The following is a 132,408-nucleotide window of genomic DNA, read 5'->3' as shown; positions in this document are numbered from 1 at the left end:
CTGAATATCAATAGGAAATTAGTAAGTTAGAGCTTCTGCTTGTGTCCCCCAACCACCCCCCCCCTCCCAAAAAAAAAAAATCCATGTTCAAACACTTTTTTTTTTTTTAAAGAGTCAACCTAGAGCGTCCTTTCTTGATGATAGCTCTTTATCATTAGACTAAATACCAATCGGTTTTTTGTATAGGCGGGAATCGAACCACAAATCTGTTTTTTAACCATTAAAGACTTTACCAATTGAGCTAATTAAAATTTACATGTTCAAACACTTAATTGACAATAAATTAACAAAATAGTATTAATAGCAATTATATTATTAGGATTGAGATACAAGATCTTATAGTGGTGTGTTTTACTTGCGAATAAAAAAAACAACAAGATGTTTAATTCCTTCTATAGCATAGCAATTTAATGAGATATCAAAATAAATTGTTTTATTAGTAAGATTTATTAAAGAAAAAGAAGGGAATCAGGGGACGCCAAAGGTACATAGACTATGTATCCATTTGGCAAGAAGCTTTTAGCCTTTGCTTGTCCTAAAACTTGATTCTTGTCACTCACTAACCATAAACGTACTTCACATGAATATATCTAAAAACCTCTAAAAATGACAATGATTATTGGTACTTTTCAAATCCAAGATACAACTCACCTCATTGATTATGTCAACCACAAGTTCATCCAACCACTATGTAGCAAGTTAAATGAGTATTCACGTATAATTTTAGTTATTGGACTTACTTAATAGTTATGTTATTTATTTAAATAACTTAATAAATCATCAATTATGTAATTACCACATGTACATGGTCTTATGAATTGTCAAGTGACCGATTGGAGAAGATTCTTTCAACTTGGTTTGGAGTAAAAGTTTTTTTTTTTTCCTCTTCCCTAAATCGCTTATTAAATTTAAGACGAAAATACATTGTTAATTTCTAAAGTTTACTTACTGAGTACTATTAGTCCCTGAAATTTTAAATGAGCGATTTAGTCCCTAAAGTTTTAAAAGTGAGAAATATTGGTCTCTCCTTTAGGATCTGTTAATTTGTTATCTATGTGTCTAACAGAATAATGATGTGTCCAATTTTTTAATGTTGTGGGCTTGTGGCAGCTTAATTGTTAGGTCTAATTAATTCTAGTCATTTTAAAAAAATAAAAAATTCACGGCCATAATAACCATCACCACTGTCGTCCCTCCCAAACTCCTACATTTCTCAACACACCAGCAAAATATTCGACAACCCAAGACCATGGCTCATAACAAACGATAAAGACTTGCTAGCAACCTTAAGATCACATCGCCCATACTTGGGCCACACTATATATAAGTCTAGAGCCTTTAGATCAATCAGCTATTTTGCTTGAGTTTTGAAATTACTTAATTAGAAAAATAGAAAAGTGGGCTTGAAGAAAATGTTATGGGCTTATGGTGATAACTGTCATTGTTGTACCTTACTAATCTTTTTGCCGATCACTTTTCATTTTTGGTCGATTTGATTTGTAAGCCACAAAGATAGTCCCTTTGATTGAAATTTTGCGTTGGGTTTTGTTCTTCCTCCGTAGTGGATCCGAGTCCACTCCTGAACTATCTCCTCCGACTTCAACCCAATGAGGATCAACCCTTCCTTCCAAGATTCTCACCAAAGATCTTGTTAACTGTGATACTGGATCTGAGTCATCTACCCCAACTAGGACTGTTGACTATTGATAGCTTAGCTAGCAACACGGTGGTTTATTTATTTTTTATTTTTTAAATATGACTAGGATTGTGATTAGACTTACAACTAAGTTTTCATGTTATTAAAAAAATTGCTACGTTATAATTCTATTAGACACGTAAGTAACAAACTAACAGAGGAACAAATAATGCTTATGCTCATTTGAAATTTTAACAACTAATTAAAACCAATAGTGTAGTTTTATATCTTAACACTATTGCTTGGGAAATGTGCCCCTGATTTGTTATCCAAAGACCAATCTCATGGTACGATACAGGATGGTTGACTAGGAGTGCTAGCAGCATGCTAATAGAGCTGCTGAAGTTGAAAAAAAACGGTTCAACATGAGAATGGGATGACTAGGAAGGGCAATGGGTTCACGTTTGCAACATATTTTTAATGAAAAAGAGATAGTTAATTTAAATGAAGTTGATGAGGAAGATAATAAGGGTTACACAAATTAAGATGACAATGACAATAGTTTTATGCTTAAAGACAATGCTCCTTATATAATAGATACTAAAGAAGTGGATTTCATTCCTTATGTTAGGCATAGAAGTCACAACTTAACATTATAATGTGTTTTGCTCTTTACCTTTTTAGTTATATTTTGATTGAAAATATATTTCATGTGTGATCAAGGTTGTGAATATCTTGTAAAGTGCAAGAAAACGTTTTTTTTTTTTTTTTATGATATATATATGTAAGGACCAAAAATCACACTAGAAATGAAAGCCCACTTATAACAGGGAGTGGATCCACTCACTCAAGACCCAAAATGAAGAATTTGTAGAGAGTGAACAAAACAACAGAGGACAGCTTTGTCCCGAGAATTCCATTCAGAATAAAAAGAGGAGGAAACAATCTTCTACAGGCTTTCTTGAGGAGAAATTCATTACATTCAAATATTATTGTTTATTCAATTATCAGAGTCATGTTCATCTCTTTTTCTTCTCACCACTAGCCTCTTTCACCCCTATCTATGCTTCTTTCTCCTTGCATCTCAACCATCCATCTCCCACTTAACCACTTTCTTTCGTTGACACTTATACGATTGCTTGTAGAAGGTGGTGGAAAGAAACTGTATAGCTGTGATTTGCACTATTCAGGTCACCTCCACATCAATGCAGCTGATAAAGCTGTTACTCATCATTTAATGCAGTTAGGAAACTAGGTGCAGCGCATTCAATGGAGAGTCCACAGGCTATCTACTCCCAAACCAAAGACTTTCTTTCTCAACCATACATCACCGGTCTACTCTTTGTACTTTTTCATGCAACCTTTGTCCTTGGGTCCTAGGCCCTCAGCCCCATTAATACCCACTTTCGACCCTTGATCTTCGTCCTTGGGTCCTTGGCCTTGGGTCCTCGGCCTTCAGCCCCATTACTACCCACTTTCGACCCTTGATCTTCGTCCTCGATCCTCGGCCCCCACAATATATATATATATATATATATATATATATATATATATATATATATATATTAATTTTCAAATTTACTAGAGGGACCAGAATTTAGACCAATGACCAAAATTAAATAAATTAATAAAATATTAGACTAAGATTGACCACAACTAAAAACTAAGAGTATTGTAAAAATATTGTAACATTTTATTATATCTCTAAACTTTTTAAATTAGTACTTTTTTTTTTTGGGAAAAAAAATAGTGCTATTGGCTGAATATTTTTATAACAATTTCATAATAAAGTTTACATAATAAATTGTTATTAGTTCTCATCTGGACCTACTAGTGACATTTTTTTCCCTACCATTAATAACCTGTCATATAAACTTTATTGTGAAATTTTTGTGAAAATATTGTGTCCATAGAGATAATTAAAACAAAAAATTCTCTTTATATATATCTTATCATTTTTGGTAATTTATAACTCAAACTATCTCTTTTATAAGTATTAGTCAAACACTTAACTTTTTTAAAAAGTACTTTTTAACCATTTTTATCAAAAAAATTCAAGCTTCTTTAAAAAATCTAATTTTATACTTTCTAAAAACTTTACTTTTTAAAAAAATCACAATTTTAAAAAGCTGAGCTAAACTCACAAGAGCATTAGGTCAAGCGTTTTACCCCCTTTCAAAGGGAAGCTCGTCAGGTCGGCCGCGGGAAAAAGTTTGTGCACATTCTTGAAAAAGTATCCAATTAGAGTGTCTGACATGCTAAATTCTAATCCGCATTAAATTAGCATCCACCACTTGTCTGTTCAATTGATGGGCTTAACAGGCCATGGGTCAAATCACTTTAATATCAATTTTCAAGGACCTTGGAATTGGAATAGGGAAAATGAGAGGGGTGAAACTGGTATAAATAAAAGACCCAATCCTTCAATTCATGGAGTGTGGCTTGATAGTAGGAATTCTTGTTCTGCATCTAGAAAATAGTAGTTCTAGCGATAGTTTCAATAAGATCCGTGTGATATATGTGGTATTATTTATTATTATCGTATGACGTGAGATTGATGAGCCTACACTGAAAACCCATTTTTCGTTCTTTAAAAAAAAAAAAAAAAAAAAAAAAAAACCCAATGAAAGGAATGTCATTTGGCTAAAAAAAACATCAAAATTATTACTGAGTTTTACAAAGAAATTTTTTTTTTTTTTTATGAAACAGAAATCTTTATGAGATCACATTATGGTAACAAGATTGTTCATTTGTTCCCTAACGGCCTTTCAAAAAAAAAAAAAAAATGTTCACTAGGAGTATCGTGGCAGAGACAATGGGGAAACCGAAATCCAAAAGACAAACAACTCTAAAATTTGTACTCCACAATGGCTTTTTTAATTAATCAAAATCCCAATACTCACATTTACTATATTATTTTTTTGAAATTTGCACTTTACTTCCATCAAGCGTACGCTTATACTTTGTACCTGAATTTAAGAGGGCATTTAAGTGCGCCTTTCACTGATATCAGATGATCCCTAAAGAATACAAATTACTAGTGTAAAGATTAAGAACACCACCCCCCACCCCCACCCGAACCCAAAAAAACTAAGGACTACTTCTATCTCCAGATATCCAGTGAAAGAGTGACCTCAATATAAAAGCAGCATTATGTTCCAAACCTTATTGTTTTCAGATTCTGTAATGTGCAGTAGGCAGTATTAAACTTGTGTCTTCTGCTGATACATCCTTGGAACATTCCACTCACATCTTGCGTCATTTTTTGAGCTGAAATTAGTTGTATCTTTCAACGAGACAAACAAGTTGCTTCTACTACGCTTCATCCAGGTTCCAAGTATTGATGTTGAGCTGCTTGTACTTTTTGGTTACTCATGATTTATCGAGAAAATTACACGTACGGATGTGAATTTCAGGTTCATTGGCATATTATAACCAAGTACTATCATATTTTTCTCATTTATTGATTGAAATGGAAGAGACGAAGAGCAACTTCCCATAACTACAAATTGTAGCAATGAATGCACAATTAACTAACCATATCAATGATTAATCTCGCACGTCGGGAAAAAAAAAAAAAACACCTAAGGTCAACTCAAACATCCAGGTTTCACATTCTCCCACCCCAATTGTAACTATTGAATTATAAAAATAAAAATAAAAAACTCATATGTCAAGCATGCTGGTTACAAAGATTAATAAGTTTTTAATAAGCCTATAATAAGTAACTCCATTATCAACTTAATCAAAGGATCTATGCTTCTACCACCAATGGTAAAGTTTTGTCCCAAAATCTCTTGGCAGCAATGAGCCAATAACGATCATTGTTGACAAATATCTGATACAGCTCTAAATAATACTCATTTGTCCTTTTGGGCAATGTCTATATGATACTTAAAAACGAAGTGTAACAACAAAGCTCAAATGGCAGCTCATAATAAGTTTATTTCCCCACTCAGAGCCTCTTTGTTTTAGAATCACTTTTCAATAGTATCATCCCAGAAAGCTTGTTGAGCTCATATAGCAATCCAACTGAGAACAGGAAACTGCAACCGAAATATAAGAACACAAAAAATGTCATTATTATATAAATTCTCAAGACACTTGAAAGATAAAAGTGAGCAATCAATTGATTGGATCCAAAATTATCTATTTTCTAACATTAAAAAGTCTTGTAAATCTGCCAGTCAAAAAGTTTATACAGTTCCATTGCAATTGTATTGCCATTCGGCCCAAAAATTATTATGAAAAAAAAATTATAGTTCAATTGAGGATCCTATCCCAAACCACCACTCCAACTTGTTTTGATACAGTATATACATGCCCTAATTTTTTCCAATTCACGTACCATAGATATTATATTTATAAGGAACAGATTATCTCTGTCCAATACATTCATAATGAGTCCTGTTTTTTAATTGCCAGAAAGAAAAATGGATCTTTCTATTATGCATACAGATGCATGTAAATCGCATAAATGGGAGCCTTGTGCACTAGTTACAACCTACGACAAATACAATGCATATAAATTGTGATTATGACAACATTGATTTTACTTCTTCACAAGGGCTCTTTCATTCCTTTTGAAAATAACTGAAGTCTACATTATACATTTGTGGCCTTAGTGTCTGCTCATGCCCCATTCCAAACAACTTGACCATCATTAATGGCACTTCCCCAAAATGTTTTCTAACAAATACAGAAGTCATTTCACACTAACTGGTGTTGCTAAAGCTTTCAACTATATCCCTTGTAGCATGCATTCATGTGAACTACAGAAAAAAAGTAATAAAATTCATAATCATTATTATTGCATACCATGTTGTTATACAAACTCGATGGACCGTGCTAGCAGCAATCAGAGCCACTGCTTCTGCTATTATGACTGCAAAAGAGATGTAAACAATACTGCTTCAAAAAAATAATGATGTAGCAATTTATGAGAAGCCTACAATCACAATCGTCTTACACAATGACACTTAAATAGGAAGCCTAGAGTTCCAATGTCCCCTTGAATCTTTACACGATTATTAAAGTTGTGAAAAGCTCAAGTCCTATATTTTTCTGAAGCTATTAAGTACACAAATACAGCATTTTCAATGATGAAATCCCTATAATTTTCATCTTCCTTTTCAGAAGACATCCAGTTGCTACTGAATGTCAATTTGCAATGCGTATTAAAAGAAAGACCATTAATTACAAATATTATTTTTTTTATTGGTAACTTGAACACACTTGGTGGGTTCTGAATCCACGACTCACCCTCCACCTTGCCCTTACAACAGAAAAGTTGCTATTTGAGATAGAGTTCATTCTTAATTACAAAATCAATATTAAAAAGGGATGACAACACTGGTTGTCAGCCTTTTTCAGCTATGGACAAATTTTAATCCTGCAACAGGTATCCTCTATTTGCTTTCCTCTTTTTATAAAAAAGGGTCAAACTTAAAAACCCTAATATAAAAGCATTTCATACTTTAGAAAAATCTTAGTAGTCTATATCTCTTATTCTTCTTTAACACCCCGCCCAACCCACCAAAAAAAAAAAATCCTCCATAAGAAACATTTGCATTTAATGACAACGAAGGCTCTTATTTAGCCTTAATGCAAGTGCACAAAAGTTAATAGGAGTGTCACAAATGCCCATGCTAAACATAAACATAAGAGAGTGAGCTTGGTTTCATTGACCAGATAGGTAGACCTATGCACACAGGTGCATAAAAGCAAGCCTATGGATGATGGCTTCACTGTGTATATACAAGCATTAAATAGGCATCTAATCGAGCTGTAGGCTTGGCAGATGCGGTAACACCAAGCAAGCAGACAAGCATGTGCAATGCTCCACAAATGAGCAAATTAAGATCCTTACTTGAGCAATGCCATGTGCGCAAAATGCCTTTGGTTGGAGAAAATATAGTGTAAAGAGTAGGAATACTGAAAAGGGTTCTAATCTATATCACTCATATGGACTTTAATAATATTCTTTTTAATAACAATAAGTAAGCAAACAACATATGAATCTAAAGGCACACTCACCAGCACCCCACCCAGTCCTCATGCCACATGTTTCCTGGAAATTTCCAATGAACTGCAAGAAAAGCACCAATCAAATGCAAATAAAGATATTCCACCAATTTTACGAGTCATGCACTATAAAGGATAAAATCAAATGCAATCTCAGCTTGTCAATTTGTGGCAGACTATAACGAAACCACTTTTCTGACTTGTATATATTTTGTGTATGTGAAGTCCCCCACACCCCACCCCCCCCTCCTTTACATATTTTAAGATTCTCAGAGAGATACATTAAGAAAGATAGACATCATAACATAAAAATTTTGTGAATGGTGGAAAGCACTGTGTTAACATTGATAAAAGTGAATGAATTTCCCTTTTTCTTGAGATTATATAAAGTTGGTTTCATTTGGATATTAGTATACTCCCATATTATACTATATAATAGAAGAAACAATAAACGTGGCACGAGAGAGACTCACATATCAATGTGATTGTCACACAAGAAAATCAAAACATCAATGCAAAGCTATTAGAACTCACAGTCAGCAGCACAAGAAATATCAGAGAACTGGTGAACCCCCCGAGTATGGTGAATAGCTCCGACGATGCTAACTTCCCTCTATACACTTCTTGAAGCGAGAGGATGACTATGAATAGAAGAAAAGAATAAAGCATGGAACTCCCCGGCCCTGCCATCGACACTTCAAGTTGCAAAGACAAGTAAAAACAAAAAACAAAAACAATCAGACATACATTGGAAAGAACAATTCAAAATTTCACAAACAACAAATCCCATAAAAATAAAAACACCAAACAGAAAATAAAATCAACAAAAGTAAGATGTCCTAAATAGAAAACATTCGACAATGAGACATTAGTCCATTTGACAAATAAGACTATAATCTTTTTAGCAAAAAAAAGCTACATTGAAATGCATGGTAAGAGTCTCTTTCTTTAAGGAGCCATAGACACGAAATTGACATACAAATGGACACAGATTTGAGGAGCATTATGCAATATTTTTTTCACATTCAAAATCGAAAGGCACGCCTAAATCTGATTGAGAGAGAAACAATTGAAGTCATCCGAAATTGACTGCGATAATTTTACTGGATTCATCAAATCGCAGTAAAAATTCATTTACCCTAACTATTTACTTGATCTAAAGATCCAACATACTTATTTATTTCTTCTTCCTATTCGATTCTTCAATTCGTAAATTGAGAGAGAGAGAGAGAGAGAGAGACTACCTGAGACTCGTAGCGAGCTTAGCTGTAGATCCCCTTCTCTTCCAACTTTCCAAGTTGAAAGTCCGTTCGTTTCGTCAGTCAGACTAAGTACTAGGGTACTCCCTGACCCGACTCGCCCCAGCCCACAACTTTAATAATAACAAGGCTGTTTCGACATTATAGCAATTTGTTAGGGGCAAATCCGTCTTTTTGTAGAAACAAATTAACTAATATTTCTTACCCGACAAATACTGTTGCAATATTTTTGCGACAAATCTTTTTTGAGATAATAGATAGAATTCGTATTAAATTTTATGTGGCACGTTATTGGTGACAAGTGATAGTACACATTTAAGATTTATAGTAAATGTGGGGAGTAAAAGGACCCAAGCAAGCATTTGGGCCTTTGGGCTCTAGCAAGGAAGGTCGACCTGTTCTTAAATTAAGAACCTGTTATTACTGCAAACCGGCCCATACGCCGAGGGTCTGAGGACACATCCGAGGGTGAATTTCTTCTTGGATAGACCCAGGAGAACTTGGAGATTCACTATAAAAGTCAAGGCAGAATTCCGAAAATACTGCTGGCTAAAAGGGGGAACCCCTGAACCTTTTAGATACACCGGTGTTAGAAAAATATTGTAGGCAAAGGCTGTCACCTCCACATTAAAAGACCCTGCATCTACCTCCCTGGCCGCATTAATGGGGAAGTGACCCCTGAACAGTAGAACCGAAACTTCTAGTTACTATTTAAAATACTAAGAGAAGAAATATCTAGGGAGGAGATTTGAGCAACACGTGAATAAAGCACCAAGGGAATAAGTATTTAAAGAGGGTGAAGGCCCAAGAAAATGGGATCGGTGAGTTACCAAGAAAGAAATTAAGAATTGTAACCTTTAAGAAAGAAAGAGAAATAATACCGAAATTGTCCTCAGCTTATGTCCGAGGAAGCCCTTTTGCAATAATCATTGTCCATTTGCAATCTTTATTGTACCTTAGCCTGTTCAATAAATTCCTCGCATCCTTAAACTAGATTTCATTCCCACACTCTACAAATTTCATTGTTTAAGGCTCATTGGGCCTGAGCCCATAATTGTCTTTGGGTCCGGGTGCAATTGTGCACTTACAATTGGTGCCGTCTGTGGGAAATTTAGTCTGGAAGGAGCTGGGATGCTATGGCAGGCCTAGGCTCACACCATGCAGAGTCTCAAGGATCACAACCTGAGGATCTTTTCGAGCATCTTGAGCGTCGAAGGGATCGAGAGGGAAGCGTTCATACGGAATACCCTAGGGTGAGCCATACTCATGGCGGGGGCAGCACCACCCACGAGGATAGTGCTAAGGCCATGCAGAAGGAGATTGATCATTTGAAAAGGAAACTGCGCCGCGTCAGACGCAAGCATTCACCGTCCTCATCTAATCCTTCTTCAGTGGAGGTCCGGGGAAGTAGTTACAGCTCGAGGTCATGGTCGCCCCCCAACGCAACGTCCTCTTGTGAGGAGGACGACCCGCCAGCTCGCAGGCACAAGAAGCTCCCTTCCAGGGGCTTGGGGAACGATGTTATGAGTCGGGCGTTGCACCAACTCTCCAAATCGCCATTCTCACGGAGGATTAAGAAGGGGAGGCTCCCCAGGAGGTTCACCCAGCCCACTTTTACCATCTACAATGGCCGGACTGATCCAGTGGAGCACGTGAGTCACTTTAACTAGAGGATGGCGGTGCACTCTCATAATGAGACCCTGATGTGTAAAGTTTTCCCCTCTAGCTTGGGACCTGTTGCTATGAGGTGGTTCAACGGCCTTAAATCGGGGTCTGTAGGTTCGTTTGGGGAGCTTACTAGAGCATTTGCATCGCGGTTTATCACATGTAGCAAAGTGCCTCAATCATTGGACTCACTGTTATCCATGGCCATGAGGGAAGGCGAGACGTTGAAAGCATATTCCGACCGGTATTGGGAGATGTTCAATGAGATAGATGGTGATTTTGATGAGGTGGCGCTCAATACCTTTAAGGTAGGTCTTCCTACTGATCACGACTTGAGGAAGTCCTTGACCAAAAAGCCCGTCCGTAGCATACGTCGCCTCATGGATCGCATTGACGAATACAAAAGGGTAGAAAAAGACCAACAACAAGGAAAGGGTAAGGAGAAGGTTATCTTGCAGGAGAGAAGGGATTTCAGGTCGGACAGATACCACAACAGCAAGCCGAGAAGAGATTATACGGGGCAGTCTGGCTCGGCACCCCCTCAGACCGTAAATACTGTGTTCCGAGAACCTGTACACCAGTTACTAGAGAAAGTTCGTAAGGAGTTCTACTTCAAGTGGCCTAGTAAGATGGCGGGGGACCCTGCAAAGAGGAATCAGAACCTCTTTTGTCAGTACCATCAGGACGTGGGCCACACTACCGAGAATTGTCAGACCCTTTGGAACCACTTGGAGCAGCTTGTCAGTGAAGGAAAACTGAAGCAGCACCTTTATCAACCTAACGGGCAAGGCAGTCAGTCTGGCTCAAATAATCAGAAGAACAATCAATCTCGGCCGGCGTTGGGAACCATTAACATTATCTTTACTGCGCCTGGCCAGACCGGTTCATGCCCTACCAGGGTAATGGCAGTTTCACATCCTCAAGTCGAAGAGGCAGGCTGCAGGTCGAAGAGGTTGAAGGTGAATTTGCCCGTCTTGGAATTTTCCGAGGAGGATAAGGTTGGGACCATCCAACCCCATGACGATGCTCTTGTGGTCACTCTTAGGATAGGGAATTATGACGTAAGAAGGGTGATGATTGATCAGGGCAGCGGTGTAGATATCATATACCCTGATTTATTTAAGGGGCTAAGGTTGAAGCTGGAAGATCTTGCTCCTTATGATTCGCTACTTATAAGCTTTGAAGGAAAAGCCGTTGTACCGAAAGGACAAATTCGTTTGCCCGTTCAATCTGGCTTAGAAACGGTCGAGGTGGATTTCATTGTGGTTGACGCGTATTCCCCATATACGGCCATCCTTGCTAGGCCATGGCTGCACGCTTTGAGTGCTGTCTCATCTACCTTGCATGTTAAGGTTAAATTCCCCTCCGGGGAATATGTTGAAGAGATCCTCGGCAGCCAATCGGTGGCCAGGCAATGCATATCGGCCGCAATACTTCATCAGACAGAAGCCGAGTCATCGGCTTTGATCATCAAAGACTCATAGCAATTAACAGCTCCGGATGCACTTGGGGCGGTGACAGGAGAGGATGCTCTTTGTGAGGATTTAGAGAAGTTTTTGATAGCGGATGACCCTGAGAGGTTCTTCCAAGTTGGCATACGCTTGCCACACCAGGAAAAGATGGATTTGTTGGAATTTCTGAAAGACAACATTGATGTTTTTGTGTGGGACCCTTATGAGGCTTCGGGCGTAGACCCGAGCTTCATTTGTCATCGTTTGAATGTCAACCCTACCATGGTTCCGAGGAGGCAGCCACCTCGGCGTTCTTCCAAGGAACATTCCGAGGCTATCAAAGAGGAAGTGCTCAAACTCAAAAGGGCTGGGGCTATTAAAGAAGTTTTCTACCCCGAATGGTTGGCGCATACGGTTGTGGTTAAAAAGAAGAATGGAACATGGAGAGTATGTGTGGACTTCACGGATTTAAACAAGGCCTGCCCGAAGGATCGTTCCCAATGCCGCGTATTGATCAGCTTGTGGACGCCACTGTCGGACATCCTCGTATGAGTTTTTTGGATGCCTTCTAGGGTTACCATCAGATTCCATTGGCATTGGAGGATCAAGAGAAAACTGCTTTGATTACTCCAACAGGAAATTACCACTATAAGGTCATGCCATTTGGATTGAAGAATGCTGGGGCTACCTATCAAAGAATGATGACCAGAATGTTCGAACAGCAACTTGGGAAGACCATTGAAGTATACGTGGATGATATGGTGGTAAAGAGTAAAACAATACCTTCGCACGTTAAAGATTTGGCTGACACCTTCTAGGTGCTTAGGAGGCACAAGTTGCGCCTTAACACCTCAAAGTGCTCTTTTGGTGTGGGTTCTGAAAAGTTCTTGGGTTATATGATTACTAATAGAGGTATAGAGGTAAACCCAGCGCGGGTCAAGGCTATTCAGGACTTACAGCCGCCTCGGAACCCAAAAGAGATCAAGAAATTAACCAGAATGATTGCCGCACTAAGCAGATTTATCTCTCGGTCAGCTGACTGGTGCCGTCCTTTCTTCCAATTGTTGAATAAATGGAAAGGGTTTCAATGGACCGAGGACTGCGTGTTAGCCTTCCAACAGCTTAAGCAATATCTTTCTCGGCCACCCATTTTGTCTCGCCCCGAGGTGGACGAGGTCCTGTTTGCGTATCTGGCAGTGGTCGTCCACGCGGTCAGCCTGGTCCTCATTAGGGATGAAAGTGGGGAGCAGAGACCGGTCTACTACGTCAGTAAGTCCTTGAATGAGGCCGAGGTGCGCTATTTACTTCTGGAGAAAGCACTTCTGGCCATAGTTCATGCTACGCGGAAGCTTCCTCACTATTTCTAGTCCCACATTGTGGTGGTTCTGACCCAATTACCCCTCAAGGCGGTGTTACGCAGTGCCAATTACTCTGGCAAGGTGGCAAAGTGGGGAACCATTTTGAGAGCCTATGACATTAAATACATGCCTCGCACCTCGATGAAGGGCCAGGTCCTTGCTAATTTGGTAGCAGAGTTTACCGAACCATTACCAGAAGAAACTCTGAAGGAAGCACACATGGATGAAAAATCAGTTGCTGTGATCACCGGCGCAACACCCCCGATTTGGAGAGTGTATGTGGACGGGGCAGCTAATCAGAGAGGGTCTGGTGTCGGACTTGTCTAGATATCCCCTGAGGGAATTGTCTTCGAAAAATCTCTGAGACTGGCGTTCTTGGCTACTAATAATGAGGCCGAGTACGAAGCAGTCTTGGTGGGCATAAGCACGGTATATAGGATGGGTGGAAAGGAAGTTCATGTGTTCTTGGATTCTCAGTTAGTGGTCGGCCAGGTCACGGGGACCATGGAGGCTAGGGACCCAAAAATGCAAGAATACTTGGCCCAAGTCAAACGTCAGCAAGCTAAATTTGATTCCTTCGTCTTATCTCACATCTCTAGGAGTGGAAACACCCATGCAGATTCTTTAGCCACGTTAGCAACGTCTTCGGCTCAGGGTTTGCCCAGGATTATCCTCGTAGAGGATTTACTAGAGCCAACTCTTACCGCTGTCAACGCAGCTCGCATCCATTTGATAAGGCCTAGACCTAGTTAGATTGACCCGGTCATATCTTTTCTTAAGAACAACATCCTTCCTAAGGACAAGTCTAAAGCAGATAAGATACGTCGAAAGGCACCACGTTTCTGGTTGTCCTAGGATCAGAAACTGTATAAACGATCCTTCTCAGGACCATACTTGTTATGTGTGTACCCTGAATCAACGTAAGCGCTTCTAAAAGAACTGCATGAAGGGATTTGTGGGAGCCACACTGGGGGAAGGTCCTTAGCCCATAGAGCTCTGACTCAGGGTTATTGGTGGCCCAATATGCAGAGGGAGGCTCAAGACTATGCCAGAAAATGTGATCAATGCCAGAGGTTCGCCCCTAATATTCATCAACTTGGAGGGGTTCTCAATCCTCTCTCCAGTCCTTGGCCTTTCGCACAATGGGGATTGGATATAGTGGGGCCATTTTCGAGGGCTGCAGGAAACAAAAGATGGCTGCTCGTGGGGACAGACTACTTCACTAAATGGGTCAAGGCTGAGCCCTTAGCAAATATCAGAGACGTTGATTCCAAGAAGTTTGTTTGGAAAAATATCGTCACTAGATTCGGAATACCACACACACTTATTTCGGACAATGGCGTTCAATTCGACAGCAAGGCTTTTAGGAAATATTGTGGTGATATGGGCATCATAAATAGATACTCCACCCCAGTTTATCCTCAGGAAAATGGGCAAGCCAAGGCCGTTAACAAGGTCATAGTCAGTGGGCTCAAGAAAAGGTTGGACGATGCGAAAGGTAGATGGGTAGAAGAACTACCACATGTTCTATGGACTTATCGGACTACACCGCGCAGGTCCACTGGAGAAACTCCATTCTCTATAACTTATGGAGCCGAGGCGATGATACCTCTGGAATTTGGTTTCCCCACCCTAAAGACGAGTTCTTTTAGCCTAGAGAATAACGATAGCCTCCTGGAGAAAGGCCTAGATTTAGTTGAGGAACGGCGCGAGGCAGCTATGGTCCAAATGGCTTATTATCAACAGAAACTTAAGCGGGGATATGATGCCCACGTGAAGCTAAGGCCACTCGCACCCGGGGATCTTGTACTAAGAAAAGTTGTGGGCACTGCTAAGAACCCAGCTTGGGGTAAGCTAGGACCAAACTGGGAAGGTCCCTATCGCATTGTTTCAGTAGCAGACATAGGGTCGTATCGGCTAGCTGACCTAGATGAAAGAATTGTACAACGCCCATGGAAATAACCTTCGAAAGTATTATTATTAATAAAAGGTGCTTTTGTTAGTTAGCAGTTTAAAGTTATGAATACATTAGGGGCTTACAGTTACTATTCTTAAGTGTCAAACAGAAACTTGGTTAAGTATGGTCCTCGGACCACAAACCTTGTGGAAATTGATATCTTATCATTTGTTAAACAGAACATTAGTTATGCCGGGTCCTCAGACCTCCTACTTTGGGGAAATTAACATTTGAAGTTACTATTCTTACGTGTCAAATAGAAACTTGGTTAAGTATGGTCCTCGGACCACAAACCTTGTGAAAATTGATATCTTATTATTTGTTAAACAGAACCTTAGTTATGCCGGGTCCTCGGACCTCTTACTTTGGGAAAATTAACATTTGAAGTTATTATTCTTAAGTGTTAAACAGAAACTTGGTTAAGTATGGTCCTTGGACCACAAACCTTGTGGAAATTGATATCTTATCATTTGTCAAACAGAACCTTAGTTATGCCGGGTCCTCGGACCTTCTACTTTGGGGAAATTAACATTTGAAGTTACCATTCTTAAGTGTCAAACAGAAACTTGGTTAAGTATGGTCCTCAGACCACAAACCTTGTGAAAATTGATATCTTATCATTTGTTAAATAGAACCTTAGTTATGTCGGGTCCTCGGACCTCCTACTTTGGGGAAATTAACATTTGAAGTTACTATTCTTACGTGTCAAACAGAAACTTGGTTAAGTATGGTCCTCGGACCACAAACCTTATGGAAATTGAGATCTTATCATTTGTTAAACATAACCTTAGTTATGCCGGGTCCTCGAACCTTCTACTTTGGGGAAATTAACATTTGAAGTTATTATTCTTACGTGTCAAACAGAAACTTGGTTAAGTATGGTCCTCGGACCACAAACCTTGTGAAAATTGATATCTTATCATTTGTTAAACAAAACCTTAGTTATGTCTTATCATTTGTTCCTAAGTATCAAACAGAACCTTAGTCACTGTTCTATTCTTATCACACACTTTGTGGAAATCAATATCTTACTATTCGTTAAATTGGATCTTAAGTTTTATATCCTTAAGTGTTAAACAAAAATTTTGTAAGGAATGGTCCTCGGACCTTACACTCTACTAAAATTGATATCTCAAATTACAAAGTTTAACCATCATGTGGATTTCCTAACTAAGGCGTTGTATAATATCCAAACTAAGTTAGTTTTTTTTTTTTTGTCAGGTTCTTGAATGTTTCACTCTGCAAAGCAAATATGCGCATGGCTGTTTAAAGGTTATAATTATTCAACTGCTGGAGTTAGACTTGTTTGTTCCGTTTTGTCTTTAGCTATGTGTTAGTAAAAACTTTCATGACAAGCATAAAAAGGACAAAGTGAAATAAATACAACTTGGATGGAAATTGAGTAAAACTGTTCTTCATTAATTACAAATGAAATACATCATCATATGAAAAATGGGAAAATACAGAAAAGTCCTATCCTAGGCCCTAAGCTTTGGGAGGGGGTCTTGGAGGGAGGTGCTGCTAGCCTCAGTGCTCTTCAACTCTAACTCAAAGGTAGACAATACTTGTTTCCCTTTGTCTGTTGAAGGAATGAGGGGCTCCACGTTCTGGCTTTGCTCCTTCTCGGTACCTCCACACCCGTCCTTCTCTTTATGGGAACCTTCAGGTTCTGTAGGATCAGGAATAAGTTCTGGCACCACGGGAGGAAGGGCAGGAGAGCCCACAACAGGAGTGTCTTCTATCTCCTGTATGTCAAGGGGAAGCCAAACGTTCTCGGGCTTCCTCAGCTCGGAAGCTTGAGGAACCCCTACTGCGTTTAAGGCCTCCCCCTAGACCTGCTGACAGTATTCTCAGCATAAGGCCGCGAAAGCTTCTGTCAGCTGGTCCTGTGTTGCAGCCACTCCCTCCTGATAGCTGGCCTCCTTCGCAGCCTCCAGTGAGTGCTTGTAGGTGCGAGCTTCCTCCTTCATCCGCGCAAGCTCTTTCTCCAAGTCAGAGCGTGCCCGTTGGGCTTGGGAGAGCTCGTCGTCCTTTTGATGAAGAAGCTTACGTTGCCCCTCCACTTGATTTTTCATTGTTTTCAGACTGGCTTCGGCACCATCCTTCTCTCTCTTCAGATCAGCCAGCTGAGAGGTGAGCTTTCCATTCTCTGCCAAGGCCTGGCATAGGGACTTTTCTGTCTCTTGCCTTATTTCTTGCTCCACTCCAGCTCGCTTCCGAGAATCCTCCACGAACTTCTCGGTAGCAAAAACTTCTTGAATGGCCTGCGATAAATGTCAGGGGGTTAAAATATAGTACAAAATTTATAAATAACCCTAAGAATACAAGTATGAAGTGAAGCTTACCAGAGATAAGTCCCTTTTCAAAGAAAGGAACAACTGAGGCTGGCTCATCTTTTCTAAGGCTTCCATGTCCTTAGGTAGCAGAAGCAGGCGCTCCAACGCATCGGTCAGGTGGAGGGCATGGCCTTGTTGGAATGTCTTGATGTTAGACTGGAGGGGAATTAGCGCTCCATCCAGTCTCAGTTCGGGAGACCACATAGCCGGTGCTCGACGCACCTCGGCCATGTCTCTGATCTCCCCACTTTCAACTGAACGGGCGCGCCCTTTGCCCTTGTCCAGCTTCTGCTGCTGAGCCTGCGGTGGCTGTTGTTTCAGCTTTTTCTGCTTCTCGCCACCAGCCCCCTCGGCCTCCACCTTCCTTTTCTTCTTCGGATCGTCAGCAGGAGGCTTGGGGTCGGCTGGAGGAGGGGGTGGTGGCAAGGCTGGGGGAGCTTGGGATCCCCTTGCTCCCTTCTTAGCAACTCTCTCGCCTCTCATGGTCAGGAGGCCCTTAAGCACGTCCATGTCCTCTTCAATAGAGCTGTCGTCTGGACGTGCTATCACTAGGCCCGCGATCCCAGAGGTCTCGGCGGGCTCTTCTTCCTCGTCGGAAAGGACGACAAATGGGTTTCCACGAGGTCATTGGACGTCCTCGAGTTGAAACTGTTCTATCTCCTCGTCCAACGTGTTCGATGAGGACACTTGCTCCTCTGGGATAGCGGTTGCCTGAGAGTGCGCTGCAAGGGGAATCGCCGCGAGGGGTTGCGTGTATAAAATTGTGTGGGGGTCGTCGGGAATGTCATGGTCGGCTAGGAAATGCGGCCTGGCTACGTTAATTCGCCTACGTCTCCGGTCACCCGCAACGATCGCGTTCTCTATCTCCTGGAAGTTTGTGGATATAGGGTCGTACCCTAATATCAAGTGAGCCGCCCGAAGCTGCAAGTCTTCACTCACAAAAATCTCTGAGCAAAGCACTCGGTTCAAATCTGCAACGTTGCAGTGGCTCAAGCGCGGGAGCACGTGTTGTTTATCTGCAAAGAAAGACACCAAAACAGACAAACATGGTTAGATTTGTAGGACATGTAATAAACTAAAGTTAAACGCTTAGTAAATGTAAATGAACATTTCAAGATGTTTAGATGGAGCTACGGGGTGGGAAGTTAGATCCTAAGGAGCCACACCTGGATCTCCCTACTCGACTGGGCAGTGGGGGCCGTCGTGCCAGTTGCCTGAGGCGATGAGGTAGTCGTCCTTCATGCCTTTATTGGACTTGGGCAGACAGGAAATCAACCTAACTACGCTAGAGCGGGATTTGATGTAATAGCCTACCCTAGTAAGTTTGTGGCATTCGTACATAAAAACGACGTCATGCCAAGTGAGGTTTAATCCCAGTTGCTCATTTAGAGCATCGCCGCTCCCTAAAACTCTAAAGACGTTGGGAGCGCACTGGTCAGGACACAACCGGTGGTTACGGAGGTACTCCCTGGTTACGCTTTTCATTGGGAGGGTCATCCCACCTTCTATGAAGGCAACCATAAGGATGATGACCTCTCCCGTTTTCCTAGACCCGGCCACGGCTTCCGCCGGACAATATCTCAAACCTACGTCGCCGGAGATGTGGTATTTAGCCCTAAAACCTTCCATCCCAGCGGCAGTGTCAACTAAACACTTAAATCTACCCATCAGAAAGGAACGAAAGATTGAGTTTTAAGAAGGAGAATGGTTAAGGTGGGAGCCGAGGACAGGATCCGAGGAGAATGGATTAAAGAAAAAGTAGGAACTTACGAGTTTGAAGTTGTGCAAGTTTCCACGGATTTCTGCAGAGAAAAGGCAACTACTAATGTTTTGATGTGATTAGCCTCTGAAGAAATAAATGAAGGCGCATGTTTCCAAAGCGTTACGACGTGTGGGAAGCGGCCTCGAAATTGCATTCGTCCCGCCCAAATTTTCAAGGGGAAACAAGGGCCGTTAGATGCTCATCTCACCGTTGAACGTGGGGAACAAGGTGTAACTTACGGTCATAAATGCGCGCGTTTTTGAAATTGAAACCGCCAAATGGCATCCTCTGGAACATGAAACGATCTCCACACGCATGGTTATTTACAAAATGTGTAGGGTAAGTTCTCGTTGGATCAAAACCCTATTTTTCTCCTCGGATGCTGAAAAATAGAGTTTCGAGGGGCTATTGTGGGGAGTAAAAGGACCCAAGCAGGCATTTGGGCCTTTGGGCTCTAGCAAGGAAGGCCGACCTGTTCTTAAATTAAGAACTTGTTATTACTGCAAACCGGCCCCATACGCCGAGGGTCCGAGGACACATCCGAGGGTGAATTTCTCCTCGGATAGACCTAGGAGAACTCGGAGATTCACTATAAAAGTCAAGGCAGAATTCCGAAAATACTGTTGGTTAAAAGGGGGAACCCTTAAACCTTTTAGATACACCGGTGTTAGAAAAATATCGTAGGCAAAGGCTGCCACCTCCACATTAAAGACCCTGCACCTACCTCCCTGGCCGCATTAATGGGGAAGTGACCCCTGAACAGTAGAACCGAAACTTCTGGTTATTATTTAAAGTACTAAGAGAAGAAATATCTAGGGAGGAGATTTGAGCAACACGTGGATAAAGCACCAAGGGAAGAAGTATTTAAAGGGGAAGAAGGCCCAAGAAAATGGGATCGGTGAGTTACCAAGAAAGAAATTAAAAATTGTAACCTTTAAGAAAGAAAGAGAAATAATACCGAAATTGTCCTCAGCTTATGTCCGAGGAAGCCCTTTTGCAATAATCATTGTCCATTTGCAATCTTTATTGTACCTTAGCCTGTTCAATAAATTCCTCGCATCCTTAAACTAGATTTCATTCCCACACTCTACAAATTTCATTGTTTAAGGCTCATTGGGCCTGAACCCATAATTGTCTTTGGGTCCGGGTGCAATTGTGCACTTACAGTAAAAATATTGTAAAAGTGTATCATTTATAGATAGAAATTAGACAAAATTGCAATTTGAACCTTATAGTTTGGGATCATTTTGAAATTTTTTTTAACTCCGTCTCTTAAAATTCATACTCTTAAATTTATGTATAGTTTTGAACCCTATTAAAGTCAACAAAGATATTATTTTCACTCAATTGTAATTTACATGAATCATCAATTTGGGATAATTTTAATTTTTCTCCAAGTTTCAAATTTTAGATCATACAATAAAACTATGTTGCTTTGAGTTGAGATCATAGCACACAATTATATTACATACAACTCTTTAGAACTTAAATGGAAATGATATATAATGTTGGAGGCATGAATGTAAATTTCAAAACTCACGTAATCAAATGGAGTTTTTGTAAAAGTAGCTTGAGTTATGTTATTTGAGTGTTTTTTTTATATAGGTGTGAGTGAAAAATTATGTGAAAATATATGTAGGGTCTGTTTGGATAAAATTTATTGCAGAAAACTGAAAACACTGTAACAAAATAATTTTTAAATAGGTAAAAAATACTGTTCATACTAAAAATTACTGTTCATTGGCCTAAAATCATTGTTCATGGACAAGACACGCGTGAAAAAAAAAAAAAAAAAACTCAAACGTGGACATGCAAACGCACAATCTAAACGCCCTCGTAATATTGTTTAAAATGCGTTGAAATGTATTAAAATTATGCTGCGAAACGGGCCAAAATTATCAAGGTCTAAATTGCAATTATTTTTAGGAACTTAAATTGCAATTAGTTAGTGAGAAAAGTTCTCTCTTCAACTCTCTCTCTCTCTCTCTCTCTCTCTCTCTCTCTCTTTGATATTCCGTCTCAAATTGGGGGGCAAAGTGGTTCTTTGACAGATTGTCCAATCTCTCTCTCTCTCTCTCTGGCCGATTTTGGTCGTTGATTCAGTCCTACTCCACACCACATTCCAATCCCGATTTCAAAGCTTATAGCAAACACCAGACGGCGCCGAATTCTTTTCACAAAGGTAAATAACTCTTCTTCTTCTTTTTTCCTTAGAAACTTGGAACCCAATTCTGTTCAAGGTTGCTTCAGTTCAGGTATAGCTGACTCCTGACTTTTTGTTATGATTTTTGCATTGTATTTGTGGGTATGTAATTTAACAATAAAACAACTTTTTAAGATATGAATTGTGTTTTGTCCTCAGAAATATGTTCAATGAGATACTATCTCGTACTGCTTATGCTAAAGGAAATTAGTTAAAAGAAGTGAAATTTACACTTTTCTACTCTATAAAGTATAAATACAGTTTAAGCTAAAACCCTTAAAACTGTAATAATGCCTTGAACATTAGTTTGGGTTAAGAGTTTCATTTTCTCTATAAGCCCTATTCTGAATGATGGATTGCAACTTCAGAACTAGGATGACAAGACACAGTACAGGTACAACACGCTGACGCGAGTAATTTCTGAAAAATTATAACATTGTACGGCACCCCAAATGAAGCGTCCGTGCTTCTATGTGAAATAATGTAATACATAGACACTTGTTATCTTGGGTTACCTATCTATGTAACATAAGCCAATATGGCTATCAAACTTAAAACATATATTCACCTGCCTTGTTTTTCATAAATTATGAAAATATGCAATTTTTTTTTTCCATTTACTGTATGGTAGTGTTTCATATAGGGTGGAATTAAGAAGCATTGTCTAATTGAACATCCATATGAAGCACATCGTGAAGCTTCTGATATTGCTGGTGGCAGTATCTGCCTTTTGGATCGTTCTTCTTGAGACCGTGGTCCCACGTTCTTACACTTGGTTGGTGAGAATTTCATCCTTTATGATCTGTCTAGCAAGTGAAGGCATGTGGTATTTTTCACCTTTGCTTAGTTTTGATTATATGTCTCATCTTGTTACTTTTTCCAGTTGCCGGTATATTTCATTGTGTCACTTGGGTGCTATGGTCTTTTGATGGTTGGGGTTGGTTTGATGCACTTTCCAACATGTCCTCAGGAAGCAGTGTTGCTACAAAAGGTTCTCAATCCTTTTCCCTAGTAAATTATTTGACTTTTTGTTATTAGTAAATTTATGTCAGTCAATTATATTTGTGCAAGAAAGAAACCTCATGTGAAGGTAATGACTGCTTAACGTTAAAAAAACTCGTGGGCAATAGTGCACTTTAATGGTCATCTATATAGTTAGATGATTTCCACCTTTCTTTGGGCATATTATCTGAAATATCTTTGATGAGTTGGATTTCCAAATTCATTAAGACTATCCAGACTGTTGGAAAAAGAAATCTAATGTGCCTTCTCCCAAATGTCTCTGTGGCTGCAATTGTTCAAAAGGTAGGACTACACTGTATGTACTCAACTTTCAGTTTATAAAGTTCCCACCAATGGATATTAAGTTCCTAGAGAGTCTTGTTGTATTTGAATATGCTTTGCTTTGAAAGCCGATGCTGTGATTATCAGACCATAAAATTCAAGGCATACTTTCCAACCATGTTCTTTTCTTTGGACTGTTTAAGCAAATCATGTTCAGCGGTGTGGATACCGATGTGTTAATAGTATTTACTATGATATAATTCCATTATATGTTAAGAAAACCCTTATATTGTTTTCAATGATGGTTTTTTTTATTTAACTTAAATAATTATGGTTATTTTATTATGAAAATTTTAAGCGTTGTTTTTTCTTTGATTGTCTAAGGAAATTTTTATTTGTGTGTATACACTGCATGTGTCAAGAGCTAGCTTAAATAGTGGAACTGTAGAAGATATTCTTTAGAATAATTTTTTTTATAAGTAATATGCATTAAACTCTTAAATGTCTTCCAATTGTTAATTTCTAGTTTTTACTGAGCAAACAATCTGATCTAATTTAACCTACCTATGGAATTTTATCTATAATGTCAAACTCGTCTGTTTGCAGATTCACATGGCACAGAAGTTACAATCCTCATCAACAAAATCATTTTTTCCCATTTAAATATTATTTGGCATTTTTTCTTTTTGTCTTGGCTTATGTTTCCAATTATTCAATATCTATGTTTATTGTAAAAATCCTAAAAGAGCTATTACAAAATTGTGGAAATAATTGAAGGAAATAAAGTTGATATTGGGGGGAAGATGATTCTTCTTTTTGGGGAAAGATAAGCCTTTTTGGAGGGGTAAGGAGGCAATTGCCCCTCCTTACCCATTTTCAAGTGGAAAAAAAGAAGAAGCTCTCTTAGTCAATTTGAACAAGGCTATCAAAGTTGAGTTTCTTATTTCTCCTTGCGGTGAACCAGCTCAATTGCCCTGGTCTTTGTTCTGTTATGTTTCCCTGATACTTAATTGGCTTACTTACTGACTTATAAGTGACTCTAAAGCCTGTTGGATCACTATGTTGTGGAACATAAGTGTGTCAAGCTCTTACATTACTTAAACTGTGGATTTCTAGCATTGTTAGGATTTTTGGTCAGAGGATAAGGCAACAAAGTGATGGTTAGGATTTCTAGTTTGATAACTAATCAAAGTGTTTCCAGAGTGTTTTGAGTTATATCCTAATGTTTGTCCAGATCAAGATTTGAAAAATGTGTTGTTCAGCAATATATCTCTAATGCTATGTGTATTTGGTGATGGATTTAATGTAGTCTTAGTTTCTTGGTCCATAATAATGCTCTTATAATTGTAATATTTGAAAAATAGAATTTGGAACTGACTGGATTCTTATCATTATCCAATATGCACAACTTAGCATTTTCACCCCTGGGCAGAAGCTTTTTTCTTTTGTTCTGTGTTCTCTGTCACTCTACCCTTAATTTTCTCCTATTATATTTGTGCAATATATTAGGTGGAATGGCACTTGTATTGGGTTAAATCTGTTCTAGTGGGCTCAGGTATGCATAACCATCCTAAATTCTTTTTGCATAGGACATCGCAGAGGCCAAAGAATTCTTGAAGCAAAAAGGAGTTGATGTGGACTATGATTGAAGGCTCTCTCTTATGGCGCTTTTGAAGAGCTAGGGTGATTTTAAGACAGTTTCAATTCTATATGATCACAACTTGAGGTACAAATTGGATGATAAGTTGTGGGAGTGTCGAATTCAATGAGGTAGAGTTTGCTTACAGCTCTGTAAAATTTGTTCGATATTTGAAACTATAGATGCAGAATATTTTGGATGAACATGTGTAAAAGTTATTATTACTTGCATATGATGTTCATTAAAGAGAAATTTATGACCAATTTGTTTATCTTTGTTTCGGTAAAGAAGATAATGGTGGACATTATTAGTTGCGACCCACTGATATGGGCATCATCAAAGAATAAGTTGCCCCTGTTCAAAAAGTAGCTGGAATCTAATGAGATGGACTCATGAGACCTTGTAGCATCCACAAATGCTGTGAGAGAAGTCTCATTAGATCGTCTCATAAGATTTTTTTTTCTTCTCGAGGACCTGCTGAAGTAGTATGTGATCTTAATAGATCCAATACACTCAAATTTGTTAATTTCTTTTACGCTTCGTTTGTTTCGATGCAAAATATTTTCACATTTAACCATGTTTGTTTTAAAGTAAAATTTTTTCAGTCAACTAAAACAACTAAGGCAAACAAGTGTAAAATCTTTTACACTTGAAATATTGGTAAAATATTTTACATTTGCACTTTTAGTCCCCCTAATACACACATCTGCCTCTTTCTCCCTCTCATGCTCTCTCAATTTTGCACCCACAAACCCAATCAACCATTAATCCTTCTATCCCACCCACTGCTAGCTCCACCTTCTTTAACACCATTTATTATCGGCTCAACCCTTTGCCTGAGCCACTCATCACTGACTCCATTTGAGTTTTTGTTTTTTGTTTTTTTGTTTTTGTTATTTTTAATTGTCGTCATCAACTCCACCAATTCCTGGCCGCCTACACCATCATTGGCTCATCCATAAGTTCTTAGTTTTGGGGGTTCTTTTTCCCTTTTACTGCTGTGTAGTTTACAGATCTGGGTTTTTGGATGGTTTATGGGTCATAGGTGGTTGGGTTTATGAGTGGTGGTAGATGGTTGGGATGGTTTGTGGGTCATCATGGTGGCTAGGTTAAGGGTTGGGGTGGGTAGTTGAAATGGTTTGTGGGTAGTGGTGGTTGTGTTGTGGTTGTGGTGGTGGATTTGTTGTGGTTGTGGCTGAGTTGTGGTTGTGAATCTGCTGTGGGTTTGAGTGGTTAGTGGATGTAGGTTTAAGTAGTCAATGGAGAGTTGTGGTAGTGGCTATGTTGTGGGTTTGAGTGGTCAGCAGATGTGGGTTTAAGTGGTTAGTAGAGTAATGATGGTTGGGTTTGTGCCAATACGGTGGTGGTTGTTTAGATTTGATTGATTGTGAAATTATGATTTTTTTTTTATTTTTACCATGAAGTAAATACCTGCAAATAATGTCTTGTCATTTTTATGTAGACAACCAAACACGGTAAAATGAAAATATTTTACATCAAAATAAACGGAGTATTAATTCAATTGATTTCATATATTTTCACATAAATCAAATTATGAGAGAGAGAGAGAGAGACTCTGTATTTATAAATTATAATCAAATCACAGAGTTGTAGTTGTCCCCTTAAGATAGATGATAGATCCCCTTCTCTTTTAGCCCTTCCTTAGACTTTTACTACTTGTTACTCTCGAGGTACAATTTGGCCATTTTTGAGTAGATTGTTTTGATATTACACAAAAGATTGGAGGTAAACAATCTTTTGAAACATTAAATAGGGATTGTAGTGCGCAGTGTGTTTTAAACACTACACTTGCAAGAATACATTGAAAATGAAAACTTTTCAAATGTATTTGGATTTTTTTTTTTTTAGAGATAGTAGGCCTGTTTAGTACGTGTGTTTAAACAAAAGTTTTTAATTTTTTTTTTGAAAATACTTGTGGGGTGAAAAAGTGTATGAAAATACATTTAAAAATTGAAAACATGTGTTTAAACTCATGTACCAAACGGAGCCAATGTATTTGAGAATTGCGTGCAATAAACTGTTATGTGTGCTCACTTCAACACACTTTTCAACTTTAAATGACGTGTTTTTTAACAAAATTTTTAATTTTAGAAAATGAGCCTGAGTTATAGAGGTTTAAAGCATATACTGCGTATTCAAGAGTTAAATCATTTTGAATATACACTATTGAAAAAAAAATTTCTCTCCGCTCACCTGTATATATTAAAATACTTGGTATTCTTTAAAAAAAAAAAAAATAATAATAAAATAGGGGGCGTTTAGAATCTACTATATTTAGAGGACACAACCCACTTTTCATTTTTCAAATCAAAATTTTTTTCTCTTTCGTTACAAAAACGTCGCGTTCAAGGAGAAGGAAAACAACGGAACGGAGCGCCATGTAACGAAAAACAAAAACGTTGAAACTGGTTTTTGAATATGAAAAAAAAAGAATAATATTTGGGTGAGGGTGATGGAGTCGCCGGAGTGCCCGGTGTGCCTCCAGAACTACGACGGCGACACCGTAATCCCCCGCGTACTCGCTTGTGGTCACACCGCCTGCGAAGCCTGCCTTCTAAACCTTCCCCAACGGTATTCTCACACCATTCGCTGCCCAGAATGTAACCAACTTGTCAACTACCCTCCCCAAGGCCCCACCGCTCTCCCCAAAAACATCGACCTCCTCCGCCTCACCGGAAATTCCCATAAACCCGATAAAACTCCTCCCAATTACGACCCTTGCCATTCCCAATCCCACCATTTCTTGCCTCAGTTCTGGTCTCACGACTTCTTCTCTCTCTGGAAACGATGGGTTCTACCCAACGATGCTGTTTTGATTGAAGGAGAGGAAGCTGAGATGATTCGTGTCGGCTTGTATGAGAACCAAAGGGTGAGTGTTTTACGCCTTGTTTCTTTACATGATGATGATGATGATGATTCTTCTGTGTTTCGTTATAGCTATGTTGTGAAGGTTATGAATTGTTTGAGTGGGATGAGAGAGGAGGAGAGAGAGGAACTGGGTTTGATTCTGAGAGCTCAGAAGAAGTTTGTGTGTAAAGTTTTTGGCTTGTGGGGTGATTTGGAAGGTGGGTTTTTGAGTTTAGTGTGCGAGAGGCAGAATGGGAGTTTGTTGGAGAAATTTGGTGATTTGGGAGTTAGGTTTTGTGGTGAAGATGAAGAGGGTTTGAGTAAAGATGGGATTTCTGGTTTTGCGATGATCGGTGCGGGAATTTGTGAGGTTGTGATTGCTTTGCATTTTGAAGGATTGATTATTGGGTGTCTGGATCTTTCGTGCTTTAGTTTTGATGATTTTGGTCGTGTTTGTGTTGATTTGAGTGCGGTATTGGTGGCGGGAAGGAAGCTTCGAAAGCATGTTGTGGAAGCTGTTTCTAAGTTTAGAAGAATTGATGACAATGAGATGGGAATGATTTTCAGTGGTTTATTGAAAAATGAGGCTTTTTTGAGCCCTCAGCTTTTGCTTGAGTTGTTGCAGAAAGAGGGGATTGCAGTTGAATGTGGAAGTTCAAGATGTTCGGTTGATTGTAGCTCGGATGTTTGGTCATTAGCTTGTGTGCTAATGAGGCTTCTTATTGGAAAAACATTCACTGAGGAGACTATGGAAATATGTGAAGAAAAAGGTTCTGATTATTCTACTTTGTATACGGGTTGGGTGGAGAAAGTTTGCTCTTTGTTGAAAACTAACTTGGGTTCAGAATATGCTTCATTGAGTGAGATTCTCTGCCAATGTTTGAATTTTGATCAGGGAAGTCGCCCGCTTGCAACTGATGTGTGGAGATGCACAAGGGAGTTGTTAATCAAACCTAAGTTTGATCTCACAGGTGGTTTTGAGCGGGAAATTAAGGAGAATAACACAAATCATTGCTTGATTTTTGGGAAGCTGTGTCAGTTGCCCACCGAAAGTGCAGAAATACAGGAAGAAGATGGTGGAGCAGATTTTGATCAAGTTGATAAGAGGGTTGACAAAAGCTTTGTTGAAGGCCTCTCTGAGGGAGTGATCAAATGTAAAGATCTTCAGGGCCATCTTGATTGTATTACAGAATTAGCAGTTGGAGGTATGATTTCAAATATGGTGTGATGTCAATAATTGTTTACTATACTAAATAATAATCCATGCATGGCCATTTGGTTATTCGGGTGTAAGACTGTCAAAATGCCGAAACTTGAAGATTAAGATGTCTACTAATGAGAATTGTTTAAGCCTTACCATGATCCAGCTCTCTTTGATTGGGAACATGTGAACGGCTTGTAACTTGTAATTTGGCCAATGAGCTATAGCCCAACTGGCACTACCTCCTCCCATCATAATTGCATGGAGGTCAGGTTGTGGGTTCAAGACCCACTGAGTGCATGTAGAATTTATCAATAGTAATAATTTGAAAAACAAACTGAGGCTTGTAAGTTGGAGATTATGCTCTGTTCTTTATTAATTATTATCTTTTCAGAGCTTTGAAACTTCTATGGTATTCACTGTCACATGGCTTCGTATGCAAGCTGTGAGATTGGTTTTTGAGCATAATCAGAATATTCTTCTTTTAACCCATATAAATATTCCTATTAAAGTGCAGAAAGTCTGATTTGCAGTTTGCAAAACTTTTATGCTCCCTAAGATGAATGAACATGATTAAAATAAAATGTTGTTACCCCACAGCCCATGGGGTAACAATCGACTGGGGACCACACATTTGAAATGGAGGTCACTAGTTCAAGTCTTCTCTTGTTCCTCCCCTTATATAAAAAATATAATACATTTTTGGGGAGCTTTGGCTCTTTTAGCCTATGAGTATGTTGCTTACAAATGCTAATTAGCTCTAGCTCAAATGGCACTTCCTCTTCCAATAAGAATGGTTGGAGGGTAATGTCATGAGTTGAAAACCCATTGGCTGTGTGCGTAACTTTTCTTATTAGTAAGATACACTCGGATCCTTTCTTGGGGGATTTCACCTGCAAATGCAGAGCTTATGGTTGATTGATTTTGCTCATCATTGTTTAGTTATTGCAATGGGTTTTGAACCCATGATCTCACCCTCCACCTTAATCTTATAAGGGAAGGAAGTGGCAATTAAACTAGAACTCATTGGCTATTGGGTGTGTGTAACTTACATTTTTTTAAAAAAATTTTAAAGGCATATTGCTTTCAAATGACAACGTTTCTTTTTTCTTGTAGGGGGTTTTCTGTTTAGCTCCTCATTTGATAAAACTGTTCAAGTTTGGTCATTGCAGGTACACAATTTATTGAACTTATATGTTTTACAACTAGTTCAATTAGTAAGGAGTTAAGTGATTTAATGCCTAAAAAATAAGAAGAGGAATATGTTAAGCAATTCAATTTTTCACAAGTCTTTTGCTTCCATCATTGCTGATGATAATTTCAAACTGATGAAGTGCACCAATCTGAGTAGTTTCAACTTACATCTTCTATTGAGCAAATATTTTGAAATGCCTTAGACATGCATGATTTCACATCCCTCTGTGTAGTTGATTCAGTTAGTAGAACTCTATAACATAAAAGTTTTAAGAAAATGATGTATAAAAGTTATGCATGAAGCATGCACACCTTAAATTGTTATGTTTGTATACTTTTATGCTGTGATATATTCATGCACACACAAGTGTATTGATTGGAATATTGCCTCTCCAGAATGTAAGAGGGAGTGTAGCTTTTAGAACCAGCCAATGGCGTTTAGGCCAAATGGCACTTCACTTCCAACCCCTCCCCATAGGTACGGGATGGTGGATGAGAGTATGAGATTGAATCCCCTTGGACGAGTGAGTATTTACCTAGCAAAAAATGTGACTTTTATAACCATTTTTTCCTGGATAGTTTTTTGTAGTACCAGAATGGGCCTGAACCTGGTCAAAAGCCTTAATACATCAGTGTTGATTTCTTTTTTATTTATAATTTGAAAGATTGCTTGAACATTTCAGTGAGATCCTTTTGCAGTGAGTTGCAATTGTTGTCATTAGCTTTTTGGAAACCTTGTATAATAGCAGGATTACATGTAGTAAAGATTGATAAAAATTGCTTGTAGTAATGATAATTTATTCTGTATTGTTCTGCATTCTAAACAATCATCCCTGAAATGTATTAGTAAGCCTTGTTGTTTGTACCTGTTTGCTGTCATCTATAGTATGCATATTGTTCCACTACAGCATTTGTAATTCTGCATTAGCATGATTAGAACACTGAAGATAGATAGAAACTGATTGTATGATGTCATAAAGTTTGCTTGAAGATAATTTGAAGGTCTAGGGATTTACTCTCATTTTATTTATCTATTTTTCTTATTTTTGGGATCGTATGGTTTCTCTGATAATCCTTTCCAATTAGTTTCTTTGGTGCTTATATCATGCAGGACTTCTCTCACGTACACACTTTTAGAGGTCATGAGCATAGAGTCACAGCTCTAGTTTATGTGGACGAAGAACAGTTGTGCATAAGTGGTGATAATAGTGGTGGCATATTTGTTTGGGCCATTAGAGTCCCTTTTGGGCAAGATCCTATAAAGAAATGGTATGAAGAGAAAGATTGGCGCTATAGTGGTATACATGCCCTGACCATTTCTGGAAATGGCTATCTCTATACAGGCAGTGGAGACAAATCAATAAAAGCATGGTCATTGAAGGTAAATGCTATTATTATCACAGTGATGTTATTTTTTCTCACATATTTTCCAATTTTATGGATGATACATAGACTAGATTTTTTTCCCAGGATGGGGCACTTTATTGCACAATGAATGGACATAAATCAGTAGTTTCCACTCTAGCAGTATGTGATGGAGTTCTTTACAGCGGCAGCTGGGATGGAACAATTCGATTATGGAGTCTTAATGATCATAGTGCATTGGCGGTTTTGGGGGAGGACATGCCTGGAAATGTGACATCTGTCTTGTCCCTTACTGCTGATGGGGATATGCTCATTGCATCTTTTGAAAATGGATGTATCAAGGTATTATATTCTTTTACCTTGCTTGAGCTTTGTTCAATTAGACAAGGGACTCTCAAGTTATTATATTCTTTTACCTTGCTTGAGCTTTGACACCACTTAGATATGAAATGATAAGACACTCTCAAGTTAGTGATATTAATAGCCTGCCAAACTTTTTTTTTAAAAAAATGCCGAAAATAATTTTGTCATGTTAGGTGAGCATTTAGCATAATGTGAATGCAAGAGCAGAATTCCTTCCATTTATCAACATCCTGAAATTGCCTTATTAGAAGCTTTCTTCTTTGAACTGCCCAAACAGAAATGAACAGACAGCAACTTCCTAGAACCTAAAATATAAGAAGCATTTTGTTCATTTGGTCATGCTTAACATTCCATGCACGTTTAAGTTTCAAAGCCAATTAGGATTGCCTGTTTGCTATTGTTTTTATGATGAACTTCATTTTAAGTAAGCATATACTTTTCCCACTTCTTTCAGGTCTGGAGGAATGACGTGTTAATGAAATCCATGAAATTGCATCAAGGTGCCATTTTTACCACTGGTATGGAGGGTAAATGGCTATTTACTGGTGGTTGGGACAAAATTCTCAAAGTACAGGTACACATGCAAAATATGGTATTTTTTTGTGTGTGAACAATGAGAATTAGGAAATTTTCTTGTTAGCCCATTTGAAAGCTCATGCTGTATTGCTTAGTGGCTTCTGGAATGTCTTTCAGCTCTGAATCTTATTTAAACTTCAGTGAATGGATGACCCATTGTTCAGTTGATGTTTTTTCCCCTCAATTTGAGTTGTTTTCCACTTTTTATTGACTCATTAACTGAGCTATTGACTTGTAGGAGTTGATAGATGACGAGTTCCAAATAGATGTCACACCAACTGGATCAATCCCTTGTGGTTCTGTCATAACAGCTTTGTTGTGTTGGCAAGGAAAGCTTATAGTTGGCTATGCTGATAGGTCTATCAAGGTATGATTCTCGATATGCTATATAAATTGATGAGAGATTCACATCATAGGCTTCCTTTCAATCTTGGTGTGGGTGATGCTATGACGTTTGTGTGAAAATGAACCCTAATCTTCTGTTGTCATTAAGCACTTTTTGTTATGGTTGACATCACTTCCACTTGAAACTCTTTCCTCGTTTGATAAAGATATATCATATATCTGAAACTGGTTTTATATATCTTCCTATTTATTTTTAATCATTTCATTTGCATGCATGCTTGTTTGCCCTATTTATATTTCTGGCAGCTCAGGATCCCTACACACAAGGTATTGCTTACATAATCAATCTGAACCATCCATTTTATGGGTCCCATCTAGAAGATCTTGAATTGCGGAAGTTGGGTCGCTTTTATGTGTGTATTTTTCCTAGATGACTATATATACTAGGAATGAGTTTTTTAGAAAATGGTTAATATGTTACATTATCTGATCAAGCTCATGACATGACTGACCGGTTGAAGTTTGAACTCAACTATATACACTTTGAAGAAAATGACATACCTTGAGCATGTATTCTTAGTTCATGGCTTCATGGTAGGAAACTGATTCACTCCACATCTAAGTTCTGATAGTTTAAGGGGAAAATAAATTAAAAAGAAAAATGTTTAAAGCTTTTTCATTTCAAGAACTTTTAGTTGATTGGTAAACATTCCAATTGCCATTCGATTGTCTGTTTACTTTTGTTTTTACTAGTATATATTAGATGCTGACTAATAATGACTTGATTGCACCAGGTGTATTATTATGGAAAGTGATCCTTGTGTCACTTGGTGTGCTGCTGTTTCATTTCTTTTTATGTGGATCAAGTGCTTTGGAAGCCACAGGCCTTAACTGCTTGTTGAATTATGCGATGTCAAAGTAATGCTAAATTTGTGAATCCTTTCATATCACTTCAAACTTGGAAGAAGTTGCTGAAAGCTGACCGAGAGAACTGGTGTTTTTTTGGCATAACAGCCTATGTTGAAATGCCACAAGCGAAATACATATTAAAAAAAAAAGCCTCATTTTGCAGATAGGATGTATAACATAAAAATAATTGTTCATACAAGACAAAATTTATGTTGAATATAACAATACGGTGCAAATACTGATGTATGCTTAAAGTCCCAAACTAAATTGCAAATAAGATGATTGTATATCTTTGTACATTGAGGGTCTGTTTGATTGAAGGGATGAAAAAGTGGGAGGATAGAAAACTGAGAATGAATAAAAAATATTTAGTGTAAATACTGATGTATGCTTAAAGACTGGTACCAAACTAAAATGCAAATAAGATGATTGGATATCTTTATACATTGAGGGTCTATTTGATTAGAGGGATAAAAAAGTGGGAGGATAGAAAATGAGAAATGGATAAAAAATATTTAGGATGAGTTTGAATACCGCTTATTTTGTTGAAAATTGAAAACTAAAAACAATAATAAAAATAATAATAATAATAATAAAGTTACTGTTTATACGCTTAAATGCACTATTTATGTCCCATGAACAGTGCAATAGGCACTGGTTAAAAAAAAAAAAAAAAAAAAAAACCAAAAACATGTCGTGGACACAATAATCAGTACTCAAACCCAACCTTAGTGTAAATACTGATCTATGCTTAAAGATTGACACCGAACTAAATTGCAAATAAGATGATTGGACATCTTTGTATATTAAGGGTCTGTTTGGTTGGAGTGATGAAAAAATGGGAGAATAGAAAATTATTTTTGGTTTTCTCTCGTATGTTTTTGGTTGAGAGGATGGAAAAATGGAGAGATGTAATACTCATTTGTTTGGTTGTGAAGAAAAATGAGATAGTGGAAAATAAAGCTAGTATAACTTTACTTATATGCCCCTACTATATAATATAACAAAAATAATATATTTTTTTTGTAATCATTAATTTTTTTTTTTTTTAAAACCCACTGTTTTATTTGACAACACATTAACAGAAACAAATCAAAAAAAGAAAAAAAGTTTATGTTTGATTCAACGAACAAACAAAAGAAACAGAAAAAGAAAAAAGAAAAAACAATAGTAGCAAAAACAAACAAACTGAAACAGGCGACCATGAAAAAGACAAATTGAAATAGCAAAAGACTTATTTGTCTTTATTTTTTTTATCCGATTTCCCCTTTAGTTTTCTCCTTCATTTGGAGAGAAAACATTTTGATCAATCTGAGGAGAAAACACCCGGGTCTTACCAGTTTTCTACCTATAAATACTCCCAACCAAACACACCAAAAAATTTCTTTCCTTCCTCTTTTTCTCTCCCCTTTTTTTTTCCATCCTCCCTAAAATGAGGGTGGCTCTATGATTTTTGTCTAGAGGGGTCAATAAGATTAAATCAACGCATAAGTCCACCAATTTTTGTTTGAGGAAAATCATGTTCATGAAGTTGACAAGGTTTTTTTTTTTTTTTTGTAAATAATATTTTCTTATTTCATCTCAATCATTAGGATGATAAAATGAAATCTTTTTTTTGTTTTCCAGGGTCTAAGGAAGATTGTTTCTATCAACAACCATGCTTAGACGATGAATCTTGAGTAAGAGATGAATCTTGGGTAGTAGATGAATCTTGTAGTCTATGGAGTTTCCTTATTACAAATTTGTTCATAGTACTAACAAAAAAATAAAAAATAAACTATAAGTTTATTTGACAATTTTTGCAATTCTTTAATTTATAAGTTTATAGTTCTTTAAATGTTTTATATTTTTATTGTTGTGTAGCGTTAATGTGCGGACCCACACAAATAGCCAACCACCACTCCTCACAAGTCACAAATTCGGTCAAATAGTCAAAGTACAAAAGTCAAACTCATAATATCAAAACAATACAAACACTATTACAGTAACAATATACAGTAAAGACACAGGAAAAAAAAGAAAAGAAAAAAAAAGGTCAATTTTTCAAAGACTCAAAACTCAAAAAAAAAAAAAATCAAAATCAAAACACTATAACACCCTTCCCCCCCGCCCCCCCCACAACACATGGTCAAAGACTCAAAACTCAAAAAAAAAAAAAAAATGAAAAGACTATAACCCCACATAGTCAATGTTCAATGAAAGAGTATATCAAAAAACTATAAACACACACTTTCACAGTGAAAGAAAGAGAGAAGGAGAGAGCTGAAAAATCAGATCAAGCGATAGCAAATCAAGAATATATTTTTGACATATATTTGCCAAGTGTAATAAAAATGGGAAAGATTGGGAGAGTTTTAAATAGGAGAACAACCTTAAGAGCACTCATATCAAATGAGCTAAATATTTTAGCTTTTAACTCCTCAAATTATTTTACCACCTTACTCTATAAAACAGCCAACATCAATTGTTTTATTTTAACATTCAACACATTAAAATAATATAAACAATACAATAAAATATAATATCCAACACAATAAACTTTAGCTACATCCAACACAACCACAGCCACAACCATAGCCACCACCACCACCACCCACAACCACAACACCTAACCATCACAATCCCTCCAAATTACAATCCACCAAACCCAACAAAAATAACCACCCAAAACCACCATCACCACCACCCACATGAGCACAACCCCTACAAATTAGAACCCCTACCACCCAAAATCAAATTTCAAACCCACCAAAACCCATTGTGAGACCCATGAGATGAGCCACCTATGAACCACAAAGTCGACCCACAACATTGACCCATGACTACAACCTGTGCCACCACCACAACAGAGATGCTGAAGTGAAAAAGAAAGGCAAGAGAGGAGGAGAAGAAAAAAAGAAGAAGAAGGAAGGGAGAGACACAGAGATGCTGAAGAGAAAAAGAAAGCCAAGATAGGAGGATGAGAAGAAGAGGGAGAGAAAAAAGGGTGAGAGACGAAGTAACAGAGATGATGAAGAGAAAAAGAAAGAAAGAGGAGTGACAGAGACGGTAAAAGAAAGAGAAAAAAAAACATTTTAAAGAAAATATGAGACAGAATGATATAAAATTTTATTGTTTTTTATAACTTTGGAGCTACAGTAAAGTGTCATCTTTGACACTTTACTATAGCTTGGTTGCTAAAAATTATAGCAATAGCACCATTGATGTAGCCTTATTTTGTGGTGCGGTTTGTCAAAAAATAACAATTTGGTAATATAAGAGTTTTTTTTTTTTGAAAAAAAGTAATATAAGAGCTTTGATGTGAATGCTCTAACAAAAAATAATTCTTTATACAACAACACAATATATGTTGAAGGGAAAAACTTAAGTACAGTATGTTAGATTCTCCACTAAAATTGTTTCACATGTTTAATTTACCCACGTAAATCCAAAAAGTGTCAAAGTCATTTAACGGCAAATTGCCATCTCCATGCAAGTTGCGTAGAGCCCGAAACCCTTGTGCTTGAATCTCAAGACCTTAATTCACAGCCAACAAGACCAGCAAGACCACCAACACATGACCATCGAAATACAACTCCTTTGTCATTTCATCCCATCACCCAAACATAGCAACCCATGGCCACCAAAGCAACCGCCATTGATTTGATGTCCCCTCACCCAAACCCTGCAACCAAAGGCTGACAGTGCTATCTAGGATGTGGAAACGGTCTTTTAGGGGTTGTTGGAGGGAGTCTAACGAGGCTTTAGAGGTAGAGGTGATGCCGATGGGACTGTTGGCGACCACTTTTGCAAAGGCCAACGACTTTATCAGTGATATTGGAGTGGGCTATAGTTGTGGTGGGAGTTGAGGAATTTGTAGGTAGTTAAGTTGGGGTGAGTTTGGGTCTATGACAATCCGATTGGAAAGGAGGTTTGGGTTTCTGAAGTTGTTTTTGTTTCTTTGCCAATTTGCTACCATCATTGTTAATAACTTTGACTCTTCACAAAACATTTGCAACAAATTTAGGTAGTAACTTGTTATTGGTTCTAATTTGAATTTACCACTGAAATTATTTTTTAAACACAAGTAAGACCCAATAACAACTTGCCACCTATGATTTGTTTTGAAAGTATTGTAAAAATATTGTGTATATATTTCTAAGTTTACATAAGTTTTGCCCTAAGAAGGAAATGTAAATGCTAATGTGTACTTAAAAGATAGTCAATCAAGCTACGGATCTACAATAGTTTTTTTTTTTAAATTACTTTTTGCCTTTTAGTTTCCCTTTAGTTACACAATAAAGTTAAGGCCTTTGTTCAAATTTTGTTTTTGGTTGTAGAAAATAATACGTGGGTTACATATATGGATAAAATATGTGGGTTATATTTGGTGGCTCATATAGTGTGACGGTGGTTGGTGAATTTGAGAGAGACGGTTGAATTGGTTTGTATTTGTAAAAGAGTGAGGTGGTGGTTGGCTTGGATTTGAAAATTGGGTAGGCAGTAGTGCAGACTACTTGATGGCAATTGGCCTTGACCAGATATGTTGATAATATTGGTGACGGTGGTGGTGGTGGTGGAGATGGACTGAGTTTTTATTTATTATTTATCTTAGGTAATGGAAATTAGGAAAAGTATAATGGTGGGAGTTAGTTAAAAAGGTGAACATGCGACAAATTTTTATTAGCAAAGGATGGAGTAATAAAAGAAAAACGAGATTGAGGATTTAGATTCCATTTAAAGACTGATATCAAACTAAAATGCAAGTAAGATGATTGGATTACCTTGTACATTTAATGTGGTTTTTCTAAATTGTAGTTCTTTTTAATTTTTATAATTGATTTCCCCTTGGAAATACTCAAAAGTCAAAATGGTCTAGCTCCTAATTATTAAGGCTTATAGGTAACGATCTTTGAGTATTGTTATTCAAGATGATTTGAAAATTGTGGTTTAAAAAGTGTTGTAAAAACATGTGTTTAATGTATTAATAATGTAAATAATATGTTTGGTACCATATCTCAAACAACATATATATATTTTTTATACAAGATATAATTTCTACTCTAATCTAATCTAAGTGTATATATGTGTGAAGCTTCCTCCTGGAGACTTGAACCTCGGTCCTTACCCCCCACACCCGTCAAACAACATATTTTAAAATGTGATAAAACATAATTGTGTGTTTAGCAATTGTGTGTTTTTTTTAAGTATTATTTTTTTGACATAAACAGTAAAATAAATATTTATTTATTGTCAAAGACTGTAGCTCTCTCTGCTTCCTCTTTGTCTAAGAGAACATCCCTGCTCATCCCATCTCCCTCTTTGCTCTTCTAAACTTATCACAACTAATCAAATTAACACAACCCACAACTAAGCTACAAAGGAAGAGAAATTTCAATCATAGCCCCTAAAAAAGAAAAAAAAAAGAAAAGAAAAGAGAGTGAAAGAGGAATAAATTGTAAATTGGACACCATGGATACCAAGACTGAAACATTGCCTTATCCAATGCCTTGAGTTATGGTGCTGATGCATTGTGAGGGAGAGAGGACTGAGCTGATAGATTAAGGGTGGTTGGGTTTGGAGTTATAGGTCTGCTGTTGCTGGTTTCAACGCGTTGAAGAAGAGGGGTGAGAAAGAAAAGAGAGATGGAGGTCTGATGAGAAAAAGAGAAGAGAAAGACACTGTTTTGTCACATCAACGTGGGATTTTTTTTGAAAATAACTATAAAATTCAAACTATTTTGTTAGTTGACAACGTTTCTAAACTATTTAGGAAACTAGCAACTCGTGTCTATTAGACTCGAGTTCCTGTAGCAAATTGAGTTTAAGAGACTTGATTTCTGTGTGCTAGCGGACCTGTCGTGGATTAAAAAAATTCACGTGGAAATCGACTCTTTAAGACTCGATTTTCGTCATCTTCTTCCTTCATTTTGTATTTAAGATCTAGAATCTATCTCTTCCAATTCCCTTATTAGAGCCTTTGAGTTTTCAAAAAATAAAAACCAAAATAGAAAACACACAAAACTTGGTTTGTTTCATTTTCTTTGGTTTTCCAAACAGAGAGTGAATAAAAAAAGGTACCTGGACTTGAGCGTTGTAGTTGGAACGATTGGACGAGAGCTCCTGAAATAGAAATAGAATCTCCTCCATTATTGAAGCCCATTGATCCATATTAGTGCCACAACTAGAAGTGGGTAAAAGAGGGACTGAGGAAGACCCACAACTATGCGTAGCACTTGGAGTCGGCAATTGAAAAATCATGATTTTGTGTGGGTTTGTGTTTTCTGGTATTTTTTGCTGTGGGTAATGTTTTCAATTTTGCTGTGGGTTGTGTTTTCAGATTGTTGGGTTGAGGGAACTCGAGTTCCACGTGGATTTTTTAACCCACCTTAGCTATACACCTCAGAAATCGAGTCTTTGAGGCTCGATTTGCTATAGTAAATCAACTTTCATAGATTCGAGTTGTTAGTTTTTTAAATAGTTTGGAAATATTACTGATTAATAAAATAGTTTGGCTTTTATAATTATTTAAAAAAAAAAAATCCCATCAACGTGGGTTCCATGGATTACGAAATATTTACAGTAGTCCTATTATTTTAGCATTGTTTGAAACGCGAAAACACGCATTTTTTGAACAACATAGGCTTGGTTTGGATACAACATTTTTTTTTCCTGTGCATGGGTTTCAACAGGGACAAGATTATTGTTCATCCACTATGCGGTACGGTTCATGCACGGTGCGGTTACTATTCATGCACTTTTCAGCTACTTTTTCATTAAAAATAGGTCCCACAACACTATTTATATATTTAAAAATTATTTTACTATAATATTTTCAGTTTTCAATTTTCAACTATATCTAAACGGACTCATAACTTAAGAAAAAGAAAAAAACCCTACCAAACAGGTTGTAATACATTGAAGATATAAAAGTCAGCTAGGGTTGATTTTGACGCACACAACCTATGAAACAAGATGTGTCGGCAAATCAAAGTCAATGCCCAATAGAATAAAGAAACACCATGTTGGAAGTCATATTTTCCTTGTACGTCTTATTAAAGATTAAGGAGATGATAATGGATGATTTTATTCAATGAAAGATCATTTTCAAGCATAACTTTGATGAGAGATGCTTAATTCTTCATTAAAATATTTTGTAGCATTATCTATCAAGCATTTTAATTTGATAATTATATATATATATATATATAATAATTATAAAATAATGGCTAACATATGACCACAGAGACCTGCCAGTGACCACAGAGATCCAGTTCCAATTTCCAGTTTCCTTCGTTCATCCGAACAAGAAAAAAAAAAAAATTTCCTTTCCCGTTGAATGTCTCTGCTTCACATATTGACTCTGCTCTGAATTTCACTCCTCTCGACCCCCCCCCCCCTAAAAAAAAAAAAAAGGTGTCGTTTATTAGAGTGGAGATTTGCTGCTGCGCCTCTTTGTTGTCTCCTTGGCACCTCTTTTTACCCTGTAGTCAATATCATTGAAGAACCACCGAGTAGTCATTAGCCAAGCCAGGTATACACTACTGTACTGACACTTCCCTCATCTCACTTGGTTTCCAAAATTCCAATAGTTTGTCTTTGTTTGTTTGTTTGTTTTTTTGTTTGTTTGTTTGTTTTGTTTTGTTTTTTTTTTTTTTTTTTGGGTTTCTTTTTTGGGAGGGGTAGATTGTCTTCTAAAACTCATGGTACTAAGTTTTGATTGCGTATATAAAATGATAGGGACTTTTGTGTTTGGGTGAAGAATTTGGAAAATTCACAGAAATTCACAAAGGATGGGGATTTACTTTACATCCATTTTATTTAAAATCCTATCATTTATCATTTCTTGGTTTGGATATAAAATATACGCACAAAGAAATTCCAACCATCCCCTCTATTTTGGTCCTACTTCCACCTATCCCTTACTGATAGAAACCAAATTTTAGTACTTTTTTCTCCTGCGAAAAAGAACCAAAGATATTAAGCCCTTTTAGGCTTTTAGCCAAATAAAATTGCTCATAAGCCCTTAAACCATAGCCCCAAAAACACAAAAATTAATTTGATTATCTAGCTCATATGGCTAGTAATCCTATTCAAATACAAAATAAAAACAAAAATATAATTTTAACCCGAGAAAAAAAAAAAAAAAATCTCTTATCAAGGGTGGCTCAAGGCCTAGGCCTCCAATTTTTCGAAGATTTCACCCTAAAAAAAAGGCCCCGATTTGTTATAAAAGGGCCAAAATTGCATAATAATGTTAGACACAATATATATGAGTTAGGTAACAAAAGTTAATAGAAGGACTAATAATACTCGTTTTTTAAACTTGAAAGGCCAATTGTGCGCTTTCAAAACTTGAGGGACCAAAAATGCTTGATAGATAAACTTCAAAGACCAACAATATAGTTTCGCTTAAAACTAACAAACTGATGTGATAGTTCATGTAATTGGTGGAATTCAACTATCTAATAAATGAATGATTGAAATGTGTTTCAGTGATTGGGGACATATCAATTTGTAAGGTCTTTTTTTTTTTTTTTTTTTTTTTTTTGAGAAACATTAATTTGCAAGTTATATGTAGTAAAAGTTGTTATATCTCTACTCTCTAGCATTACTCTTTAGTAAAAATTGTACTACCTCTAGTATCATTCTTACTCACATACGAAGAAACATTAAATCTAGAAAAAAAAAAGTTTCATTCTAGTCCAAATTTTAGGTAAATCCGTAAATGTGGTAATTGAAATTATGTGCACTAAATTTTGATATATGGGCCAAATTAGAGGGGGTAATATGTTTCTTTCATTCTTCCCCTCTCCCTTTTGCATTCTAGATTTTATTTTTTCAAAGGAAAAAGAAATCATATATCAATACTACTTGTTTGACTCTATGTGCCCCATCTGCACTTAACGTACATATTTTTGAGTTCACTAAAAAAAAACCGTACATACTTTTAGAAATCAGAATTTAGAGGATATTGTATTGACAGGAAGTTCAAATATGGGACTAAAATGCATTCTTCCGTCATAATTTATTTTTATTTTGTACATGGACAAAATATTTGATGTCCCTATCGGTATATATTATGCAGGGACTTGCCAATGGAAATGTTAGGCTCAATTCTTGAACTTGGAAAAATGATAATGGCTCCTATTAGGGAATATTACAATTATAATAGAGGATTTGGTGAAAATCTGAAGAATCTCAAGAGGAAACGGAAAGAATTAGAATGTGGGAGGTTGGATGTAGAATCAAGATTGGGGGCAGAACTTTTTCCAGGAAAGAGACCAAAGCAAGTAGTTCAACTTTGGCTCCAAAATGTAGAAACAATTGATGGGGAAATAGAAAAAATTGAACAAGAAGCTAGCACAATGAAGTATTCTCGTGTGCACATAGGAAAACTTGCTTGCAAGAAGATACAAGAAGTGGAGGAATTGATTGATCAAAGAGGTGGGTTTGTTGATAGTTTGGTAGTTGATCCACCTGTAAGCCGTGGAGATGTATTGCCAACTACAATATTAGTGGGAGAGAGTACAGCCAAAAGAACAATGGAAAATATTTGGGAACACTTATTAGGTGAAGATATTAGAAAGATCGGTGTTTATGGTATGGGAGGAATTGGTAAAACAACCATCATGAAACAAATCAATAATTGTCTATTAAAAGAAACGGACAAGTTCAATTATATCATTTGGGTTACTGTGTCAAAGGCATTCAATGTTATCAACATACAAAATGAAATTGCACGCAAGTTGAATTTAGATCTCTCTGAGTTCAAGGATGAAACAACAAGGGCAGGAAAGTTGAACTTAGCATTGGAAAATAGGGATAGGTTTGTCCTAATCCTAGATGATTTGTGGGAAGCATTTCGTCTTGAGGATGTAGGGATCCCAGAACCTACTTCAGAAAATGGATGCAAATTAGTATTGACAACTCGAGATGTTGAAGTTTGTAACAAAATGAGTTGTGAGAATATTAAAATGGAGCTTCTTTCGGAAGAAGAGTCATGGAATTTGTTTTTGGATACGGTAGGTTATGATATTTTGCATACCCCCAATTTTGAAGCAATTGTGAAAGAGGTTGTTAAAGAATGTAACTGTTTGCCTCTTGCAATCATCACGATAGCAGGAAGTTTAAAAAATGTTGTTCATGCTTCAGAGTGGAGGAATGCGTTGGAAGAGTTGAGGACATCGATAAAGGGGCCTAATAATATAGATAGTGCAATATTTGAGAGGCTTCAATTTAGTTATAAACGCTTAAAAGATGAGAAACTTCAACATTGTCTTTTGTATTGTGCACTATACCCAGAAGACTACAAGATTGATAGATACGAGTTGATACAACATTTGATTGATGAGGGAGTAATAGAAAGAATGAAGAGCAGGCAAGTAGAGATTGATAAAGGTCATACCATGTTGAATAAACTTATAAATGCTTGCTTGTTAGAAGGTGGGTCCTACAATATCTTTTCTAATACTGTGTATTTTGTGAAGATGCATGATCTAATAAGAGACATGGCCCTTCAGATTGCTGGTCCTAAGTTCATTGTCGAAGCTTGGAAGGGATTACAAGATTTTCCAGATGAAGAAAAATGGGGAAAAGATCTTGTAAAGGTTTCTTTGATGGACAACTATATATCAAAAGTTCCTTATATATCACAAAGGTGTCCTAAACTTTCAACCTTGCTGCTACAAAATAATTTCTTTTTGAGAAGTATCCCAGATTCTTTTTTTGTGCATTTTCATGGACTTAATGTTCTTGATTTATCTAAAACTAGCATTGTGTCTTTGCCGAATTCAGTTTCTGATTTGGAGAATCTTACTGCATTAAGGCTTAAGTGGTGTAAAAATTTAAAGCATGTGCCTTCATTAGCAAAACTTACAGCATTAAGGAGGTTGGATCTTACAGGATCAGGAATTGAAGAAATACCTCATGGTTTGGAAATGTTGGTCAATTTGAGATTTCTTTGTCTTGATGATGCACGCTATCTAAAGAAGTTTCCACCAGGGATTTTACCCAAAATGTCTCAACTCCAGTACCTCAACTTTGATTGGTTCTCAAAAACTTTAAAAGTGAATGGAGAGGAGGTTGTAAGCTTGAAGAAATTAGAGCATTTTGAAGGCCAATTTTATGGCATAAACGACTTCAATACATATGTAAGATCCTTGGAGGAGGGAGGACCGAGCCATTATGCATTGTTCGTGGGAGAAGTAAGGACAGGCGACCTTTTTGGAAAATGGATGGTCGAGGGAAAAACTGTAATCTTAAACGATTGCAATATAAGTCTGCTCCCGAAAGACATTCAAACTCTAAGAATTAATAAATGTCACAATTTAAGAAGTTCATGCAATGCTCCATCTTTGAAATACGCAAGAGAACTGAAGTCTATTTATATTTGGGAATGTGAAGAAATAAATGACATTCTTTCTAATTCTTACATCTTTCCTCTTCAGAGCCTCGAGGTTGTAGAACTTCAACATTTGAATAACTTACAAGTACTGTTTAAGGAAGAGAGAGTTGCATCAATACCGGTGGTCCAACCTGGGACCTTTTCCCATCTCAAAATATTTACATTATCTGAATGTCCAAATATAAGGAAGCTCTTCATGCCTGCGCTACTGTTAAACCTTGGCAACTTGGAAGAGATTAGTGTTGCATGCTGTGAGAAATTAGAGGAAATAGTAGCTTCAGCATCTGATGGAGTTGAAGAAAAAGCAAAAGAAATAGAGGAAGGAGTGGACATATCCATATTCCCCCGATTGAGGAAATTGTTATTATGGTTTCTACCAGAACTGAAGACCATCTGCAGTAGCAATAATGTAATAGTTGGTGATTATCTGGAAGAAATTTCGATAAAAAAGTGTCCGAAGCTTAAGAAATTACCTCTTTCTCTGCGCCTTATTAATGGACAGCTATCTCCTCTCCCTTCTTTAAGATACATTGAAACAGAGGAAGAATGGTGGAAATTGCTGGAATGGGACCATCATGATATGAAGAATGTCCTTCAACCCTTCTGTCGACCGTCAGTTATATTTAAGAATATCCAAATGGGTATGAATCTTTCTTCACCTTTTTCTTTTAAGCTTCCTTGAATTATTCTTCCTATAAAATTGATTTTACAATTGGTTTGTTTTTGATGTTTTGGTTTGATAAGCCAAAGCTGACTCATGAAATGATTTTGTGGCTGATCCCTTGTTCCTTTGGTTTAATTGCTTATTATTTGACTTTGTGTTGTGTTATCAACTTGAGTTCCTTCTTGACTTGGGATGCTCTTTATTTTCAGAGACTAGTTCTGAAAGCTGCTGTCGATTTTTGCCAGAAAGTTGAGGTGGATGTGGCAGAAGCGCTTGGAATACATTGCACTGTTAAAAACAGTGCAATATAGGAAGGTTTCGAGCCCCTCAGGAATTCAAACTCTAAGCCTAAATGGCAGATAGCAACTACTCTGCAGGATATTTCGGTTTTGATGATGTAATTTTTGATTGGGTGCCTAGGAATGCTAATGAATCAGAGCCCATGTTCTAGTTCAGTGGGTGACAAAGAACTCCTTTGTCTTTGTGGATGTTATATAAAACCCATTTTAAATACCATTCACTTTGGGCTGATTTCTTATTGCAAAGTTACATCCGACCAATGAGTTCCTTTTTTAGTTATATATATATATATATATATATATATATATATTTTTTTTTTTTCACTTCTTATTATTTATTAGTACAACAAAAAAAACTCAATAAAAAGTAATATTTCATACCTAAATCTAAAAAAAATGGAGAAAAATGTACTGGATTACCGGTGCCAGTTTTGACAATCTGATGATTGATTTTTTTTTTTCTCTCTATGTTCTTGCGATTCCGATGGTCTAAGTTTGGCCAGGAACGGACTGTGGTCTATCTCTGCATTGCAAGTTTTTTTTTTTCCCCTTTTTATCTCTGTATCGCAAGGTTTTTATTTTTATTTTTTTGGGAGTATTGCAAGCCTTTTAATTGTATTTTAATTGGTTAGTTTTTTATTTTTTATGTTTTTTTAATGCTGAGAAACTATTAAACGGTGTTTTAACAACGTAAAATAGTATAATTTATCGTTTTTTAATGGTAAATGTGGCTGAAAGTTACATTTTTTCCTATGTGGCAGCATGACTCTTATGGTAGGAAAATACTTCTGCTGTTATATATAGATATTAGATTAGATTAACCTATTACAACATTAAAAGTAACTAATCAATAAGATGGTATCCTATGAGACAATCTCAAGAGACAAATTTCTCATAAAGCTTGAAATTCACACATATTGGGAGAGGCTGATCTAAAGAGACACTATTTCAACTCAAAAAAACGAGTGTAACCATGTATGTATAACATGATGTGTAGCAAACTATAAGAGTTTTATAACTTAACTATACTTGCATCAATCGGAACGTCCTCATAATGTAAATATCTAATTATTAAAAATAGGTAATTGTAAGTGCACAATTGCACCTGACCCCAAGAACAGTTATGGGCTCAGGCCCAATGAGCCTTAAACAATACGAATTTGTAGAGTGTGGGCTTGAAACCCAGGTTAGAAGTGTTTGAGGATTAAATGACAAGCTAAAGATTGCAAATACTTGAAAACAACAAGGAATATTGTAAATCAGCCTCCTCGGACGTAAGCCGAGAGTTGTTCTTATATTATCTCTTTCTCTTTTTTCCTTTCCTCTTAGATTACAAAAAAGTCCGTCCTCATTCCTGTTCCAGGTCTCTCCTTAAATACCCCTCCTTTTGATACTTTGTACACGTGTTGCCCCATCTCCCCCTTAGCCTAGACATTTCTTTTCTCAGTGCTTTTGAATAGTAACCAGAAGTTTCCCTTCCACTGTTCAGGTGTCACTTCCCCATCAATGCGGCCAGGGTGGTAGGTGCAGGGTCTTTAATGTGGAGGTGGCAGCCTTTATCTTTGATATTTCTCCAACATCGGTGCTTCTAGGACATTCAAGGGTTCATCCCCTTTAACCATTGGTCTTGACCGTGTCATTCCCTAACCTTTACCATGAAGTCCCGGGTTTTTCGGTGTCAGTCCGAGGGGAAAATCACCTCGGCTGGATCCTCGGACCCTCGGCGCATGGGCCGACCCGAAGTACTAACAAGTCCTAAACCCAAGAGCAGGTCGGCCTTCCTTAGCATAGCCCAACGGCCCATATTCCCATCATGGTCTTTTTACTCCCCACAGTAATTATAGGTATACGCTACACTATTAATGTAAATCTTACATTTTAGATTAAATATATGCGTATAATATTATGACTAAGTGATTTTTAAGTCCTCATAAATATTTATGAGATCTTTTGCTAGCATTTTGGGGCTGCCTCAAGGAAGTTCTCTTTATAATAACCTGTTGAGCGGAAGAATAAGTAAATATTCGAAAAACTCGGTTGTAAAAAGAAAAAAGAGAAAGGAGTACGATTTAAATCTTACCTTACAAATGTAAACTATAAGAATTTTCCTAAGTAAAAACAAAACGAGTAACTGCCTTCGCGCTTCGCCGGTAGCTCTCTCTGTGAATCACACTCGACGCGAGTTGTACTCTGTAAAGTAATGTACTCTGTAGTCCATGGTGAACTGATGCTGATATTACATTAGCTTTTTGCCCAAAACCCTCAAATATTCTTAAACCCTTCCCAAAGAAAAGAGAAAAAACACACAAGCTTTCAACAAAAAATACTTCTACTCAAATAAACTCCCAAACCCATTTATACAAAAACTCGTACATGTAAAAAGCAAAGCACCCATTGATGAATACTGGCTTTTAAGCTTATTAGCCCCATCGAAGCGCACCCATAACGAAGAACAACCTTCCACACCACATGGCCACTGTTCCTGCTTTCTTAAACCCATCTTTCCTCTCTCCAAAACCAAAACCTCCCCAACCATCCACCACCACTTTTTCTCTTACCAAACCCTTTCTCACTCTACTTCCTCCTCCTTCTTCTTCTTCATTTCGGCTGCAACGATGTCGTTTGGCACCTAAACCAACCTCTGCGGTCTTAAAGGTTGTATTTTATTTTAATGCCCACCATCTGTTTGACAAAATGTTTCTGTGTGCAATTACATTACTTTTTGTTTTTTTAGGATCATTTGGGTCGTGTTACTAAGACTTGGAGTGATTTTACGAGCTTAAATCACTGGGTTGTGCGTGACTATTACCGTCTAGTGAACTCTGTGAATGCTCTTGAGCCGAAGATTCAGAGTCTCTCTGATGAACAGGTTTCTGGGTTTGAGTTCTTTTTCTCTTTGCTGCAGTTTTAATTTTGGGAGAGTGCATTTTTTGTATAAAGGTTTTTGTTTGTGTTTGCTTTTATAGCTGACTGCGAAAACTGTGGAGTTTCGTCGCCGGTTAAGGCAAGGGGAGACACTTGCCGATATACAAGCTGGTGGAACTTGAACTATCTGTTTTTCTGTTTCAATTTCGAACGTTTAGAACCTTGAATAATGCTTTTGTTAATTTTATAATGTTTATGTTTGTTTGATTGTGATCTTTTCAGAGGCATTTGCTGTTGTTCGTGAAGCGGCGAGGAGGAAACTAGGAATGCGCCATTTTGATGTCCAGGTATCTCTCTTGTTAGTCTTGTATACACATATGCATACACAAATTTTACTGCTGCTTATTCACTTAAAATACAAAATTGAGCTCATTACATGTTGCAAATGTCGATAATAGATTATTGGTGGAGCAGTGCTTCATGATGGGTCTATTGCTGAGATGAAAACGGGGGAGGGAAAGACATTGGTGTCCACACTAGCAGCGTATCTTAATGCCCTGACTGGTGAGGGTGTTCATGGTATGTGGTCTCTCATAACTTGTTCGCTACATGGTTTTAGTTTCTATGACAAATGAGAAAATTTTATGGGAAATTACTACATCGGTTAATAGAGCATAGTTTTAGATTTAGTTGATACTAGGCTCCTGAACAGCTATCATATATAATTTGTAAGAAAATTTTGGGAGAGGAGAATCTATGAAAAATACTTGAAGGTCCAAATATATATATGTCATTGTTGAGGTTGAGAATGCCAAGAGCATGTATGAGTGAGTTCATGATATTCTGAAAAATGTAAGAGCATACTAATTAGAATAATATCATATGAAAGGATAAGACCTATGACATAAGAGGTGCTTTGTGTGTCTTTTTCTATAGGTACTAAACTTCTTCGTAGTTTGTTTAAATTCTATTTGTTAAAGTCTTGTATAAAATGATTTATTTTGCACATTGAGCTCTATCTAAAATAACACCTCCTACCCTTGTAAGACCAAGGTGGAGGGTATGATTGTGGGTTCAAAACTCACTGGGTGTATAACTCACCAATTAAAAAAACACAATATTGTGAGTACTTCAAAGCTTTAGTAGGATTGGTGGTGCACAAGGTCCTTTCTTTACTTAATTTTGATGAATTTGTTTGTTGTCTATATGCCGTATTTATCCTGTTGTTCTTCCTCTCTCTCTCTCTCTCTCTCTCTCTACAGTGGTAACCGTTAATGATTATTTAGCTCAACGTGATGCTGAATGGATGGGTCGTGTTCATCGTTTCTTAGGTCTTTCTGTGGGTCTAATTCAGGTAATTGCCCGTGAATCCAGCCAAAAAAAAAAGAGAGAAGAAAGAAAGAAAAGATAATTGCCTGAGTATCTGTAAATTTTCAAGTACGGGGCTAAGCTTGGCTAGTAGCCTAGTACCTGGGTCCTTCTGATGTAATGTTGGGGACATAAGGGCTGGGCCTCCTGACTTCCAGTAAATTTATTTTGTATACAATGAAGATAGGTGTAGATCACCACTCAAACACACATCTATCCTGCAGCTTAACAGAGATTTGATCTGTGGTTGCTTGTGTATATAGAGGGGTATGACAGCCGAAGAGCGAAGATTCAACTATCGATGTGATATAACATACACCAACAATTCAGTAAGTAGTTTCCTCTTTTGTGTAGTACATTGATACTTGTACTTATCTAAAAAAAGTAGTACTTTGATGCTTGATGCTGGTCTTTTATGGCTTTTTGCAGTTATTTAAAATTGTCCTCATACATTTGAATAATGACTATTATGTGCTTTATTTATTTATTTATTTTTTGTTACTGCTTTTTTTGTTGTTCTAAATGTCATCAGGAACTTGGTTTTGACTATCTGCGCGACAATCTTGCTGGAAATAGTGGACAACTTGTGATGAGATGGTATTTTCATAAAATTAATTGAAGTTCATCTTTATTCATGTTATTGGACTCTTAGCAATATTTTTCTTTGGAACAGGCCAAAGCCATTTCATTTTGCGATAGTTGATGAAGTTGACTCAGTCCTTATAGATGAAGGAAGAAATCCTTTGTTAATCAGTGGGGAGGTGACGTCCTATATTTTTAGTGTTGGTTATCTAAAAATAAGAATCGACAATAGTCAAATTTGTCGCATTATTTTGTTAACAGAATATCCTTCCTTTTCTGTATATCAGGCTAGTAAAGATGCTGCACGATATCCAGTTGCTGCTAAAATAGCTGAGCTGCTTGTGCAGGGCCTTGTGAGTCCAGTCTTTTTGTTTGGTTAAGTGACAAATTTATTGTCCTTGGGCAGTTCAGAAGACTCTTGTAATTTGGATTCATCATGGTTTATGTAAACCAAACTGCTCTCTAAAAACAATTCTGTTGACAGCATTACAATGTGGAGCTTAAAGATAATTCGGTGGAGTTAACTGAGGAAGGGATTGCGCTTGCCGAGACTGCTCTTGAAACAAATGACTTATGGGATGAAAATGATCCTTGGGCTAGGTCAGCATCTCTTGCTTATGTTGTCAATGTGATATTATTACTGGTTGTGACAAAGTTTGTGTAGACCAACATTAACTCCTGTCTTATGTTCGCTTGTATCTTTCTCTATTATTCTCTTTTTAGCTTGTTCTTTCAAGTAACTACAAACCAACCTTTTTCTTTCCCTGGGAAGTTTCAACAACTCTTATTTTCTTTGATTTACAATCCTCCAGTGATTGAAGTGAATATTGAGTTGTTTGAACTTACTAGTTATTTTGTTCAATTTAAAATCAGCAATATTGAGTTGTTTTGATTCAACTTTCAACTTACTAGTTAGTACTGAGTTATCACAGGTTTGTGATGAATGCTTTGAAGGCTAAAGAGTTCTATCGGCGAGATGTTCAATACATTGTTAGAGATGGGAAGGCTCTCATAATCAATGAGGTATTACTTATTTGTATTTGTGCATTTTAATTCTCTAAGAATGTTCCTTTATCAGATAATTTGCTTCTCTTCTTTTGTTCTGATTTGTATTTTTATATTTGTGCTTTATGTATTTTGAGTTATGGTTATTGTAACTGTTATACAATAAAAGTCAATGCATGTTATGCCCAAATAATGCTGGCTTATGCTATGACAAGTATTGATTTAGTGAGTTTTGATGTCAATAGTAAGAAAATTACAAAGCAGAGCACTTATTAAAAGATTACAAAGAAGAGTGATTAAGAATCCCAATCCACTTAACTGAAATCTGCATACTCTCTGCTCATCCCAGCAATTTGAAAGATAAAATTTTCTATTTATATTTTTTCTCGCCAATTTCCTTAGACTTACATCAGCGATATGTAAATCTATGATATTTTTATCGTCTACAATCAGCTAATCATATTTATGATTAAGTTTTTTTTTTTTTTTTTTTTTTTGTATAAGTAAGATATTAAAATCAACTCCACTGGGGACTGAACCCATATTTTATGAGTAAGTAGATGGAAAATATCTGAAATTGGATATTAAGGACAGCAAATGAGTTAGGCTTAAGCATCAATGAATGACTAAGGGCTCCCCTAGTTTTGAGGAAAATGAGAAGGAAATTAATTAGAGTTGAAGTTGAGAAATATCTTGTAGAGCAAAGAGATCATGTATATACCATAAACAAAATATGCACACGGTTTATTTTCTTTACTTATAAAACAAAATATATGCACATGTTTTTAATTTTTCCAAATCAAAGGAACACTTGACCTTTGGAAGTTGTTACAGATGCAATGATTTAAGTATATGTTATGTCGTTAAGCACAAAATGAGGGCTCTTGTATGAGGACACTGACAGATACCATTCAATAGGGGTATAGTTCAAGTTCTGGACTTGCTTGAGGAAAATGATTCATAGTGGTGTTTCCAATGGTGACGTCTAGGATTTGAATTCTAAAAAATCCAAAAAAAAGGACCTGTAAGCAGTTTTAGACAATACCATGGAGATAGAAAAACTGTGTAATTTTAAACAAAGGGAGCTCATACTTCTTATAGCATGATGTTTATAACCATATCAGTTCATTTTAAGGGGAAGGAATTTTGGGTGGATGGCAGACTAGATAACCATGTCCAATTATGTCCGGAGGTTCCAAAACCTTCTTTTATAACAGTCATGATTAGGTGCTGGTCTTGGCCATTCGACTATGCATGGTCATGGAAGAGATCATTTCAACTTCACAGAATGCTTTTGTGAGGAATAGGAAAATTTTCAACCCTATTCTAATTGCTAATGAATGCCTTGACAGTAGTTTGAAGATTGGGTTGCCAGGGTTACTTTGCAAACTAGATGTTGAGAAGGCTTTTGATCATGTAAATTGGGGTTTTCTTATGCAGTTGCTAGAACGAAATTGGTTCTCTGCTAAGTGGAGGCGGTGGATTTTCTTTTGTCTATCTACAGTTCAGTTCTCTATTTTGATTAATGGTTCCCCTTGTGGGGAGTTTTTGAGAGTACTAGAGGGTTGAGACAAGGTGATCCTCTATCTCCTTTGTTGTTTGTCTTGGTCATGGAAGTCCTTGGAAGAATGTTAGATAAAGCTGTCCATGAAAGTCGTATGTCGGGCTTTTGTGTGGGAAATTTAGAGGGAAGATCCTTGGTGGTGTCTCATCTCCTATTTGCGAATGACACCTTGATTTTTTGTGATGTAGATTTGGATCAGATTTTTTGATTCTCCATATGGTGCTTATTTGGTTTGAGGCGGTTTTTGGTCTAAAAATAGATCTAGGCAAGTCAGAATTGGTTCCTATAGGAGGGGTGCAGAATAGTGAGTTATTGTTGAATGTCCTTGGCTGTAAGCAAGGTACTCTTCCAATATTTGGGTCTTCCTTTTGGTGCTAAATTAAGGATAAGACAATATGGAACCTGATTTTGGAGAAGATGGAAAAGAGATTAGCAGGATGAAACGTTTGTACTTATCCAATGGAGGTAGAGTCATTTTAATTAAAAGAACTTTATCTAATTTACCTACTTATTTTCTATTATTATTTCCTATACCTGCTGTTGTGGCTAATTGTATTGAGAAACTTCAACGGAATTTCCTATGGGGTGGGCTTGGTGATGAGCCCAAATTTCACCTGTTTAAATGGGCTAGTGTTTGTACTCCTCCTTTGTCGGGTGGCTTGGGAGGTATAGTCACTTTAATCAAAAGCACTTTATCTAATTTACCTACTTATTTTCTATCATTATTTCCTATACCTATTGCTGTGGCCAATCGTATAGAGAATTCTACGGAATTTTCTATGGGGTGGGCTAGGTAATGAGCCTAAATTTCACCTGGTTAGATGGGCTACTGTTTGTACTCCTTTGTTGGGTGGCTTGGGGATAAGGAAGGTAAGACTTTTTAATGATGCTTTGCTTGGAAAGTGGCTATGGAGATTTGGGATTGAAAGGGATGCCCTTTGGAGGTGAGTGATAGAGGTGAAATATGGATGTGAATGGGGTGGCTAGTGTACCAGATCTGTTTATGGTCCATATGGTGTTGGTTTGTGGAAAAATATTAGTAAGGGATGGCCTTCTTTTTCACATTATAATCTATATGATATTGGTGATGGGTCAATGGTGAAGTTTTGGCAAGACCATTGGTGTGGGAAGACATCTCTTGCAGTTACCTACCCTAAATTGTTTAGATTTTGCCGAGATAAGAAAGCAAGTGTGGCAGGGCTTATGAAGTCCACTAATGGAGTCCTTTTCTGGGATGTAAATTTTTTTAGGGGTGTTCATGCTCGGGAATTAGAGGCTATGTCGAGCTTTATGGATACCATATATGGTGCTACATTATAGGGGTTTGGTGAGGATAAGATGTGTTGGAAACTAGATAGAAATAAGGGGTTATTATTATAGTCTTCTAGTGGGCTCTAATGATGGTTGTTTTCCATGGAAAAGTATTTGGAAGCGGAAGATTCCTTCTCGAGTGGTGTTCTTTGTTTGGATTGGTGCTTTAGGGAAATTCTTGATGATTGACAATTTACGTAAAAGGAAGGTTTGGATATTGGATTTGTGTTATATGTGCAAGTGTAACGGTGAATCAATTGACCATCTATTTCTTCACTGTTCGGTTGCTATGGATTTGAGTTTATTTGGAGTAAGCTGGGTTATGCCGCAATTTGTTGTGGGGCTTCTAGCTTGCTGGCAAGACAAATTTGGTCGTCATAAAAATGGTCATATATGGTTAATTGTTCCCCATTGCATAATGTGGTGTCTTTGGAGGGAAAATAATAGTAGGTGTTTTGAAAATAATGAGAGATCCATACCAGGCCTCAAGCTTTTTTTCTTTAGGACTTTATTAGATTGGTTGGCTACTTTGCGAAACCAATCATTCTCTTCCTTTCTTGATTCTTGTAATTTTTGTTGACCCCTTGTACACTCCCTGAGTACTAGGGTGTCCCTTTTTTGATATCAATAAAATTTATTACTTATAAAAAAAAAAATCAAATTTTGTTGTTACATTAACTAATAGTTATACTAAGAATAATTGTGAAATATAAGAGTTGCACTAGTTGTAACTTAAGCCTATTATAATACACACACATCTTTTGTGGGATTAAATCATGTTGTTTTGAAAGATGCTTATTGTTAATGGATTGGCCATTTAAAAAAAAAACATATGCAGCTGACAGGCAGAGTGGAAGAGAAAAGGAGATGGTCTGAGGGGATTCATCAGGCTGTAGAGGCTAAAGAAGGTCTGAAGATTCAGGTATCTTGATGTTTAACATTAGGTTATGAAGTTTGTTCTGCATATTTTTTTGATTGCGTTGAACTTATCTGATTCAAAGTGTCAATTTTTACACTTGTTAGGCTGATTCAGTTATTGTGGCTCAAATCACATATCAATCACTCTTTAAGCTTTACCCAAAGCTGTCAGGGATGACTGGGACTGCAAAAACAGAGGTATGGATGTTAATATGGATTTTGACATTGTAATTAACTATATTTTGAATTTAATGCTTTGCTATATTTTTGCAATGCATTTCTCACAAAAAGAGTTATTATTGCAGGAAAAAGAGTTTTTGAAAATGTTCCAGATACCAGTTATTGAAGTGCCCACCAATCTTCCAAATATTCGTAAAGATTTACCCATCCAAGCTTTTGCTGTAGGGAATTCGATATTTATTCTTGATTTTGTTTTAGGTTTTCTTTATTTCAACTTGACTAATGACTTGAGTTGTGCTATTTTTAGACTGCTCGTGGAAAATGGGATCATGTTCGTCAAGAAGTTGCATACATGTTTAGACTGGGTCGTCCTGTTTTAGTTGGAACGACTAGGTAAATCTCTGGTTTGCTTGTCAACATACTTGTTTTAACAATCTTGCACTACACTTTGTCTGTGACTAATTTAATCTGCCTCTATTTTACATCCTAATGTTTGTTAGTTCATAACTTGACTTCTTACAGTATGTTGGATGTTTCTTGCTGTTGCACTTATTTGTGCAAGGACATAAACTTTATAGAAATCTGGCTCCTCTATGCATAATGGCAATGAAATATTGATGATGAAAAATTGTCAGAGCAATAAGAGTATGTATATCAGTTTATCCTCATGAAGCCCTTCCACCAGTACCAAGTAGGCTAAGGTTAATATTCCTATGGTGCTATGAAGTTTAATCTTGAAATGGCTTGTTTTGAATGATAAATTAATCATTAGAAAGAAAATTGCATGAGCAGATCCTTCCTTGATAGTAATATATGGAGGAAGGAAAAGCAAAGCATTCCATGCACTATTTTGATGTGGTAACTTGTTTTGGAATATGAATGCATACCTTTCAGATTATGATTTACAAAGGGATGAACATGACTTTGTCATTTATTGTAATTTAATACTATTAGTTATTTCCTTTACGCCCATCAAGTTAAGTTAGTGATTGATTTATTTTTGCGTTGGTGCCGTTTGATGTCAATCACCTTGGTTTAGTTTGAATACTGAAATATCTTACCTGATATGCATCTTCTTAGTAATATTATCTTTTGGAGGTTTCAGAGGCAGCTGATATATGACTAAGAGCTCTTATTTTCTTGGTGCAGTGTGGAAAATTCTGAACATTTGTCTGATCTGCTGAGGGAATGGAATATACCCCACAATGTCCTGAATGCACGGCCCAAGGTTTGTTAATATTTTACTCATTTTGACCTTACCATTGAATGCACAATTTGTCTCTTGCTCATTGGATGGTTTTTTTTTTTTTTTTTTTTTTTTTTTTTTTTTTTTTAAATTAATTAAATCAGTATGCTGGTAAGGAGGCTGAGATTGTTGCCCAGGCAGGGCAAAAAAATGCCATAACCATTTCCACAAATATGGCTGGTAGAGGCACTGATATAATACTAGGAGGAAATCCAAAGGTAGGTGTTCTTGTTAGATTACTTCTATACCTCCAACTTTCAATTTAAAGAATATATCCTATCATGACTACTGGGTAAGTTAAGATGAACTGATAATGCATATGAATGTATATTTTTAGTTTGATTACTTTGATTACTTTGATATTTTCTTGTTTGGAGTATCACTTTGACAATGAGCAGGACTTCCTGTCGTTTCTGTTGTGATATGTAAGATGCTTGCAAAAGAAATTATAGAGGACCAGTTACTTTCAGCTTTAACACGAGAAGCTCCTAATGCTGAAGTTGATGGTGGGGAAATTTCACAAAAGGTGATCCATTGTGGTCTCTAAGTGCTGCTAAACAATAAATTCTGTGTTTAATCAATCTTTTGGTATAGGTATTGTCAAAGATAAAGGTTAAATCATCATCATTGGCTCTGCTTGCCAAGGCAGCCCTAATGGGTTTGTGACCTCACACTTGAAATATTTTATTCCAAGCTCATTTTGGATGAATTTTCTGTTGTATTTTTCTTTGAAGTATGTGTATATATAATTGATGTTTTCTGTTCATTTCTATGTGAATCACCCAGCTAAATATGTATGCAAAAGTGAGGGTAAGAGCTGGACCTATCGAAAGGCAAAAACTTTGATCTTGGAAGCTGTGGAAATGAGTCAATCAATTAATTTGAAAGATATAGAAAAGCTTGTTGATGAAGAGTCTGAGATGTACCCTCTTGGCCCTACTATAGCACTAGCTTATCTGTCAGTTCTGAAGGATTGTGAAGTCCACTGTTCACGTGAGGGGTATGAGGTGAAAAAAATAGGGGGTCTTCATGTGATTGGCACATCCTTGCATGAATCACGTAGAATAGATAACCAGGTGAGCCCTTAATTGCATGATGGTTTCAGTGTAAGACAACATTTTAGCTTCTAAGGCTCCTCCCTCTGTACTTGGGTTGAGCCCCCCATTGGGTAATTTTCCTTCATTTATTCACTCCTTTGAAAAAAATAAAATTTGTGGTTCTTTGTTATGTACTCCAATTTAGACATGGTTCTGATCCATAAATGGTGATGCTTTTAAATAGCTTCGTGGAAGAGCTGGAAGGCAAGGGGATCCTGGATCAACACGGTTTATGGTGAGGTAGTATACTGTTCAATGGTATTTGGCGTCTGTAAATAGCTGAGACAAAGAAAAATGGAGAGGAAAGTTTTTTAGCTATCTGTAAATCTAAATGGCTTTAGTCAGCTATTATAATATAGAACTCAAAATGATTTCTGCTTCTGCTCATTTCCTTTTCAGTATTGAACAACAGGTACTAAAAAAGGAAATAAATCTGCTCTGAGTTGAAAGGGGTTCAAATTCTTAAATCCCATTTGTTCAAAGCTATGCTAGTTATCAAGACTGAAGCATTAAATCTGGACTAACTAAGTTTGAGGGCCATATTATTCCTTATAGCCTTGGTTCTTGGGTGATTCTGTGTGGACTTATAATTGATCTCTCCTTTCATTTTGGAAGTAATAAGCACGTCTGGTTGAATAGGCTGTGGTTAGACAAACTTCAATTGGTTTCTTGCAGCGAAAATAATCGTACACTTGTGTGGTTAGGCTTGGATATGTGTTGTTCAACTTTTATTCTTTTTATTTTTCCTTTTCTTTTTTGAGCAGAAGGGGAAGGTGGGCTGGGTGGATGTTTTGGGAATGTTATTCTCTCTCTTAATTCTACACGGCACAAAAGGGAGGAATAATGGAATATAAACATATATGCATTGTATATAGATATTTAAAATCTAACTGTATCAAATATGATGAGTTTCAGAAGAGAAAACAAATGATAATTTTCAATAAATTTATAAACCAAAATGAAGAAGGTGAAACTTGTAAGATAATACTTAACAAAAGTTAAATAGAAACTTGTAAGATCTATAGGGGCAGGATCAAATGCAGTTTTTGGTAGTCGGTACTGCATTTCCCATATATGCTCTAAGTTTTCTTATTCCTTTGAGTCAAGTCAGTGAATTTACCATTGCGAATATTATTTTGTTATGAATTAGTTATCTGTTCAGTCTGATTTGCTGAATGGAGTCAAATTATGAACTAAGAATAAGGAACCTTCATACGTTTATATGTTGGAGAAAGATAAGTTAGGTGTAGATGTTGAAGTGAGCTGGTCATGTGGCCTGCTGGAAGATTGGAGATAATTAAATTATTGAAACTATGAGTTTCAGAGAGTGAACTTCGACATTTCCATATAAATTAAATGGCTTTGATAAAACAAGGAGTGCTACACCAATCTATATTATCTTTTATCTCATTTTTCATTTGGCTAAAAGTTAGTTTTGATGTGTTGAATCATGATATTGTTATTGCGATCTTTTGGTAATTATGTGATTTTTAAAGTGTAATGTTTTTCAAGGAGTGGACTTCTAACACTAGAATTTATAACTTTGTCCTTGCTGTAGATTCCACATGGAACGTTGAACCAAATAAATGAACTTTTTCAGATTTCTGATATTCTTTTTTTTGGTAAGGTGCTTGTCTTAGCTGAAGTCTCATACTACATATTTATGTAACAGCTTGCAGGATGAGATGTTTCAGAAGTTTAATTTTGATACTGAATGGGCAGTGAGACTTATATCTAAGATTACAAATGATGAGGATGTACCAATTGAGGGTGAAACAATTGTAAAGCAGGTTATGGTCTAATTTTTCCATGATATCCTTTTCATCCACTCATTCTTGTATGCTTTTTTTCTTTTATTATTTGTGCATTCTGTTTTGTGTTTGATTAGAGTCTTCCTTTTATTGCTAACATAGATTATCATAAACTTATAGCTCTTGGCGTTGCAAATCAATGTGGAGAAGTACTTTTTTGGCATAAGAAAGAGCCTGGTTGAGTTTGATGAAGTATTAGAGGTATGCATGGAAGTGCCTTTTCTAAATTTTAGGTACAACCCTTTCCTATGAATTGCTTTTACACTGCAAAGATCTTTGATATTTATTAGATTTAAATAAAAACTTGTGCTAGTCATCTATCAGTAATTTGATTTTCTTATATCAGGTGCAAAGAAAGCATGTCTATGACCTTAGGCAATTAATTTTAACGGGTGATAGTGAAAGTTGTTCCCAATACATTCTCCAGTGAGTGCCTTTTAGTTTTTAGTAATTCCATTTGTGCTACTCTGTCCTTTTAGATCACATTTTGAATGTTGAATTTTTATTTTTATGGTTTTTCCCCCCCTCTAAAAACAATCTTATAGGTACATGCAGGCAGTTGTGGATGAAGTTGTTTTTGGGAATGTTGATCCATTGAAGGTAGTTGGGATCCTGTCATAGGATGTTGTATATTACTGTGCACTGATTCATTTTACTTATTGCCTTGTTTGTGTTTGATAGCATCCAAGGAGTTGGAGCTTGGGGAAGCTCTTGAAGGAATTCATCTCAATTGCTGGGAAGCTGTTGGATGGTGAGCTGATTTGTACCAATTACTCGGTCCTGGATTTCTTTGCACTGTACCATTTTGGTCCTTATATTTTGGGGTCACTATCAATTTTGTCCCTACATTTTGGTAGCAGATAATTTGGTTTATGTTATTTTCAACTTACAGTAATTTGGTCCTTATCGTCAACTCACTAATGGAAATTGACTGCAAGTTGAAAATAAGGGGGACCAAATTGACTACTACTAAAATGTAGGGATCAAATTGGAAGTGATCTCAAAATGTAAGGACCAAAAATGATATTTTCACCTTTTTTTTTTTTTTTAAATTATCAAATTACAATGATGGTATGCTTTGTTAAAATATATCCTCAACAGATGGAATTTTTGAAGACTCATTTGCAGGGATCACTAAGGATGCATTGCTAAAATCCCTTGGACAACTACATGACTCTAGTTCAATTGACATCGACAGCTTTTACCTTCCAAACTTGCCAAAACCTTCAAATTCCTTTAGAGGAATACGCAGGAAGAGTTCTTCATTGAAACGTTGGCTCACTATCTGCTCTGATGATTTGACTCTGTGAGGGCTCTTAATAATCTACTTACAATTGAAGACACACACAAGCACATGCAAATTCTTGACTTGGACTCACTATTATGTATAATGTAGGAATGGAAGGTATCGAGCTACAATTAATCTTCTTCGCAAGTACCTTGGAGATATTCTAATTGCTTCATATTTAAATGTCATAGAAGAATCAGGTTATGATGATGCGTATGTGAAGGAAATTGAGGTAAGATACTTTCTTCTTATATGTTCTCTTTCTGATGGAATAAAAGCTCTGTTTCTTTGTGAAAATTGAACTATGCTAACAAGAGTTGATACTAATTCTTTTTATACTTCTCTGTACTTGGGTTGCCCCTTTTTGTGATTATTATGAATTTGATTTCTTACCCCCAAAAAATAAAAAAGTGTTGATAGTAGTTTGACTTGTAAATTATAAATTATAATTACTCAACCTAGTGGAGTTCTTGTTGTAAAGCTATAGCATAATGAACTTTGGCCATTGTCTTTATACTTGCCCTCTTTTTTTAAAGGAGGCAACTGCTTTTTTTTTTAACCGCAAGAAATGGCTTTCACATAATTTAGAAGCTATTTATTGAGAGAATTAATCTTACAGAACAGAAAGAAAAGAAACACCATATTGTTTAACATATTTTTTTGATAAGTAATAAATTTTATTGATGTCAAAAAAGGGACACCCTAGTACACAAGGAGTGTACAAGGGGTCAGCAAAAATTACAAGAATTAAAAAAATCAAGAAAGGAAGAGAATGATTGGTTTGCAAAGTAGCCAACCAATCTAATAAAGTCCTAAAGAAAAAAAAGCTTGAGTTCTGGTATGAATCTCTCATTATCTTCAAAACACCTACTATTCATTTCCCTCCAAAGACACCACATTAAGCAATGGGGAACAATTAACCGTATATGACCATTTCTATTACGACCAAGTTTGCCTTGTTTAACATATTTTTGGTTACTTTATTTTAAATTGTTTGTGCTTCTCTCTCTCTCTCTCTCTCATCCATTCAAAAATATTTTAGGTTGTAGTATATTTCATTAATGAGAATACAAAAAATTTAGCTAACCAACATAATTTTTTTATTATCATTATTATTATTATTTTCATTTTCATTATTATTTTAATTTTCCTTATTATTTTTTCTTATCAATTTAGAGCACTTTTGTTTCACATGAAACAATAATAACTTTATATTACTAAGATATTTTTAAATTGAAAAGTTAATTCTACTAATTCTAATGTGCATTCACTGATACGGGAAGCGCTAAGAACATTTAATTTTTGGAAGTCTATTATATCTTTATTGGTAAATTATATAAATATTTTTTATTTTTTTATTTTTATGTCCTATTAGCTAATTAGGTTCATTTATTTATTTATTTTCCTGTTCTTTAATTTCAGAGTTGGTTTCTCCTTGCTTTTTTTTTTTTTTTTTTTTTGGTATTATAGCAAAACTTGATTTGTAATTTTCACACATACTGTTGGTCACAGCCAAAACCGTAACAATTAGAAAATCCAACTGCTGTTGAACCCTAATCATCCCTGAAACCTCCACACCATTGATAGACATTCCAGCTACTGTTGTCATTTCCAAAGCAACCCAACCCATCAACTGCTTAAAAAAAAAAAAAAAAGATTTAAAGCTCTGCCACCATCCAAAGTACTGATCTTTCCACTAACAAACACATTTGATCCCACAGCCCAAGATCCACCCATAAAAAATAACTCTTACCACTGGTATACCCTTATCCCGTTGTTGTCATTGCGCTAGGAAGTTGACTAAGTCGCCACAAGCATGTCGTACTACCATAATTGCCTTGACCCAGATTGACCTTCCATGAACATTGATCCTCCCTCGTTGCATTGACACTGGTGATTTCCACAAGTCTAAGTCTGCGAGTCACCTTGCTTGTTGCCACTGGTGTTATGCTGCCTCCATTATTACCGCTTTGATTGCAGCTGATTGTGAAGAGCTTGTTGGGCCAATACAGTCCTTTTGGTGTCATAAACTGTTTTATAGAATGTGATATTTCCAGATTTCCAAAAAATAAAAAATAAAAAGTGATTAAGGCTAGAACAATAGTGGTACATGTGGGTCAGCCCATTAGTCCACACATTAACATATCAAGGCCTGCAACACACCAGCCCAAAATACATACTCAAGACCAAATCAGGACTAGCTTAGTTAGCAGCCCAAACCTAGTCTAGGTTCTTGTTACAATATATTGTTGAAGCAGGAAGCACTAAGAAAATTTGTGAAATCTAGAAGTTTTGCCCTTACAATGTAGTAACTCCCTTCCTGCATTATTCTCCCTTTTTCCAATCAAGAGAGAATAATGCAGGAAGCACTAAGAAAATTTTGTTCTAATTTAGTAGTCAATTGGTGTGCTTGTCTCAATAGTTACTAATAAACAAAACACTAGCAAAGAGATTCCCATGTTTTTGCACTTTTTTGTCCAAACCCATTGAGATATGAATATGGGGAACTATTGTTTGCCAATTAGTAGTTAAGTGGTTTAGTTCATGCAATGACTTCTGGAAAGGGGAAAATAAAAGATAATATTATTTTCCATTTGGGATCTGTTTACCCTTGGAAATGCTGCTGATTGTTTCTTTTGCTTGCTTCAAGAAGTTTTACCCTTTTTTTTTCATTTCCTAATTTTTTTTTCCATTTTGAATTACAGAGAGCAGTTCTTGTTAAGACTCTAGATTGTTTTTGGAGGGATCATCTAATAAACATGAACAGACTTAGCTCAGCGGTAACATATTTGCGCCTGTTAATCTGGATCTCATTGAATTTCTTGTACACAAACGCTTACATAACTTTTCTGTCAGGTGAATATAAGGAGTTTTGGGCACAGGAATCCTCTTGAAGAATACAAAATTGATGGGTGTCGATTTTTCATCTCAATGCTCAGTGCAACTAGAAGGCTAACTGTAGAAACCCTATTGGGATATTGGTCATCCCCAATGGAGTCCCAGGAATTATTTTTATAGGAAAGTTGAATACTTCTCACGCTGTATGTATATGCATTCTGCTTATGTTTAAGTTTATTTTCTTTTTCAAATAGCAATTATTGTAAGATGTTGTGAACTCGATGTGTCTGTTAGGATATGTCCCAAAATACTGTCAGCTGGATTCCTTATAATAAGAACTGAAGGATGCTAACTCTTTTCGTTCACTCTCTGTGAAATGGATCCTGTTAGGTTGGCAGGATGATGTTCTCCTAGTGATGGTGTAACTTGGGAGGATAATATAAGGAGATCAGATGATGTTCTTCTGTGTGGTTTGCATCAGATTGGTAAATGCTTATTTACAAGATACATCATATGTATCTTGTAAATGCTTATTTACAAGATACATCATATGCATCTTGCTCGTTCTTGTCTGTCTTCCAAACTATGTTCAAACCAAGTTTCATCATACACTTCAGGGATTTTGCAGCACCAGGATATTGGGTAATAAAGTTTATTGTCATTTTATTTTGGGCATATAGATTGAAGGCAATTGTGGTGATTTTTATTTTTATTTTTGGGATGACAGGAATACAAAAGCCATAAAGGAGTTCACGATTATTTTGATCTACATGGCCAAAATACTTTAAAAAAAAAAAAAAAAAAAATCAAAGACATAGGGTTTCCATGATGGTGTTGCCGAAAGGGGTTTCATAAGCAGCTCTGCATCCTGTGCATGACTGGCTCCAAATTAAGCCAACAAATCATTGACATAATTTTTTTGTGAGACATTACTTAGCCTATGCAATTATGTTTTTAGCCAAAAACTTGTCAATTTTTTCATACTTATATTTCTTTTTTTCAGCTGTAAAATAACACATGCCAGACCTCACCATACCTGTTTGGTACATTTTCTAGTGTAATACTACAGCATTGACTTTGTCAAAGTTTTATTCAAGCAAGCTACTGTCTCACGCAGGTTAACTGCCCTTGATGTCTGCCATAGTTTTCTTGCATATACACACGCACAGGCTTTTATCCTTATACAATTCTGTAAAACTTTCAACATGCATTTATGCCTTGGAATCTGAGATAAGCTTCAACTAATTGCCTATCCAAAAATTGTTGTGTTTATTGACTATAAGTGAATGTTCAGAACCAAACCCCCAACCCCAAAAAAAGGGTTAAAATAAGAAGAAAAATAAAAATTAAAAAGGGGATCCCACATGATCCCATAATTAACTTCGCAGTATGGTTTATAAGTCAAAAAAAGATTGAACTGAAATAAAGCGAAAAACAAAGTGGAGGTGCTTCTTATACTGGGGCTCAACATCTAATCAACCTAGCAATTGAAATACATTCAAAATTTCAAATGTCTCCATGATGTTGCTCTAAATCTTGTACTGGTCCCTTGAACCATTTTCTCGCATCCAAGAACCACCAACTTATTATCAGTGTCGAAGGTACAACGGCGGCTATTGGTGCGTAATTGAAAGTTGTCCATTGGAGGGGATAGGTAGTTGGCAATAAGATGATTGAGCAGGTATAACATATCCACACGAAGGCCACCAAGCATATTGGCTTACTTGCTTTACCCAAATAGAAAGGTCCTGGTTTGAAATGTTCCTCTGCCATGACTAGCCTGGCGAAAATTGGGATAGCATAGCTTCCCACCCATCCAATTATACTTAGGGAAACGATAGCATTGTAAACTACGTGTCAAGTTTCAAGATGGGCAGGCCAAGCATAATGCTGATAGCTGCACAGAGCCACACAGCATTTGTTGGAACCTTACGCTTTGGGTGAACTCTTCATATTGATGAAAATGGGATTCCTCCATCCCTCGATAGAGCATAAACCTAGAAAGAATAGAAGAAGCCAAGTTGTTTATGAACTCTTCGGACTGCCTTAATGACTTCAAGATCAGCTGTGGAAAAATTGGGTAAGTTGTGACTTGTGAATTAATACTATAAAATTTGGCTAACTAGATCTGAGTGAAGCTTTTGTATAGTGCTCCGATGCATTAAACATGAGAGGGACATATTCTTTTTTTAACATGTGACATGTCTATGTAATTTTTAGATTCTAGTGCTCTAGAACGCGGTCATTTTGAGCACGTGTCATGTTTGTGTCACATTCAATTCTTTGTAGTAAGCCAAACTCAATAAAAACTATCAAGCCTCTAATAGAGAGATTTACTTACTACTCTAGCAGCACTAGTATTAATAGAAAGTCCACAAAAGAAGAATGACACCTAGATGATACATAGAAATTGTGGGTGAGCTAGGCCCAAGGAGCCAAGTCAGCTCGCCTAGACAAAGTCCAACATGAAGCCCAAGGCCTGTTAGGCGATATGAGCCCGATACGCATGGGGGAGATAACATCGGGCCTTATCACAATGGGCTCGATCTCTGACTGTGTATTAGGAATCAAAGGCGACAATACCCAAGGAGTTCTTAAAAGGACGGCGGGGTGGAATTTGACCACAAAGGGAATCTGTGCACAGCTTCAATGAGATTGGTCACCGAGAACTAATGGTTCTGGAAGGGAACCACTACCAAACATTGTCCGGCATTTGGAACAAGTTCAAAGAGAATCCTCTAAATTCGTGAGGATCTCTTGGGATTCTGGTGGGCATGGGAATGTGTGAGTAAGTGGAGAAGGTAATGATAGCCACCCCACTAACAAAGGGCTATAAGAAGGTGTGGAAGCCAGAGTAAGGGGGGTTGGATATTTTGGAGAGAAGAAGAGTGAATAGGTAAGGAAAATAGATAGAGTGAATATGCTGGAATACTCAAGGGAATTAAGGGGGAGTACTAATACTTGTTTGAGGCCTCTATTGGTAGGATTGAGCTTAACCCTGCATACAAAAAATTGTGACCCCACTATTGCAGCGGGGACAATTTTGGGCACACATAGAAACACAATAGCTCCAGCCGGATTATTAAACTTCCTATGGAAAGCATCATAAAGAATTTGTGCTGGCATAAATGCACCAGCTGTCTCATTGTTCACATCAAATAAATAGTTAAAATCCTGCATTGAAATTACAACCTCAAGTCATCTTCAAATTATCTTTGCTAAAGTACATAAAAAAAAACAAAAGAAAGGAAAAGAAAAGAAAAGGATCTAACTACTAGAAACATACATGAATGTTGAGGAAAAATCCTAATCCCCTCTATGTCTATGTGTGAATTAAAATATATAACTACCAAGTATTAACAATATTATGGAAACAACAAATTTCAGCAAGCACCACATAAACACATCCATAAAAGAACACCAAATCTTACGTGGGAAATCCTCCGATCTAGAGGGAAAAATCACGAGACAGTTCTGAAAAATATCCACTATGAAATAGAGACTACAACTATCAAGTTTATGCTAAACTTGAGTCCACAATAAATTGGATATACAACAAATAAATCTCAAGGAGTAAATACAATCTCACCACAAAACTAGTAGCAAAGTCTTCCTCTAAATACTCCAATTGTCCATGGTTGTAGCACTCAAAAACTCTATGAAAACTTTACCAATTTATCTTCCTTGTGTGTAACTTGAGCAAAGAAAAAAGTCTCCTTTTTCTTTTTCACTCTCTCACACTCTTACTATGTTTCTCTCTATCTTTTTGGACTGCAACTCTTAGGTTGAAGCTCTCTCTTTTCTGTGTTTCTTGCTCACTCTAGAACTCACACAAAAATGGCCGAATGGCTCTCTGTTTTCTTCAGCTTCCCTCAAGGCTGAATCGCCTTAGTTTCTTTTTTTTCTTCTTTTCTTTTCCTTTAGTGTGTCCTACACGCCTTGCATCACCTTTCATTAAGAGAGGCCAGACCTCTCCTATGCTTTGATCATTTCTCAATAAATGAAAGAGCTAGCTTTTAAGACTTTTGAAACAAGCTCATAAATGAGCTTTGACAAAGGTGTGTTGGAATCCAAGGGTGTCACGTGCACCCAGCAATCTCCCCCTCCAACACATTACGGAGGAGATCTTCAACCCAAGTCTTCAATTAGAATTCATGCCAGCCAACCCGACACAAAGCTTTAGCTTTTGTTTAGACATAACCTTGGTCAACATGTCAGCTGGATTTTCATCTGTGTGAATCTTTTCTAATTCAAATAACAGTTATTCAACAACTAGTCTTAACCAATAGTATCTCACCTCAATGTGCTTCGAGCGTGAATGGTACATAGAATTTTTGCTCAACTCTATAGCACTTTGACTATCACAATTAACTACATACCCATCTTGCTTCAAACCTAGTTCTTGAAGAAACCGTTTCAACCAAAGCATCTCTTTACCTGCTTCATTAGCTGCAATATACTTAGTCTTAGTTGTAGATAAGGTAACACACTTTGCAATATAAATACCCCGTTGTAGATTTCCTACCATTAAGGTCACTTACCCAATCTGTATCTACATAACCCTTCAAAACTGGTTTAGAATCACCAAAAGTCAAGCACAATTTAGAACTACCTCTCAAATACCTGAAAATCCACTTCACTGCTTCCCAGTGATCTTTACCAAGATTAACTGTGAACCTATTGACAACACCAACTGCGTGAGCAATATTTGGTCGTGTGCAAACCATAACATACATCAAACTCCCAACTATTGAGGAATAAATGGTTGACGCTATATCTTTTTTCTCTTTCTTGGATGAAGAACAAGATTTCTTTCTTAGCTTGAAATGAGCACCAAGAGGTGTACTGACTGGCTTGGCATGCTTCATATTGAACCTTTAAGAACCCGCTCAATATATTTCTTTTGTGATAACCATAGCTTCTTGGCTTTCCTGTCATGTAGAATCTGCATACCCAAAATTTGTCTTGCTGGACCCAAGTCTTTCATATCAAATGACTTGAACAAGTCCTTCAAATTTCCAATCACACCTGCATCTGGTCCTACTATCAACATATCATCTACATATAGTAGAAGAATAACAAATTTACCATTGGAAATTTTTTTAATATACACACAATGATGTGCATTTATCCTTGTGTACTCATGACCCACCATGAATGAATCAAAATTATTGCACCACTGTCTTGGAGCTTGCTTCTGCCCATACAAACTCTTCTTTAACTTGCAAACCATATGTTCTTTCCCTTTTACTTTGAATCCCTCTGGCTGATCCATGTAAATTTCTTCTTTCAAATCACCATGGAGAAAAGCAGTCTTCACATCAAGTTGCTCAAGCTTAAGATCCAAGCTAGCTACTAATCTCAGAACTACTCGAATGGAACTCATCTTAACTACTAGAGAAAATATCTCATCAAAGTCAATCCTTTATTTTTGACTAAAACCCTTAACCACCAATCGAGCTTTATGCTTCACTAACTTGTCACCATCTTTCTTTAGCTTGAACACCCATTTGTTTCTCAGCACCTTTTTTGCCTTTAGGAAGTTCCACCAAGTCATAAGTCTTATTCTTATTCAAATAATTCATCTCTTCATGCATAGCTTTTAGCCCGCTCTGCTTATCCTTATGAGACTGTACTTCCTAAAAACTTTCTCGCTCCCCCTCTTCAGTAATCATAGCATACTCAGAATTGGGGTATCTAGTCGATGGGATGACGCTCTCTAGTAGACCTTCTCACTTGAGGTTCTACTATCTTTAGTGGAGGAGGCTGCTCCCCCTACTCAACACCATCTGTATCGGTCACATTATCACCATCAATACTTGCTGGCTCATCAACATCAAATTTAGTTGGTTTATCACCATAATTCTCATCTTGTAACTTTTCCTTATTTGTGGCATTATTTGAGGAAGAAGAGGTAGGTGTAAGATCAGGAACACCTCCAACTGTAGCTTTAGGCTTCTCATTTTTCTCAAAGTCTGCCAAGTTTTCATTCTCATGAAAAACTACATCTCGACTTCTGATCATTTCCTTTTCCTTAGGATCCCATAACTTGTAGCCAAATTCTGCATCTCCATATCCAACAAATATACAATGAGTGGATTTGCTATCAAGTTTTGATCTTTGTTTCTTAGGCACATGTACAAATGCCTTGTACCCAAATACCTTCAAGTGAGAGTAAGAAACATCTTTCCCTATCCATACTTTTTTTGGAATATCAAAATCCAAAGGAGCTGATGGAGATTTATTAATTAGGTAGCATGCAGTCACAACAGCTTTATCCCAGAATGACTTAGGCATATTAGCCATTCTCAACATACATCTGATCTTCTCAACAATAGTGTGGTTCATCTTTTCTGCCACACCATTTTGCTATGGGGTACTAGGAACTGTCTTTTCATGTCTAATGCCTTTCTCAGAGCAGTAACTCTTGAATTCATTAGATGTGTATTCACTTCCATTATCACTACGGAGACACTTCAAAGGCTTTCCTTTCTCTCTTTCCACCATGGCATGAAATTTCTTGAAGTGCTCAAAAAACCTAGTCTTTAGTTTTCAAAACATAAACCCACACCTTTTGTGAAGCATCATCAATAAATGTAACAATATATTTATTGCCACCTAAAGTCTCAACATCAATGGGACCACATACATCAGAATAAATAAGATCTAATACATTGAGTTTTCTAATAGAGGGTATATTAAATGAAACTTTATGTTGTTTACCAAATAAACAAAAGTCACAAAGATTTAGTGACGTACCTTTGGCAAAGGGAATGAGAGACTTCTTTGCCAAAATTTGCAAACCTTTTTCACTCATGAGAGCCAGCCACCTATGCCACAAGTTAGGAGAAGCATCCTGAGCTCCACTAACAACATCCTTGCAGAACTTTACTTGTGTTTTGTAAAGTGTACAACAAGTTTTCCCTCTAGCAAACACCAATGATCTTTTGCTAAGCCTCCATTTTCCATCACAGAAATAATTGCCATAACCTTCTTTATCAAGAACATGAGTGGAAATCAAATTTAGGCGAATATCTGGAACATGTCTCACATCCTTAAAAATCAGGTGTATCCAGTGTTAGCCCTAACACAAATATCACCAATTCCCACAATGTCTGCATAACTATTATTACCCATCTTTACTCTCCCAAAGTTTCTCTCTTTGTACGAAGTGAATAACTCCTTTCTAGGAGTGACATAGCAGGAAGCAGCTGAATAAATCACCTATTCAACATAAGGATCTGAAACTATACAACAATCATCTTGTCCTATGGCTAGGACCTCATCTTCCAACACTATAATAGCAGTAGTATTCTTATCATCTGCCTTTTTATGACTTTTATCCCCTTTATGTTTCTTCTTTCAAGCCTTGCAATTCCTTTTTATGTGACCTTCTTTATCAGAGTAAAAGCACTTGAATTTTCCTTTTGATTCTGACTGACTTCTGGATTTACCTCGCCCTTTAGAACTTCTACTCTTACTTCTCCCCTTGTTCTCTGTGACAAGAGCCTATGCAATGTCCTTACCCATATCCTTTCTTCTAGTTTCTTTATTAAGCAAACTATCTTTAATCATGGCAAGTTGTAACACACCATTCGGAGCAAAATTACTAAGTGACACTACCAAAGTCTCCCATCTATCAGGTAAGGAACTCAGAAGCAATAAAGCTTGCAACTCATCATCTATTACTAGCTTCATTGTAACCATCTAATTAACCAAGTCTTGAAACATACTAAGGGGCTCAACAATGGACTTACCCTTCTTAAGTTTCAAATGCACAAGCTTTCTAGCAATAAAAGCTTTATTTTGAGCTGTCTTTCTTTCATAAAGACTCCTTAATTTTTCTCAAAGAGTCTCTACATTTGTTTCTTGAGACACATAGTGAAAAACACTAACATCGATGCATTGTCTAATACACTTGATAGTTTTTTTATTTAATTTCTCCCAATCTCTATCTGACATATCACTAGGCTTGGCACTATCACCCTCAATAGGGTCATGTAAATCCTTGCAATAAAGGGCATCCTCCATCATCGGCTTCCATGTCGAATAATTTGATATCGAGAGTTTAACCATAGTATTCATAGTCATATTCTCCATTTAATTCAACACAAGACAGTCAAACCCAAGCAACCAATAGCTCTGGTACCTCTTGTTGGGGAAATATCCTAATCCCCTCTATGTCTATGTGTGAATTAAAATATATAACTACCAAGTAATAGCAATATTATGGAAACAACAAATTTCAGCAAGAACCATATAAACACATCCATAAAAGAACACCAAATCTTACGTGAAAAACCCTCCGGTGTAGAGGGAAAAACCATAGGGTAGTTCTAAAAAATATCCACTATGAAATAGAGATTACAATTATCAAGTTTATGCTAAACTTGAGTCCACAATAAATTGGATATACAACAAATAAATCTCAAGGAGTAAATACAATCTCATCACAAAACCAGTAGCAAAATCTTCCTCCTCTGAATATTCCAACTCTCCATGGTTGTAGCACTTAAAAACTCCATGAGAACTCTACCAATTTATCTTCCTTGTGTAACTTGAGTAAAGAAAAAAGTCTCATTTTTTCTTTTTCACTCTCTCACACTCTCACTGTGTTTCTTTCTCACCCTGGAACTCACAAAACTGGCTGAATGGCTCAAGGCTGTATGGCCTTTTTTTTTTTTTTTTCCTCCAGTGTGTCTCACATACCTTGCATCACTTCTCATTAAGAGAAGTCAGACCTCTCCCATGCTTTGATCATTTCTCAATAAATGAAAGAGCTAGCTTCGAAGGCTTTTGGAACAAGCTCATAAATGAGCTTTGACAAAGGTGTGTGCTGAAATCCAAGGGTGTCACGTGCACCCAACAATGAATGCTGAAGGTAAGAGCTAAATAATAAGCCCATCCAAATATGGTGACGATCCCAATACTAGAAAGGATAGCAATAGGACCAGTTCTATTTGCCTTTTTTGTTTACTCTGTTAAATGAGCTGCAGTGTCATATCCTAATGGACTGTAGCTGCTTAGAAGTACTGATAGTATAACTGCATAAGGTTTGCTATGTATTTCCGTTGCCTCAGGAGATGTCTCAAAATGAGTGAACACATAAGAAATTGGTTTTGTTGGTTGTGCCACTATAGGGAGCATTATAATCAACACCAAAACACCACAGACTACCACCAATATATATATATATATATATATATATATATATATATCGATAACTACCTGTATAGTTTCCAAGAGTTAGGTCGATAGGGCAGGAATAACGACGTTAACTATTTTTCCTAGTTTCTTTGAGGGAAGTGGAAGCAGCTGAATAGTCATCACTAGGTGTCTGATAAGCTTACAGGTGTAGTGTGGAGTAAAATCATCTTTCAACAAAAGTAAAGTGATTAATTCGTAGAAATGATGTTTGCACTCTCTTCTTGAATCTTTTGGCATCACAGTACTGTGAGTAAACCGATACAGAAACATTGAAACTTACTGTTCTAAGCGTCGCAGTAGCTTGCCACCACGTTGCGAATTGCCCCCTTGTTGGCTGCTGCTGCTGCTCTTTCTTCTGTTCTCTTTTTCGGTTTCCCTCCTTCCCCTTGTTTTGTCTGCCCCAACCAAAATGGCTGATTAAAAACTCAGAAGTTAGAATAGTTCTTTCAAACTTTTCAAAATTTTGTCTTTATATTTATATCCAACCATCAGCGAAAACGTTAACTAGTGTAACGTTTGTGAGGTTCATCCCCACACGAGGAGGTCAATACATATGTTTATTAAACTTATAATATTTTTACGAGGCCACGGGCCTTAATTTTAATTTAAAGCTTTTTAAGGAAGATATGGTCTGGAAAATCTTGTTAATAATCACCTTACTATCTTTGACTTTCTCCTATATTATATTCTCATAGCAATACCCAAGTCAATGCCTCTGCCCATAACACAGGAATCCCCATGGGCTCTTTGGGGTCTAAAACTTTTTTAAATACAAAAAATTTCACAATTTTTTTTCGTAACAGTTGAATTGACAAGTTTTTATTGATTTTTATTTAGATCTCTAATGACGTCATTTTTAATATTATCTATCACTAACAACTTGTCACGTCAATTAAGTGTGAAATTTTTTGTGTCTATATACTTTCTCTTCTTTCTGTTTGATAAGAAGAAAGTGGTGATACACAATGACCAATCTTGAAAGACCACTCTCTAGCGTGCTCTACAATTTGATTTTGATTTAAGAATACAATCAACCGATGGAGTGTAAAAAGCCACTTTCACAACCTCTAACACTAGTTTACCGCATCAGATATCTACAAATAATAGAATAGGACTACCACACACAATCAAACAAGATTTTTTTTATTTATGGGAAATACTCGAAACTTTTATTCAATACTTTGTAAAGAGGTTACATCATTCGCACACGCATGTGCCACTTGACTGGGACACTCTTCCAGCTATACAGCAAAGTTCTCAACATTTTGTGCATGTTGAGCTAGCAAGTGGGCAGGGACATTTCCTTGCCTTTTAGTATGTAAAAAATCGAACGTCCTAAAGCTTTGGACTTTCCGCAGAACACCCTGGATGATATTCTGAATTGATGACGTTGCCTCTCCAACACCATGCATAGCATTGATGATTGTTGATGCCTACTTTGGCAAGGAGGCCCAATAGCAAGAAGAAGCCCAACAATATGGGAAGAAAATAGTTAGAAAATTGAGAAGAAAAACCATTAAGCTCGAGTGGTAGGAATAATAGATCATAGGCCTAAGAAATAGCAAAAGGGCCTTGAAGAAAGCAAGCAGGCCCAAAGGAGCCCAGAGAGAAGTAGTAAACTCATGGGCATTATGAGAAATAGAAAGCAAGCAAGGATGGGTCAAAGAGGCCCAGAGTAATGAATTAAGTGAGTAAGGGGTTGGTGGAAAAGCCCATAAACCCCAAAAGTAAAGGATATTATAATTTGGGCCAGGGAAGCCCAAAAGACTTAGCAAAAGCCCATGGGAAGAAAGAATTGGAATGGGCCAAGGAAGCCCAGAAGCGATGGAATGGGCCAAGGAAGCCCAAAACAGCATGAATACTAGCCCAATGATAATATTGGGCCGCTGAAATTAATCAAAGGGAAAACATACATCAGGCTCAAAAGAGGCCTAAAAAACACGGGTCAAACAATAGTACAACAAGAATGACAGAATGGCACGCAGAAGTGCTAGCAGACCCGTGAAAGGGGTAAAGAATGGATTAGAGAAGGAAAATCCAACAATCAAGCAAGGCCTAGCCCGGGAAGGAAGTGAGACATAAAGAACAAAGGCTCAGAGACTCATTCATGCCACAAAAGGTCAAGAACAAGCAGTAGAATGTGTAGACGAGCCTTCAGGTCATGGAAAAGGCATGAATAGCAAATAAGCCATGGACACACATGGAAGTAAAGCACGCACAAGACTCAGACACTACCAACTTGTACCCAGCCAATACAGGAATCGTGGGCCATGGATCAAAGGTAAGAGAGGGTATGGTCTGGCGGTGGGGAGAAGGGGAAAGCCTATTTTGGGGTTCCCGTTCAAACTCTTTTGGGTGAAAGGTCCATCTAGGATGACATACCACCTAAAAGAGGGAACAGTGAGTTGGAATCACTAGGTGCATGCCATGAGGGATAGTGAGAGAGAATGCCCACCTTAATCTGGATGGGAATGCCACGGTGATCAAGCAAACAAAATAAGATTCTTTGTCTAGTAATGGGATGTGGCATGACCAGCATAGGTAAGTGGTGATGGCTGGATAGCTGACCGATTAGTGGGTGGTTTGGGAAGGACACCCACACCAAGACAAAAGCAATTAAGGGGTAAAATAGTAAAAAACCATCATGACAAGGAGTACAAAAGGGTCCTCCGTCGTGCACAAGAAACAACAAGAGGGAAAGGGGATAACATAACAACACCTAGGAGAACAACGGAATAGAAAAAGTGAAAATAGAGCAGAAGACTTAGAAAGGAAAAGAGTTGGAAAGAAAAACAGGGTGTAGACAAGAGTGTGATAGCAAGCATGCACCAATAGGCTAATCCTTTCTCTCCCTCTAAAAGCCTACCCTCTAGTAAGGATTAAGGAATTTAAGGATAAGTCATTTAGGCCCATTCTCTCAAAGTGGGTAATTTCTGTGGCAGAATCTCCTTGTGAGGTTACCCACATTGAAGAGTTGTTCCCTTCTTGGACTTAACTTTGTAGGAAAACCAAGCATGGCAGACTGACCATTCTTTCTTTCATTTTATTGACTAAGCATCGGTGTTATTTTTCTTTCTTTATTATCATCTTATTTATATTGCTACATTGCTCATTCCTTTATTTCATTTAGTATTTCTTGTTTCTAGCTAACAGTAAGAATATTTCCTTTTGTTGTTGTTGTATTACACCTGTCTGCCATAACTCTTTTGTAACAGTTTCATCTGCCATGGGCATGTGACCAAAGTTTTAGAAAAGAGGCTTTAGTTTGTGCACAAGCCGGTTTAGGGTGTGTTGCAGTCAAGTCGGTCCTGACTCTCTTACCCAAAACCTTTGGGCCATTACGTGGCAGAGGCAGCCTAACCTGCAGTTGCTAAAAAGGCCCACCACAATGATAAACAGTGAATCTCCCTTAAACACCACATTCCTAAGCCCCACATCCTTGGCAAATTGAACTCCAGTCTCTAGGGCCGTTGCCTCAACCTTTAAAGCACCGAGAGGTAGGTCTAGCTTCCTACTTAAAGCCGCTATCACGTTACCTTCTTCGTCTTGCACAATCACTCCAATTGGACTGTTTTGTTTTCGAGAATATTGCACCATCCACGTTAACCTTAAAGTATCTCGGTGGTGGCGGCTTCCAACCTGTTGTGTGCTGGTGATCTGAGCTAACCCAACTCGACTTCTCATTGGCTATTTGGAAATCTTCCAATAACTTCAGAGAGCTTCTCACTAATGCAAGACTAGTTTGTCTTTTACCTCTATGCCGTACCTCATTCCAGGTCTTCCAAATACCCCAGCAAATAGTGACCCGCTTCTCTAACAGCCCAGGCTGTGCCTCCCATCTATTCAGCAGTCTACTGAATGTGTCCACGAAGCTCCGTGAATCTTGTATAATGAAAGGCAAAGTGAGTTTACATGAGCTCCACACCTTTGTTCCTCGACTACAAAAACAGAGCATGTGCATGATTGTTTCTACATGCATGCCACAAGCTTCACATATATTGTTGGCCATGATCTTTCTTTGAAAAAGAGTTTTAGTGGCCAAAATACCATTGTAGGCCTTCCAAGCAAAATGCTTGATTTTATTTGGCATGTTCATACTCTACACCTTATGCCAAACGCCATGCATTTCCGTCGGCTCAGAACAGCTAGCATTGTGATCCTCTACTTTGATTTCCTGAGCAAGCTTGTATGCACTACTCACTGTAAATGTACCTTTCTTATCTTTAACCCATACTAGTCTGTCTTTTACAATCGAGTCACTCATTTGGACGCTTAAAATCGCATGCACTTCCTGTGATAAAAAGAGTCCCTTCACTACCTCTATGTCCCACTCATTTCCTCCTTCTTTTAACAAATCCCTTACCATGTGTGAGAGATCACCAAAAGGGTGCCTTAAAAAAGAGATTTGGGTACTTTTTAGGGCACCTCTCTTTTTGGGTAAGTGGTGTGGAGTCGCCACTTATTTTTTTTTATACAAAAAATAAGAAAAAAAAAACTAAATACAAATATACATGACTGAATTGTTCCATTCTCATTGATTGAATAAAAAAGTACACATGTTTGAAAAAAATTGAAAATTACATGGCTTTGAGTCCTAGTTACAAACTACCAAAAATACATGGCTTTTTGTCCTAGTTACAAATTACCAAAAATAAAAACAAAGATAAGACCTAGGTCTACCTATCCAAAGACACTAAATTCGAAGGCTAGGCTACGGAATGGGAAGGTGTTAGACACCCATTCTGCTCAAATAGAGTCTGGTCTTCTAGACTCTTGTGACTAATGTACCCCTTTTAATACATGCTATGAATGACATGTTGTGCATAAGAACAAAATTAAATCACAAAAGTTTATTTATATATTCATCCTCCTCTTTGTTAAAAAATTTCAAATCTATTTTTGTAAGTAGGAAAAAATGATTTTGGTTTATAAAAAAAATTAGATTTGTTTTTGTTGTAAAAAAAAAAAGGTGGTTTTTGGAGAGAAAATTCAGATGTTTTTATTTAATTAAGAAAAAGTCTTTTAATTTTTTTTAAAAAATATCATATCTGTTTTTGAGTACTTAGAAAATATCGTTTTGGCTTATAAAAGATCAGATTTGTTTTGTGATAAAAAAAATCAAATTTGTATATTAACAAAAAAATCAGATTTGTTTTTATATATGCAAAAAGTAAATAAAAAAAAATTGCTTGAGAAGAGGATTTCATTCATGAAATAAATTTATGCTACATGAATTAAATGAAACAAACATGACAAACACAACCATTCATGATCTTTTTCTTTATTTGAAAATCTACTATGTTAAAAAAATCAGATTTGTATCTAATGAAGATACAAAACAGTTTTTGATTCAAGAAAAAAAAAAAAAAAAAGCAGATATGCATCTAAGGAAGATATAGATCCGTTTTTATTTGAAGAAAAATTCATATCTGCATCTTTCAGATCTGTTTTTATTTTAAGAAAAATTCATATCTACATCTAAGGAAGATGAAGATCCGTTTTTATTTTGAGAAAAATTCAGATCTACATCTAAGGAAGATGCAAATCCATTTTTATTTTGAGAAAAAAAATTGATTACATTCAGATCTTTGAAATTAAGAAAGAGATCATAAATAAAAGATTCAAGAACATGCTTCAAATAAAACAATTATTAACAATTCATATCATGGATATTTGAAACAACTAAACTAAAAAAGAAAAAAACATAAATGCATCATTCTTGTAAAGTTGTGATTTACAACTATGTTTTATGTTGGCTTTATTTCATGACAAAAAGTATTGCAATTGCTTTAATTTTGTTCCTTGTATTTTGTGGGATTTTATTGCATTGGGTTTAGTATTAAGTTGGTGAAGAATTGAGTATGAATTGAAAAATAAGTGGATTTCACGAGAAGTTTACGAAAAGCTAACCTCGAAAGAGCCACGTGAGAAGCACATGCTGGAAACTGAAGAGTTATGCCAGTTTGGAGGATTTCACGAGTGTCTCGTGGGTAAGGCCTTCTCGTGAGATACTTGCGAAACATTTTGCCTGAAGGATTTTTAAGTGTGACATTTTTACCCTTCACCCATACTATGTATACCCTTATTACCCACAAAATATGAGAGGTTATTTAGAGAGAAAAACCTTAAATTGATTTTCTACAACACACACACACACCATCTTTTAGAGAGAGAGCTACTCATCCTTAGTGAGAAATTATTGTAGGCTCTTCTCATTCCCTCTCCCATTGTCATACCTTAAGAGAAGATTTGTACCTAAATACAACCTACACCTTTTCAGGGTGTAGTGATCGTTTTGGAGCTTGAGAAGTTTTGGGGATTTGTCAAAAGAAGTGAGGCTTGGCGGATGCAATCGGGCGTATTGCGAGATCTGGAAAGCTAGACAAGACACGATTCTGAGAAGCCTTGTTGGAGTAGGAGCTTGGAGGACTTAGGTGCATTGGGTAGATTAGACTTGGAGGGTCTTTTTCTATTCATGTATCCCAACTTATTATCTAATGGATCGATCTACCGATTGGAGGGCGGCGGAGAGGTTTTTCACCAAGTTCTTCGGTTTCCTCTTCGATAACACGTCTTAGTGTTATCTTGTATTTGCATCTCTCTTCCCTACTCTTTTAGTCTCCATTTAACTGCTGTAAAATCAACCGAACCGTAATCTTTTAATTTGGGGTTTGAATAGCTCTTGTCTTTTAACACAAATCTGATCTTTCAATTGGTATCAGAGTGGGTACACTTGTATTGGTTTAATTACCTAAGTGTGATCCTTGATCCTTGAGTGTTTTGCCATGGATAGTGTTTTGTATACTTCTATGGATGTTGTTGAGTGTAACATGCCATGTGTTTATGAAAATGCCTCTATGAGTGTTAATCCTCATAATTGTGATGACATGTTACATGAATCTGTGGGTGTTGTTAAAATTCAAAATGTCAAACTCTTGAAGAAAAATGCAAAGAATTTTCATGAGAATTTGAGCAAGTTCATTTGTGAAAACGGTGATTTGATTGCTAAGCTTAATGAATCCAACAAATTGGTTAACAAGTATAAGAAACTTACTGAACATTCTCTTGAAAAACTAAAGGAGTTTGAATGTTTGAATATGGACTTGGATGCTAAACTTATTTTGTCTAACAAACTAATTGATGATCTTAAATGTGAAAATGAATCTCTTAAGATGCATGCCAAGTGTTTGACTGCTGAACCTATTGCTAAAAATGAAGAAATTCTTTGTTGCAATCATGTTGTGGTACCTGATTTTGTGCCTAGTGTGAGTTCCATCTCTAAAGACAAATCAATGCACATTCCTCCACATAAAAGAAACCAAAAAGTGGAGAGAAAGACTCTTAAGCCTAAGCCTTCGTTTAGGTCTCATCCGAAGGTTTTAAGTGGATCTAAGTTTGTTCCTACTTGCCACCATTGCGGTGTGATCGGTCATATAAGACCTCAATGTTTCATGTTGAAGAAAGAACAAAATCATGTTACTAGATCCCTCTCTAAAAAGCCTAGTCGACCTAAATCCATCGTTTGTCACCATTGTAGTGCTTTTGGTCATTTAAGATCTCATTGCTCTAAGTTTCAAGCTCTTAAAAGAATCAAAAGAAAAGAGAAATTTGAGCTTTTCGGAAGTTGTGCTATAAAAGCAAAACCAGATTTGGGGGAAAATGGTAAGTTGTTGGAAAAAGTTTTTAATGTTCTTACCTCCTTGTCGATGTGCATTTTCGGTTCTCATTTTCCTAACCCTCGTCTCACTTCTCATGAGACATTCATTCCAAACAATCGTTCCGTTTGGATGAGGAAGGGTTCCTATGGTTGAGCTTTTCTCTTTTGGTCCTTGATCTAATTCTTTTGATCTTTGTAGGACCTTTCATGCATTGATTGTCATATTTTCATGCATTTTGTACCTCTTGCATTTATTTGTATGCATTGTTTTTGTTTTTGATCTTACTTTTTTGTTTTTGTTTTTGTGTGAGTAAAAATCCAAAAAACACATAAAAAGTGAAAAATTCAAAAAGTTTGATCATATATGTTTGAGCACATTTCACATGTGAGTTTAGCCTAGTACCTTCGTACTAATGGCATAGTGCATTTACAAGCTTAGCTTGTTATGTATGCACATCTATCTTTGTGAGAAAAATCTAGAAATTTATATGTGATTGTTGTAAATCGATCTTCAAGCTTGTCATGAATGATTAGCAAATAGTCTTGTTGATTTTGACACATGCATAGACTTTTGCCTATATATCTTCCTACTTTTTATGTTTTTGCCTTATAGCTCTCAAATGTGAAATCTCAAAAAGAGATAATAAGTTGCAAAAGCCGTCGCACATGCTAATATTTGACTAGAAAAAAGGGAAAACGACTTGTATTGAAATGTATGGTGCCTCAAAAAGCCAAAGGCTTAATCTCAAAATTGAAATATAAAAAACTTCAGGTATTGATCTCAAAATGAGATGTATTTTTCTTAAATGATCAAAAGTTATAAGTTGAAAGAAGCTAAAAAGAAAAAGCTTCAAAGATTTGTGATCATTCTCTTGTGGGAGGTCATATATATTTATTTCTATAATTGAGATAGATCACTTGACTTAGTATTAGTTGTGTATGACTTAACTGAATTGATCATTGAAGCTTCACTCTAAACTAAGGACTATTCCACACTTGATCCACACACATAACACACAAGTTTGATGTTCAATGAATGCCTATTTCATTTGTGTGTTTATATATGTTCAAATGTGATGTGTGTGTGCTCAACCATATGTGAATCAAACCAAAAAGACTTTTGTTCTTTTTGTTTGCTTTTGGAAATGATTTGTATCACCCATGTTTTTCACGGTTTTTAAAGTTGTTTTTGTGTGAAAAGCATGTTTTCTGGGTGTTTTTGTGACTTATTTCATGTGTAAAGTCACAAGTTAAATAGTCTAATTCTCAAGTTTTTTCAACTTTGGACAGAGAGTTTCGTGACTATTTCGTAGGTAAGGTCTTCAAGCGAGTTACCAGCGAAATACTAGCGAAAATTTGCAAATCAGCTATTTAAAGGGCATGTTGTGGGACATTTGTTTGAAACATCTCCCATCTTCTCCCAAACCCCTATTTTAATGCTTCAACATTAAAACCCAACTAATTTCAAGTGTTTTACATTCTATAAGCATTTATAACGTAATCTTCAACTTTTTTCATTGATTTTGACCCTTAGATTATGTTTTTAGGGGTTTTATGTTCATAGTTGAGATTTTCTCAAATGAGGATTGAAAAACTTAATTTTTGTCAATCTTTTTGATTGGCTTTTGTTTTAAATGTTGATTTGCTTTGGGATGTTGACCCCTTGTGGCAAAAATAACATGTATTTAGGCAAACTTTTCATATGCTTATGCATTGTTTAACATACATGTGGTGTGTGTGTACTCTATGTGTTTGATAACATGCCCAAATGGCATTTTGTTGTTGTATTGGACTCTCTGATGAGTACCAAATTTTGGGGGTTACCATAATTATGCATGTTTGTCATGTTTTGATCTTTGGTTGTCTGTTTTACACACTTTTTTTCCGTAAGTGCTTGCTCATGCATTGGTCATGCATCTCACATGCACACTAGATACACTTTTCTGCACACACTCTAACACTTGACACGTTTTGCATTCACTCATGCTAGTTAAGTCTTTTTAGACCTTTTATCACATATAACATGTTCTTGTGTTTATGTCATGCCTTGGTCTATACCTTGTTTCATCATCCTTAGCATGTCATGTTTACTTTATGCTTTGTAGCATTCTTTGTTTTTGTCTTTCATTTGAGCTTCATTTTCTCATTCATCTTGCACCCCTCATGCATCATCTTTTACCCTTGTTCATATTCTCTTTTCTTTCCCTTCTTTCTCTTAATTCATTTGTCTATTCGTGACAAAAAGGGGGAGAGTATACTAGAGTGTACACTGATGTGTTTCATTATTTCTATATGACTCATGTGCATATTCTTAGGTGGAGAAATTCTATCTCGTGCACATTCGTAGGAGGAGAAAGCCATAGGGGAGATGCATATACCAAGGGGGAAAAGACAACTTTTATGAGAAAACCTTGGTTTACCTTGTTTTACTTTATGCTTGTTTTCTCGTTGTTTTATGTTGCTTTGAGTTATATTTAGTATCTATGCTTTGTTGCTCCTATTGCATCATGTTTGTGTGTTGGACATGCATACATCCTTATGCTATTGTGCTTTATTGGTTGCATGTTCGGATGATCATTTGCTTTATTATGTGATCATTGTAGTCATTTATATATGACTGTTTTGGTATATGATCAAGTTGCTCACATGTTTCACATCATGTTTACTTGATCGCAATTTACTTGTTACATTATACTTGTCCTTTTATCACTTGATTTACCTTGAGGGTCTAATGCGTTTTGTGCAAGTGTTTTAGGTTACAGGTACATATGTTCTAAGTTCATCACAGGTTTTAGATTTTGGTGTGAGTGAATTTTGCCATTGTTCCCAAACTCACGATTAAGTCTAGAGTCTGTTATAGGGTGTTTTGTCATGGAATAGCAAAAGGGAGAGATTGTAAAGTTGTGATTTACAACTATGTTTTATGTTGGCTTTATTCCATGCCAAAAGTGTTGTAATTGCTTTAATTTTGTTCCTTGTATTTTGTGATATTTTATTCTATTGAGTTTAGTATTAAGTTGGTGAAGAATCGAACATGAATTGAAGAACAAGTGGATTTCGTGAGAAGCTCGCAAGAAGCTAACCCACGAAAGAGCCATGTGAGAAGCACATGCTGGAAGCTGTAGAGTCATGCCAGCCTAGAGGATTTTGCGAGTGTCTCGTGGGTAAGGCCATCCTGCGAGATACTCGCAAAACATTCTGCCTGGAGGGTTTTTATTGTGTGACTTTCTTACCCTTCACCCATACTATATATACCCTCATTATCCACAAAAGTATGAGAGGCCATTCAGGGATAAAAACCCTAGATAGGTTTTCTACAACACACACAAACACACCCATTTTTTAGAGAGAGAGCTACTCATCGTTAGTGAGAAATTATTTTAGCCTCTTTTCCTTCCTTCTCTCATTGTCATACTTTAAGAGGAGATTTGTACCCAAACACAACCCACACATTTTCAAAGTTTAGTGAGTGTTTTGAAGCTTGGGAAACTTTGGGGATTTGCCAAAAGAAGCCGATGAGGCTTGGCGGATGTAATCGAGCGTATTGCGGGATCCGAAAAGCTAGACAAGACACGGTGCCGAGAAGTTTTGTTGGAGTAGGAGCTTGGAGGACTTAGGTGCATTGGGTAAATTAGGCTTAAAGGGTCTCTTGTTATTCGTGTATCTCAACTTATTGTCTAGTGGATCGATTTACCACTTGGAGGACGGGCGGAGAGGTTTTTTGCCGAGTTCTTCAGTTTCCTCTTCTATAACACGTCTTGGTGTTATCTTGTGGTTGCATATCTCTTCCCTACTCTTTTAGTCTTCATTTTATTGCTGTTATATGATGAATATGGCTTAGAGTAGTTTTATTGTTTGTTCGCTTGCATTTACTTTATTCTACACTTAGTTTAAGTAAGAGTAAAATCAACTGAACCATAATCTTTTAATTTGGGGTCTGAACAGCTCTTGTGTTTTAACACAAATCCGAGCTTTCAATCCCAAAAGAGAAGCATAAGGAAAAGGGGTTAAGAGACAACCTCTTGCATGGAGCGCTCTTCTTCTTGAGAGGATGTTTTAGGGTTCAAAGAAATTTATTCAATTATCTTTGAAACCTAAAAACCTTAGTTTAAGAGAGAATATCAAAAAAGGGGGGGGGGGGTGAGGAATTTGAGAGTGTGAAAAGGTGTCTCTCCTTGAGCATCAAAGAATCTGCTGAATTTTGAGATTCAGTCTCTATTTATAGAGACTAGAATACTTAAAAAATAAGCAACGACGGGTAGAGTTAGACCAAATCGGGATGCGTCTTTCTGCGAAAAAGTCAAAATAGGTGTGCCTTATTGGCACCCGAAGAGAGTTTAGCCAAATCCAAAAAGTGCAATTTGGCACTTTTAAAGTGCCAATTAGCACTCCAAAAGTGCCAAATGGTAATATTGGGTGCTGATCGCATTTTTGTATTTGGGTACATTTTGGACTCCTTCTTTAGGTTTCCTTGAGCCGATCCTTGCACTTAGACGTGTTTTCAATCCGTATTCTAAGATTTTTATCTCTTTTCTGGATAATTTAGGTCTTTTTAGGAAGAATTATCTTGTAGATAAATACCTTAAAATAAATATTGATAAAGTTCAGATTATCCATAATTTTATTGTTATCCAATTATCCCTATTATTCCTATGCAAATGATCCTATTTTAGACACTAATTGTCAACCAATCACAAAATTATTTAATTAATTTTAATTGCTTAGCCAATCAGAATTAATTTAAATTAATCATGTGTGATTGACTCTACATAGACACAATGCATGCTGACTGTGCGAACTTGATTATGTGATATCTTTTGATCCGACGGCCTGATTTGGAAATCGGATACTCCGTTGTGACCATTAGAATTTCAAGATCATTTTTATCATATGCAATGCATGTAATGTAATCATGATTTTTGGGGGTACATGGATGGTCCTTCTAGTAATCTTCCTTGATTAAATCGTGGGTGTAAAATCGAGTGTCTACATCATGTTAACATGAGTCCCATGCCTTTTAGGAGTAAATACCCTATAAGTGCTACGGGTAGGGAGCCATTGATCTTGCTGGACCCGTATACTACATCCATCTCCTACCTGCCATCTCAAGCCTCGCTTGACAAGGTGTTGGGCTGCCATTATGCTCTGCTAAGCAAATGAAGCTTTCTTGCCTAACTCAGCATCCACAAAGTCCACATTAGGGAAGTACTTAGCCTTATAGACCCAAGAAAAGAGGGAAGAAGAATTAGTTTCAAGTCTCCAACCTTGTTTAGCTAATAGAGCAAGATTGAAGGACTTCAAGTCTCTAAAACTCATCCATCCCTTATCCTTCGGTAAACACATTTTATCCCAGCTTATCCAAGCTACCTTCTTCTCATTCTTCACTTGCCCCCACCAAAATTGCCTCACCATTCCAGTTATCTTATCACACAAAGCATTTAGGAGCCTGAAACAGCTCATCGTGTAAGAAGGGACAGCTTGTACAACCACCTTAATCAACACTACCTTACCCACATTTGACAGACACTTTTACTTCCAACCTGTAAGCTTGGATGCTAGTTTTTGTTTCAACTGGACAAATGTGTTCTTCTTTGACTTCCCAATTAATGAGGGCAATCCTAGATTGGATTCATGAGGTTTGATGACTTGAGCACCAAAAATGGACTTGATGGCTTCCTGTGTACGTGTGGGAGTATTGCTACTGAAGAAGAATGCCATCTTGTTTCTATTTAGTTGTTGTCCTAAAAAGGACTCATAGACTTGCAAAATTCTTTATACTTCAGCCCCTTCCTTCTCTGTCGCTGGACAAAATATAAAGCTATCATCAGTAAAGAATAAGTGTGAAATTTTTGGTCCCTTAGCCGAGGCAGCCAATCCTTTCAAGTCATTCCTCTGCATTGCCTAATGCAGCAATGCCGAAAACCCTTCAGCGATCATACCACAAGGTTGGCCATTGAGTCTAATAGCATATCTAACAGAGGACACACATGCCGTCACAATACTAATCCACCTCTCATGAAACCCAAGCTTCTCCATTATTTTTTGCAAGCACCTCCATTCCACTCAGTCATAAGCCTTGCTCATGTCAAGCTTCAATGCCATCTCTCCAACTTTGCCTTTCCTCTTCCTGTTGATATGATTCATTAATTCATGGGCCACTAGAACATTGTTTGTGATGTGCCTCTTTGACACAAAAGCACTTTGGTTTTCACATACAATATCCTTCAAAACAGCCTTCATTTGGTTAGCCATTACCTTGGAAGCAAGCTTATATGCCACATTACGCAAACTTATAGGTCTGTAATCAATGACTCTAGATGGATTCTTAGTCTTTGGAATGAGTACAATGTGGGTTTCATGAAATTTAGGGGGCCTACACCATGATTAAGAAAGTCTACTATAGTTTGTATGACAACAGAATTTACAGTAGGCCAATAATGTTGAAAAAACAAAGGAGGCATACCATTAGGACCTGGCGCCTTCAATGGATGCATCTGCTCAAGAGCTTTCTCAACCTCAGTTACCCAAAACTCCTGCAATAAAACCTTTTTCATTCTGTTAGTAACTTTAGGATGTATAGCCTCCAACAATTCTTCACTAACTGTTGGGCATGAAGATGTAAAAAGCTCTTGGAAATAATCTACAAAAATATGGCCCATGAAATCTTCCTCATCCTGCCAATTACCATGAGAGCCTAGTAACCTGGTAATGGTCTTACATTCGTGCCTTTTTGAAGCTTTCTCATGGAAGAAAGAGGTGTTGCTATCCCCTGATTTTAGCCAACAATTCCTTGACTGCTGCTTCCACATCTCTTCCTTAGCCATAAGCATCTTGTTAAGCTCCACCTTTGTAGAGTGTATCTCTTCCATGTTGGCCCCACCCCCTGGTAAGCACTTAAGCCATTGAAGCTTCTTATTAAGTGATGCTATTTTTCGGCCGACATGGCCAAAAGTGGTGTTGTTCTAGGTTTGCAAAGAGGTTTAGCACTCCTCCATGCAACTCCCAAACTAGTTTTGACCCCCTAAAATTCTGCCTCTCTCCCAAGCTTCTTCCATTACACTATCACATTCACCCTCCTTAATTCACATTGCTTCAAACCTAAACAATCCATGTATTCTTTTGTTTCTACTTTTAGGTGGAAAAGCTTTAAGAATCAACATGTTCTAGTCTAATGAGCAAGTGACCGCATTGTACGTAGAGTGTTACTTGAGGAAACAAAGAAGCCCAATTTATTAAGACCAAAGCTTGGTCTAATCTCTCACGAACCCAACCACGTGCACCTAACCACCTACTCCAAATGAATTCCAGACCCATAAAGCCCATGTCTCTAAGTTTACTTCTATTAATAGTAGAAGAAAATGCCCTTATCTGCCATTCAGGTCTCTCACCACCTCCTACCTTCTCTCCCTTATGAATGATCTCATTGAAATCTCCCGTGCAAACCCATGGGAGATCACTCCTTGTGCTCAAGTTCACTAACAACTTCCATGACTCTTCTCTTTTGCTGGTTTCAGGATGGCCATAAAACCCGGTGAATCTCTATTTCTTATTATCATCATCCTTTGTAATAATTGCATCTATGTGTCTAGGAGAGTATGTCTGCACCTCCACCAACAAAGAATCCTTCCATAAAAAGAGCCAAACCCCTACACCCGTGAACACTAGGGACAATCATGCCTTGTCTTCTTTCCAACTTACGCTTAATCTTAGCCTTTGCAACATTAAACTTGGTTTCAAAGGAAAACCAAGGTGGGATCTTCCTCCAAAACTACTTTCTGGAGAATGCCAACTGTTCGAGGGTTTCCAAGCCCTCGACAATTCCAACATATAGCACTCATTGTTTTCGTGGGGCTGCCCAGCAGCTACCACCAATCTCATTTGTGTCGCAAGCAATTTACCAAAAGTAACAACTTCCTTGTCTAGCTTGGGCCTCTTCCCAACCTCAATGTTATCCACAACTTCTGCAAGAGGAGCACGTGTCTTTCTTTTCGGACCACATCCTCCACCTGCATTTTGCTTACCTCCTCCTTGGCATCCTCCTTCTGCATTTTAGAAATACTCAGTCCCATGTTTTTGTTCCCAGAATTAATTACATGTACATGTGGCTTCTTTAAGGTTGGGCTCTTGCCTTTTTTTATTTCTACCTCTTCCAATTATAGCTAACTCATTAGGCCTAATTTGAAACAATTGTAAATCCTTTACCTGAGAAAGTGGAGCTTTTGGTTCATCTAGTCCCTCTATTTCTTCAGTTCGGCGAATTCCAACTTGTGGCCCACTACGAATCAACCCAGACCCAGGTCCATGTGTTGAAGCTTCACCCACAGGAGTTTCATTACGTTTCGCTGTCAACTTATTCTCTTTCTCCATGATCTTCTCCGTTAAAACATTCTCCACATTACACCCCTTATCATCATTCCCTGAAATCTCGACATCAATCTCTCTCAGCTGATCCTCGAAATCAAGTGTTCCTTTATCCCTGGTCTGTTCCTGAAGGGGATAAAAATAGGAGATAGTCATTTCCATTGAACTTGAAGGGACGAAGAGTATGAAGATGGATCGACACCGTAGGTGACCTGACTATGACGGTTCAATTTTGCTGAGTATCCGTCATATATGAGTTAATTGCAGATTCCAGGTTGCATGTCATTTGATATGTTTCAAGTCAATTTTTGCTTTATCTCTACGCAAGCGTGCACACTTGGACTTCTTGCGACACACGTTTGAGAAGACTCCTATATGGAAAGGAATTTGAGAAGGAAGTTGTATCCTAAAAGAAAGGCAATTCTACCTAATATAAATACCCCAGAAATCCTAGATATCAAAGTACGCACATTTGACTCAACTCTGGCACTCTAGGGTTGTAAAGAAACTCTAACTTGACCTTCGGAGGGTTTTTGGCCGGCACCACACCGGTGCTCTCTTTTAGGTCTCTTTGTTTTCTCTTTGCAGGTGTTGACTCGACTCGGAGAGTGCTTGCAACTTACTGGTGATTTTTTTCAGCATCATCAGTTGGCGCCGTCTGTGGGAATAGAAAATCTTCCGATTACTTTAGCCTCACTCTATTCCTGAGACAAAGAGTTGCATGGTACTCACTCGATCGATGGCAACAAACAACAATCAAGGCGACGAACTGCACGCCACCGCTCTAGAGAGGCAGGTCCAAACGCTTGCGGCGGCGGTTGAGCGCCTCACCAAGCAGAATCATGATCTGGAAGAACAGTTGCGACAAAGGACCGTGCACCCAAGTGCACCAGAGGAAGACCAGGAAGGCGCTAGTCCGGAAGGAAGGAACGCAGAAAGGCCTGAGGGCAGCAATGCTCCAACTAGACCCGAGCGACAAGAAACCAATCGACCATCTGTCTCAGACACTTTGCCGACTCACCTAGCCGCCGAAATGCAAGAGATGAGGGAACGCATGGATATGATGATGAACGCCCTTAGAGGACGGGTATCCAGCAACCTGGACGACCTAGTCCATAGAACAGATTCGCCTTTCACAGCGTTGGTAAATTCATGCCCCCTTCCTCCAAAGTTTCGCATGCCCCATGTGGAGAACTACGACGGATCCAAAGACCCGTTAGATCACCTGGAGTCTTTCAGAACCCCAATGCATCTTCAGGGTGTACCAGATGAAATCATGTGCAGGGCTTTTCTCACCACTCTGAAAGGACCTGCGAGAGATTGGTACAGTAGGTTGACACCCAATTCCATTGGCACTTTTAAGGAATTAGGCGCATAGTTTGTATCACATTTTATCAGAAGTAATCGGCATAAGAAGTCAACTGCGTGTATACTAAGTATTAAGCAACGAGAGGACGAGACTTTAAGATCATACATAGCCCGTTTTAACAAGGAAGCCCTCTCAATAGACGAGGCGGATGATAAGATACAAGTAGCAGCATTCACAAACGGGCTGCGAAACGGTAAGTTTTTGTTCTCCCTATGCAAGAATGACCCAAAAACTATGTCCGATGTGTACTACAAGGCGACGAAGTATATGAATGCGGAGGATGCCTTGCTGGCCAGAGACGACTATAAGCCAAGAAAAAGGGAAAGACAGGAAGATACAAAACCAGATAATGGACAAAAAATGGCAAGAACCAGAGATCGACGAGAAGACCGGAGATCCAAACCACCTTCGGGGAGGTTTACAAGTTTCACCCCCTTCACAGCCCTAATTGACCAGGTGTTAATGCAAATCAAAGATGAAGGAACCTTGACGTTCCCGAGAAAGTTAAAGGGAGATCCGAACAAGAGGCCAAGAGATAGATACTGCCGTTTTCATCGTGACCACGACCATGATACGACGGACTGTTATGACTGGAAGCAATAGATCGAGGCCCTTATCAGGCAAGGAAGGTTGCAGAGGTTCGTGAGGAAAGAGAGAATAGATCAACCCCAGGAGCAGAATCATAGACGGGAAAACGAACGTCCCAGACCACCGGTAGCAGACATACGGATGGTAATAGGGGGTAGTACTTCAACGAGGTCGTCTAAAAAGGCCAGAAAGACCTATTTACGGACGGTACAAAGCGTCCAGTCGACGGGCTCTTCACAAGAAGGAACACGACGGAACGGCTCCAGTATCGAGTTTTCGGAAGAAGAGGCCCGGCGCCTTCACCACCCCCATGACGACGCGCTCGTGGTTAGCATACAGGTAGGGGACTTCAACATCCACCGATTTTTAGTGGACAACGGGAGCTCAACAGATATCCTTTACTACCTCGCGTTCCAGCAGATGGGGATTGCAAAAGAGCGCCTGATCCCGGCATGCGCGCCCCTCGTTGGCTTTGGAGGAACCCGGGTCTATCCTTTAGGATCCATCACGTTGGCGGTGACAGTAGGAGACTACCCGCAGCAAATAACCAAGGATGTTTCCTTTCTAGTGGTTGATTGCTCCTCAGCGTATAATGCCATACTCAGACGACCCACTCTCAACGCATGGAAGGCCGTCACTTCTACCTACCATCTGATGATCAAGTTTCCCACTAAGCACGGAGTTGGAGAACTGCGCGGAAATCAGGTGGCTGTACGAGAATGTTACGTTGCCATGATGGAGATGGATGACCATGTATAGGCAATGAACATCGAGGAACAGAGAACAGTAGCAGAACCCGTGGAGGAATTGGAGGAGGTATGACTGGATGATTCGAGGCCCGACCGGACCACCAGGATCGGAACCTCAGTCGACCAAACGGTTCGACATGCGCTTCTATTATTCCTTAAAGAGAACCAAGACGTGTTTGCATGGAGCCATGACGACATACCGGGAATAGATCCAACAGTCATAGTTCATAAATTGAACGTGTCACCTTCTTTCTCTCCAGTTCGACAAAAGAAGCGAGTGTTTGCCCCCGAACGGGATTGAGCCGCAGCAGAGGAAGTACAGAAGCTACGAGAAGCAAACTTCATACGAGAGGTGTACTACCCTGATTGGCTGGCAAATGTGGTAATGGTCAAAAAGTCAAATGGGAAGTGGAGAATGTGTGTTGACTTCATGGATCTGAATAGAGCGTGCCTTAAAGACAATTACCCGCTCCCGCGCATTGACACCTTAGTAGACTCCACCGCAAGACATGAATTGTTGAGCTTCATGGACGCCTTCTCAGGGTATAATCAAATTAAATTGGAGAAAACAGATCAAGAGAAAACATCATTTGTGACAAGTCAGGGCCTTTTTTGCTACAAGGTGATGCCGTTCGGGCTCAAGAACGCAGGAGCCACATATCAACGATTAATGAACAAAATGTTTGTGCACCAAATTGGCCAGAACGTCCAGGTTTACGTAGATGATATGTTGGTGAAAAGCGCAAAGGTGTCTGATCATCTGAGGGACCTCCAAGAGACTTTCAACACTCTTCGGATGTATAAAATGAAGCTGAATCCAAGCAAATGCGCTTTTGGAGTAACCGCTGGAAAATTCCTAGGATTCATGGTGTCCCAGTGGGGCATTGAAGTCAACCCAGAGAAAGTGAAAGCGATTATGGAGCTATCTCCTCCGAAGACGGTGAAGGAAGTGCAAAGCTTGACAGGGAAGATAACAGCCTTAAACAGGTTCGTATCGAGAGCGACAGACAAGTGTCTCCCTTTCTTCAGAACACTAAGGAAATCTTTCGAGTGGACGGACGAATGCCAAAGGGCATTTGAGGAGTTGAAGGCATATCTCTCGGCCCCGCCATTGCTTAGTCCGTCCACGCCGGGGGAGGAATTGTTCCTCTACCTTGCCGTCTCATCAGCAGCGGTAAGCGCAGCTCTCATCAGAGAGGAAGGGAAGATACAAAAGCCCGTGTACTTCATCAGCAGGGCGTTAAGAGGCGCAGAGGAGAGATACCCACGGATGGAGAAACTCGCCTTCGCTCTTGTGACCGCAGCTCAAAAACTCAAGCCCTATTTTCAAGCACATGCCATAAAAGTCCTGACAGATCAGCCCTTGCGGAGAGCGATGAACAATCCTGAAAATGCAGGACGAATGGCTTTGTGGGCTATCGAGCTGAGTGAGTACGATATCCAATACCAGCCACGAACGGCCGTGAAAGGACAGATACTAGTAGACTTCATCGCGGAATTTACTACACTTGAGGAGCTGGGGGCAGAAGAGACGCCCATATGGAGAATTCACATAGACGGATCTTCCAACAAGCATGCGGGGGGAATCGGGGTTGTACTCCACACCCCGGAAGGAGATAAAATCGAATGCATGGTCCGTCTGGAATTCACCACTACAAATAACGAAGCAGAATATGAGGCCCCGGTGGCAGGATTGGAGCTTGCGATAGTGGCTGGAGCTAGAAGGCGGTGGTCTACTCTGATTCTCAAATCGTAGCCAGTCAAGTTGATGGGAGCTATGATTGTAGGAACGAACGAATGAGAAGGTATCTCGGGGAAGTGAAGGCTCGAATGAGAGACCTGCAATTCACGATAGTTCAGATCCCAAGAGAAGAGAACCAAGAGGCAGATCGACTCGCAAAGGCTGCTTCGGCCGAACCTATGATCACCCCAAAGCAGGTATTGTCCTTCGTCCAACATTCATCGCTATTAGATAACGTTCGAATGCAGGAAGTAAGCCCTGAAGACGATTGGACGGTTCCAATTGTGACGTACCTCAAGGACGGCAAGCTGCCAGATAGCAAAGAAGACGCGAGGAAATTGAAGGTTTGGGCTGCCCAATTTATCATGATTAAAGATGTCCTCTACAAAAGAGGATTCTCCCGACCATATCTAAGATGCCTTGGCCGTGAGGAAGCAGACTACGTGATGAGGGAGGTTCATGAAGGAATTTGTGGGAACCATTCTGGATCAAGGTCTCTGGTGCACAAGCTACTCCGAACGAGTTACTACTGGCCGACAATGCAAAAGGATGCCCATATGTATGTTAGAGCCTGCGACAAGTGTTAACGATTTGGTAATCTCATTAGACGGCCAATGGAGGAACTCACACCTATGACGGCTCCATGGCCATTCGCTTAATGGGGATTGGACATTATGGGTCCATTCCCGACAGCGGTAAGACAACTGAAGTTCCCGGTGGTTGGAATTGACTACTTCACCAAATGGGTGGAGGCAAAAGCTCTTGCTACCATCACGGAGAAAAACATTCGCAGCTTCGTATGGAGAAGTATTATTTGCAGATATGGGATTCCAAGAGTGCTCGTTTCAGATAATGGGAAGCAATTTGACAACGATGCATTCTGAGACTTTTGTTCTCAGCTGGGAATCAAGAATCACTACTCGTCACCCGCCCACCCACAGGCCAACGGACAAGTTGAAGTTACGAACCGGTCCTTGTTAAAGATTATCAAGACCTGGCTCGAGGGGGCAAAGGGCATATGGCCGGACGAACTACCAAGGGTACTATGGGCCTACAGGACAACGGTAAGGATGCCAACAGGAGAGACACCGTTTCGATTGGCGTATGGTGCTGAGGCCCTTATACCGGCAGAAGTGGGGTTAACAAGCTACCGTGTAGAAAGCTATGACGAGAGCAAGAATAATGAAGCATTACGTCTAGAGCTTGACCTTGTAGACGAGGTCAGGGCAGCAGCAGAGACTGGCGCGGTACCAAGACATGATGGCAAATTATTACAATTCCAAGGTCCGGCACCGGGACTTCAAGGTGGGAGATCTGGTATTACGAAAAGTGCTTGGCGCTATGAAGGATGCATCCCTGGGAAAGCTGGGTCCTAACTGGGAAGACCCGTACAGAATTATCTCATGGCATAGGAAAGGAACGTACTACTTGGAGACGTTAGACGGAAGGAAACTGGACCATCCCTGGAACACGGAGCACCTTAAGAAGTACTACTAGTAGTGCAGCAGTCATAAAACGATATCTACCGCCTTATTTTCAGTTTAATTTTAAACAGTTATTGTTTTTACTTATTAGAACCCAAGTTTTCTTTTCCATTAACAATATGGTCTGTTGAACTTATATAATGAGAGGAATTTTTATTTAGAAAATATGTAACGCTTGGTGTTGAAATTCCACGAAGTCCACAAGGTGGACGGATCATCCAAAGGATGAAAGTTCTACTGAGTCCACAGTGTGGACGGATCATCCAAAGGATGGAAATTCTACGAAGTCCACCGTGTGGACGGATCATCCAAAGGATGAAAGTTCTACTGAGTCCACAGTGTGGACGGATCATCCAAAGGATGGAAATTCTACGGTCCACAAGGTGGACAGATCATCCAAAGGATGAAAGTTCTACTAAGTCCACAAAGTGGACGGATCATCCAAAGATGAAGGTTCTACGAGTCCACAAAGTGGACGGATCATCCAAAGGATGGAAGTTCTACAAAGTCCACAAAGTAGACGGATCATCCAAAGGATGAAAGTTCCACAAAGTCCACAAAGTGGACGGATCATCCAAAGGATGAAAACCCTACAAGTCCACAAAGTGGACGGGTCTCGAAAAATACATCTGAAAGTAAAGTCCAATAAAGGACGGACATATACAGTTCACAGCAGACGGGTTATCTAACTAAGATAAATATACATATAATGTGCGACAGATGAAAAGTAAGAAAATAGGCAAATAAAAGATTAAACAAGTTAAATTGTATGAATACAAACGACAGTTCAACAAGTTTGCTGACAACGGCAAGAATTCTTAAAAAAAAAAAAAAAACTACTGATTCTTCGGAGAAGGGTTCTCAATCATCTGGCCGTCGTTTGGTTGACCTGGAGGAAGGGCTTCACCATCGTCAGCTGGAGCAGTGACGGCAAACACTTCGTCTGTGTTTTCTGAACGGGCGGACTGTGCAAGTGTTTGCCCTTGAGCCTCAATTGAAATGTGTGATACGTCCAGGTCAGGATAAGACGACTTCACCTGACGGATGGCGTCGTCGAATCTGTCAGCAAAGGAGCTCCCAAGCTCTGCCAGTAGGAGGTCGGAGTCGCGGTATTCCTGGACGGCTATCTCCTTCGCATTATGGAGTTTAGCCTTTGTGTCCGTCAGTTCCTTCTCCTTGTCCTTCAAAATTCCGCGCAACTGTTCATTCTCCTTCTCCACCTCTCCTCTGACCTGCTCCGAGCATTTAAGCTTTCTATCCATATTGATCTTGTAGGTCTTCAGCTCATGAAGCTCATCCTCCATCGTCTTGTTCTTCTTCCTTAGACGGTCCATTGTCGTCTCGTGATTGAGACAACGGCCAAATAAGCCTTTCATCATCAACATTGCCTAGGAATACAAACACCATTTTAATGACGGGTGAAAAAGAACTTGACAGAATTAGAGGATGGATTTAAAATTACCTGTGCAATGGTGAAGAGGCCCGTCTCTCCCATCGCCTCCGTCGCATGGTTACCAAGGTCCTCGTAATCATCGGCCGTCAGGATAGACGACAGCTTCTCAAGGGCATAACTTGAATCCTCCTGAAAGAGAACGGGTGGTTTCTCCCCAGTGGGTACTGGACCCTTCATCAAGCCTTTGCCCTTTCCATGCCTGACGGGCGTTTTCTCTGCCTCCAATGCCACGACGGGTTCAGGCATGGTCTTTTACTTCTTTGGAGGACGGTCCGTTTTTTCATGCTGAGTTCGTTTTGACGGTACAGGTGGGACCGTCCCCTTTGTTTGGCTCACCTCCTGCTTTTTCTTTGCTGCCTGTTGTTTAATGAAGGCTCTCCTCTTGGTGGCGTCCATCTCTGTAAATCAAAGACGGATGAGAAAGGCAAGGGTAAAAAAAAAAAAAAAACACTTAAGGAAGACAGATAGAGTTTCGACGAACTTACGTTTTCGAACTCTGTTATCGTATCGACGGGCGGCGGATGAAGGTTCGGGTCCGTCACAATACCAATGTAGAGTGTCGAGGGTGACGAGTTGAGCCCAAGTCCTCTCTTGCAGTTTTGTCTTATTAAAAATTTTCTCCAAAAAACTCCACTGCTCTAAGTCAACTTGTGGACAGTCCCGAGCTGCATTAAAAGACGGTTAGACCTTAAAGAACAAACCAACTTCCAAAGATTAACTAGACGGAAACAAAAGGAATGCATACCCGACGGAGGCATTATGCCCCATGTGGTGTCGACGGGCATGTAAGTTCTATCCCCTGGACGACACATCCATTCGTCCCTTTCCAAAAAGAAATAATGACTCTTCCAGTCTCTATTCAAGTCCGGCGTATCATTGACGAGCCTCAATAATGGGCTTCTAGCAACAAAACTATACATCCCCTTTGATTTGACAATCTCTGTTGGACGGTAACAGTGGAAGAATTCTTCCACCGTCAACCTTCGGGCACCGTCAGACATTGCCCTATACAAAACTTCTACCCCAATGAACACCCTCCAGGTGTTTGGGGAGATTTGGGTGACGGACAGGCCAAGGTACTGAAGAAGATGACGGTGGAGAGAACTTAAGGGAAATCTTAGCCCCGCCTTTAAGGCTTGCTCATAGATCCCAACACCGTCTACCCCCCTGTAGTAACACTTTTCAGATTTTTCGGGAAGACGTAGACGGATGTTATTTGGTATTTGATACTTGGTCCTAAGCGTGTTGAGATGGGATTCAGTCATTGACGATCTGAAATCATTTACTGTCCAAAGGGGCAGCATGACGAACTCCCTAAGACCATCTGGGCCAATCACTGACTGAACGGGGGGATCCACACCGTCTAAGCTACTACTGGACGACTCTGAACTCTCCGTCTCCAGACCTCCATCTAGGGAAGAAGAGGTATTGGACGGATTCCTCTCTTCACTTAAAGTGTCAGGATCTCTTGGACTTGACAGGAACCTTTCATCGTAGCCTGCCCCTTCGCCGACAAACGACTGGTTACTTGACGCACTAGACATTACCTACATTTATGGCGGTATAACCTAAGACACCGACGGATCTAAAGAAAGCGCATATATGCAAAACAATGAAATAAAAAGAAAGACGGAGAAGGTTTTGGAATACATACCGGATCGAAATGGCTTCTAATGAGAGACGACGGATCGATTAGTTGAACGGCAAGAATGCACGCTAGTTATGACGGTTGCGCTCTGCTCAAAAATTTTTGGTAGGAATAGAAAATGAAGGTAGAAATGTCTAGCTTTTATAGAACGAGGGGCACGGAATACGAAGCGACGCCTTGTTTTGGGGGAACAGCCAATCCACAAGGACCACGTGTTCTTCTCCAGAAATGCAGGCCACGTGTCCTCCGTCATGGTATACTAAGACCGTCCCATCTCAATACATTGCTTTATGAGTCAGTCCATGAATCCGTCAGGTTTCGAAGACGGATCCAAGGACTGAAGGGGGCAACTGAAGGGGATAAAAATAGAAGACGGTCATTTCCATTGAACTTGAAGGGACGGAGAGTATGAAGACGGATCGACACCGTAGGTGACCCGACTATGATGGTTCAATTTTGCTGAGTATTCGTCATATATGAGTTAATTGCAAATTCTAGGTTGCATGTCATTTGATATGTTTCAAGTCAATTTTTGCTTTATCTCTATGCAAGCGTGCACACTTGGACTTCTTGCGACACACGTTTGAGAAGACTCCTATATAGAAAGGAACTTGAGAAGGAAGTTGTATCCTAAAAGAAAGGCAATTCTACCCAATATAAATACCCCAGAAACCCTAGATATCAAAGTACGCACATTTGACTAAACTCTGGCACTCTAGGGTTGTAAAGAAACTCTAACTTGACCTTCGGAGGGTTTTTGGCCGGCACCACACTGGTGCTCTCTTTTAGGTCTCTTTATTTTCTCTTTGCAGGTGTTGACTCGACTCGGAGAGTGCTTGCAACCTACTGGTGATTTTTTTTGGTATCATCAGTTCCTCCATGATTCTCTCTCTTTCCAAATTCAAACATTCCATGTTAGCCCTATCATGGTTTTCTTCGGTGCTCCATGAACCTGAAAGCGCACGACAGAGACTGCCGTTTGCGGCCCAGACTGCTGCTCTTATTCCGCCTGCTTCACCGCCGCCTGCCGAGGGCTTTCTCTCTCCCTAGTTCGCTGCACAAACACAACATGAGGTTTTCATAACCTATCTAGGATGGCACGCAGCCACAGACCATATTGCTTCTCCTCTGAATTAATCGAATCTACACTATGGATCCATTCTATGCAATCCTTCTCATCATGATCAATTTTGCCACATAAGTAACAAAATACGGGCAATCTTTCATACTTGAACTCAACCCACCTTGAATTTGGTCCCCCTATACGTACCCGCTTCCTTTGTTTGGCTCAAGGTTGGTAAGCCATGAATCTGGACCCAGAACGCTTCTTTGTGAAAAGATAAAGATGTGACTGACTCTCCCACCTCTAACTTATGCAACAATAGAATATACTTATCAAAAGACTACGGTCCTTGCAATAAAACCCTATCCAAATCCTCCTTATCCTGAAATAGAAATAGGACTCTATTTTCTCCCATATCACTTACCTCAAAGTCTCTCTTTGTTCTCCAAACTGATCGTAATGCCCGCCTTATAGCCTCCTAGTTCACTCTGCGTTTGGCGCAAAACTTTCCAGCCAGCACCAAACCTTGGTCCACCCCGGGAAGAGCTAGGTCTACTTCGCTTCCTTCTTGTTCCGAGAGCTTGAGGTTCGCACACTTGTTTGTGATTGTATCCATTTGTATTGAGATCCAGGTTCCACCATCTAAGCGGAGAAAGAAGTTGCCTAAAGGCAAAACAGTTCACACCCCTAGGCTTAGCCGAAACCTAGAGAGAAAACAGGGACACTTTTCAAACAAGATTTTCTTAATACAATAATCATGAGAAAATCAAATCTCGGCCTAGGCTTCTTCTGTTACACACCACCATCGACACAAGAAGCTGCCACTACCATCAAACTGAGAGAATCCTCTGGTGAAACCGCTAGAATCAAGAAATTTTTTGTTTTTACCCTTTGACAACGTCTTCTCCTTGAGGAAATCCTTATGGTCTTTGCCCAAATACTGTATGTTTTATTTTCCAATGCTTCAAATATCCTTCATCACAACCAATCAAGAAAGATAACAAAAGAAAACAAAAGAAATAAACAACAAAAACATCCAGATGTAAATTATATGACCATTTTTTTTGGAACTTGAGTCACTTTCGAAACTCGGGTCTACCTTTGGAACTTGAGTTCTATGGGGAAAATCATGAAATAATATATATATTTTGAGTTTTCACTTTTCAATGGAATGCAAGTTTCAAAGGCTCGAGTTTTTCATATTAGAGCTTGAGTCTTAAAGATTTGAGTTCGAAATGGTCACATAACTATTATGTTTTAATTTTGGTCGCATAACTAATATGTTTGTAAGATTAACTTAACGGGCAAAAGTACCCACTGATCTGTCTTTCCTTCATTTTGACGAGCAAAACTTCCAGCTAGTTTGATTTAGATGTTTTGCTGGGGTTGCTTCAATTTACGGCAGCTTTAATAGATTTCCTTGATTCCGGCAGTCTTTCGGTACTCTCAATTGGGCAGCGGCAGCAACAACAGCTTCTTAACTCAGTGGCGTGTAAGAGCAGAAGTGCTGAAGTGGGTTTTGAGGATTTGATTTTATGATTATTGTATTAGGAAATAGTGGGTGATTGTGTATGGTAGTTCCTATTCTATTATTTGTAAAAATTTGATGCGTAAAACTAGCATTATATTGGAGGGTGTAAAAGTGGCATTTTACACCCCATCCAGTTTGAATATATACATATAAATAAATAAAGTAGTGGCAACTCCAAAAGTATTAGTTGGTATTAAAATATGTTATTCCCAATTGTTACAACTTCTCCAAATATGAATAAATACTAATAAAAAATCAATACAGCGGAAAAAGTAAATGAATTAGGATATGATAATTTAGAAAAATCAATAAAATGAATCTTTTCAAAGTAAAAACCTCAGGGCGGAGGGGGTTGATCTTATCAATCCTTAGGTATACAAATCAACAATTAAATGGAATTTTTACATATATATTGAATGATCAATCCTAACTTCCATAAATTTAACTAAACTTACTAAACTCAACTCCGACTTCTTTGATATAGATGTGCTCCTAATGTAAACCTTCAGTTCATGACTTCAAGACCAAGGAAGTTAATACCGTACTGGAGGCTGTACTGGTTTAGCCAGTGGTACGATATATTTCAGATACCAGTCAATACCGGTGTACCGTTTTGAGTTTATCGCTATTATTATTATTATTATTATTATTATTATTATTATTATTATTATTATTATATACATACTTGATTATTTATTTAGAATTATTTATAAATTTATATAAGAATACTTAAATTTATAATAGCATATTTCTCTAAATTAATTGTTTATTTTTAATATGATTATTTCTTGCTCAAATATCAACCCAACATACTTTAAAAATATATATATATATATAGAACCTGACTTACTAGATTGTAATAATAATAAAGAACTAAAAAGATGATATTAATTATTAAAAAAAATACATAAAATGCTTATCCAATTTGAGTGGCAGCCAGCCTAACATGTTTGAAATTTGAATTTTCACATGGGGTGTCAAAAGACTTAGAACTCATACAAAATAAATTAAACAATAGCCACTCAACTAAACAAAAGGCACAAGAAACAAGAGCCACACAATCACACACACGCACAACTAAAACAAAAGGCACAAGAAGATTGGTGCAGTCTCGGTCAAAACCGAAGAAGAAGAAAAAGAAGAAGAAGAAGAAGAAGAAGAAGAAGGAAGAGAAGTAGATGGATATAACAGAAGGAGGAAGGCTAGGGGAAGAAGGAAGAGAAGCGGCTGGACAACCGGTGAGGACGGCATCGTGAGCTTTTTTTTGCTAACTTTTTCCATTTTTTTCAAGTTTTTAGTACCGCCGGATTTTCATTTTCCGGCCGAGATGTCCAATATTCGGCGGTACGTCCGGTATAGCCGGTGAGGACCGGTATTTTAAGCGGTACGAATCATGGATGTTTCTGTACCAGTTCACCTGCCGGTACGATAAATTCCGACCGTACCGGCCGGTACGGTACGGAATTGACTCCACTGTTCAAGACTCAACTTGAAGGTTTGCTCCAACATAGACCTCCAATCCACGACTACCAAATATCACTTGAAAGTTTAGATTTCCAGTAACTTTGATGACCGATATGCGACAATAACTTAAGAGCAATTAATTTAAGTTGTACGTAGATTGATTTATGGTAGCGAATTTGAAAGGAGAATGTACGAAACATTTTTAGTTGAATGTAATGGATGTCTTATCAATCGAAAAAAAAAAAATGAGACTTGACTGTACTTGACTGTACTTTTGTAGTATACTTATAAACAAAACACTAGGAAGGAGATGGCCATGGTTTTTTACCCTCCCTCTCTCTCTCTCTCTTAAACCCATTGGGATATGAATATTGTAAACTATTGTTTGCCAATTAATAGTTAAGTGGTTTTAGTTCATTCAATGACTTTTGGAATGCCTTGAAAGGGGGAAAATAAAAAGGTTATATGATTATTTAGTTCTGTTTGCCCTTGGAAATGCTGCTGATTGTTGTTTTGCTAGATTCAAGATTTACTTTTTTTTCTTTTTCATTTCCTAATTTTCATAATTTTGAATTACAGAGAGCAGTTCTTGTCAAGACTCTAGATTGTTTTTGGAGGGGTCATCTTATAAACATGAACAGGCTTAATTAGCTCAGCGGTAATGTATAAGGAGTTTTGGGCTTAATTAGGTCATCTTATATGCTCCTGTTAATCTGGATCTCTTTCAATTTCCTGTACACACAAGGCTTAAATAAATTTTCTGTCAGGTAAATATAAGGAGTTTTGGGCACAGGAATTCTCTTGAAGAATACAAAATTGATGGGTGTCGATTTTTCATCTCGATGCTCAGTGCAACTCGAAGGCTAACTGTATCTCAAAAAAAAAAGAAGGCTAACTGTAGAATAAAAAAAGAATACTTTTCACGCTGTATATATGTATACTCATTCTGCTTACGTTTAAGTTTATATTCTTTTTCAGATAGCAATTATAGTAAGATCCTGTGAACAAAAAATATTTCTGTTAGCGTATGTCCCAAATTACTGTCAGTCGGATTCCTTATTATAAGAACTAAAGGGTTCTGACTTTATATATTTATTCATTCATCTCTCCTTCTCTCTCTGAAATGGATCTTGTTAGGATGATTAGGGGACTTCGGGATGTTTTTCTAGTGATGGTGTCAGCTGTGCATGATTGGCTCCAAAATGAGCCGTAATCGGTGCCATAATTTTTGTGACATTCCTTGCCTACGCAATCATCAAATAGCCAAAAAATTGTCATACTTCGCCTTTTATTTTATTTTGTTTTTTATATTTTCATCTGTAAAAAAACACATGCCAGACCTCACTATGTCTGTTAGGTACATTTTCTAGTGTAATACTGCGGTATTGGTTTTGTCAAACTTTTATTCACGCAGTCTACAGCATGTCTCCCGCAGGTTTACTGCCATTGATGTCTGCCATAGTTTTTCTTGCATATACACAGGTTTTTATCCATTTACAATTTTGTAAAACTTTCAACGTGTATTATTATGCCTTGGAATTTGAGATCAGCTTCAACTAATTGCCTATGCAAAAATTGTTGAGTTTGTTGACCATAAGTTCCTAACAAACCCCTACCCCTTAAATAATGCAATATTTATTGTTGCCATTTTTTTTTTTTTGCGTCATATCAATGTAACATTTTGGTCTACTTTGATCAATTTTGGTCCACATCGATCTATTTAGGTCCATTCAACCCACTTCAGTTCATTCCAATCCACTTCAGTCCATTCAGTAAATTTTGATCTATTTAGGGCCTTAAATCGATTCTTTTTGTAATTTGCTTTTTTAGTTTTGGGCTAAAAAAAAAAAATTCATTTTTTCATTAATTTTTTTATTTTAGAAGTATAAATTTTTTATTATATTTGGGCCAAATTTTTTAGTTTCGGGTTAAAAAACACAAACAAAATATGTAGTAAAAATTAGATATGGGTCCTAAAAAAGCAATATAAACAATAGATATTTAAAAGATAAAATTCAAGTTTCAATAATATAAACATTATACTTATATTTGAAAAGAAGAAAAAGGTGGATATGTTCAAGTTAGACAATGTATTATGGTGTGTGTGTGTGTATATATATATATATATATATATATATTTTAAAAGTCTTTTTAATAACATATTCCCCATTTATATAAAACAATTGATAAATTGATAAATTTGTGGAAGTTGATTAACTAGCTACTAAATAAAACTATGTAGAACAGTTTCTCAAAAAAAAAAAAAAATTATAATTCTGTAATTTAAATATTTTTATTAAATGAATAAAATTTAGCTACAAAATTTATTATAATCTAAGATTACATTCTTACTCAATATCTTTTTATTGAAGGTGAATTTTAAAAAATCCACCACTGAATTACATTTTCTTCTTATATCCTTCACGCTTGCAAAATTTCTAAAAAAATTAAAGATCAATAAATATGTCATTGATCAATTGTTAAAATTGCAAGTTTTTGTAATTTAAAATTATGCATAAAATATAATTTTATAAATCATATAGTAAATAATATTTGATTGGCATAAAATTTGACATGTATATTAAGAGCGTAAAGAACATGTAATCTAACAATTAGATTTTCAAAATATATAATAATAATAATAATGATATTAAGTAAGGTTGTAGCCTTAGGTTACAAGCAATTTTGTAGTTAAACTTTGTTCTTCTTAAATTATGTTTCATATATATGTATATATGTGTGTGTGTGTGTATATATATATATATCATTATAAATTGTTGCTGAATGCAAAATACATTATATGTTCCATTAAATAAAACTTATTAAAAAATATCTTTTAAATAACATATGTACTATTTTAACCTACAAATTTATTATAACATTTTCCCACAAATCGCATGAGTTGGCGACTACTTTAGAATAAAAAATGAAATCAGAGGTGTTTCTTAAGTTATACTAGGGTTCAACATCTATATATATAGACACACACATACATAAAAGGAACTACGGCTGTCCACGGTTCGGGCTGGATTGGGTTTTTGCCCAACCCAGACTCGACTCGTCCTTAACGGGTGGGGAATATTTCGACCCGCAATCGACCCGAATAACGTTTCAGATCAGCCGGGTCGAGTAGTATCGGTTTTCGAGTGAGAATCGACTAGTTTCGAGTTTTCTGATATTGCCGAAATTTGGCTAGATCTCGTCAGATCTGGCCGAATCTAACGAGTTTTGCCCGATAACTAGCTGGATCTATGGAAATATGGCTAAGATTTGGCCGAGTTAGAGTCAAGCTTATTAGAGTTTGGCTGAGTTTGAGTAGATCTAGGCTAGTTTCGTCGGATTTAAGCATATTTGAGTGAGGATTTGAGTGAATCTGAGTAAAAGAAGGCCAAATGTGGCCGGATCGAAGCTTAGAAGCGCTAGATCATCGTCGGATTTCGGCCTTCTTTGAGATTTTGTTGGGCGGGTCGGGTAGCTTGGGTTTTCGAGGACGAAACCCGCCACTTGACCCACCAAAGTCGAGTTCTGAAGGTTGGGACCCGTCATCGACCCGTCGGAGGTGTCAGTCCGGTCGTGAAGGGTCGGTTCCAGTTGGGTTGGTTGGTTCCGGCGGGTTCTCGGTTTGGCTAGATAGCCTTAAAAGGAACTATGAGCTCTTTGGACTGCCTTGATGACCTCAAGATCAGTTGTGGAAAAATTAGGCAGGTTATAACTTGTTAAGCAATAATACCATAGAATTTGGGTAACTAGATCTGATTCAAGCTTTTGTATAGTGCTCTAATGCATTATGCATTAGAGTGACATGTGTTCATTTTTTAATATGTCTCATGTTTGTGTCATTTTTAGACTTTAGTACTTTGGAACGCGATCATTTTGAACATGTGTCATGTTTGTGTTAGGTTCAGTGCTTTGTAGTAAGCCAAACTCAATATAACCTATCAAGCTCTTCTCTCTCTCTCTCTCTCTCTCTCTCTCTCACACACACACACACACAGATTTGCTAACTACTCTGGCAGCAAAAGTGGCAATTAATTGAAAGTCCACAAAAGAAGTATGATACCCAGATGATACATAGAAACACAATAGTTGATGTGAACCTCCATTGACATGCTTTGAGACCTAACAAACAATATTGGAATATTTGCCTAAGAAAGTTAAAATTCAGATTTTTAATAGAAACCCTGACCCAACGTTTATAATCGAAACGCGAACCAAATGTATAAGTTGACCTTGACCCAATGATTATAAAGAATCACAAACCGAAGGTATAAAGTTTGAACGCTATAAGGAAGAATCCCTAATAAGTTCACAGTTCTTGAAGAACCAAAAGAAGAGCAAAGCCTCACCTTTTCTGATTTTTATTCAATAATATATATGAAAAACGTTTACAGACTTAAGAGCCTATTTAAGGGCTCCATAAAACTTGACAGATAAGAAAATATATTCTAAAATAGCTCCTAATTGATATTTTACCATATCAGGAATCAAATTTGACCTAAAAAGCATTAAATGCACCTAAAACAAGGAAAATAACTAAAAGAACGTTCTAAATAATAAAAACCCTAAATTCAGGTAGATTTGGTCTGAAATAACAGCTCTATAATAGGAAAAAATCTCCATTAACTGATATAGAGCTGGAAAGTCAACCAGCCACTAATCCACGCTATAAATTACTTCCAATTATGCCAGATCAGCCCTCAATAGCTTGAATTAAATTTATTATATTTTCATCTTTCTTTGGGCCAAGCTTGGAATGTTCTGCGTTGGAATCAGCCCAAATCTCTTAAATCAGCCCATTAAGTGCTTCTTTGATTTTCTTGGATCTTGCTCTTATAATAGGCCCAACTAGAACATGCACTGCATTCTTGAATACTTATTGATTCTCATCATTCCAATAGCTCTAGCCGAATTATTAAACCTCCCATGGAAAGCATCATAAAGTATTTGTGCTGGTACAAGTGCACCGGTTGTCTCATTGTTCACATCTGAAAGCTCAAATTTGTGTTAAACACACAAGAGTTGTTCAGACCCCAAATTAAAAAATTACGGCTTAGTTGATTTTACTCTAACTTAAGTAAATGCGGAATAAAGTAAATGTGAGAGAACAAACGATAAACTGCTCTAAGCCATATTCTTCATTTATCAACACTAAAATGAAAGCTAAAAGAGTATGGAAGAAAGATGCAAACACAAGATAACACGACGATGTGTTATTGAAGAGAAAATCGAAGAACTCAGCAAAAAGCCTCTTCATTGCCTCTAAGCAATAAATCGATCTACTAGACGATAATTCGGGATACATGATAGCAAGAGACCCTCCAAGACTAATCTACCCAATGCACTTAAGCCTTCCAAGCTTCTACTCCAACAAGGCTTCTCGGAACCGTGTCTTGTCTAACTTTCCGGATCCCGTAATTCAACCTGATTGCATCTGCCAAAGCTTGGCTTCTTCCAATACTTCCCAGCAGCATCAAAACCTCACTTTACACTCAGAATGGGTGGGGTAAGTGTTAGGCTATCAATCTCTTAAGGATATGGATATGGATATGGAGAGGTAGGCGTATGAGGAAAACCGCAAAGGATTGTGTAGAGGATTGTGGGTATAACAATTTCTAACTCTCAAGTGTGTATGCTAGGATTTTCTTCCTGGAAAGCACTCCTCACAATATGTGGGTAATGTGGGTATATATAGTGTGAATGAAGACATGGTGGAACAGATAAGCCAAAATAGCAAAACAGAATATTTCACGAGTATTTCACGGGAAGGCCTTACTCGCGAATTACTTGTGAAAACTAGCTGTCACCAGTTGTCATGACTCTTCGCATTCTAGTCATGTGTTCTGCATGTGGCTCGCTTTGAGAGAAGTCTACTCGTGAAATACCTGTGAATCCACTCTTCTCTCTCACACACAGCCCAAACAATGAAATCCCACATAAAATACAGGGTAAATATGATTGAATCAAAATTACAATAAAATTTGGCACAGATTTAAAGCCAACACTATATAATTGTAAATAACAACTTTACAACATCGTATAAATAGTTAAGGTCCTGCATTGAGATTACAACCTCAAGTCATCTTCAAGCTATCTTTGCTAAGTACGTTTTAAAAAAAGAAAAAGAAAAAGAGAAGGATCCAACTATTAGAAACATACATGAATGCTGAAGGTAAGAGCTAAATGATAAGCCCATATAAATATGGTGATGATCCCAATACTAGAAAGAATAGCAATAGAGCCTGTTCTATCTGCACCTTTTGTTTCCTCTGTTGGATGTGCTGCAGTATCATAACCGAATAGGCTATAGCTGCTTAGAAGTACCGATAATATAACTGCATAAGATTTGCTATATATTCCAGTTGTCTCAGGGGATGTCTCAAAATGAGTGAACACATAAGAAGCTGGTTTTGTTGGATGTGCAGCATTATAATGACAACTAATCCACCAATTACCTAAATTATAAGATTGATGCCATGTAAATTAAGTTTAATGAAAACCATAAGGAATTTGTAAGAAAATCGTCAAATATATCTAGCATTTGTTGATACATTTTAACATATGATGTCTGCTCTGCTTGATAATTAATTTTTGTCAAAAAACATAGACACCATTAGTTTTTGGTGTAGGTGGTAACTGAACATCAGAACTCTTTTTTGACAATTAGAAACTTTACTAGTTGAGACATAACCTAAGTAGTACTTAATATGCCATTAAATTATGTGTTTATACTCTCTTTGCCTCCTATTGGCCGTATTCTTTATGAAATCTAACTTTTTAAGAGAATATTTTTTCAAGTATTTTTTTTTTAAATAAGAAAAATCTAAGGCTTTGTTTGGTAATCGTTTTTGTTTTTAGGGAAAAAAAAAAAAAGCAAAAAACAAAAAAATAAATTGTGTTTTCAAAGTTTAAAACACGTTTAGTTAGTTGAGAATTTTTTTTTTAAAGAGAGATGTAGAAGAAGACCGAATACCCAACTAAATTAGGAGGGGAGAGAAAAAAAGGGAATGAGTCTTATCGTACATGGTTCCCCCTCTCTAGTTTCGTTCTCTTCAGTCTCTCTGTGATGAATTGGAGGTGCAACAAAGAATAGAAAAATATATAGCTGGATTTGTGAAATAAGCTGAGGGAAAGAGAAAAAATATTGGAGACAAAAATTAGAATTTTTTTTTTTGAGAAAGAAAATTATATTATATTTAGTTGCATGATTTGAACCAGTGCGCTGGTTCATTAAAGTGATAAAGTGACACTGTTTTCTTTCTGTTTTCATAAGCCTAAAAAAACACAAAATTGGAAAGAGCCCTTTCTCTATTTCATTTTTCTTTATAAATTAGAAATGAAAACTATTTTCAATTTTCCATTGATTTCAGCTTATGAAACAAGTTTTCTATTATTGAAAACAAAAAATGGTAACTGGAATTAAATAGAAAATTGTGAAAAAAAAAAATAGTTAACAAACTTACCCGAAGTTTTCAAAATTATTCTCACTAGTCGTAGGCCTGCGCGATGCGCGGAAAAATTTGATACGATTATGTTTTATTAGATAATTATTGAATTAATATATTAGATTTTATATTTTTAAAAGTTCAATATGTGTTATTTGAAATTATGTTTTAAATTAGAAGTTTTTTGTAGTCAGGTATTATATATAGTGAGATATGTATGAAAACACAATGCAATAATTTTTTTTATAAATTGATAGTGTGATGATGCATTAACAGGTTAATGATGCTCTATAGTAAATTATATTTTATCTTATTCTCTTTTTGGAATTTTTGGTAAAAATGATCAACTAAGCAAAGTAAAAGCTTACCAAGAAAGTTCAAATTCGCTAAAAATTTGATGGTGGAGATGCTAATTATTTGTAATAAAATGACCAAAAAAAAAATCAAGGAACTTATAGCAAAATGTTTTCTATACAAAATTCTAGTAGAAGAGAGACTAATATGCCCTCCAGTTTCTTCAAGACATAGGGGATTATAAAAGACCATGCATCCTTTGCCTACTATTTTCTCTTTCTCAAATTCACATTACCAAAGAAGTATATGAAGCTAAAAACATGTGAATACATCTCTGTTTAGTGAAAGTCCATTGTTAGGCACATTCAAATTCGTAGCCATGTATAAACTCAAATTTATATTTAAAAAAAAAAACTACATATTAACCCAAACCAAAATTCAACCAAAGCTACAAGAGTGATTTTTGATGAGAAATTTGAAAAATACAACAAAAAAAATTAAATAAAAAACCATCAACTTAAATTAAAGTTACAAGAAAGAACAACGAGAGAGAGAGAGAGAGAGAGAGAGAGAGAGAGAGAGAGAGAGAGAGAGAGAGAGAGAGAGAGAGAGAGAGAGAGAGAGAGAGAGAGTACTCATAGTTTTTGTATAGAAAAAATATGAATTGAATGGAATAAGTGATATCAAATTTATACAAAATAAAATGGGGAGAAGAAGAATCAAAATATAAGAAAGAGGAAATGATGAAGGAAGTTTAAAAATAAAGTAAAGAGTAGCAGGGAGATAAATAGGCAAAGAAGGAGGGGGAAAAGTTGGAGGAAGCGAAGAAGAGTTTTATTTTTTAATTTTATTTTAGAATAGGAAGATGAAAAATTTAAATATTTAATTTTAATAATTACTTGAAATTAGAAAGAAGAAACAAAAATTTGAAATCAATTTGGGTAGTTGAATATAATCAAACATTTGCATCTTTTTTTTTTTTTTTTTGAGAAAGAGAACTGTAACTTTATTTAAAGAAAGGCCGATTGGGCTTGAATTACAATGGAGAGATGTGGAGGAACATCCTCCATCCATACCGATAACTCGCTAACATGTCTCGCATATCTAGCAATATTTTAAGCTGCACTATTACCCTCTCTTTTTACATGACCAAACTCCACGAATTCAAACTAGTTTGCTAACCTCTTTGTATCGTCAACCTCCGTCAGCAATGATACCTCACACATTAGGGCATCTATAGTGTTCTTGGAATTACCCTCGAGGACAATAGGTGAGAGACCGAAATCTAGAGCCAATCTGACTGCTCTCTTAGCTGCAATCAGTTCCATAGCAGTAACGGCGTAGGGCAAAGTGATTTTCTCGTCCATGAAAGCTACGACCTGACCCTTGTCATCTCGGATTACAACTCCTATACCCACAGAATTTTGTTCTAGGAAAATAGCATCATCAAAGTTCACCCTCAGGATCGGCCATGGAGGTGGTTTCTAGATGGCACGGTGTGGAGGCTGATTGGACTGATTTAGCTCATTACCCTTAATTGCTGTTGTTGAGAGTTTTTCCTTGTCTGGAATATTGACCATATTAAACACTTGCCGTTGGGATTGCTGGGAAATAGAGTTACTAGGAGCAATAATTGGTGAGCTGTCATGCGTGGGTAATGCTGCTTCAATATCATTTATTTTTGCTACCAATGTATCACTCTTTACTTCCACAACAGAAATAAAAGGTGCATTAAACGGGTTGGACTCGTTAATGATTGGCTGGGATTTTGGACTTTCCATAGTAGTTGTAGAGCTTGAAACCGCTGCCAGCTTTGAAAGCAATGTCAGCATTAATGAGGAATCAATCCCACAAAACTCGGTTTCCATAATTGATGTAACGTCCGCTTGCACCGTCGCAACATTTTCTTCCACCTTTTCATTGCTGCCTCCCTCAGTTAAAGCTGCAATGCCGGATTCACTATTGTCGGCAGCATCCTTTTCGCTCCATGTAGGTTGAGATGAGGTCCTCTCAAACATCCTAGGCACCACAATTACACCTTTACTCGCTGAACAGTGTGGAGAAGCCTGAATCGATGGATCAACTTGTTGTACTGAAACCCGTAGGTTGCCTTTGCTTTGAGTCCCTAGTTCACAATTCTTGTAATCATGACTCAGCTTGCCACGCCAATAGTAAAGATTCAAGATGAACTTTTGAGATCGCTGATCACTTCGGAGGGTAAAGCCTAAATCCTCCTTCTCTGAGAGAGACACATTTCGCCAAGTATCTGTGGGTTCCTCCATTAAGACAGATTGGAAGAAAGAATGACAAGGAATTGCACACAAAAGGAGACAAAAAACTGCTTCCCTTATTCCCACAAGAAAAACCCCACAAGCTCTAGAGATAAACTTGTTATCCCTAGAGAGACAAAAACAAAACACTCCTTCATAAGGAAGGGACAAGGAACTTCTACTGTCTAAGGGTCCGTTCGGTTGGAGGAGTGAAAAAGTGGGATGATAGAAAATATTTTAGTTTTCCCTCTTGTGTGTTCGGTTAGAGGGGTGGAAAAGTGAGAGGGTGGAAAACTCTTTTGTTCAGTTGGAGAGAAAAAGGGAAGGATAAAAAATGTAATTTATATAAATTGACTTATATATATAAGAAATAGATTTATTTGTACTTATTAAATAATATAAAATTTACCACATTATATATATAAATTTATATTATTATAATGTAAAATTATAATAGTATACAAATAAATTTAATTGGGCAAATGATTTTATAACTAGCAAAAAGGTGGTTAGCAAATTTACACTACCTTCAGCCCACAAAAACTTGGTCAACAAAGAGGAATTTAGCAAACTTTTATGGCAAAAGATTTTGTAACAATTTTGTCAACGTGGTCAGCATGCTACACATCTCAAAGAGACAATTGAGTCCTTTTTTTTGTTTGTTTTTTTTGTTTTTTTGAAAACTAATATGTTTACTTCCCAACCTTGGACGTTTTTTATAATCCAAAACCAAATATCATTATGTAAGGTATTCACATAGTACAACAAAAACTACTGGGGTGGGAGATTATTCAGCCACATGTTCACCAGGCAATCTTATGCGATATTCATCCATTCATTCAAAAAAAAAAAAAAAAACCAAAAAAAAACAAACAAACAAAAACAGAAAGGGCTATCTCAAATGCAAATAGCGCATTTGCCTTCTACCGAAACATTCCAGCTAATTTTGGCCCAATTTATGAGAAGCATCAGGTGGGTAGGTGGGAGGGTAAATAAGTGGTCATGAATGGTTGGTGGGATGGAGGCTTTTTTGTAAAAGTGCAAAAGCCAATCAGATTACCACTTTTCTCTCCAACATTTTCCTCCCAATTTAGGAGGAAAATATATGTGGGCTTGGAAGAGAAATTTTCCTTTCGAGTTTTCCATCCTTTCTATTTTTTTTCTCCAAACGAACAGTAAAAAATGTTATTTTCCAACTTATTTTTTTCCTTTTGTTTTTGATCCTCCCTATTTTTACTCCAAAAGGACGGGGCCTAAGAGAAGAGAGAGTACCCAACATTTGCATCTAATGAATAGAAACATTTGTAATGAATAGTCAAACATGTGCACATATCCACTAAAAAGATAATAAATTATTCAATTTTAACAATTACTTGAAATTAAAAAGAAAAAAAAAAATGAAAAGTTGAAATCAATTCAGGTAGCTGAATTGTTAAATATTTGCATTTAAAACAAATGAATTATAGCATGTTGAATAGTAATGGAGTGCATTAATAGGTTTGTCTATGAACTATATTTGATTATTTTATATAAAATAAAATAGAAAAATCATAAAGGAATTAAAAAAAAAAAAAGTATGACATAGCTGATAAGGTGGCTTAACAAGAATATAACAACATTAAATATTATGTCTCAGCTTTTAATATAATATAGATTTATTAAATTTTAGTAGAAGAGGGTATTAAGTTTTCAAATAAAATCAAGTTAAGAAAGTTATTAATATTAAGAGAAATGATATGTCCACAACATTTTTACAACAAATCCTAAGTGGCAGGATGTTACTGGTTGTTATTGTTGGGGCAAAAAAGTAATCTTAGTGTTAGGTTCAAATTTGAACCAATAACAACTAACCACTTAAGATTTGTTGTAAATGGGACAAAAGAAGTAGAATTATAGTTAAAATGTGTACAAATAAACATCTAGAAAACACATACATCATAATAGAATATTTAATATTTTTTAATCTATATCACTATCACTAAGATACTCATTAACAAGAGCTGTAAAACTTTCCCAGTATTACCAGTCAAATATATGTCGACCTGTATGAACTCAACGTTAAGAAGTAAAACATGTGCTTATAGAGAAATCAAAATTTTCTGTATCATTTTCTTTGCACTATTCTATGTACTACAGATTAAAACTTGCGTGTCTATTAATTCCTAAATATAAGTTTTTATTTCACTTTCCTAAATTAAAAATGAAAAATAAAAACCTCTCATGAGGTCACCGTCACTGTTCTCCAACGTCACTGGCAAGAGATCACCAACCCTTTCTCACAGGCAATGCCACCAATCTTTGCGTTTCTCTAGCAACACCTTGCCCATCCTAGTCGTGCCCCTCATCATCCAGATAAACAGTAGCCAGCAAATCAACGACCTCGCCACCCCACACCCATCTTCACTTTAATTTATAGAGAGAGAATCTTATTTTATAGGATTCTGTACTTCTTGGCTTTCGAATTTTGCAATAAATTTAGCCTTTTGATTGTTGTGTTTTTTTAAAAGAAAGCACCTTAAACGCCTTTAAATTCAACAAAGCAAAACCCATCTTCCTCCACCCCTTTCCCTTAACTTTTAAGCAAAACAAATACCATTACCCCAGAAACCCCAAAGCGCGACACAAATTTGATTCGAATTGATCCCACTTTATGATTAAAAATTGTCTGTGGCATTGAGGTTTTGTTGGCTAGAAGTTTGAATGAAAGTCAGATTTTGATTTGTAGAATGGACCCATTCAGCCTTTTTCATGGGCATTCTACAGTGACTGTGAGATTTGGGTGGCGGCCACAAGTAAGCGACGGCGGAGGAAATTATGAAGGTGGTGGTGTGGACTGAATGAGAAGGTTTTTTTTTTTTTTTTCTTAATCTTTTATTTTGAGAAAGTGAAACAAAAACTTAAATAGAGGAATTAATAAACATGTGGGGAGTAAAAAGATCTTAATAGGGATAAGGGCCGTTGGGCCTTGCTAAGGAAGGCCGACCTGCTCTTGGGTTTAGGGCTTGTTGGTACTTTAGGTCGGCCCATACGCCGAGGATCCGAGGATCCAGCCGAGGATGTTTTTCCCTCGGACTGACACCAGAGAACCCGGGACTTCATGGTACAGGTTAGGGAATGACACGGTCAAGACCAGTGGTTAAAGGGGGTGAACCCTTGAATGTCCTAGAAGCACCGATGTTGGGAAAGTGTCAAAGGTAAAGGCTACTACCTCCACATTAAAGACCCTGCACCTACCACACTGGCCGCATTAATGGGGAGGTGACACTTGAACAGTGGAAGGGAAACTTCTAGTTACTGTTCAAAGGCACTAAGAAAAGAAATATCTAGGCTAAGGGAGGAGTTGGTGCAACACGTGTATAAAGTATTAAAAAGAAGAGTATTTAAGGAAGGACCTAGAACAGAAATGAGGAGGAACTTTTTGTAACCTAAAAGAAAAAAAGGGAAAAGGAAAGAGGGAAAGATAATATAAGAACAGCTCTCGGTTTACGTCCGAGGAGATCTATTCACATTACTCCTTGTTGCTTCCAAATACTTGTAATCTTTAGTTTGTCATTTAATCTTCACTCACTTCTAACCTGGGTTTCAAGCCCACACTCTATAAATTTTTATTGTTTAAGGCTCATTGGGCCTGAGCCCATAACTGTTCTTGGGTCCAGGTGCAATTGTGCACTTACAAAACATATGGCAGATCTTGATTTGTGGTACATATAGAGTAGTGCAGAGAATTGATGCAGAAAATTTTGATTCCGAGTTAACTTGAGAAACAAAATAGTACTAAAGAGCACACCACACCTGCCACCATATGAAAATTACGTCAAGGAATGCTATTACTTTTAACGCGAATGTGTTGAGTACGACCCTATGATGTTGAGGCATATATACAAGCATAAAACACACTTCGTGGTGCAAAGTAGCCTCCACCCTTGTTTGTACCAGTAAACAAAAGAATGATCATTTGTAATGCTTGCGCTCCTGAATACGCTTGAGCCTGAAACAAGTTATATATGTTGTTTATTACCACTTAGCATTGCAAGTTTATTATTATTTTCTGTAGTCCATTACTACTTTTTGTATAATTTATATAATAACTTCAGAATGCAGTGCAGTAGTTCACTCGGGGAATATGTTAAAAGGATGTTGCGAAGTTAACCTGAGTGGCAATTGCAGAAATAATTCCGATGGTCTCGAGCCAAGCACAACACCATGATGTAAACATGATAGTAACATTGGTAAAGAGTAATGATATGTGGTTTTGGAATGCAACCGAAGCATCGCCCAGACAGCCTGTGTGTGTGTGTGTGAGGAGTAATCAAGGGGAAATAAACTAGTAACAAAAAAAAAAAAAAAAAAAATACCGGAAAGGAGGAGCTTATCTCAGCCAAGGCTAGACCAACAAACCAGGTGAAGAATGAGACTACCACCCATCCCCAAATTAATCTTGCAGGACCAGCATAAAGTTGGCTTGGGCCATATAGTGGTGTTCCTGAGAAAACTACCATGCATGAAAATGTTATTGCCAGCGTCTTGAATACAGTCTGAAGAAACCCAAGAGAAAAAAGAAAAAGAAAAAGAAAGAAAGCATGTATTAAAATTGTTAGATTCTTTACGAGACCTGACATACAAGTATGAAATATGCATCAAACTAAAGTAACATATATAATTTGAAGACTTGTGAGAGTTGACAGAAAGTAAGGAAATATATATATATATATATATATATATATATATATATATATATATATATATATATATATATATATATTTATATATATTTATATGAGTTTTGAGATATGGAAGGTTTCAGACATACCATGTCTCTTCTCAACTCTTTTTTTTTGGAGAATTCCTCCAATCCGGGGATAATTTCTTCAACAGGCAAATCTTTGGATACAAAATTCAAAACATTTGGAGGAACGTCCTCCAACCAAATACATAAAAGAAAAGACATTATAGCCTCTCTAGCTAAAGCATGGGCTACACTATTACCCTGCCGTCTTACATGAGAGATAGAATAAGTTTGAAACAAACTAGCTATAGACTTAAAGTCTTTTACTAGGTGCCCCACAAAAACATTGGAGCTATCTTCCTCTTTGATACTTCTCACCACCCCCTCTGTGTCACCTTCAAAGCATACATTCTTGAATCCCAACTCCTTGGCGAAGATGGCAGCTCTCCTAGTAGCCAGCATTTCAAGTACCTCCACCGATGAAGGCATCACTATTTTCTCTGATAAGGCAGCTCTCACCGCCCTCCTTTCATTTTGAACCACAACTCCTACCCCTGCCTCATTCGAATTGCTAAAAACTGCATCATCAAAATTCATCTTTACTGAATTAGGTGGAGGAGGCGTCCAGTGGGTTGATCTTGATTGGCGCTGACTTATTGAGCTTGACTTCTTCTGCTGGAACTCAGTGAGGAGTAATAGGCCAAAAACGTATTGACCCTTTGTGATGGATTGATTGATTAATTAGCCAAGTTCAATTAATTAACCAATTTAACATGCAAACGCGTGGTAGCACAAACAAATCACCAATAAACTAAAGTGCAGTGGAAAATAAATTGACACGGTGATTTGTTTACGAATGGGGAAAACCTCCAAGGCAAAAACCCCACTGGGTGATTTTAAAATCACCACTCCCGAGAATCTACTATTATCACCACAAGTGATTACAAGTAAAGGAATCCCAGTACCTTATACGAACCTATAGCTGAACCCTTACCTCAATACCCAATTGGACTTGTTCTGTAGTGACAATCTCTTCTTTTTAATGCACGTCTCCCAGTATGTGACTAACTAATTGCGCGGATCCCAGTACGTGACTTCAATCACCAACTTGAGAAAGATGTTGACTGCTAAGTTCTTCATTTCATCCTCACAATGAAGAACAAGAAGATGCTTGGTTACAAAACCCTATGGTGCACAAACATAGCAGCTTCTTCACAAAGAGATGAACTAGGGCAAACTTTGTCTCCTATTACAAATTGCTTGAACAGACTTTACTCAATACTTGTGCAACTTGTGTCTACTTTGACGGCCCTTAAAATAATCTTTTTATATGTCTAAGGTTATGAGAAAAGAAGGCCCAAAGACATATCCACGGATTGGAATAAAACCAAATCTAAAAAACAGTTTTTCTTAAACCTCGATAGCTAGAGGTGTTGAGGTGCTGTCGAGCTATGGGGCTGGAACAACTTATTAAAGCCTGATAGATGAAGCTGTCGAACCAGCTGTCGAGCCTTAATGCCAGACACTTCTTCAACTTGTTTCTTGGACAGACTTGCATGGTTTTAACACTTGATCTTGAAACCTTATTTCTTGAAGTATTAAAATATCTTAGATCTACCAAATACAAAGAAATAGCGTTTTGTCAAAGGATTAGCCAATTATATAAAAGAACGACATATGTTCTTGACAAGTGAACCAGATATGTCCTAACAAGGAGTGACAAGGCGAATTTATAGACCTTATAGATCGAGATGTTATCTTCCTTCAACCTAAGCTTGTTACGATGTTGCCATATTGCCCATGCTACCATTGCAAATTTTTCTAGTTCTCTAGTCTAGTCTCTTCAACTATGAGACTGACCAAATCACACATGGAATTCATCCTCGGGTTTTCATCCTAGCTGTTGCAAATGGGGCTTCCTAAACTGCTCGGATACAATCATAACTCCAAATCGCATGAACTTCATCCTCGATTTGCACCAAGCAATAGTCACAGAGTTTATCATCCACAATCTTCCTTTTGTGTAGTCCCACCTTAGTAGGAAGTGCACTAAAGCATGCTCGCCATAGGAAGACTTTTATATTATTTGGCACTTTGAGACGCCAAATACTCTTCCAAAATATCTTGACACCCTCATCCGTAGACCCCAATGGTGCACCTGTTGCCTTGACTTCACACACTAATTGATAACCCGATTTGACAAAGTAAGACCCAGTTCTACATTTAGGCCATGACACACAGTCTTCCTAGCTTGTGACACAAATTGGGATACCTTTGATCTGTTGAGCCTCAAAAGGGAGGAACATGGCATCCATTAGTTGTTCATTCTAGCCAGTCCCATTCGGGTCCAGCAGCATACTCACTGTCCAATTTGCAGTAACACTATTTTAGGGTGAAATCACCTTGGCTGGTTCATCCCTAGGAAGCCACCTTTCCCCAAAAATTTTTATTTTCTTGCCATCCCCAACCCTCCCCAACATACCCGATTTGATCAGTGGAATTGCTTTTACAATGTTTTGCCAAGCATATGAACCCGAGGAAGGTTTAGCATCCAAGACCAAGCCATTAGGAAAATATTTGGAGCTGAAAACTTGGTAGAACAAGGATGTATGATCTGTTAGTAGCCTCCATACTTGTTTCGCCAACATCACCTCATTAAACTTCTCTAAATTCTTGAATCCCGTTCCACCCAAAGTCTTTGGTTTACACAATGTCTCCCAATCCTTCCAATGAATTTTATGTTGATCTTCCCATTGCCCCCACCAAAATTTTCTAATCAATCTCTCATTATCTTGTATGAATTGCTTTGGAAACTTGAAATAACTCATTGCAAAAGTGGGGATTGCTTGAACTACCGCCTAAAGCAAGACTTCCTTACCCACTTGAGATAAAAGTCTCTATTTCAACCCTTGTAGCTTATTCCACACCCCTCTCTAATGTTATTGAGACTCTCTTTCTTATTTCGACCCACCACAGCCAGTAATCCTAAATACTTCTCATACTCCCTAACCTCATTTACTCCCAAGAATTCCACCAACTCTGCCTTTCGTTCTTCCGTAGTAGCCTTGCTAAAAAACTCAGTGGTTTTTTCTCTATTCAACTTTTGCCCTGAAGCTTGCTCATACAACTGTAATAACTAAAGAATTGCTTCCAAATCACCACTTGAAGCATGGAAAAATAGTAAGGTATCACCGGTAAAGAACAAATGGCTGATTCTTGGACCATTTCGACACAAAGAGAATCCTCTAATCACCTCAGTTTTGGCTGCATGTTGTAGTTGCTGATTTAGAGCTTTCGAACATATCAAAAATAGATATGGAGAAAGTGGATCACCCTGCCTAATCCCCCTTGTTGGCCAAATATTCCCTCTTGGCACACCATTTACCAAAACTTGATAGGAAGCAGACCCCACATAAGCCATGATCAAATCCACCCTCCGATTAGAAAATCCCATCTTCCTAATGGTTAAATCCAAAAAACGCCATTCAACCCTATCATACGCCTTGCTCATATCAAGTTTGAGAGCCATAAACCCTCCCTTTTTTGACTTCTGATTTTTCATATGATGTTGGGTCTCAAAAGCTACAAAGATATTATTCGAGATTTCCTTATCAGATAGGAAGGCGCTCTATGATTTTGAAATAATGAGAGGTAGTACACCCTTCATCCTGTTGGCAACAACTTTTGAAGCAAGCATATAAACAATGTTACAACGAGAAATAGGTCGAAATTCAGAGACTTTGGTAGGGATTTTTACCTTAGGGATAAGAGTGATGAATGTACTATTAAGAGAAGTAGGAATGGGTCCTATGGATAGACAACTCAACACCGCCTTAGTCACATCGTCTCCAACTACATGTCAATACCATTGAAAGAATAAAGGAGGTAACCCATCTGGTCCTAGCGCTTTCAAAGGTTCCATTTGCTTCAAGGCCACTACCAATTCTTCCCTTGTGAAATCAGCCAAGAGCTCGGCATTCAACTCAGTTAGGATGGTGCATGGAATATGAGCACAACCTTTTCTAACATGGACATATTAGATGAGGTAAAAAGCTATTGGTAGTAGTCGACCAAAATGTTTGAAATACCCTCTTCATCATTACATAACACTCCATTTGAATCCTCCAAATTGTCAATCCGGTTCCTCCTAAATCTATGAGATGCACGAATATGAAAGTACCTTGTGTTGTTGTCACCTTCTTATAGCCACAAGGATCTAGATCTTTGCTTCCACATTTGTTCCTCCCTCACTAAGAGTTTGGAAATTTCTTTTTTCAACCTTCAAACCCAAGCATAGCAGCCTCCCCATATTGCTTCAACTTCGGCCAGCCCCAACAATTTCTTCTTTTCCTTTAATTTTCGAGTCACATTACCAAAGGCAACCTTGCTCCACCATTTCAGATTTATACAACACCGATCAAATTTCATTTCTAATCTGTTTATAACACTTCCCTGAGAATCATAAGCCCATGCATCTTCCACCACTATTTTACATCCTTCATCCTCCATCCACATTTGCTCAAACCTCCATGGTTTATTAGTCTTCTTTGGTATACCCACTAAATAAATCATGAGAGGCTTATGGTTGGAAGAACCACTCTCTAAATAGACCACCTTGGATGCTGGAAATATATCCATTCATTCCACTGTACCCACTACTCTATCCAACCTTTCCCACACCATGTGCCCCTCCTCATTGCTATTACACCAAGTAAACTTATTCCCACTAAACACAAGATCTTGAAATCCACATTCGTTGAGTACATCTCGAAAAGCCTCCATTTGTTTGCTCGGCCTTAACCTCCCTTCTAACTTCTCATGTGCCCTAGTAATTTCATTAAAATCTCCAACACATAACCAAGGCAAAGAGTGTTTCGATTTTAATCTCCTTAAAGTAGCCTAGGAGATGTGGTGATTTCTTGTGTCGGGTTTGCCATAAAACCCTGTGAACCTCCATTCCTCATCCTTACCCATATTTATAATAGCATCTATATGATTTGGCGAGTAGGTATCAACCGAAAAATCTACCTCTTTTTTCCACATGATAGCCACCCCACCACTTCAACCCTCTCTTGAAAATTCCAGCAAGCTGTCAAATTTGAGCTTGTCTCTAATGAAAAGCAGCATAGCATTATCAAGATATGTCTTGGCTAAGAACATGACTGAGGGACCTTGAGCTTGAATAATGTCACCAAGCTCATTGAGATGCTTCTCTATTTGCAAAGTTTTCTGCTGAGTGATTTCTAATTTCTAGTAAACCGATACAAAAACATCAAAACTACCGTTCTAAGCATCTTAGTAATTCGCCACCAGGTTGCCAGTCGCCTCCTCCTTGGCTAGTGGCTGCTGCTGCTTCTTCTGTCATCTTTTTTGGTTTCCCTCCTTTTCTCTTGTTTTGTCTATCCCCACCAGAATGGTTTTGAAAACTGATGAAAAGTTTGAATATATTTTAAAAAAACTTCAAAATTTTGTCTTTTACCTCCACTCATACCTCAACTAGTGTAATGTTTCTGAGGTTCATCTCCATGCGAGGAAGGCTATGTATGTTACATATGCTCATTACACCGGATAATATTTCCACTAACCTTATTTACAAAGATATGGGTTGAAAATATTGTTACAGTAATAATAACCATGCTATCTTTGACCTTTCTACTATATTGTCATAGCAATGCCCTAGTCAATGCCTCTGCCTAGAACGTAGGAATCCCCATAGGCTCTGAAAGTTCAAATAGCGCATAAAACACCAATGCATGTTTAGACCCCCAAATACAAAATTACTAACAATAGCTTATACACAAACAATATATGTGCAGAATGATGAATATAAGCTAAACTGAAATTGGTAAAACACTCTAAACCATAGTTAATCACAAACATAGTAGCAATTATAAGATAAAAAGTAAAGGAAGAGAGATGCAAACACAAAGATAACACGGTGATGTGTTATCGAAGAGGAAACTGAAGACTTCGGCGAAAAACCTCTATGTTGCCCTCCAAGTGGTAAATGATTCACTAGAAAATCAGTTGGGATGCATGAATAGCAATAGACCCTCAAAGCCTAATTTACCCGATGCACCTAAGTCTTCCAAGCTTCTTGCTCCAACAGGGTTATGCCAAATTTTGTCTTCTCTAGCGTACCGGATCCTGCAATAACCTCTATATTGCATCCGTCATCCTTGGCATCTTCCAATACTTCCCAAAACTCCAAAAACACTAAACACTCTAAATTGGTGTGGGTAGTATTTGGATACAAATCTCTTCTCAATGGGTATAACAATGAGAGAGGGAATAAGAAGAGACTACATAGATTTCTCTCTAAGAATTAGTAACTTTCCCTCTAATGAGGTGGGTGTGTTGTAGAAACCTCTCTTACGGTTTTTCGTTCTAAATAGCCACACCTACATTTCATGGAAATAAGAGTATTTATAGTAGGGTATGAGATGAAATGTGAAAAGTCAGTTTTTATACAAACAAGGCATTCTGGCGACTTGGCCTCGCGACTGGAATGAGTCACGAGTTTGAGTCGCAAAATAACTTCCAGGCTAGACTCTACTTTTTGTCCAATAGTGCTCCAATTATTGTGACCTTTCAGCTCCTGCATGCTTCACATGTGTGCCACTTTGGCGACTTGCCAGTCGTGAGATCCAGTTGCGAGACTCCTTTGAATGCACACATCTTGAGTTTTCTTCACACTTTCACACACTTTACATAATTCCTACCTAAATACAGGGTATCTAATTGGTAAATGACAAGTAAATTTGATACGGAATAAAATCAACACATGGTTGATTAAATTCAACCTTACAGGCTCTTTGGGGGTCTAAATGTCTACCTGACAGGTGGAAGGTAATGATGCAGAACGACCCATCCAGAAAGACTACTCTGACTGACACCTTCTTTACATTTTGATTTTATTTTATAATTTAATATTTAAAATATAAGAATCTTTTATTATTATTATAGAACATAAATATTAAGTTGACATAGACTTATAATTTTAACGACGTGTGATAAAATATAAACTTTGAGCATTAACCATTTAAACAATGAGAGTAAATTGGGTACAATCTTGGCGTGAAACAAAGAGTTTACACCTTCTAATGAGAGAGAATACCATGTAAGCATTTGACCAAGAAAGTAATAAAACCTACCACATCAAATATCTGCTACAATCGGGGTTAGACCCATTTACAAAACCAGAACCCAAACCTGCTTTGTAGAAAACATGCACATTGGACCTCCACACTGTGGACTCACCACCAGAGCATAAAAAAAAAACACGATAGAGACAACGTGCGTGCATCGGTTTGGACATTACCCCCCCCCCCCCCCCCCCCCCCAAAAAAAACACCAAAGAGACCCTATTGCACCACTAGCACTGGGGACACAGCCAAAGCCGAAGGTTTCGGGGGGCAAAGTTTGGACTTTCAAAAAAAAAATTTGCAACTTCAAGAATAATTTTTTTATTGGGTCAATTTAATATTTTATCATCTATTTGGGTATGTTTTTAAGACCATGTTCTTCGGCCTCAGGTTCTGTCATAGTTTCTTGCCACATTAGCTAGGCATTTAAAAGCCCAATTGACACTTGGTTTTTTCTTTTGAATTCTATTGACACTCAGTTTGACAAGTCCTATCCACTTTACAATCTCTTTGATATCATTAATTGACTTTCGTGACTCAGAAAGACAATAAACATCATTGGTAATATTACGAGAGGGTTTGGATAGCACTTATTTTTTCTGCATTTACTTTTTTGCGTTTTGCTTTTTTTTTTTTTTTTTTTCTTTGTTTGCTGCTACAGTGGGGACAAATGCACTGTGCGCGTACTATGCGTGCACTGTGCGCGTACTGTTCATATACTTTTTTTAGCAATTTTTTTTATTAAAAATAGGTCCCGCAATACTATTCACACATTTAAAAATTATTTTGCTACAGTATTTTCAGTTTTCAATTTTCAGTTTTCAGCAATAAGTTCTATCCAAACGGACCCTACAAATAACCATTACAAGAAATCTGGGTTTAGGCGACGTTTGTAAAACGTCACTAAAACCCCAAAAACGTCACTATAGACACAAATGGTCTACAACGACGTTTTCTTTTGCGACGTTCAAAAACGTCGCTATATGTGACTCTTTAGTGGCATACAAAAACTTTTAGTGACGTTTTTTAAAACGTCACTAAATAATATAACATTTTCGTATATAATGTTGGAAAATAGATTTAGCGACGTTTTTAAAACACCGCAAATAATAACACTAATAGTTTACAGACGTCACAAAAGCATTTGTCCTCTTGCTCTTTTTTTTTTTTTTTTTTTTTTTTTTTTTTTTTTTTTCGGTCAAAAATCCTCATCTAATGGAAGAATCTCCTTGTAGACATTAGTGGGTAGTGGGTTCTTTTTAAAAATTAATTTCAAGCTAGCTAAACCACAAAACCAATAACAAAAAAAAAAAAAATTGAAATCTACCAACTACAGAAAAATTAATAGTAGAAATAAAAGAAATACAAGATTTACAAACTTGTACATAAACTTACAATCATTTGGCCCTTGATCCTCAGGTCCTTTTGCTCAAAAAGCCAAATCTAAATAAAAGCTTTATGTACCAATTTCCAACGAAAAAAAAAAGAAGAAGCATAAATTAGCACAAAAACTCCATGACCCATTAAAGAAAAGCCAAATCAAAGCAAACCCATAAGTCAAAAACAAGGACTTACACTCTAAAGAAACTTGAACAACAAAAACTTTCCAACCAAAACAGAAAAAGAGCAAAAATTAGCACAAAAGCTCCATGACCATCAAAGAAAAACCAGATCAAAGCAAACTCATAAGCCAAAAACAAAGACTTACACTTTAAAGCAACGGTGGGTCAGCGATGGCTTGGGGTTGCTACAGTAGTGGCTAGGGGTGGCAAGGGAGGAGAGAAGATGTGTGGTGGCTTGAGGGAGAAGAGGTGTGGCTGCTTTGGAATGGGAGAGGAGAGACTATAGAACTAAGAGAACTGAGAGTGTGGGGTACGAAGTGAACAAAAGGAAAAGAAAGAAAAACAAAAGAAGGGAAGTGGGAGTGTGGGACACGGTGAACAAAAGAAAAGAAAGAAAAAAAAAAGGGGGAAAAAAGTGTGGGAAATGAATGAGTTTGTGTGGAAAAGTCAAAAAAGGGTGGCAAAAGTTTTTTTCTTTTGTTGGGAAAAGTTTGTGTGGAAAAGTCAAAAATGGGGGCAAAAGTTTTTTTTCTTTTGCTGGCAAAAGTTTGTGCGTTCTTTAATACCTATAGCAAGAAAACGTTGCTATAAACCAGAAAAACGCTACTAAAACTATCCTTATTGTGGCGTTTTCAAAAACGTCGCTATTGTTTTGAGTTATAGTGACGTTTTTTTGAAAACGTCGCTAAACACTCACTCTTTAGCAGCGTTTTCAAAAACGTTACAGTATACCACTTATAGCGGCGAATTTAAAAACGTTGCTAAAAAAAACGCCACCTAAACCAAGATTTTTTGTAGTGAAATAACATTCCTCCACTATGGTCATCAATGGATTCAAAGAATATCAAGATAGCGAAAAAATAAACATCAAGCATAGGAGTTGCCTTTGTGTAGAGTAGAGGAGTAGCCTAAGTGTGGGGTTAGGAGGATTTTTGTCTAGTATTTTGGCCATTAAGAGAGAGAATTTAGGCTAATTTTGAAATTGAGAATCCAAAAAAGAGTAGTACGGGAACTTGATTTGGGTTAAAATTAAAAAGCTTGTTTTTAATTGCTTTTGTTTTGTTTCATTCAATTGCTTTGTTCCTTGTACATACAAGTAGAGCTATACTTTTCTTATTCATTCAGTGAGAAATTTCTCTCTCATTTTCATCTCCGAGTTTAATTATCTTCTGATATGAGATAGCAAACTATAACATAGCTCCATCTCTGGCCAAGAGTGAGCTGATAATAAGCAAGAAGAGACTATTGATAATCAAGTTTATTTTTTTTTTTGGGCATAATTGAACATTAAATATACCTATAGAAATGTTCATAAAAAATATACCTATAGAAATTTTTTTTCCCAAAATCCTGGGGGGGGGGGGGGGGGAGGGGGGTTTGACCAGAGAGTAGCTCCGTCCCTGACTAGCACCAATAGTATTGATTCTTGGCCAGCTTGAAGTCAATTTACTAATGTCATTGAAATCATTTTTGCAATGATGTTTGTGCACCGTACCTAAATTCTCGTACTGTTCTTTATCATTGACTTCAATTGACTTCAAACTTTAAGAAATTGACCACAAGCACCAGGATAGTAATGCGAGGTTGCGCTTTCAAAAACACAATTCACTCCTCACTCAAAATCACATGAATTAGCCAAGTGAGGGTACCAAGAAGCAAGGGAAAAAAATGATAACAAGATTTGGGTCTAATGCACGATGAACAAATGATATATACCTATGTAGTGATGCCACACTAATAGCATTGGACCTCTCCTCCCATTCACTATGAAAACAATCATAACCTCTCCACTCCCTTGGGCTATAAATAAGAGATGGGAATTTAAGAGGGGGGGGGGGGGGGCTGGCAATTTGAGAGCAAATACTGAGGAAAGAGGGTAATCGTTCTGAAAAAGAAAGGGAGAGTAACTCTGAGAGGACAGAGAACAAGCGTATTTGGGGTGCCGGGCATAGGACCACCCATTGTAGGAAATCCAAAAGCCCACAAAATAAATAAATTGTGAGCCCAGATAGAAGTTGGGCTTGTCAGCTCCTTTTTGGGTGCGCACAGTTTACATTTAATAAAATCCTAGTTTACGTAAAGAAAAAAAATGATGCTGGGACTTGTTTCCGTAATTTTAATTTGTAATTTTTAAATTAAAATATGTCACATCATTAAAATAAAATGTCAAGTCATTGTCTGTTAGCCACATAAGTAACACCGTTAATGGCAATGGACTTATATTGCTCATTTTGAAAATTTGAGAGATCAATTGCGTACGCTTCAAACTTGAGAGACAGATTGCGTACACATGGTAAACTTGAGGGACCAATATTATAGTTTTGCATATATAATACATATAGAGGAAAAAATTATGGTCTCATTTTATACTTGACCCTGCAAAGATATATTTCTGGCTCTGTCTCTCTCTCATGCACTGATCAACATCAATCGATGGTGGTGGTATTAAGTTTTGGTCATGATGGTGGTAGTGGATGTTCAATTTGGCAATGGCAGGTTTGGGTATTTGAAGGTTGATTTTTGTGGGTTTGTGTTGGCATTTGTTTGCTTTGGGCGGTGGGAGATGGGTTTGGTTTGTTTTGATTTGTGGAGCGGTTGCTAGGTTTGTGATTATTTTTTGTTTGATTTTTGTGATGGGTGTGGTGGTTTTTGAGGTGGGTGCGGTGGTTATTGGTGCATGGTGGGTTGATGTGCTTTGACATACTTGCATATTGGAATTTGTGGGTTAATTCTTTGGTTGATTTTTGTGGGTTGATTTGTTTGGTTTGGATTGATTTTTGTGCAGTTGGGGTTGTGTTTGTTATGGGTCTGGAAATGTTTTGAAATTTGTGTGGGTAAAAAAGTGTGTGAAAATGTGTGTAAAGTTATTTAAAATGTAAAAATGTGAGTTTGAGATTGTGTAACAAACAAGCTCTAATTAATCTGGGTTTGTTTTTTTTTTTTTTGGAACAGAATCTCGGTTTGTTCTTTATCAGCCTGTGATGCCTTCTTCTGCCCTCTTTCGCCTTCAAGGCCTGCAATTTGGAATGGTTATAGTACTCAATACCCAACATGGCCGTACCCAAACAAATTAATGGGTGTGACTATGCCCTTAATAATAGACCAAGAAAATGCAATCAACAACCAATCTTTTACCACACCCGCCACATTCATGGTCAAAGCCGAAGTCTTACCCACAAGCAAAACCACTGCAAAATTCAAAGCAAAAGCACTCAGAATATTAGTATATTATGTTTGTTTATGGAATTTTGGAGAGGGAAAATATAATATTTAAATAAAGTAAATAACAGAGTATTGAGTTTGATGTGTATGCTTAAAAAACATGGATAGTTAGACTAGAAAAAGTAAAGGTTTTTTTTTTTTTTTAAGCTAAAAAATTTAAGGAAGCTGATGTGAATTTATTCTCTCATTCTCTCTCTCATGTCACTTTCTTTCTCTTTATTTCTTGTCTTTATTTTATCAACATGTTCCTTTTATAGTCTTATGCAACAAATCTTGTCATTTCGAGCGAGAAGATTTTTCTGGTGCTATCCGAACTTTTTAAATTTTTTTTAGGAAGCTATCCAAACATCTTTTAATCAGAAGCAGTTATAATATATATATATATATATATATATATATATATATATTTATCCAACACTCCCCCCTTGCGTTCCACTAGCTATATATATATATATATATATATATATATATATATATATATATATATATATATATATTTATCCAACACTCCCCTTGCGTTCCACTAGCTAGCTAGGCACTAGTCATCTATCTATTGCGTCCTATACTTCCATGCTACTAGTATCAGGCTTTTAATTACATTCCTGTTAATAGTTTCTTGTATTTGGCTTGGATTCCTAATGTAGATTTTGGCTAGGATCCTAATTCTGTTTGGTTTAGTATTATCTATACGAGTAATGCTACAGTCACAAATTATTTTACAATATTTTTATAAACTATTGATATGGCAAATTATTAATAGTTCTAATATGAGTCCACCACTAACTTCACATTTATGTTTATTAGTGATTATTTGAAAATTACTAAAGCTACATTAGTAGTTTGTAAAAATGTTGTAAAATAGTTTATTTTTGTAGCATTACTCTTATCTATACTATATATAAGAGGATTTTCCTCTTTCAACTAGACTTTTATGTAGTTCAAAAATACCCTCATCAATGAAAAGTAACTTTATTTAGAAATAGAGTCATAAATATCAAATAACAAATTTTATTTTAAATTCAAAAAAAGAATTCTTAAAATTTGGGATTTTTTTTTCAAAAAAAAAAAATTACTGTTACTGCTTATCTTTGAAGTTTATCATTTTTATTTGTTTGAAAAATAAAAAATAGTATTTTTTTTCTAAATTATAATAGATGGAAACTTTACCAAAAAAAGAGAGAAAAGTTTCATGCACATGCTCAAAGGCTAGTGTGTGTGTGTGTGTGTATATATATATACTATTATTTAAGGGGCTTTCCTTGTTTGAATTCCTTATTTTTTAGTTCAAAAATGCCTCTATACCCCTATGTTTAAGTAGAGATAAAACCACAGGACAATCTGGTAAAAATACAATTCTAACTCCTACTAAAATATTGCTAAAAAAATAGGATCACTTTCCTGTTAATTTTTAAATTACTTTATCTACTTATAAATTAGATTTTTAAAATAAAAATTATATATAAAAAATAAAATAAAAACATAGTTTTTTTTTTCTACAAAATAGGATTACTAAAAAAAAAAAACCCTCATTGCACGCACTTCGCGCGTGTGATGAGGCTAGTTTTATGGTAAAGTGGGAGCCCATGTTGCTTAAGCGACTAAACATGTGGTTTGCAAATGCCATGTGTTAAGTTAGTAGTATATACTAAAATGTACTTCACCAAATTGACTAGGCCATTGAGTATCATAGGCCATTTGCTAATTGCTGGCAAGTGGCTACCATACTCCTACCAAATAAATCATAGTTAATAGTTAATTTATTTGGGTGGCCCTTTTTGTTTATTGAAAATATACAACCATAGTTAGCTCTGTTAATATGATATAGGCTCACTCTTCTATGTTTTAAAGAATGCACCACTCTTATGGACATTAAATGAATTGGTTTTGGCGTTGGATCTCTCTCTTCGGCCTTAAGCTTCCACCTAAACAATAATTTGTAGGAGAAAATACTACATCAAAGTTAGTTTGTATCTAATTCCTTAAAAAAAAAAAAAAAAAAAGGTTAGGAGAAGATCCTCTCCGAAGGCTTTAATTCCCTCCAGTTTTTAAGCTAGATGTAAGATATGTGGCATTTAATTTTGATTTTGTGTGGTTTACATAGACTTGACAAAATTAGACACGGACCCATTAACCTCCCTACATTTGAATTGAAAAAAAAAAAAAAGAAAAAAAAAAGAGAAATAACAACTTGTACTACTATTTAAAGGGCTTTCTCTCTTTAGATTCCTATTTTTTTATGCCCAAAATATCTCCCATTCGACTCACTAATAGGTTTAAATTAACCAGGATAAAAATGTAGAATAAAATCCCAAATCACAAGTTACAAGTTACAGCTCAACAACCTCCTCATCTCTTTTTTGACAGAGACCTCCTCAACTCTTAGGTATCGGCATCCTCTTCTTTAATTTCTTCTTCTTCTGTTTTTTTTTTCCTCTCGCTTTCATCTTCAAAAAAATAAAAAATAACCTCCACAACTTTTTAGCAAACTTCAATTCAATACAGACTTCCAATGGTATGTTCCTTGCAAAATAAATTCTAAATACAAAACTTGATTCCATTAAGCAAAAAAACCAGATTCAATTTCACCTCTCCATCTTCCCCTCCTCCTTTTAGGCAAAATCAAAAGCAAAAACAAAAGGAAGGTGGGATGGTTATCTCAATCTAACTACTTCTCTTCCAGGTTCTTACATTTTCCACCGTTTCTTATCCTACTAATAATTGCCACTTATTTACTTTACTCTTTCTTGTTTCAAGAGCTAAACAATGCAAATACACGGGCCAATATGTGGTAAATAAAATCTAATTTTGATTTTAATTTCTTTCAAATTCTTAGTTTAACTAAATGCTAATTGATTTTTGATTTTGGGCCAAGAGTTGTACCTATACGAATACTAATGGTAGGGAAAAAGCATTCCCCTGGAGTACAATTGATAGTCGATGAGTACATTCAAAAACTCAACCACTATTGCACTGTTGATGATGTTCAAATACGGTCCAATCCTAGAAATTCAAGGTGTATACATATTTGTCTACTTTTATCTAATTTTGGCCTTATTTAAGTTTTAAGTTTGAATTGATTTTTTTTTTTCATGTTAATAATCAAATTCTACATTGATTTGTTCATTTATGTGTTGGTATTTTTCACCTTTTTTTTTTATTATAAAATTATGTACAGATGAGGGTAGTTACTAAATTTTAAATATAAGCTATTCCCACTTTTTGTTATGGATGTGTAGAACATGACAAATTTTAGGATTAAAACACAACATTTTAGAATTAGATGGGAAGCTTTTAACGTGGGGAGTGTTATTGCAACCCACATGTATATAAATCATACATTAAGCAAATGTGAGAGACCAGTAGTTTTATCCAAAAATTTTAAACATGTAGTTATCCACAAATCTGTACTGTTTTTAAACTTTGAATTTGAAAAAAAAGAAGGATGGCCGGGTAGTGTTTTTTGGATAGAAAGTGAGATTTTTTATTAAAAAAAATAGTTTGATTTGAAATTTTTAAATGTGTAGTTTTTTCTTTTTTGATAAAATTTTAAATAAAGATAGCGGTCACACCAATTCCTCACATTAATCTTTTAAATTTCCCTAAAATTTAGCTCTTT

The 132,408-nt window shown here is 37.2% G+C and overlaps 6 protein-coding genes and 1 pseudogene across 18 annotated transcripts; 4 read left to right on the top strand and 3 right to left on the bottom strand.

Moving 5' to 3' along the window:
- Window positions 1-5,335: 5,335 nt before the first annotated feature.
- Window positions 5,336-27,111, bottom strand: LOC142619717 (uncharacterized). 3 transcript variants are annotated; one of them, XM_075792963.1, is made up of 6 exons: window positions 27,104-27,111; window positions 8,905-8,930; window positions 8,195-8,355; window positions 7,673-7,724; window positions 6,455-6,521; window positions 5,336-5,682 (listed from the first exon to the last, which is right to left on the bottom strand). In XM_075792963.1, exons 3-6 carry the CDS (start codon window positions 8,348-8,350, stop codon window positions 5,592-5,594), a joined length of 366 nt encoding a protein of 121 aa, XP_075649078.1. In that variant the 5' UTR covers window positions 8,351-8,355; window positions 8,905-8,930; window positions 27,104-27,111; the 3' UTR covers window positions 5,336-5,591. The 3 variants fall into 3 exon arrangements, with proteins under 3 accessions (XP_075649078.1, XP_075649077.1, XP_075649076.1); XM_075792962.1 differs by having other exon boundaries at window positions 8,905-8,961; window positions 27,104-27,110; XM_075792961.1 differs by lacking the exon at window positions 27,104-27,111 and having other exon boundaries at window positions 8,905-9,001.
- On the top strand, window positions 21,409-24,861 carry LOC142619718 (dolichol-phosphate mannose synthase subunit 3-like). The gene is made up of 4 exons (XM_075792964.1): window positions 21,409-21,630; window positions 22,295-22,430; window positions 22,535-22,642; window positions 24,525-24,861. The coding sequence occupies exons 2-4, from the start codon at window positions 22,332-22,334 to the stop codon at window positions 24,582-24,584; spliced, it is 267 nt and encodes an 88-aa protein (XP_075649079.1). The 5' UTR covers window positions 21,409-21,630; window positions 22,295-22,331; the 3' UTR covers window positions 24,585-24,861.
- On the top strand, window positions 26,876-33,692 carry LOC142619716 (uncharacterized). Of its 2 annotated transcripts, XM_075792959.1 has the most exons (7): window positions 26,880-28,647; window positions 29,760-29,815; window positions 30,949-31,218; window positions 31,308-31,544; window positions 32,020-32,139; window positions 32,380-32,508; window positions 33,281-33,692. In XM_075792959.1, the coding sequence occupies exons 1-7, from the start codon at window positions 27,048-27,050 to the stop codon at window positions 33,299-33,301; spliced, it is 2,433 nt and encodes an 810-aa protein (XP_075649074.1). In that variant the 5' UTR covers window positions 26,880-27,047; the 3' UTR covers window positions 33,302-33,692. The 2 variants fall into 2 exon arrangements, with proteins under 2 accessions (XP_075649075.1, XP_075649074.1); XM_075792960.1 differs by lacking the exons at window positions 32,020-32,139; window positions 32,380-32,508; window positions 33,281-33,692 and having other exon boundaries at window positions 26,876-28,647; window positions 31,295-31,483.
- Window positions 33,693-40,631: 6,939 nt separating this feature from the next.
- Window positions 40,632-45,989, top strand: LOC142618684 (putative disease resistance protein At4g27220). The gene is made up of 3 exons (XM_075791671.1): window positions 40,632-40,907; window positions 42,462-45,421; window positions 45,654-45,989. The coding sequence occupies exons 2-3, from the start codon at window positions 42,472-42,474 to the stop codon at window positions 45,695-45,697; spliced, it is 2,994 nt and encodes a 997-aa protein (XP_075647786.1). The 5' UTR covers window positions 40,632-40,907; window positions 42,462-42,471; the 3' UTR covers window positions 45,698-45,989.
- Window positions 45,990-47,874: 1,885 nt separating this feature from the next.
- Window positions 47,875-64,955, top strand: LOC142619714 (protein translocase subunit SECA2, chloroplastic). 10 transcript variants are annotated; one of them, XR_012841543.1, is made up of 33 exons: window positions 47,875-48,398; window positions 48,478-48,612; window positions 48,710-48,779; window positions 48,891-48,955; window positions 49,067-49,187; window positions 49,871-49,962; window positions 50,240-50,305; window positions 50,509-50,573; window positions 50,650-50,737; window positions 50,846-50,911; window positions 51,043-51,158; window positions 51,491-51,581; window positions 55,277-55,360; window positions 55,462-55,554; window positions 55,662-55,757; window positions 55,844-55,929; window positions 56,686-56,764; window positions 56,887-57,000; window positions 57,213-57,308; window positions 57,377-57,440; window positions 57,569-57,858; window positions 58,064-58,119; window positions 59,552-59,669; window positions 59,811-59,891; window positions 60,037-60,116; window positions 60,236-60,290; window positions 60,372-60,441; window positions 60,819-60,996; window positions 61,087-61,210; window positions 63,684-63,758; window positions 63,835-64,019; window positions 64,207-64,458; window positions 64,544-64,955. XR_012841543.1 is itself a non-coding variant. In XM_075792955.1 (31 exons), exons 1-31 carry the CDS (start codon window positions 48,213-48,215, stop codon window positions 63,994-63,996), a joined length of 3,162 nt encoding a protein of 1,053 aa, XP_075649070.1. In that variant the 5' UTR covers window positions 47,875-48,212; the 3' UTR covers window positions 63,997-64,181. The 10 variants fall into 10 exon arrangements, 5 of the variants coding, with proteins under 5 accessions (XP_075649070.1, XP_075649069.1, XP_075649068.1 ...); XR_012841542.1 differs by having other exon boundaries at window positions 60,807-60,996; XR_012841541.1 differs by having other exon boundaries at window positions 60,792-60,996.
- Window positions 64,956-65,322: 367 nt separating this feature from the next.
- Window positions 65,323-117,460, bottom strand: LOC142620468 (amino-acid permease BAT1 homolog; annotated as a pseudogene).
- Window positions 117,461-119,765: 2,305 nt separating this feature from the next.
- LOC142620467 (uncharacterized) lies at window positions 119,766-120,317 on the bottom strand. Its single transcript, XM_075793832.1, has 2 exons — window positions 120,117-120,317; window positions 119,766-119,999 (listed from the first exon to the last, which is right to left on the bottom strand). Exons 1-2 carry the CDS (start codon window positions 120,315-120,317, stop codon window positions 119,766-119,768), a joined length of 435 nt encoding a protein of 144 aa, XP_075649947.1.
- Window positions 120,318-132,408: the final 12,091 nt, after the last annotated feature.

This window comes from Castanea sativa, chromosome 12, assembly GCF_040712315.1.
Source record: "Castanea sativa cultivar Marrone di Chiusa Pesio chromosome 12, ASM4071231v1".
NCBI lineage: Eukaryota > Viridiplantae > Streptophyta > Magnoliopsida > Fagales > Fagaceae > Castanea > Castanea sativa.
Note: the sequence above shows the minus strand (reverse complement) of the source record. Positions and strands in the feature narration are given on the sequence as shown.

What these genes read in the sequence shown, in the direction of transcription:
- LOC142620467 (XM_075793832.1), bottom strand. Translation starts at nt 120,317, where the DNA reads ATGGGATTTTCTAATCGGAGGGTGGATTTGATCATGGCTTATGTGGGG. An exon ending in AACATGCAGCCAAAACTGAG is followed by an intron (nt 120,000 to 120,116) that starts GTGATTAGAGGA and finishes GCAATTCTTTAG; the next exon opens with TTATTACAGTTGTATGAGCA.
- LOC142619716 (XM_075792959.1), top strand. Translation starts at nt 27,048, where the DNA reads ATGGAGTCGCCGGAGTGCCCGGTGTGCCTCCAGAACTACGACGGCGAC. An exon ending in TACAGAATTAGCAGTTGGAG is followed by an intron (nt 28,648 to 29,759) that starts GTATGATTTCAA and finishes TTTTTCTTGTAG; the next exon opens with GGGGTTTTCTGTTTAGCTCC. An exon ending in TTGAAAATGGATGTATCAAG is followed by an intron (nt 31,545 to 32,019) that starts GTATTATATTCT and finishes CACTTCTTTCAG; the next exon opens with GTCTGGAGGAATGACGTGTT.
- LOC142619718 (XM_075792964.1), top strand. Translation starts at nt 22,332, where the DNA reads ATGAAGCACATCGTGAAGCTTCTGATATTGCTGGTGGCAGTATCTGCC. An exon ending in CACGTTCTTACACTTGGTTG is followed by an intron (nt 22,431 to 22,534) that starts GTGAGAATTTCA and finishes TACTTTTTCCAG; the next exon opens with TTGCCGGTATATTTCATTGT. An exon ending in AAGCAGTGTTGCTACAAAAG is followed by an intron (nt 22,643 to 24,524) that starts GTTCTCAATCCT and finishes CTTTTTGCATAG; the next exon opens with GACATCGCAGAGGCCAAAGA.
- LOC142619714 (XM_075792953.1), top strand. Translation starts at nt 48,213, where the DNA reads ATGGCCACTGTTCCTGCTTTCTTAAACCCATCTTTCCTCTCTCCAAAA. An exon ending in TGCGCCATTTTGATGTCCAG is followed by an intron (nt 48,956 to 49,066) that starts GTATCTCTCTTG and finishes TGTCGATAATAG; the next exon opens with ATTATTGGTGGAGCAGTGCT. An exon ending in TTTCTGTGGGTCTAATTCAG is followed by an intron (nt 49,963 to 50,239) that starts GTAATTGCCCGT and finishes TTGTGTATATAG; the next exon opens with AGGGGTATGACAGCCGAAGA.
- LOC142619717 (XM_075792963.1), bottom strand. Translation starts at nt 8,350, where the DNA reads ATGGCAGGGCCGGGGAGTTCCATGCTTTATTCTTTTCTTCTATTCATA. An exon ending in GAGGACTGGGTGGGGTGCTG is followed by an intron (nt 6,522 to 7,672) that starts GTGAGTGTGCCT and finishes TCTCTTTTGCAG; the next exon opens with TCATAATAGCAGAAGCAGTG. An exon ending in CGAGTTTGTATAACAACATG is followed by an intron (nt 5,683 to 6,454) that starts GTATGCAATAAT and finishes TTTCGGTTGCAG; the next exon opens with TTTCCTGTTCTCAGTTGGAT.
- LOC142618684 (XM_075791671.1), top strand. Translation starts at nt 42,472, where the DNA reads ATGGAAATGTTAGGCTCAATTCTTGAACTTGGAAAAATGATAATGGCT. An exon ending in ATTTAAGAATATCCAAATGG is followed by an intron (nt 45,422 to 45,653) that starts GTATGAATCTTT and finishes CTTTATTTTCAG; the next exon opens with AGACTAGTTCTGAAAGCTGC.